We start from the raw sequence: 144179 nt of genomic DNA on the forward strand, positions 1-144179 counted from the left end.
TTTTTTTTTTTGAGTGTGTTTGAAATTCTCTGTTAGTATCCAACAGCTACTTTCTTGTTACGTTCATCTTTTTGATCCACACAGTATGAGCTTTTTCCATGCTCCCACCCTTGCCTTAGCTGTGATCCATAGTTTTTACATACATTTACAGTTCTGCACAATTTCTTCCTTGTTCCACAAGTCTCTTTGCTTTTGGCTCCTATTCACACTGGATTACTTGATAAGTTTGTTCTGGAACCAAGTATAGAAATTTAAATCTTAGATCTGGTTTGTTTCCTTTTATTTTTAACTGCACATTTCTTCACACAGGTTTTGGGAAGATTGTTACTGGTTAAATAAATTATGTTGGTTATGTCTATGTGGGCTTTTTATTTCAAAGAAGAATCTCACATCTGTCAAATTTTAATAATATTGTCAAACGTTACTGGGAAAAGGGGGACACATTAATCCATCACACATGATATTAAGGGAACAATGTACATCATTAAAATGAGTTTTCTGAATTACAATCTCAGGCTGAGCATGATGTTAGGCAAACAAAAATCTGAATATTAGAGAAAGAACATGACCGAGTGCTTCCCACAGCAAGTAGTTCTACAGAAGTTTTTGATTTATCCCTTTATCTTTGCCACCTGTCGTGGCAGCTTCCTCTAGCCCCCCCTTCTTCACCAGAACCAGCCATGCAAAACTATGACACCACCTTATCTGAAAAAACATTACAGAAATGTCTAAGGATAAATCATTCCTGAAGACAACTTCTAAGTCATTATTTCCTATACCAAAAATCAACACGTGCATCTAATTGCATCCAATTCTGTAAAAATAAGTTAATTCAACAATTCTGGATATTTTATGACAAAAATTCTATTGTCTCCATCCCATCAGTTGATGGTGATTACTGTGTATTATAGGAGTCTGAAGTCTGAATATTTTTATTGTGCTTGATCAAATAATTTCCATTGGCTTTGCTGCCCAACCGTTGTTCATTAATCTAAAATGTCCACAACAGTTTTTAATTGAGAATTTGGAAAACAAACAAACAACAAATATAAATTATTCTATTTTACTGTAACCCCCCACCCAAACATTCACATAGCACCAGAGGCAGGAAACATGGCAGTGGTAGATAGTTTTTTAAAATAAAAGGTGAAAATCAAACTGCCGTTGTTGACAATGGAGTTATTTCAAAATAACTGCTGTTGGTTTGAAAAATGTGCCTGAATCCAGGTCTTAGCTCAGCTGGTGGTATTTAGGATCCATGTCATATGTGGCAGTTATTCCATACATCAGTCTCACCAAATAAATAAGTTACTTAGACATTGCATTAACTCACTGAGCAGCTACCAGGTAATGCAAAATTAGTCCACATGACTAATAACGTTTTATTTACTTTGGCAAGTGCAACTGTAGAGTAACAATGGTGTGTAATTCTAATGACCTGGTTGCTTGTGAGCGAATTATACTGGGGTTTATGGAAGCTGCTGTTTCCTCACTGGAATGGGGTAGAAGAGCAGGGGACGGGGGGTTGCAGAACTCAAATGGGTCCGAACACCTTTTCCTCTTACTCAGCAAGTTGCTCAAGGAAACCGGTCCTATACAAGCAGTCCTCAGCTGTATGTTTCGTACTGCTGAGCAACACATCTGAGCTGGCTGAAGGGATGTGCATCATGTTTGCTTTCCCTGGGTATAGATGATGCAGAGTTAGTAATTACCATCCCTTCTGTTTGCAGCCTTTCTCCTCGGCTGCGACACGCACTCGCATTCCCACAGCACCCACGGCGCAGTCCTGTATTTGATAACATTGACAGATGTTGAAAACAAGCAGAGCTCATCTGAATTCTTTCCAGAGACCCTTTGCTGTGTGCTGGGAAGTGGCTTTGTGCCCCCAGAGCTGGCTGCAGACCTTGATCCAACTGCATGCTGCGTAGGTTTTCATTTTCCTTTCTTTTTTAAATAGGGGCATGTGTGAGGCGGGCATTGAGCTTTCACGGAGAGCATCCTGGAAGAGGCAGGGATGCTCTTCCAGCACCACAAGGAAAGAAGGAAAAGGGAGATAAGTGTTTTCAGTTCAGGTGTTACAATCACCCTAATAAAATAGCTTAACTTCTAGGTGATTTTGGTTTTAGTTTAGAATATGATTTTGATTTTAAAGGCGTTACAGCAGCTGTGAGAATATACAGCATGTTAAGGCAAGGTGGTGTGTGCCTTTATCACTATGGAAAATCTCTATGGACTGTGAATTAAAACAATGGGTACTGGTTATGGACCTTGAGTTAAAACAATAATTATATGAAAAAACTGTCTATGGTTACGTAACAGCAGCTGAAGACAAAGTGAGCCTGTGCAGGGATGGGGTTCACTCGTGGACACAGTGAGGAATACTGTCGAGGACCACCAGAGGACCCCTGCTGAACATAACTACACATGCGCGAGGACATTTACATACTCTGCCCTGGTCAGGCCCCAACTGGAGTATTGTGTCCAGTTCTGGGCTCCTTGGTATAAAAAGGGCAGGGATCTCCTGAAGAGAGTCCAAAGAAGGGCTACGAAGATGATTAAGGGCCTGGAGCATCTCCCCTATGAGGAGAGGCTGAATAAGCTGGGGCTATTCAGTCTTGAGAAGACTAAGGAGGGATCTAATTAATGTCTATAAGTATCTTAAGCATGGAATGCAGGGGGAAATGGCCAGCCCCTTTTCAGTGGTCTGTGGAGACAGGACAAGGGGCAATGGCTGCAAGTTGGAGCACGGGAAGTTCCGCACCAACATGCGGAAGAACTTTTTCACAGTGGGGGTGACAGAGCCCTGGGACAGGCTGCCCAGGGAGGTGGTTGAGTCTCCTTCTCTGGAGATACTCAAGACTCATCTGGATGCCAGTCTGTGCAATATGAGCTAGGGAGCTGCTTTGGCAGGGGGATTGGACCTGATGATCTCTTGAGGTCCCTTCCAACCCCTGTGATTCTGTGATATGATAATGATTTCCAGAAAGTAACATGAATATGCTAATCATTGCCCTCTCCTCTTTGTATTTAAAACAATCAGCATAGTTAACCAATGATTTTTATAGAATAAGAATATAGATAAAGTGAAGCAATCAAAAGCCAATGATTGTAAAGGCCAAGCTCAGAAGCGAGCATTTTTGTGCAATGATTTTTGCTGAAAATTGTGTAAATATGTTGTGCTTTGTACCTTTGGGCGAATGAATCTTTGGTGGAGCTATCCCCTGTGTTCCCCAGCGCTGGAATATCTGCCCTATGTAGAGAAGTTCTTTGTGACTGTGACCGGTAACACAGGCAGGAACCAGGAGGAAGAGTCACTCTGAGGAACCAACAGTAAACTGAGGAGGCTGTTTGGATGGGAGTTGCTGCAGCTTCACGTGTTTGGTTTGAGTTAGTAGCCATGGCACAGAAAGGGGAGGAAAATCATCCTGTATTCTACCCTGAAACAACAGCATACCATGGGTTTTATTCTGGTATTAGTGAGGTGTTGTAACACTAGTGAGTGAAGTCCGCCCCTCAACCCACACCGAGCTCAGGGGAAGTACAGATTCAGGCCTCCAATCAAAACTTTTAAGCGATTTTGGTCTGAAGAGACAGGAACATTCCTCTGAAAAGAATGGGCTGTTTACAGATTTATACATCTCAAAGCAGAGGGTTCAGGCTGAGCCTCCATCCTGACAGGGAAAGGGCCAGTGCACCTCCCAGCTGCCTCCCTCCTTAGCCCAGGAAGGTCTCCAGTCCCCACCACTTGCCTCTGCTGACTGTTCTGCTGGTATTTCCCTTCTTGTTAAATGGTAACTGCATAAAAGACTCCCCCACTTACCTATTTTCAGACTGTCTGGTTTCAGTTTTGAACCACTTTCAGTGTACCTCTCCACTCCAATACCCCCCTGCATTCAGTTACATCCCTCCTCCCCTCCCCATGAGGTAGTGCACATAAGTTGAGGTACTTTTGAGTTGTCTTTCTGAGAAAACACTTCTTTACCTCTGCTAATGCAAACTTACTTACTCTGGAGCAGTAACTTGATTCTATAATGTGTCCCAGGTTACAAGGTGGTAACCTGAACGATGAAGATGACCAGAGGGCTGGAGCACCTCTCCTATGAAGACAGGCTGGGACAGTTGGGCTTGTTTATCCTGGAGAAGAGAAGGCTCCAGGGAGATCTTGTTGCAGCTACCTGTTACATAAAGGGGCCTATACAAACACTGGAGAGGGACAAGAGGCAATGGACCTAAGATGAAGAAGGACAGATTTAGATTAGATATTAGGAAGAAATTCTTCCCTGTGAGGGAGGTGAGGCCCTGGCACAGGCTGCCCAGAGAAGCTGTGGCTTCCCCCTCCCCAGCAGCGTTCAAGGCCAGGCTGGATGGGGCTTTGGGCAATCTGGGCTAGTGGAGGGTGTCCCTGCCTATGGCAGAGGGTTGGAACTAGATGATCTTTGAGGTCCCTTCCACCACAAACCAGTCTGTGATTCTCTAATTCTAAATGCTGTATTTGCTCAGTATCCTTACCATACACCTAGGAAGATTAACTTTTTATTTCTGCTTATGGGGAAGGGGTTGTGGTCTAGCAACCAGCTGTAGATGGAGATGCTCCTCCATGATCTGGCAGGGTAATTAATATCTGACAGCTTTTCTCCTTTGTCTTCTCAACCAGAAGCTGCAAACTCCACTTCAGTGTGCCAGGGCAGCAGGTAGGGCTTTAAGTGGGTGATAGATCAGGGAACCGATCTGTGCGGAAGCATCTCAAATGCCATCTGAGGACAGCTAAAAGAAGAGGTCCTGGGCAGCATCTCTCCACCTCTCCTTCCCTCCCAGCCAGGCTTTCCATGACGTACTGCTGTCACAAAATCGGAGTGACTGGGAATTGCAAGCTGCCTTCTGCCTCCTACTCTGTTTGGTTTCCGTGACTCTCACATTAACAAGGTTAACTCTATCCTATCCTCCTGGGGTGTGTGCCGATGCTTGTGGCCAGCACAAAGCTCGCTGCCACGCAACTGAGTGAAGAAGGCGTACTATAGGGTTTTATTAGATGTGAATCATGAAGAGAGGTGCCAGGACCCTCTTCCTTCTCCATATGAATGGCTGAGTAACAGTAACTGCTGATTCTGTAAAGAACAATATGTTTCCTGTAGTTTTAAGCATGTCCACACTGGATGAATTATTGTATCTTATGTGTGAATAGGTAAGTTTTATGAAACTTACAACTTGGCTGAACTCCCAGAAACCTTTGAGGCAGCCATACAGAAATGTTACTGATTTTTGGATCTGAATCAGCAGCTTACAAATTTTAAGTGCGTGTCATAATTTTGGAAGCCAAATTAAGAGCAACACAAATTCAGAAACTCTCTATGTAACTTTTTCTTAGTCATTTTCCAAGAATTTCCAAATTTCAGCCTGGATATGTTAGAAAAGGTCCCAGAACAAACACATCTCACTCAGTTTCTGCCTTCTCTCCCCAGTTATGAAAGTGGCGTTCTGGAGAAGTCGTACTGGGAACAGGCTGCAAAAGCAAGTTTTGAATCAGAGAACACTGTTCCAAGGAAAAAAGTTATTAAAAAGACACCAAGAAACCAACTTTTGCTGGTTTTGCTTTTTGAGATTCCTTATTTTCCATTAATATACCGAATTATCATGATACAAATGGCAGATTGTCTAAATAAGGCCAAGTGCAAGGTCCTGCACCTGGGTCAGGGCAATCCTTGTCATCAATGCGGGCTGGGAGATGATGTGATAGAGAGCAGCCCTGCAGAGAAGGACTTGGGGGTGATGAGAAGCTTGACATGAGCTGACAATGTGTGCTCGCAGCCCAAAAGGCAAATTGTATCCTGGGCTGCATCAAAGGGAGTATGGCCAGCAGGTCAAGGAAGGTGATTCTGTCCCCCTGCTCCGCTCTTGTGAGCCTCCACCTGGCATACTATGTCCAGTTCTGGAGTCCCCAACATAAGGACAGGCAACTGTTGGAACTTGTCCAGAGGAGGCCACAAAGATGATTAAGAGGGCTGGAGCACCTCTCCTATGATGAGAGTTGAGGTTCAGCCTGGAGAAGAGAAGGCTCAGGGGAGATCTTATAGCAGCCTTCCAGTACCTGAAAGGGCCTACAGGAAAACTGGGCAGGGACTTTTTAGAAGGACATGTAGTGACAAGATGAGGGCGAATGGTTTAAATTGGAAGGGGGTAGATTTAGATTAGATAATGGGAAGAAATTCTTCACTGTGAGGTTGGTGAGGCCCAGGCACAGGCTGCCCAGAGAAGCTGTGGCTGCCCCCTCCCTGTCAGTGCTCAAAGCCAGGCTTGATGGGGCTTTGGGCAGCCTGGGCTAGTGGAGGGTGCCCCTGCCCATGGCAGGGGAGGTGGAACTAGATGGCCTTTAAGGTCCCTTCCAGCCCAAACCATTCTATGATTCTATGAAATCATCTCATCAATCTCAGTTTTAGACAAGGCAGAGATTCTGCTAGGTTAACTGTGACTTTGATCAATACCCAGATGACCCAACAATTAGTATTTAAGTACACTCCTTCAACACAAGATCCCATATATGTATATATATACATACATCTGCATTTTCAATAGGAGAATGAAGTGCATTAGGAGACTGAGGTGTCAGATATTAAAGCTGCAAACTACAAACTCTCATGTGAGGCTTTGGCAAGTCAAACCAGATCCTTGGCTCCTCCATAATTTTTCCAAGCAAGTTCTAGGCTAACATAACCTGGGAAAACCAAGGGGAGTGTGAATGTAAAGAGGCTCTTTCTGTGTGTTACTTGCTTCTCCTGAGTTACTTCCCTCCACTCCACACATTAACTCTCACCTCTGAAGTGCTCTGATTAAAATAAGCAAGTTAAAGTCACAGGCTGGTTAGTACACAGCTTGTACTGGGAACCCGTATTCCACACCTAAATACAAGATTTTAAGGCAAAACCTTTTAACATATTCCCCTCACCGTATCGGTTTGTCTAATCTGAAACACGTTGTCTCATTTCACCAACCATCTCAGAGTTAGTTTTTACCCATTTGATTAATTACTGCTACAGTATTACTTTAAAAAAACCCACCAAATAATAGGCTTTTATTATAATAACCATTATTTTGGTAACCTTGTAAATGTTTTTAGAGCCAGATAACGAGAAGAGAGAATCCCTTTTGTATGTGCTAGTAACCATATGCTGGGTTGGCCATTAAATAGGTATTTTGTACTTGCTGATACAGGTCTCAGCCAAAGACCAGCCATTACACAAACATTGTGGGAAAAGAGTCTGTAAGAAAATGGAAGACTAAATAAGGCCTTGAATAGCTTTATTGAAATCTGTATAAATAAACATGCGCATTTCAAATGTAAACCCAAGTGAACTCAAGTGCAGACAAAATTTTAACCTCTGTCATGCAGGAGGTTAGTTTACATTAAAAAAAAAAAAAACCAAAACCAAAACCTCAAAGCAGCTTTAAAATACCAGGATGAAACACCAGTTTTAATATCAAGGTATAAAGCAAAGCCATGTCCAACATACCTCATTTATATCCTGGTCAAATGCAATTTTTTAAACTTTTTAATGCTAACATAAATAAATAATTTACCAAAATGTGCACTCACAGAGTGAACTTTTATTTACAATACACAATTTATAACCTATTGTATTTGATTAGTTCAAGTGAAGAACATCATACTTTTTGCTTTTTTTCTTTTCTTTTTTTTTTTTTAACTTATTTGTTTAAACAGTGGGACACAAAGCAGTTCTCCAGGTAGTAGATATGTGAAGTGTGCCCCCGCACTTAAAGAGACCCTCTCAAAGGCAGTATTGTATACAAACCAACAATACATTCTTCCAACTAGATCAAAAGGGAAAGCAGCGAATTAAAATGAAAAAAAAAAAAAAAAGAGAGAAAAAAAAAGATAAAAGAAAAGTTTTCAATCTGTCACACTTATTTTGGCATCCTGGACCCCTGAACATCGTTAACTAAAACCCAACTCAAAGTTTGTATGCCTTATATACTGTACAGGTTCTGACTCGAACATGCAAAAGCCAATTCTCTTACAATGAGTTACCTTTCCAGATACGCTGTAAGGCTACGGTGGATTCCCTCAGGAACACACACAGAAGATTAACAGGCCCACCTTTAAAGCCATTGTGTTCATCAACAATTTAAAGGCAGGGTATATTGAAAAAACTCTCATCTAAGCCCAATACACAGTCATTACTATGGATACAGAATACTAATAACTCTGACCCTATTACAGAATAGTTTGCAAGCTGTCAAACTATGAAAACTGGGGAGAGAGAACTTACAGCACAATTTTAAATTTTGGACTGACACCAGATTAAAATTATGCATGTCTTATAAGCAAGATAACAGGAATTCTGTCTGCAGAGTAGATTCCAACAAGCAACAAAGGATACTTACATTTAATTGAAAAACTTTTTGTTAATGCAGCATGAAATCCAGAACCTGTTCCACAGCAGCGGTGAGATGAACATAATATTCTGGATGCTCAACTATTATCACAAAAGGTTAAAACACCTTTTTCAAGCTATTTCTTCTATTGTGACCGAATTAGAAAAAAATATACCGGTTTTTAGGGAGAAACAGAAGTTTGCTGTTTCAAGAAAACTACTGCTTATATATTTATGCCATTTTTTTACTTATAGCCCGTGTGACAGCCTAAGGAACATGTATATATTCATCCAGAAACTAGGCTTGGCAGTAGTATTCTTGCAATACTGAGAAAATAAATGTCAGAAGTCCACAGATTTAACATTTTAGTTATTAACTAACATCCAAAACAAAAGAAAACATAATCCATCAGAACAGCAGCAGAAAACTTAAAAGGGGTTTATTTGTGATTTCCTATATATAGCTTGTGAATACAAGACTGTAAATGCATTAGAGACAATTTCTGTTTAAGTTTTTATTGTTTCACTTCAAGTACTGCACATGTTAAAATGTAATAAAGATTTACATTCTGTTATCTGAAACTCCCCATCTCAGATTTTTAATTCTTAATTTGGTGGGCAATTTCACTCTTCCAACAGATCCCCAGTAAGAAAGTCTCTTTTATGGCTTCTAGTTTTCCCATTAGTTAGTGTGCATACAATTTTCATTTTCTATATCGTTATCGTTTTCATTGCTGTCCTCATCACTTTCTAGTGGGATGCCTGTGGCAGCTGAAGCACCTTGTTTAGATTCCCGGTCAAGAGGGAAAAAACCAGTTCCACTGATCGTGTCCTGCCTCTGGTAGAAGAGCACATATGCTGCTTTGGACTGTAAAAGAGAAAAGTTTAATATGCTTATGAAGCTCCAGACAAAACATTCCAAGTTATCTTTTTTTTTTTTTTTTTTTTTTTTTCCTTCCAAGACTATAAGGTAAAATGACAAAGAAACCAAATGTTTGTAGGTGGGAACAAACCATTTTTGGTCTGTGCTCTTCTTTGAAAAAACACAAAGTGTCACCTACAAATTTACTGCAAGGTTCATGATCTGTGCTTAATTTTCCTCGAGAAGAAAACATCATCAGCAGTCCCAAATTTAGAAACACGAAAGGTACTTGCCACTATTTGGTCCTCACATGCACTGGACACACTACTGTCATCAAAGTAGTACCATTTTCCATCATCCTTGTTTTTTGCAAAAGCAGTATCTAGGACGAAAAAGTACAACGTCTAAGAGCTTTGTATCTTCATAGATGTGACACAATCAGTTGCTAGAGTTCTGTTACCTTCAAACACAACTAACTAAAACCTATTATCATTATTAGATTCAAGCTTTCACACATTTTTCCCTTTTTTTGGCAGAGAAATTTTCTTTATTGTATAGGAATCTATATAATCTATATGAACTCTATATTTTCCTTCAAAAGAGAATGTATAGTGAGAAAGGATAGTCAAAAGTCCTCAATCCCTTTTTGTTTCTCTCTCTTCTTTCAAGGAGATGCACAAGGTACAAAAATGCAGACAAGGCAAAATCAGTTGTCAGAATACAGTAGCTGTTATGGAACTCTTTTCTCTTTTCACAATATGCAGAACTAGAAGTATAAAAGAACCTACAATTATCTGTGAAAGCTCATAGATTTTTGTGTCAGAATACATGTGAAAGCATTTTGAGGTAATGAAATAAATGATCCCTCTACCATTAAAAAAGGCCATTGACTGAAAGTGATCGATACTTAAATCAAAATAAACATAGAAAGAAAGCCTGAAGAATGATATTTGAAGTCAACTTACAATGCCCTCCTCCCATTCCTCCATAGTGGTTGGAGACGGCAATCAAGTTGTAGCGGCAAGGCCCTGCATTGGGATTAATAAGGAACTCTGACATGTCCAAGTCACTGTTTAACAAAAAACAAAACATACACACAAAAAGAAACAACCAAAAGAAGGTCACATTAATAATATTATTAACCATTTCACATTTCGGTGGTCTTTCAGCCCTTTGCTTTATATTCCCCACAAAAGACACATAACATCAGATGACACTGACAATGCCTCTCTCACTCTGTGAGGAGTGGAACAGGAACCAGTAACCTTAGCCAAAATTTCTTCCATGCTTATCTACTACTATTATTTTTTCAAATTCATACTTTTCACCTAGAAGCACTCTGTCATCGGTGTTTACTGAATCCACTGATGGAAGCTGAGAACAAAATCATTTTACATAACTGTTGGATTAAGCATGTGCCTTAGTCATGCTAACTTTACATTTCTAGCACCAAAATATTTAGGTTTCTTACTTTATTGGAAAGTGAACCAACGTATCCAACTTGTCCCTCATGTATCTGCTGTAGGAAAAGCGCTTTAGGTGAACTACCAGCACAGGGGGCAGTGACCACAAGTCTAACTTCTTGGTAGCTTGTTGATGTTCTTTACAGTTTGGACAATACCTGAAGGAAAATAAAATCATTTTTAAATAACTGCAGTCTATATGTATGTTAAAATACACTGACATAGAAAAGGACAGTAATATGAACGAGCAAAAGCTGAAACACACACTTGTTCCATCTTCTATTACTAATGCCCTTGGATATCCCTTCCAGTTTAAAACCCGAGGTGCTAGTGTGCAAGCACACTCATAGTGAAGCTTTGACAGCATTTTAAACACAAAAGTAGCACCCCTCCAATATAGGATTCTCATCTCATGTAGTAGTCCCTCTATCTTGAGTTAAAATGAATAATGCAAGGGAACAACTCTCTGTGAAATGGCCTACCCATATGATACATCTCACTATGTAACAAGTAAAGATCTAGGGGAAAAAAAAAAAGATAAGCCCTAATTAAAAAACTCTACACAAGTATTTTTACAGAGCAACTTCAGATAAAGACAAGAAATTACAAGAACGGTAAGGGCAGGCTCTAATTGAAGAACTGTTCCTAGCACTGGACATAGGATGATGAGCTTTTGTAGATTAGATCTGTGAAGGCCTGATGCATGAAGAAAGAATGTGATGAATGACCTCTGGGTGAGATGTATCTAGCAGCAACTGCTTGATTCCAGCAGTAGCTGTGTTTCATAGTTGAAATACTCTGCGTACAGTGTGCTGCAGAAATATAAGTGCTTCACCATACTCAAGTTATAGAGTATCTCAAACTGTCTACATATGTATAATGTAGCCAACCCAGGAAAAAAGGAGAATTTCTAAGTCAGCCCCCTCCCCTGCCCAAATAACGAAGGATCTGTGGTGACAAAATTTGGAAGTCTCCAAATCTTGTAAGTATCCACAAAAGTAGCAGACCCTCTCTTCAAACTTAACTCTGAGCTTCAAGTGTGGATGAAGGGTTCTTATCTGCTAGGAAATTCCTGGGGAAGGATCTTATAGCACCAACCTATAACTGTGAGTATTCAGGTACGAATCTAAATCACAATTTGAAAGAACCATGAATCAGAACAAACGTCTCTGCCAAAACCTTAATGGTTGGAACACACATCCTCCCATGCCACAAACTTGTTGTTTAAGCACACTCCTATTTCATATATCAGTGTAAGGCAAATTATGTATTAGCATTAAAAAGCTTCAGTACGCACCAACCTTTCTCATGTCATAAAGGAATATGATGTGTTTGAACATTGGATTTGGACAGTATTATTCATTCACTGTGGATCACAGTTCACAGACTAAACTATCTTGTGGATCTACCTTTCCTCCTAATTCTGAATGCATTAGTTGTCTTCCATACAGACATAACCTTCTGTGTACAGTAACAATTTTAGTTAAGCAATGTATCAAAATAGAAAATATTTTGAGAATTTTCAACCATGCTTGAAATGACAGGATTAAGATGCCATTAAGGAAACAATTAGGTAACTCTTGTTAATAGTCAAGCAGGGATTTGATTACATTTTGAGAAATACCCTGTGAAACATAACAATTTAAATTTTTTGTCCTTACCACGGGTCTTCAGCACCTAATTTTTCCTTTGTTGTGAACAGCTCAATGCAATCTTTTAACTTCACAAAAGGCTTTTTGGGAGGCTTATATTCCACACTTTCATGTTTTTCAAAATCCTAAAGAGAAGTATTTCTTGAGTTAAGAGAACAAATGAAACAAAACTCATTTTAGTGATGTCGTCTTACTATAAGCAGTAACTACAAAGCTCCTATATATGGAAAAACTGATCAGAAACCGTTCAAGCAAAAAGTTTTCACAGCTTCAGATTTACTTCCAAATTAGTAGGCCTCTGCTTTGCTAATTACTTAAACGCATTAATGAAGTTTATTTATGACATTACTACCAATAATGTGAAAAAAGATATACTAGCTGCTTCTTTTGAAGACTGGATCTCTTATGTCACGTGAATTAAGTCGTATTTTTCACTTTTAGGCTTCATTAGTGCTGGAAAGGGGAGCAATATAAACAGCTTACCTCTGCTGCACTATCATCAAAATATCTTTTCTTCAATTCAGGATCCCAATCCAAAGCAAGGAAAGATCTTTCTAAGATGAAAAACATGTTTTCTCTTAATATTATTTCTTGCTTTACATGAAATTGAATTAACTTTGGGCAAACACTCCTTAAAATTAATTAAACAATGCTAGCAGGAATTTAAGAGGAAAAATTGAAGCATGCAGCTTCTGCATTTCCAAGAGTAATTACATTAACTAATTAATATTTATACAGGTTTTACTATTGGGAAACAATACAAAATAGCACACAGAGAGAATGAAACACTATTCTATGTAAGTGGTGTCAGAAAAATGTATCAGTCACACATTGCCCAACCTGTTCCCCATGACTTACCATCAAGCCTAGGTTGCCTATCATCAAATCTAATATGCCTGGTATCATCTTTGATGTAGTTTATGTCAGTATTGCCTAAATTATTGAACTGGAATGTAAACAGTCGCTTTTTGTGTCCCGTGAGTGGTTGACCTTTGCAAGTATCCTCAGTACATAATCCATTTTCAGAGTCATTGTCACCTCCTACTGAGTCTTCTGACTGGCTGTTTTCATTCTCTGATGGAAGTTCCTGATCCTGGCTGGATTCATCATCTTGCTCATCTGTTTCCATCTCACCTGAAACAGTCCAAAGAATAAGGAGGAAGAAATGAGCTAGAATAATGATAACTGAACAACACTACAGAATTAACTTCTGTTTCAAATTGAACACAAAACACTGAACAAATTTATATATTCTACAGTCTTACTTGGAGACCCTTCTTCATGTATTCCATTTGGGCCATTACCATTGATACCATGGTCCTTACAGCAATGTAGGGTTCCTTCAGTGTCTTCACTTTCAGTACATGTTTTTACATATCGGCTAGATGCAACAAAAGAAAGCAACAGTTAGAATCAATATATTTTTAAATATTTACACTGTTCAAGCCAGATAATGAAATGATTACAGCAAATCCTTTCTAGTGTACTGTATTCCTGTGCTTCTTTCTGATTTATTCAGAATTAATAGTTTTATTTCCTAATGTCTACTCTTTCAGGCACATCTGCTCACCTATGATCTCACGCTTTTATCAGTTACTTGATTTTATACAACTTGATTCTTGGTATGAGTCTCTGTTTATCCAGAAATAGCTTCTTGAACTGTTCATTAACCATATTTTTTACAAAAATAAATACGTGGGTTTCATTACAGAGAAAATTACACAACAGAAAATGAAGGACAAATTTAAATTGGAGGTTATAGGATTTTAATTTCTTCCACATGACACTTATTCCGGTCTTGTTTCAGACAGTGTCTACCATGTAGTTTTACAACATAAATTAGTATATAAACTTGTATAGTAGACACAGGAGGTATAACCATAGCAGAATAATTGGTTGAACAGTTTCATTTTACCAAGCCCTAACAAACAGCTGCATATAGAGCAGAATTAATTCCCCTCAACTGACAATGCAGATTGAGTCTCTACTGTCTTCTCAAATAATTTTTGGGTGAGGTAACTCTAACAAAAAATCAAATTGAAATACACACCAGTTCACATCTCAAGTGGCTAAACATTCAGATTTAATATATTTAACAGAAGGCCCATAAAAGTACTCAAATCTAATCAGTTTGTTATGAATGCATGTAAGAATAAGTGCCTACTGATTCCAACTATTAGCAATACTCACAACAAATGCATTTTTCAGTAAACGTTAACCTTACCACATTCTTAGCAGCAGCAGGTTATACAGTTTATCTTCAGTATTGTTTCTAGGCACAGCTATGAGAAACGGTTGACCAAACAGTGAAGAACCACTATGGCTGTAGCTAGTGTGCCTGCACTTTTCCCTTAAACAAACAGGAATTATAACTTGTTCTGTATCTTCCGTTCTATTGATAGCAATTTCAAATCTAAAAGAAAAACAAACAGAAATACAAAGGACAACTGTCACTTAAAAGGCTACAAAGTGGAAAAATTAAAAAATTGTAAAATCCCCAACATTTGTCTTTCTCTTACAGCTAGTTTTTAATCCTTTGCAAATAACTAAAACTACAAAGATACATGAAGCATGGTATCTGTACTTACACATAAATGTCATCACGTTCCATAATACTACTTAGATTTTCATCCATGCCAAATATCCTGTGGAACCTGTGATTGTATATATCAGTAACAATCATCTAAAAAGAAAACAGAGGATAAGTATCATTAAATAAGGTTGATATGTGTTAAAACATTCGTTGTTCTGTTTCATGTAAGAAATCACTCTTACCTTATCTGCAGCAACACCAGACAAAAGTGATAGCGCTGTGCAAAGATCCAATATATTTCCAATTTTGGGAACGACTACTTTGTACTAAAACAAAGAAAATGTCACTGAAATTTCTTAAGAGGAAAAATACACATGAGAATAAAATCAAATAATTTATTACATGTTCAGCATACTTCTTTCAGATTCCTGAACTTAAGGTGTGAACTATGTAAATCAACTAACACAGATGCCAAAAGCTGCTGAAAATGTAGTAGTTACCTTCACAACTTTACTCATACAAACATGCCCACTTTGAGTACTCTATTTATTAGTTTATAAAATTACTATTTTTTATGTTGCTTTAATTTCTCCATAAGATGACTAATAGCATCAATTAATTAGATTTATATTTCATCAACACCTACTTATTATAAGCCATGGACCAGATTCTCAAATTTAGAATAGAACACAAATTCTTTATAAGGCATAACTGGGAAAAAAGTAATGGCAGGCAACAGATAAATTCTGAAATAAAATTTTAGAGAGAAATGCAGAGAGAACCTGATTAACAAAGAAAACCTCTCTATGTGGCTTCCCTTAGTGCAGTACACCTGCAGTTTGTAATGAAATTCCACATATGGCTTTTCCCTGTTATTTGCATAATAAATAAAGACAGGATTAATTAGAAATAAGTAGTAAAACTTCGTAATTCATTGCCAAGTACTACACGCATTCAGTACCTCCTTAAGTCTTACAGCTACTTAAGACTTACAAAAGCTCTCCTGAACTTGTACTCTTATCAAACTCTATTCATTCCTACATAACCATCTCACATGTCATACAGGGTCATCTTCAGCTACTGTGTGCCCCTTGTGCAATCCTGTTCTCACAAGGAATTCAATTTCTGGCAGGCTCACCTCCAGCTAGTGAATACAAGTTCCTTTATCTCTGACTTTCCTAACTCATGCTGCCTTTTCCCCCACTTTCCTTCTTACAATACTCTCATTTCAGACTTTTTGCAAGTCTGCCTATCTGCCCGTGTCTTATTTATTTCACTTAGCCTCACTTACCCTGTAAGGTACACCTAGAACCATTTTGTCATGATGTTGTTACTATAACCTATGAACACTGCCTCATGCCATTCTAAGGTGTATACTACCCTTCCTAAAAAAGGCAAAAGAGATACTCTTTAAAAAGAAATCTCAGCTGATTTTTTTTCTTGTGACTATTACTTGATAGCATAGAAGAATTCAGGACTACCCACAATATTTTATGTTGGGTTTTTCTGCACCATCTGTTACCACTACTATTTGCCTTTTGAGGCTAAGAAACTGAGGAATTAAGCCTGGATTAAGGGTATAAGTATGTTTTTAGAACCATACAAATTCAGCAACAGCCTCAGTAACAGAACCATAAGCCTTAGTAACTGAACTATAAAGAAATTATCAATATCTTATAAAATTAAAAAATGTAAAGGAACTCAGGTTCATTGTTAATGCCATATGAATCAGGAGTTTTGTACATAAACTAAAGAGGCTTACCTGCATAGGCTTTACAAGTGGATCCATTCTAACTAAATAAACTTCCAAAGTGCGTTCTTTTTTCATGGGTAATGGAAGTGTCAAGTAACAGAAGGGATCAAAGGTTACAGATATCTTAGCACATTCAGGACAAACTAGAGTGGATTTAAAAAGGCCATGAAATATATCTACAATGATGGAATCATTTCTTTTTAAATGGTTTTCCCAGGCTTCTTCAGCGACAACCTGTAATGAAAGCATGACCTGGGTTGTAACTAAGTAGGAGGAAATGAACAGTGAGAATTATTAGTAAGAGTACTTGTGAGTACATTCTCAGATACCACCTTAACACAGAAATCTCACTCCAAAGGACCCTGTAAGATGTGTTACTACTGTGAGGATCAAAGGTTAAGAGATGTATGCTTTTCCTAAGACAGAGATTCTGTCAGTGGTATTACATAGTCTGAGACAGACTTCAAGTGGCTTGGGACAAGACAAAAGCAAATAAAACTAAAACTTCTGTCTGAAGTGACTCATACTCCAAACAAAAGAAATTATCTGTATGCTTGTAGCCACTTCAGGGTTTCCCTAAAGTAAAAGTACTGGAGGCAGAGCGCTGCATACTGTAGATGAAAGACTAGAAGAGCAGCGCAACTGTAAGCAGTTTTTCCAATAGAACTCAGCACTGAATTGAAGAAAAAGGTCTTAACAAAGCCTTAACACTCTCCCACCCCCCAGTTACAGTCCAAATACACAGAAATTTACACAGGTACTTGAACAAGATCTCCATTTTAAGGTCTTGAGTTAAGGTCTTGACTTTGAAATATCTTCCAGAATGATCAATGCCCCAACCTTTCAGTGCACAATCACATAGCAGTATCTTGCAATGTATATATTTGACTAAAATGAAGAAGTTCAACACAAAAATACCCCATTACCTTGTCTGGTCTCCCATCTGCATCCTTTAACTGAATGTAAGGCTTTTTTCTAATTCGATTCAAATCCTCATGTAATCCATCCAAGAGAAAAGCCAGTAGCTCTTGACAATCTTGCTGCTGATAACCAGAAAACTGTGGTGCAAATCGTCCCACTTGTGTCTAATATAAAACCCAAAAAACCACCATAAATACTTCTGGTACCTTAATTGTCATAAAGCATATATACTTCTGAGACGCTAGAGCAGAAAGCTGAAAGGGTAAAACCTATAGAGTTAACAAACCCAAGCTTTTCAATAGAGACAGGAAGCCAAAACTAATTTCCAAAGACCAAAGCACAAGGACAGCTGACACCTAAATACACACCCAAACGTTTTAACAGTTAAATGAATGGAGTGTGAACTGTGATTATTCTTGCATATTTCCCTAAGCTTTGTAAAGCTGAATTACAAAACCAAAACTGACAACATACTTCCAGGTTCAATTCCCTACTTACCTTAAATGCTCTTGGGGTAACATAGTTGTATTTTCCTGACCACATTTGCTTGATAAGCTCTGCGTAAGATTTTGCTATTTCACCTCGCATTCCTAAAGGATTGTCAAAATTCAGCTCTTCTTGGTATTTATCATTGAGGAAGTACTCTGTAAGAGGAGGCGTGTTGCTCAGACACTGTAAATAGAAACACAGAGTTTTTAGAACAGCGATTTAAATTAGTTCTAAACAAAGAATGTTTGAACTTCGCTAATGTAGCCATCGATAATACTTGCAAAACATGCAAAGGGAGATGGGAGGAAAAGTCTTTTCCAGAAACAAGTAATGGTTTTAAACCCCGACTGGCTGCAGCTATCATTACAGATAATATTTCTCAAAAGCTTTACATCAGACTTCATCAGATATAATAGTCCAGCCAACCACAAAATTGTGACAATACAATTTGTACCAAGGTTCAAAACAAAGAAAGTGGCTGTTCATACATGAACTGCAGCTTTATGAAACTCCCTGCTGAAAGTTGCTACAGATGCACAAAGTTTACAGGGCCTCATAGAGAGACTGCATACGTGCTTCAAAGGTAGTGTCCATAGGCCTTATTAAATCAAATTACACCACAGTCAGAACATGTGAGCAGAAGGTAGTTGAAAATAGAGTTTATCTGGCAGGGGTGAGACGGAGGGGAAAGTGAGGATGCTCGCCCTCTTCCTTCCCTTCCTAGGCATCTGCTTATGGATGCTGCTGAAGACAGCAATCTAGGCTAGATGGACTAGACCTCGAATCAGAATTGCTACAGCCCTTCCTAGGTTCTTTTTAATTTTGTGAAGCTGTTTAGAGCTGAAATTAGTTCAAGGGAAACAAGGTCCTTGGTTTAGAGAGAGATAATGACTTATCCTCTGCACCAGTTTGCCTTCTCTGTCATTGTAATCACTGAAGCATGATTTACAATTTTAGGAAAGCACTTCCAATTTCTGTGTGCTACTCCTCACACTTCTGCAAACAAAACCTTTTCCATCACTTGGAAATGATCCCTGTGCCATGCATCAGAATACAGATTTAGCAAAGTTTCTTCATTAAATATTATCTGCATTTGTTCCTCTATTAAAGATTTCAAGAAAGGTCAAATATTTCATCAGTCTCATCTGCCTCTCTGTAAGCAAGGGGAAGAACAAAACTTTTACCTCCACATACATAAGATGCAACAATCGAGACTGGAAGAATTATAATTTATTGAGCAGGGCAAAAAAAAGTTATTCCTATTACTGTCTATCCTATGTAATATTACAAACCTTTCTTTCCTTCCCTCCTCACCTAAAGCTTTTGTGATCTGTCAACACAGAAAAAAACCCCTCTTGGCTTCACAGACTCTTTTGGACACTGAGGGTTGAAAAAAGCCCATTTTTCTCTTGCTATAAGGCAAAAGACCTTTTATTCCTAGCAGTGGTGATCCCAAGAGCCCCCCCACCCTGTCAGTTCAGACCTGCTCCATGCAGCTAGGAGCAGAAACACTTGGTGTCTCAAATCCATACAGAAATGCTCATTCAGACTTTTCTAGAGATTATTTTTAACATCAGTCTAAATGAATGAATGAACCACCAAGTTCTATCATGCTAAACTAACAATAGATAAAACTACACTTGAGATAATACTGCATGTTCAGTGCGAGCGATGTGACAAATCCTACTGCCGAAAGAAGCCCTGTCCCTTCTCTAATTGCATCTGATTGCACAACAAATATATTCATCTCACTACTGGTCAAAAAACCTATTTTTCCTCCTCACTTTCCTTCTGCATTATTTTTGGGCTGGTTTAGAATATCAAATTAGTTCAGCTGATGAGCTCAGTGCGAGGAATGTACAAAAAAGGAACTAAACCATGCAAAATTACTAAGTTTTTCTATGGGTTCTTAGTGAAGCACCACACAATGGGCAGAACAACAGTAAGTGTCGTTTCACCAAAACCCTAATCCATCTTTTTCTTGGTTTTACATGATAAATGAGTTTTGTCACTTTCTCAGCATATTAATTTATAGCTGTATGTGCAAGTCAGGAAGATTACTACAGATAATTTCTCTTTTTCCTTATAACGATTTTCACATTCCAACATAAGATGACACTGCTGATAGTACTGAAATGCCCATGCATCTATCTGAAAAGAACAATTTCTGAGATCTGGAGACAACATATTTTCTACAATATCAGATGTCACAAGTTTGAAAGGCGTAGCTGCTAAAGGAACTAATGCAGTTGGTCACATATCACTGATCTTTTCAACATAACTGATAAAGCTGAATAATTACAGACATGTTTCTTTCTTGAAAATTCTAACAATGGAGAACTATTTAAGATCATGATTAAAGCCAAAGAGAAAAAAGCATCCAGAAGCCAATCTGGAAGGAAGCCTACATGTCTTATTTTCTGATGATGCAGTATGTTGTAGGTTATCAACAAAGCCTTATGGAAAGCATCAATAAAAACCCAAAAAACAATAAAGTGTTAGAACCAAGACAATCTACTAGACAGCAGTTGTCAGATTTATGGGTCCTGTTCAACCTAGTGGTTTTCAGGGGTTTTTTTGTTTGCTTTAAAACACAGACATAGGCAAACTTCAATTATACTAGAAACCTCCCAACCCTTCCTTCTAACCCAAATTATCCTACAATCCTAAGGTAAGGAGGGAACATATATTCACATCCCATAAGGACTACTACATAGAAATACAAATAAAATTTCAAAGCAAAGCAAATATTATCTTTTATGCCAGTGAACCAGAGAAATAAGAACCAGATCATGAAACTGAGCTAAAAATTGAGTGTTCCTGCAAGTATCATGGTTCTTCAGCTGTCCTACTTTACAACAATTTTAGGCAAGTGATATTGAAATTTCCTATTTCGGCTTTCTAATAAAAAGACCAAGATCTGACTGACGGAAAAAAATGATCCAAGTAACAGGAAAAAAAGTGAATTACTTTACACCTGTCTATCCTACTTTTGTCTGTAGCACTTAGTGTCAGATGTGGTAAAAAGAAGCATGCAGCTAATACACCCCTTTAAACTCAAACTTTGTATGCCTATGGCTACTGAGACAGAACACAAAAAAAGTAATAATATTAGGTTTTGGTGAAAAGATGTTACATTTTGTCTGGATAAATTCAAAGCCATTACCGTGAAGGGAATGTTAATCAGCTTTCTGAAAAAAACCCCCAACCCAACAACCTGCTGAAATGCAAAGCTTTCAACAGCTGTTTTTCAGGTGTCCAGTTTATACATTCATATTGATGGGAGAAAAACCCACAACCCCCAAAAAAAGTGGGGAAAAAAGTGTTTTAATTAAAATGTTTACTCTCAGATTTTCATTGCAAAACGAGAACTAGTAATTCCCACAGACCTCTACTTGTATCCCACCAAAAGGGCAAAGCAATACTTAGGAAACATCCACAGGTGGCAGCACAGCAATGCTTCAGAATCATATTTTTCTAGTCTTTTTCAGCTTAGAACTATCATGTACATAAGGGTATATGAATAAAACATCTACTGGCCAAATGCTCTTTTTTATATGGGTTCAAGCGTTCATAGTAATATGTTTTTATAAAGTCCACAAGCTCCCTTTTGTCTTTCTTGTTTTATATAATGCTCAGATCTGCAAAAGCAGACATTTAGGCCTCAGTAAAAAAAATACTAATAATAATCATGCCTTTGGTGTTAGCACTGAAGTAAATTAAATCTAGATACATGGAATACCCCTTCAAAAGAATCTGAAAAATCTATGAAAAAGTTCCAAAACACAAAAAAAATAAGTAATTGAATTACTGCTTTTTAAAATAAGAAACAGTGATAAGACAACAGCATCTGGGAGAAATACAGTATCTTAACCTTCTTGGTCTTACTCCTATTCAGCCTGCAGCTGTTTGTGGTACCATAGAAGATCCTACCCATCTCTTCTCTATTTGTCTTGAGCTTTGTAACACTGAAAGCCCCTACTTGCAAAAGCAAAGGTCTCTGTACAATAACCACTTACAAGTATGAAAGGGCAACCTTAATCTTACCTACAGATGAACTTTTACCTATATTAATGAACTTGCAACAAAATTTAAGAAACTGCCAGGGCTATCATATTTCTACATAACACGCTTACAGGGTAAAACCCTTCAGACAAGTTAGACTCTGAAGAGCAAGATCTGCAAGGAACTGTCCCTCTTGTACACTGATACCAGTTCTGATGCAAACCATATCCACTGTACATGAGATGAGAGCAAAGAGAAGTTGTCTGAGAAAGTATGTGGTTTCTCAAGCAGAAATGGTTCTTATGCAAAGACTTAAGGGGCTTCAGTGCTGTCTGGGAAGGATGAATATCTGAGAAAAGAGGTAATCAGCAGCAGAGAGGATAAACTGCTTCTGTTGAAGGGAAGCTACACTGATTACACTCATCACTGACTGAATGGAAGGGAACAAAGCAGAGCTTTTGGAATAGAACATAAATGGCATACAAAAGTATTTCAGAGTCTAAAACTCTGAAGTATTTCATTTTTAAAAAAGGTATATCCTGACAAATCCTGTGTTGATATATTGTGAAGGAAAACATCTTAATGTAAATAAGATAGAGTAGGTGACCAAAGCAGATCACGGAATGACAGAATGGTTGAGGCTGGAAAGTGTCTCTGGAGATTGTCTGGTACCACACACCTGCTCAACAAGGGGTCAACCTAAGGCAGGTTGCTTGGGACTGTGTTCAGTCAGGTTTTGAGCATCTCCAAGGATGGAGGTTCCAAAGCTTCCCTGGACAATCTATTCCACTGTTTGATAACCCTCACCGTAAACGAGAATTTCTTACATTTAAATGGAAATTGTCTGTGCTTCAGTTTGTGCCCACAGCCTCCTGTCCCTTCTGTGGGCACCACTGTCCTGCTCCAGCTTCTCAGTATTTTCCATTTGAAATTTCTACACATTGATGACGCTGCCCTGGTGCCTTCCATTCTCCATGCTGAACAGTCCCAGATCGCTCAGCTTCTGCATGCAGGTCAGATGCTGCAAGCCCTTGATCACCCCTGTGGTCTCACTGATCTTGCTCCAGTCTGTCCCTGTCTCTCTGGTGCTGGGGAGCCCAGACGTGAAACCAGCACTCCAGGCGTGTCTCGCCAGTGCTGAGTGGAAGGGAGGGATCACCTCCTTTAACCTGCTGGGAACCCTCTTCCCAGTGCAGCCCACAAGATTGTTGGCACAAGGACACATTGCTGGCTCATATTCAGCTTTTTGTCCTGCAGGACCCCAGGTGCTTCTGTGCCAAGCTGCTTCCCATCTGGTCACCTGTCCTGCCACACCCCAGTGTGTCCTGGTGCCTGGGGTTATTCCTCCCCCGGTGCAGGCCTTTGCATTTCCCCAGCTTGAACTTCACCAGGTTCCTGTCTGCCCGTTTCTCCAGTCTGCTGAGGCCCCTCCGAATGGCAGTACATCCATCTACTATATCAATCCCTCTTCCAGATTTGTGCCATCTCTACTCTTGCTGAGGGTGCACTCTGCTCCATCGTTCAGGTCAAAGCCTAGGGCATCCAATTTCCTTAGTCTGCTATCATGTACTATCTGGCCCATCTCTTTGTTGATTCCAAGATTAGAAAAGACCAAATGTGTTCAGAGTGCTTTGGCCACAGGCAGGACACCTCTAGCCAGAATAATTCAGCGTTACTGTGGTAACAGTAGGAGGTGAAATTAATAGCAAATTAGTGCAGTGAAATGTACACTTTCAGTGTCATTAGAAAAATATAGCAAGAGGAAGGTGACAGTAGAACTTGCAGTCTATGAGACCTCAGGGTGTTAAAATCTTGTCATACTTTATCTAAGAAATCATGACAGTGTTTTTTAGTGAATCTTAAAACTCTGAAGAATACTCTCTTTGAGAAATACAGTAGGTAGAATTGAAAGATAGTTTATGCTTCCTTGCATCACACCATCAAGGACATACTAAAGGTACCATGCCAAACCAAAAGCTGCACTGCTCAATAAACACCTCATTTTCTTACCCAGAGTACTGTCTCATGAATCAGCAAAATTGTATTTATTAATTTACACTACAGTTTGTCAGAACTTATTTGAACACTTGATTCCCCAGATATAACTGAAAAGCAATGAAGTCAAAGCTGACATGATTTAGGATGCAGATCTCAGAATTAAATCCAGAAGATACCATGGGTTGCTGATATGAACAGTAATAAGATTAAGCTGTATAAGAAACCTAAAGACAATAACCCATGCTTACAATTCTCACCTAAGAGGTTACTTTTAAACCTACTTATGTGCAAATTCATGTATACCAGTTTAACACAGGTTTGAATAAGTAATTAAAATCATCCTGGTTTTAATCAGTCTGGCCTGATGAACAGTGTAGTATGATAAAACCTCCCTTTGTACTAAGAATATTTTTAAATTCAACTTTAAAGAAAATATGGTTCACAGAAATGTTTTTTTTCCTTACAACAGCATAGTGATGTAATTCAATAACCAAGAGAGGTTACATACAGAACTTTTAATGGGTGGTGCAAAATGTGTGTCCCTCCCCCTATCACTTCAGCCATCTTTTGTGCAGCATGCTAAAAAAAAAAAAAGGAATACTTCCTGCTCTGTTCATTTTTTCTTCAAGCATCCTCATGAACACATTTTTAGAAACAAGAATGAATGGCATTTTATGTATGCCTTATATAAGCAGGCTGGGGGCACTGACTGGTTTGAACAGCTTTGCATAATGTGACCCAGTGGTCCTTTCCTGGGGAAACCTGGAAGAGCCAGCAGCGCATCCCTGTGGGAAAGGTGGCCCATTACAAGCTGGCTGTGTTAGCAATAGTAGCCAGAGGCAAAGGGAAGCAAGCCTTCCTCTCTATTTGGCACTTCTGAGACTGCTGTTGGAGCACCATCCTGTTTAAGACTCTCCAGTAAAAGAAAGAATGGAGGGTGGGAGAAAAACCCACAAGGAAAGGCTGAGAGCTGTATGCATTTGTTCCACCTGAAGAAGACAAGACTAAGGGGAAAGCTCATGGCTGTCCACAGCTACTTAATAGAGGCTACAGAGAACTAGAGCCACTCTCTTCGGAAGTGCACAGTGACAGGACCAGTGTAATGGACACAAACAGGAGGTTTGCATGATCATTCTGGGGTCCCTTTGAACCCAAATTATTTTCTGATATACAAAAGAATAGAAAATCTGAAGAAACTATGAAACTCTGGACTATTTCTTCTTCTGAACAAATTTCAGCTTCATAAACTTAGCTTATCTTAAATGACTTTTTTTTTTTTCCTGAACAGGCTAAAGAAGGAATTAAACTTTTTTTCTTTTTTAATCACAAATGTAAGTCAGGAACCCTTGTGATGACAAAGAAGATTAACTCTGAAGTATGCTAGGCTAAGATGTAGCATCTTTATACTCAGAAGGAAAAAAACGTGGACAAAAACTTACATCTACATTACAGTTTTTTGACATAAGACTGTCTGATGACAAAACATAGAGTTCCAAGACTAAACCAACCCAAATTAAACTACCACTTCTTTCTGATCGTTAATTAATCTACTACTGCAGCTTCCACTTAAAAGGACTAAAGTTTTATGTAGGTTTAAGAGTAACACTACATATACTAGTATTTCTCTTGCAATCATAGCAAAGAAGCAGGCTATGACTTTCCTGCATAATATCTCATCCATGAAATAGTCATTCAAAGGGGAAAGGTCAATGGGAAACATATCCAAAGGTTCCCTGAGCGTTAACGTGCGTACTGGAAGTACACAGTAGCTAGTTAGAAATGAAGGCCCAGTAAGCCACCAGTCCCCAACTTTCTGACATTTCAGCACTACACTCTCTACTTAAGCCCATTTCAAAAGGAAAATGTATTTTTCTTGACAGGCATGCATGGCAATCATTACAAAGAGCAAAGAATCCCATTGAAGAGTTCACTCACGTAGAATGCTGGTCAAATCTCTTTCTGACATTGATGACCATGCAAAAACAAGGGAAATGATGAAAGCAGCCACGTACATCATCTTTACTAGTATAACAATACAGATGTATTACATCTTTACTTTTTTTCCTTCCTGCTACTTAATGGAGTCTCAATATTAGTTTCCAAACACACCAAAATATAACAAAATACGTTTCCAAATAATAAGACAAGCTCATTTCATTCCCAAGTACGTACCTGAATTGCCGAATTCATGAAACATGTATTCCCCAAGTTACTCAGGCCACACAGGCCTGGCTGCTCATTGTGTCTTCCTGGCTCTGAATAATCATAATTCTTATAAGAAGCATATGCTGGGAGACAATAGTTTGAATTTTTCACACTGTAAAAAAACAAAGCATCTTTCATAATGTAAACATGTACTCCGTAGTACTTTAATACATACCAGTAGTTTATAAACTTAAATGGTTAGAAGTATTTAAGTTTGGTAATAACAATAATTTCAATTTAAAAGTCACCTGTGAAAAAAACCAAAGATCTCAGGTACTGCAATAACTGTAATTATATCCCTACCCCTCTTTGACAGGAGCAGCTTCACAGCTTACTCTATTCTTCATTGCTCCATCAAATTTAATACACTCAGACTTTAAACACCACCAGCAGCAATCAATCATTTACGTCCCTTTTGCATCCTGCTACTGCAAGAGTGAGGTCGGTGGGAATGCGAATGCGGAGTTACAGGTGAAAGCTGAGATTTCCAAGGCCACTGTGGCATAGCTGCCTCACTGCATCAGAGAGTCTATTTATAGCTTCCCTGCTAGGACAGCACAATCCAGCATGCAAATGCAGGAAAGCCTTGAGAGGTAAAAGAATGCGCAAAATGCCCTGCACTAACTTTAATATAATGCTCTGCGATGCATCTGTTTGGAGAGACTGGAGAAGACCTAAATAGGTAAAATGGTAAGATTTAAAGCAATTTGTTTCCAGATGAAATCATACAGACACTAAATAGTTAACAAGCCTCAAAACAGTAAAGTAAGCATATTCAAGAACACTAGAAACGCAAAATAAGCTTGTAAGAGGATGCTCTGTAATATTAGGGATATTAGAAAAAAATAACCAACCAGGAAGGTTAAACTCCTAAACTATTTCAGGCACCGATCATAATGGAATCTGCATGACAGTAGCTTTGGCTGAAGTTCAAGAGTATTTCTGCAGTTACTAAGCATTATTCATGTTAGAAGCAACTTGAACAAAAATTTGAAAGTCAATTGCTACAAATGACAAGGAAAAACATGCAGTGCAAAGAATCAATCCAAATAAACAATTGAGATTTATAATGGTAAAAGTCCGAGGATTCAAGTGCCCAACGGTACTCTCCAGCCACTGCTCCTGAACAGTGTCACACTTTTTACATCCAGCTGAATTCCAACTGTCCTGTCAGTGTGCAATTACTCACTTCTCATGATTAACAATTGTTTTGTTTCAATAACAAGAATTACAAAAATTTCAAACAGAAAGGCAAGAAAATTTCTCCTTTTGATGACTTCAGGAATCCATGTAGTTCATAGCTCCCGTGTAATGCTGCTGTTCTCAAACTTTTACATCTGATGACTTCTTCCCAATAGTGGGCTTTCCTATCTTTCCTTCCCTTTTCCATACACATCCACATAAAGCTAGTTTAGCCTGTTCAGCTTAATCCTAACTTAAATGCTTCACTATAGTTTACACAACAACCCACATACCCTTCAAGCTTACTTCTGTGGTCAACCCTTCTCTATCATTATCCCCTGGCTCACCCACACATGAGAGATTCACACAGAAAATTACCTTCCATCTCCCTTTGCAGCTGCAGTCTGGATAATGAAATCAACCCCAAATCCCTTAAGGTGGGAAGACTTACTTCCCCCAGGAAAAAAAAAAAAGCACACGCTCACCACTGGTGCTAATGCAATGCCTACAACATAACCAACCCACCAGCCTAGCCCAACAGCAGCAGTACAAACACACACATACAGGATAAACAGTAAGTTTCTACTTTCAGCCCTGCTTACCTCCTACTGCTTTCCTCACCTGACTCAAAGATTACACTTTTCTCATGGTTAATAGCAATCTCTTTTGGCAATTTAGGAGACCTAGGGGTAATAAACAGACTGAACATACTTTTCCTGGGGATTTTCAATCCCCTTCTTTTCATTCTCTGCAGCTTTTCCCCCTTCACAAACTGCCACCTTAGGAGGGACATTAGAAACGCAATGGGTGTCTTTTGGCTATCGCACATTCACGTCAAAGATTTCCTCAGATTAGTGAAGTAACATCACTGTAATTTAATTCAAGATAATGATAATGCAGATAGATCTCTGGTATTTGTTTACTCTAAGGGACAAGCTGTCAGAATTTACTCTTAAAAGCAAAAGCCATTTCTGAGCTCTTTCATCTTCTGTACCAGCCCACAGAAATATATCTGAGGGGTTTAGAGAATATGTTTTTTTTTTTCATGGTCTTGAGACTGGACAAAAAATAAAGTATTAGTTACAGTCACTAGTAAATGGCTAATATTGGAAAGCAAGACAAGTCTACACAAACTTCATTCAAACAAAAATGTCCTAGAAAAAGTAACTTGAGATAGCATGCCCCAATCTCTGCTTTTCCTGCAAGCCTTCAGAAAGTTGGCTTTAATGAAGGAATAATACATGGAAAAGTAGAAGGGTAGTATTGGAATGGGGCAGTCAAGTAAGGGCAGTAACAGAAAGAAAAGACTGATGGCTCTTAGACAAAATCATTGCTCAAAAAGTCAGGCGAGACTTGAAAAAGTGAAACCACCTCTAGACCCTTGAACAACGAGAGTTCTTTAAGTAGGGAAAACAGCAAAGAGAGGTTTCCAAACGAGACTTTGAATCATCTGTGACTCTGTAGATTTTGAATTGCATGTGTCATATATGAAATGACTTGTATGTACTGTCTGTATCCTGCCTTTAAACCTCAAAGCAGCTTTTAGAAGAACCAAGAGCACGTGTAGCTGGAACTCTGGGAAACATGCTTTGGAAAAGCATCGCTAGCTTTAGAAAGGGCACAATCTGACCATGGAGTGCCACAGACCAACAACAGGTGCTGCAAAAGCAAGTTGAGATGCAAGAATAAACTCAGAATATCAGAAGTTTGGAACACTTACTGAGCCCCTTTAACACATTGCCAGTGTGTTTTTGTGACCTGCCACTTTAACAAAACCGAAATTAGGTTCCATCAATTTTCAGAGATGCCTGAAGCAGCAGGAGAAGCCAATGTCACTATACAAAGACTATTGTCCTTGTTAGTGTTCATGATCATCCTCTAGAGACTGAAAGATGGCATCCTGGCCTGTATTAAGAACAGTGTGGTGAACAGGACCAGGGAAGTAATTATCCCTCTGTACTCAGCACTGGCTAGGCCCCACCTTGAGTACTGCATTCAGTTTTGGGCCCCTCAGTACCAAAAAGATATTGAGGTGCTGGCGCGTGTCCAGAGAAGGGCTACAAGGCTGGTGAGGGGACTGGAGAACACATGCTATGAGGAGCAGATGAGGGAACTGGGATTGTTTAGTCTGGGGAAAAGGAGGTTGAGAGGAGACCTAATTGCTCTCTTCTACAACTACCTGAAAGGAGGTTGTGGAGAGGCAGGGGCTGACCATTTTTCCCTGGTGACAAGTGATAGGACAAGACGAAATGGCCTCAAGTTATGCCAGGGAGGTTTAGATTGGATATTAGGAAAAACCTCACAGGGAGGGTTGTTAAGACATTGTAACAAGCTGCCCAGGGAAGTGGTGGAGTCTCCATCCCTGGAGGTATTTAGAAGATGGTTAGATGTGGTGCTGAGGAAAATACTTCAGTAGTAGATGGCAGGCTAGGGTGATGGTTGGACTTGATGATCTAAAGGGCCCCTTCCAACCAAGACAATTCTATGATTCTGTATCTTTCCATTTACCTTTTGAAGCCCAAAAATTCTTACTGCAACTCTATGTACTTTGAAGTACACAGTATATTAATGGATACGTATTCTCGATCACTGAACTAGGATGCCTTGAACATACATACTGACAGAACTGCAGTATGCTGGGTTGACCCTGGATGGAGGCCAGATGCCCACCAAAGCTGCTCTATCTCTCCCTTCCTCAGGTGAACAGGGCAGAGAAGATATAATGAAGGACTCGTGGGTCAGGGAGAGATCACTCACCACTTATCATCATGGGCAAAACAAACTCAACGAGGAAAAAATATCAATCATCTAATTTACAGCCCAATCAAATGGGTAATGAGAAGTAAACCCAGATTTTAACATTACTTTCCCACACCCTTCCCTTCTACCTGGACTCAACTTTACTGCTGATTTATCTACCTCCTCCTGGCAGCAGCACAGGGTGACAGGAAACAGGGGTTGTGGTCAGTTCATCACATGCTGTCTCTACTGCTCCTTCCTCCTCAGGGTGTGGGGCTCCTCACACTCTTTCCCTGCTCCAGTGCGGGGTCCCTCCCACAGGAGACAGTCCTCCATGAACTTCTCCAAAGTGAGTCCTTCCTGCATGTTGCAGTTCTTCATGAACTGCTCCAGCGTGGGTTGCTTCCATGGGGTGCAGACCTTGCTCCAGTGCAGTTCCCTACAAGATCACAACTCTGGCAAACAAACCTGCTGCAGCATGGGCTTCCCACAGGGTCACAGCCTCCTTCAGGTATCTCCACCTGCTCTGGCATGGGGTCCTCCATGCACAGCAGGTGGAATCTCTACTCCACATCATCTTCCATGGGCTGCAGGGGGACAGCCTGCTTCACCATGGTCTTCTCCACAGGCAGTGGAGTAATCTCTGCTCTGCTATTTGGAGCACCTCTCTCCCTCCTTCATGATCGACCTTGGTGTCTGCAGAATTTCTCACATCTCACTCCTCTCTTTGGTAGTAAAAAGCTGTAGCTAGGCTTGTCATTCCTCTTTAAATATGTTATCCCTGAGACATTACCACTGTCACTGATGGCTCTGGCCTTGGCCAGTGGAGGCTTTGTTTTGGACCTGGCTGGCATTGGCTCTCTCTGACCTAGGGAAAGCTTCTATAGCAGCTTCTCACAGAAGACACCCCCCCTGCAGCCCCCCAGATACTCAAAACTTGCCACACAAACCCAAAACATGCCGCTAAAGATTATCCTGTATTATACACTGTAGTACATTATAAATCTGTGATTTTAAAATGTTTATTTTAATTCATCCAAATTGGATTACTGCGTTGTAAGGTAAATTGTATACTTCTGCAGGGAACATCTGCTTTACATAACATGCAGATCTAGAGAGTTTTGACTTAGAAGAGAAAAATGGCTGTTATTTCACAACACTACACGTACCCACTATCTGATTTACAAATGCTTATAAATTAAGGCAGTTCAATGTACCAATTCCATATCAAATCTGGATTCTGTATCACTTCCTTTTAAACAAAGGCTTCTGTTGAAAATACTCAAATTAAAAATAAAAAAAGAAGAAACAACCCCAGAATTTTACCTTGAGTTCTAAAAGCTCCCATTTTGGATTCAAAATAAACCAAGAAATAAAAATAAAATCAGCTAAAGCAAGCGAAGAAACTATCTTTAAAAGCCACAAGAGCTGGCAACAGGTTTCATAAGTGCTTCCTAAAAATAACTACAGCATCACTAGGGAGAAGCTAACATTAAGAACCAGAAAATAAAGAGGGGAAAAAAAAAGACAAAAAGACAGCCTTGTTGGCTTGATTTAAAATGATGGCTCCCTAGGAAAACGTAACCGTTAAGCTCTGGTTTTGGCATAACAACTACCTTTTACATAAGCAACTGGGAAAGGAGAGATTAGTTCTCAGCTGGAGGCTCAGTTCTGGTCAAGTAATTTTTCACACATCCATAGAGACAATATACTTTTTATTTACTACATATTCACCGAGTACAACAGACTGCAGTTAAATACATGAATTTCAACTGTTTAACAGTGAGAGCTGGGGACATTCACAACTGGAAGAAGTACAAATGAAACTTCACCCATTAGGAAAAATCACTTCTGATAAATGCAGTATTTAACTGAAAAATATTGTGTAAGGTATTTAATATTTATGTCACTTTTTTAATATTTAACATCTTCACGTTTCATCACAAAATGCTTGTTTGGAAAAGTATTTTAAATTTGAATGAATTTTAAGAATAAGTCTCTTAAATTTCCCCTAGTTTGCACAAAAGATGAGGGCTTTGGTTTCACACATTTGAAAGATGCTCCATTGTCTGCTAAAGTGAAGTAATTACATTTTTTTCTATACTCACCAACGTTTTTACAAAAAATAATTACAACACAAAGCTTGGCCACTGGAATACAAAAGATTTTCTTTAAGAGTTTTATCATAATCTTCATTAAGCTTCTGATTTGGCATATAATGAAGAAAACCCTAAAAAATGTGAAGCCATTTTTACTAAGCCTCTTCTAATTGCAATATTCAAGCACACAGAAGTTAAGTTGCTGATAATTAATCAATGGCTATAATCACTATGACAACCATTACAGCTAAAGCAATTAATCTGTAGTGGTCTCAAATAATGTGTGACATCACATACATTGCTGTAACACCTTATCATCAATAAGTAAGGGAAAACCTGACTACCATAAATGGCCAGTTTATACTTTCTTTGTTGTCCATCTAAATTCAGGCAGGGTAATAACATCTTTTCAGCATGATAAATTTTAAATAACATCTTCAGATATTTTCTTATGATTTTCAACCTTCTTTTTCATGTCTATGCTACAAAGGATCAAGAATTACCAAACATCCTTAACTTTGTTAATTTCCTGATACCATGCTTCACAACACCTACACTATGAAATAATGACCAGCAACAATTCACGATCCAAACACTGCAAAACCAATGAAAATCCTTAAGACAGGTGTTATAAGACATCAAAATTTATTCATGTCACACTGGGGCGATTAAATTAAATAATGTTTTAATGTATATTGCTTACTTTCTGTTGTTCATGTTGTTATAATTATTTGATAGAGATGGAGAGATCTTTGGTAAAGTTGAAAAATTGGATGCACCTGGGGACCTTTAAAGATATGAAAATGATAAATTAGATAAAAAATGCTGAGATATTAAAAACTATGAAAGAAAGGTAACAAATGAACAATGCATATAAACAAGCATGGAAAAGAAGTATTTTTTTAAAAGTGGGCAAAGCACTAAAGTACCCAGGACATATAGCCCTCAGAATTCATCTTGTAAAACTTCAATTGCTTCATGGTACTTTAAACTTTCATATCATATTGAAGAAATAAGTTATTAAAAAAAACCCCAAGGAACAAAAGAAAAACCACAGGCCTCTGTGCTAAGATTTGTTTTCAGTTTATAGCATGACTATATATATTGAGATGTTCTAAAACCTGGAATGTAAAGTTTTTAACATGTATTTTTTATAATTATTTCATTTAACTGTATATAGATGTTGAGACAAGATAAAAAATTATTAGGATACATACTAAAAATTTAGTGTAGTACCAGCATGAGACCATTTAATTAAAATTGTCTTGTTACTATTGTTAAAAATATTCCAGGATATTATGCACAATACTAAATAACCTTTAAAAACATTTGCTATGCCAGAAGTAATAGCATCGCTTATCCCCACAGTTTAACACTATTTTAAAATGTAAGAATCCTGATCATTTTCATCAGAAAGACCCTCTGTTATATACAATATACAGCTATCTGGCATTGTACTCTTCTTTTTTTCTGATTAAACCTTAGATAACCATGGAAAAGACTCTAAATATTGAAAGGATTTTAGGCACCTTCATGTTTTTGTGCGCCCTACGCAACTCCAACTGGTTTGTAAGAAGCTCCAGCTGTCACTGGAAAGCTTCAAAATAAATTTCATGGTATTAAGAAATTCTGCCTGTTCAGGATTTTTTAAGGACTTTTCAAGAACTAAATTCTGCAAGCAGATAAAGAGAGGGAATTTTCCTGAGTATATTTTTGTATTTATTTTCAGATTTTTATTAATAAACTTTTTCCAAAAGAAAAGAATACATCACTATGTGAAGAAAATGCTACTTAATTTTTAAAGTATTCAGACCAACAGTCATGAAACTTTCCTGTAGATTTCCTTTATCAATCTAAATCCTCTTCCTTGAACATTACCTTCAAGGAAGCAAAATACACAGACCGTGTCCACAACAAAGATATAAAATTAAGTAAATTAAACTCCACTTAAAGTCAAGACAAAGGTTATTATGCCCATTCATACATATAATTATTTCAGAAGCTACTTGAACTGAAATTGAACTTTTCAAAACAAATCTGAAGCTTTTATATCATATAAATCAAGTTATATATATCATATAAATCAATACAATACAGTTTTACATTTAAAAACTCAGTGTATAATTGTTGCCTAAAATTAAAAGAAACCAGAATAAAGTATATAAATGAATGTCTGGTTTCCACATTTGTTTCTTAGAGAAGCTGACCATCAGTAGCTTTACTCTTTGATAGCATTTGCTATCAAATACAAAGTGATAATAACAGGTAAAACACTAAGAGATTCCTACTACGCTGAGGTGAGTGGCCTTTCTGCTTGCTTACAGCTGCTTACATTGCTAAACCCTCCATACAGAGAGTAACCAAATTCATTCACAGCTCTTACAGCTTTTAATAAAATGCAAGTTTGGGAAAACTTTCTAATGACATCAGCAGAAATCCCTGCCCTGGTCATTTAAAACAAACAAACAAAAACCAAAACAAGGTTAATAAAAGACCCTGAAAAGACAATTAAGTGCTAGAGTTCTTATTACCACACTGCAGTTCTGCATTTAGAACTGTACAAAAAGAATGACCAAAAGTATCTACTCATAGAACAACTGCAATGACTTAGGAGTCTCTTAAAATAAAAGGAGCAATCAAACGTGCAAAAATCAGCTATGTTTTAAATGCAAGGCTCTAAGACAAAGAATACATCCTCTTATATACTGTGGTGTTAAAACACGACAGAGGGATGTCCAATAAACAATTACTTGCTTGGCCAAAATAATAAATTTTAAACTCTGGTTGTAAAGAAACCAATGATCATTAACTGGCCTTGTTTTGTCATGTGTAGAAGAAGAGTAAACCAAATTCTCAGCATAACCGGAAAAAAATAATCAGTAACTATGCAACAGATACATTTGAAAGGTAACTTTTTATGGTCTAACAAACAAATCCCACAAAATTACTTAGTATAGTTTAGCATTTTAACAGTCCAGCAAAAGAGAGGTCAAAACACAAACTTTATTGCAGTCCAATGCCAAAACAGACAGTAACACATTAAATACTGGCTTCCCTACACACTTCATCACCCCTATGGCAAAACTGCTCTATACTTAACTCCCATAGTGCTCCATGGTAGACACATAAATACGGACATCAGCAAATCCAGCTGCAATGAGAACAGTTCTTTTCTTTCAATAATCAGTCTGTGGGCATCTGCTGTAGATTGCCTGGATTCAGGATAAAAAAAATCCAGACAAAGCTTCTTCAGCTAGCTTGGAGAAGCCTAATATTCCCAGGCCCTCGTTCTTACAGGGGACTTCTAACCATTGCAATACCTGCTGGTGGGACAATACAGGTTCTGGAGTGCACTGATGACAACTTCCTAGCAACGATGACTGAGGACCCAAAGGGAGAGGTGACTGGCTGGATCCTGTTCTTAGCAACAAGGAGGGATTACTTGGTTATGTAAAGGTTGGTGCCATCGGATACAGTCCTGGAGAAAAGGGGGGCCCAAGAGAGCTGGTTGATATCCTGGGCACCATCTTCTCTAAGCTCAAGAATGGTACACCCCGACACGTAGAAAATCAAGCAAAGGTAGCAGGAAGCCTGCATGGATGAACACGGAGCTGACCCTACTCAGATATGAAGAGAAAGTGTTCGAGTGAAAGCAGGGGCAGATAACCTAGGAGAGACAGAGATACTGTGCAACAGCGTAGGGATAAGGTCAGGTACTCAATGCTGTCTTTGTTGTCTAGTCTTCACTGGGAAGACCGGTTTTCAGGAATACCATACCCCTGAAACCAAAATCTGGTGCAAGGCTGACTTCATTTTGGTGGAGGAGAATCTGTTTAGGGAGCATCTAAATGTACTGGAGATACCTAAGACTGTGGGGCCTGATGGGATGCACCAGCGCTTAGGGATCAGGTTGATGTTACTGTTGACAGCCCTCTTATTTGTTTTTGAAAGGTCCTGGCTATTGGGAGAGGTTCCTGGATACTGGGAGAGTCCAAATGGCACTTATGTATTACTGAGGGCAAGAGAGCAGATCTGGGGAACTAGAGGCTTGTCTGGCTCATCTCAATCCCAAAGAAGGTGATGGAGCAACTAATCCTGGAAACCACTTCCAGACAGATGAATGACAAGAAGGGAACAAGGACTAGTCAGAATGGATTTATGAAATGGAAATGTTGCTTAACCAGCCTGATAGCCTTCTTCAGTGAGATTATTATCCTGTCAGATGAGGGGGGAACCAACAGATGTTGATGAAGGATAGGTGACATAAACGTACACTGAAATGGATTGAAAACCAGCTAAATGGTTGGGCCCAGATGATTTTGACCAGTGGCACGATGTCCAGCTGCAGGCCAGTTACTAGTGGTATGCTCCAGGGAGCCAATACCAGGTTTCTGTACTCTCTAACACCTCTATTAATGATGAAATGACAGAGTGCACCCTCAGCAATATCAGAGATGACACAAAACTGGGACGAGAGGCTGATACACCAGATGGGTGTGATACATTCAGATGGACCTTCACAGGATGGAAAATACCCAGTGGGAGGAGATGAAGAAGATGGACCAAAATCCTTTGCAATGGTGCCCACTGAAAGGACAAAAGGGCAGGGGTAATAAACTGAAGGAAATAAAATTTCATCTGAACATAAGATGATGTTCACACAAAAGAAAAAAAGTGATAAAATGACACTTTTTTTTTACAGTAAGGGTAGTCAAAAACTGGAACAGGTTCAACAGATGGCCTATGCAGTCTCTATGCCTGGAAATATTCAAAATGTGGATGGACATGGTCCTGACAACCCCTGCTTTGAATAGGCCCTGCTTTTGAATCTGCCCCTGCTTTGAATAGGACGACTGGATGAGAACATCTTGAGAGGTCCTTCCATCTTCAAGGATGTGCTTATAATCAGGCTAACATACAATTTAGCAACTTAAAGTAGAATTTTTACCTTACTTCAGTTTACACTAATCTCTTCTTACACAGCCCTGTTAGTTCAGCTGACCATACCACTTGCAGTGTGTGTGTGCACAAAGGTTTGATATTTTAACCTTCAGCTATCAAAAAGAGAGTAATGTTCAGGGCATACATTTGTTAAGAATTTCTCAATCCTGCATTAACTGGTATTAATGAGCACGTTTGTCAAACTAACGTGAAAATGCCTGCTATACATTACCAATGTCTGATGTTTACCCACAGGGGCTCAGGCACACAGTTACCACAGTTTAACAAGTTATTATGCAGCAGCAAATGGCAATCCAGCTGATGGACTGCAGACAAGACATGGACTGGCAGACAAGCTCTGACAGCTCTTGATTTTACAATTTAAGACATCAGAGTAAGTCCCCAGCAAGCTTTATTCTCCACAGTAATCTTTCTTACAGCAGTTGGTATAAAGGCACATCTGTCTGTACATCAACTGCTTCAGGGAAAAAACCACAGATTTCCTCTTGGTTAAAGATGATACTTTTCATTTCAAGAAACAAACCCAGGTATTCTTTTGAAGACTCATGGACAATTTTTCCTAAAAAGCTTGGATAGACAAGCATTAAATTACTTTAAAAAGGATAGATAGGCATCTTTTATCCATTTATTCCCCTTCTAAAAACATTATGGAATCTAGCTCAGAAACTAAAAAGTGTTTTTCCAAGGCATACGAAACAAAAAACCCAAAAACATCCCCCCCAAAAACTTATCATATGAAAAATATTGCAAGAGAACATTCATTAATACAAGCAGAAAAAAACCCTACAAATGTGTACAATTTTTTTAATAGTAAAAAATATTCCCTTTTACATGCAAAAACTGTTGAAGTTAACAGCTGAGCATCTGTAAATTACACAGAGTAGACAGCTATTTTATTAGGATGATTTATCCCACCGTGAATCTAAAACAACCCTCCCAAAACCCAGATCAGAAATAAATTTCTTTATATACACAGATGTACATTTATTGTTGAACTAAAAAAAAAATTCCTTTTTTTTAACCATATCAGAATACTTTTTGAAGAACATGATGGATCAAAAAATTTAATGCTTCTTTATGAGGTTTTCTAAGAAAGCAGCAAACAATACTTTTGTAAAATTAGAGGAAATATGTTTCTAGTCAATAGCCTCTTTATTTGTTTCTTTGACTTGCTTCCATATTTGCACATAAACAGGTAAGAAATTCATAGAAAATTAACAGAAACCTTGCCCTTGCTATTCCTTTGGTAAACTTGTGAAACTTAAGATCTTTCCTTCCTCTCTGCCTCAACTTTTACAATCCCAGATGGGACAAAAGATTTCAATTGTACAGATTTTCCTGTACATAAGTAATTTGATTTTGTTGTACAGTTAAGTTACTTGAACTACAACATCAGATTTCTTTTTTAATAACTGAATTTAAAACATCCTCTTGATGATAATAAACCATTTAGATAGGGTTGGTGTTTTTCTGCCTATGGAATAATATCCTGCAGAAGGATACAGATATGAATAAAAAGAAGTCTGCACAGAGGTAAGTCTTCATTCAAAGACTCAGGTCAGCAGCAACTAAGCTACCAAAGCAACGGTGATCTCCATGTTTTGATGAGCTTGTCACATGCATGACAGCGATGTGACAGTTATTCAACAAAAGGTTGGTGTAACAGAATTTTCTGCTGACCTGCCCATTAATGCTGAGTAATATCTATTTTGGGATCAGATCACAGTAAAGATATTCCAGAAGTCACTATGAGCTCCCTAGAAAAAGTTTCACAGAAGCCACACTTGCTGAGCTACAAACATCCCAGTAGCTGATAGGAACAGCTGATATAAACAGAACCTCTCAGAGAGCCAAAGATCCAAATATTCCTAAGCCTGACTGACCCCATGCACATTTTAAGAATGTACAACACATTTAAATGCCCTCAAACTCTCAAAACAAAAAACCCAAGACACCTGCACCAAAGAAGGACAAGCATTTTAAACAGCACTAAAGTATGAGGCCACAGCAGAAATCATTCAACTTCAGTGGAGATTTTACAGCAGATGCTGCAATTACTTTCCAAACTAAGTAAATTCAGAAGTTAGAAGAACAGTACACATAAAAGAAATCCAAACACTGACAAGCTCGGACATAGAGTAGAAATTCCAAGTTGCACAGCAGGGTCTCTGCTCCTCTATAAAAGGATCTCAAATTTGAAATATTTTCTTAGTTTCTTCAGAAGAGATAATTATGAAAATCAATCTTTACACTTGTACCAATTCATTATACTTTCAAGAGAAACAGGATTATCATGTTCAAAAGTGTTCCTTCCTGTACAGAGCTGAGGTCCCAATGTGGCCACTTTCAAAGTAAGTATGTTCTTTTCTCGTAGTAGAAAAGGATGCTTACAGCTTAACATGTTTCTCAAAAAAACCCACCAACATCCGTTACCTGCAGCAGGAATAAAGAATTGCCAAAACACACAACCAGTGCAAAGACTGCCGTTGTGCTTCCGCTAACAGGAAAGAGGCAGGGAGAATGTGCAGAACATCTAACTACTGTTCTCAACTGTGTTGTGGTTTCATGTGGCAAGGTTCTGGTGGAGGAGTGGTGGCTGTAGGGGTGGCTTCTGCAAGAAGCAGCTAGAAGCTTTCCCTAGGCCCAACAGGATAAATACCAGCTGGGCTCAAGGCTGGACATGCTGCTGACCAAGGCCAAGCCCATCAGCAATGGTCACGATGCCAGTGTGTTAACATATTTAAGGGGGAAAAAAACCTACAAGTGGCTGCTTCTTGTTGCCAAAGAAGGGAATGAGAAAAGGTAAGAAACTGTGCAGACACCAAGCTCATTGAGGAAGTGGGTGGAGGAGGCACTCCATATGTCAGAAAGATTCCCCTGCAGCCCATGGATAATGACAGGGAGCAGAGATCCCATCTACAGCCCACGGAGGACCCCATGATGGAGCAGGTGGAGACACATGAAAGATGCTGTGACCGCATGGGAAGCCCACATTGGAGCAATATCCTGGCAGGACCTACAGCCTGTGAAGAGACTGATCCATGCTGGAGCAGTTTTGCTGAGGGGTGGGGTGGAGGGGAGGGGGGGGGGCGGGGCTTGTGGCTCTGTGGGGAACCCGGCTGGAGCAGTATGGGCCTGAGAAACTTTCTATGATTTTATGACTGCACCCCAGAGAAGTGACCCACTCTGGGGCAGATGGTGAGGACCTGAAGCTGCATGGGAAAGGACTTAAAATGGTAGAAGTTCATGAATGATTGTCTCCTGTGGGTGGGACCCCACGCTGGAGCAGGGGAAGGGTGTGAGGAATGCCCCCCCAGCTAAGAAGGAAAACAATTTGTGATGAACTGACCAAAATCCCCATTACCTTCCTGCCACTTCCTCCAGCCCACTTGTGGCACCTCGGGCAGAAGAAAGGAGAGAAATCATGAATAAAGTCTATGAAGAAGGGAGGGGTGGGGCAAATGTTTGAAGATCTGGTTGTAATTCTCATTATCCAACTCTGGTTTCTGTGTGTGTGTGTGTGTGTAGTGTAACAAATTAGTTTTGTATTCTGTGTTGGGTCTGTTTTGCCCATGATGCTCACTGCGGAATGATCTCTCCCTGTCCTTATCTCGACTCTTAAGCTTCTCAGTATATATTTTCTCCCCTGTCCAGCTGAAAAGGGGAGTGATGGAGCCACTTTGGTGGGCGTTTGGCCTCCAGCCAGGGTCAAACCAACAAAACTGTTACAACATACGTTGTACTGCCATTCAGAGGGGCCTCAGCAGACTGGAGAAACGGGCAGACAGGAACCTGGTGAAGTTCAAGCTGAGGAAATTCAAAGGCCTGCACCGGGGGAGGAATAACCCCAGGCACCAGGACACACTGGGGTGTGGCAGGACAGGTGACCAGATGGGAAGCAGCTTGGCACAGAAGCACCTGGGGTCCCGCAGGACAAAAAGCTGAACATGAGCCAGCAATGTGTCCTTGTGCCAACAATCTTGTGGGCTGCACTGGGAAGAGCGTTCCCAGCAGGTTAAAGGAGGTGATCCCTTCCTTCCACTCAGCACCTGGGCAACGTCATCAATGTGTAGAAATTTCAAATGAAGAAGCTGGAGCAGAACAGTGGTGCCCACTGAAGGGACAGAATGCTGTGGGCACAAACTGAAGCACAGACAATTCCATTTCATAGCATCACAGAATGTGCTGGATTGGAAGGGACCTTTAAAGGTCATTTAGTCCAACCTCCCTGCAGTAAGCAGGGACACCTTTAAATCAGGTTGCTCACCGCTTCATCATGTCTGCTGTTGAATGCTTCCAGGAATGGGGCCTTCACCACCTCTTTGGGCAACCTGTTCCAGTGTCTCACCACCCTCACAGTGGAAAAACTTCTGATGTCTTCTTATCTAAACCTATCCTGCTCTAGTTTAAAACCATTGTCCCTTGTCCTGTTGCTATACCCCCTTACAAACAGTCCTTCCCCAGCTTTCCTGTAGGTCCCTTCAGGTACTGGAAGGCCACTACAAGGTCTCTCCTGAGCCTTCTTTTTGCTATGCTGAACAAGTCCAACTGTCTCAGCCTGTCTTCATAGAAGAGATGCTCTAGCCCTCTGATCTTTGTGGCCCTCTTCTGGACTCACTCCAACAGGTGCATGTCCGTCTTGTGCTGATGGTTCCAGACCTGGACAAAGTGTTCCAAGTGAGATCTCACAAGAGCAGAGTAGAGGGGCAGAATCACCTCTTTCACTCTGCTGGTCACACTTCTTTTGATGAAAGAATGCAACTGGCCTTCTGGACTGCAAATGCACATTGTTGGTTCATAATCAGGTTTTTGTCCATCAATACTCTCAAGTCGTTTTCTGCACAGGCCTGCTCTCTTACCACTTCATCCCCCAGCCAGTATTGATAACGAGGATTGTCCTGACACAGGTGCAGGACCTTGCATTTGTCCTTACTGAACACCACTTGTCACCCTGTTCCATCTGGACATCAAGCTGACCATTACCCTCTGCATGTGACCATCCAGCCAATTTCTTATCCACTGGACAGCCCACTCATCAAATCCAAATTTCTTCAATTTGGAGAGAAGGATGTTGTGGGGGACTGTGTCAAAGCCCTTGCAGAAACCCAGACAGATGACATCCATTGCCCTTCCCTTGTCCACTAATGTCACTCCATTATAGAAAGCCACTAGGTTGGTCAGGCAGGACTTGTCCTTGTTGAAGCCGTGCTGGTTATATCTTGAATCACCTCCCTGTCCTCCATGTGCCTCAGCATAGTTTCAAGAAGGATCTGTTCCACGATCTATCCAAGGCATAGAGGTGAGGCTGAGGGGTCAGTAGTTCCCAAGGTCCTCCTTTCTAACTTTTAAAAAAAGTGTGTATAATTTTTCCCTTCTTCCAGCACCAGGAACTCCACCTGACTGCAATGACTTTTCAGCTATCATGGAGAATGGCTTGGCAACTACATCAGCCAATTCCCTCAGGACTCTGGGATGCATCTCATCAGGTCCCATAGATTTGCGGATATTCAGGTTCCTCAGTTATTCACGAACCTTGTGTTCACTTACAGGGGGAGGGACTTTGTCCCCCAGGTCCTCTTTATCAAGTCCTTCATCTCAGGAGATGTGAGGGTCAGGTTGCCAGTGAATCACAGAATCACAAGGTTGGAAAAGACCTTTAAGATCATGAAGTCCAACCATTCTCATCCTAAGCTAAACCATATTCTTAAGGACCTGATCTTTTTTTAAACACATCCAGGGATGGCGACTCAACCCCCTCCCTGGGCTGCCTGTTCCAGGCCCTGACAACTCTTTCAGTAAAATATTTTTTTCCCAATATCTCATCTAAAGACAGAGGCAAAAACGTTGTTGAGAACCTAAACATTCTTGTCTGTTGTTACCAGCCTGCCAGCCTTGGTCATCAGGGCAGTAGTGCTTTCTTTAACCTTCCTTTTCTGGTTGACACACCCGTAGAAGCCATTCTTGTTATTTTTGGGATCCCTTGCCAAGTTCAGCTCCAGACATGCCTTGGCCTTCCTGACCTCATCCCTACATAACCAGGTAACGCCCTTATAGCTTTCCCAGGATACCTCATCTATTGCTTGAACTGCCTGTGCAGTTGCTTCTTCCTTTGCGTTTAACCAGCAGGTCCCAACTCAGCCATGCTAGCCTATTCCTTTCTTTGCCTGATTTCTTACACCTGGGGATCGAGAGCTCTCTTGTGCTCTATGGAAAGCATCCTTAAAGATCTAACAGCCCTGCTCTGCTCCCTTGTGCCTAAGGGCAGTTTACCAGGGCATCCTATTGATCAACTCCTTGAAGAAATGGAAGTTTGCTTTCCTAAAATTCATGTAGACCATCCCATTGTGAAAGAAACCAAAATTTTAGCACTGACACCAACCATGAAGCCACATATTAGTAGACTGGATGCGCCTGTTCCATCCAATGTCACTGCCTGCAACTGGAAGAAGAGAGGTAAAAAAACCCTGTGCTCCAGATTCCCCCATGAACTGCCCTAAGGCCCCAAAGGCCCTTTTAATTGTTCTCAGGCTACAAATCACATCTTCCTCTCCAGCTACATGGAAGATCAATAATGTGTAATAGACAGAGGACCTTACCAAGCTAGGAAGTTTTCTGGTGATGTCCTTAACCTGGGTATGAGGAAGACAGCTGACTTCCCTATGCCCAACATAACATACTGCACCTTCTGTTCCCCTTAGGAGGGAGTTACCAACAACTATGACCTTTCTTGTTTTCCTTGTGGGTGTGGTCCTGATGAAAGCAGACTCTTTTTCTGACCTTGAAGACACCTCTGGTGTAGATCATCCATCATCCACATCCTCATTTGACTGGCCTTCCTCAACTAGAACCTCGTACCTATTGCTCAGAGGTACTAGGAGAGGCGAGGTAGGCTAGGAGGCGGTTCAACCATGAACTTGCCTTCATTCACGCTTACGTTTAGGATCCTGCCCTCTGCCTGACTGGGGCAGGAAAAAGGGGCCCCTTGATCTTGGTTGCTTTTTGACAGGTGCTGCAGTTTCTGTTTCAAAGAAAGCAGAGCTTGGCTCTACCAGCCTATTTCTTGTCCAACCTCCCTGATGCTCCTTGACCTTTCAACTTCTGCTCATACCTCTACCACCACGCTGAGCAGATGGTCCACCACATCACAATGAACACTGTAGGCCTCATGGTTGCCAATGAAAAGCTAGGGCACTCCTTGCAGCCTGTGACTTGACAGCTGCATGCTTCTGTAGGAGCTTGTTCTGGGTTCCCACATCCATTCTGGGTAAGGTTGAGAGGATGACCTTTTATTGGGTGAAGACCATAGCTAAGCTCCACGAGGGTGATGATCACCAACAGCACTCATCTGTGGAGCTAGAGAGCTTCAGTTCCTTCCTGTGTGCCCTTCCTCAAGTGCTACTGCAACCTGCGCTGTTTGACTTGTCATGCTGTTAGCCTGCCCTGTGCCTAGTGTACTGCAACCAGTGTTCCCTGAGGCTTTTTAAAAGGGCAGGGATGTGATCACCAATTACCCTGGCAATGCCCACACCTTGTCAATGACTCCCACCAGCTGTCGGCTGTGGATGGGTCTCTCTGCTTCCCTAGTGTCTCCCTTCCTCAGGAAAACCTTGGGAATCCCCGCCCCACACACAAAGATCTGCTGCACCTGTTCTGGCCACACAGAGTCTGAAGCAGCTCCTCTCAGCAACACACAAGAAATACATGTAAATGTAAGAAATTCTGGTTTACAGTGAGGGTTCTCAAACAACGGAACAAGTTTTCCAGGGAAGCTGTGGAACCTCCATCCTTGGAGATGCTCAAAACTTGACTGGACACAGTCCCAAGCAACCTCTCTAGGTGACCCTTCTTTGAGCAGGTGGGTGAGACCAGACAATCTCAGAAAGGCTTTCCAACCTCACCCATTCTGTCATTCTGTGAAAAACTTAGCTCATGTTCTGAAATGATCCTGTTCTTCTCAAGCACTATAAACCTTCCACACTAACATCCTTACCTTTCTAAATAGGCTCTTTTATTCCCTGGCCTCAGCATTCACATTTACAATTTGTACTTTTCTATAACAAACAGTACAAAGAAGTAGTGTGCAACCAGTGACAAGACTGTAGGAAGCTATCTGGAATGTACACAATTTGGATGACAAACTAATACTCCTAATGCATCTCACATAGAAGACTCCAAAGCAAGCGTTTAATATTTCTACCTTTTTAAACATTCATTAGATTTTTCATAAAGTTTTAAACACATGTAAAATCTTGGCCCTATTACTATTTGATAGCTCCCATTTGAATGCACTGAATTTTGCAAAGCTTCCACTATTACAATGCATTTGAATACCAAATTTCAATCAATCTTTCTGATAGCTGCCAAACTTCAAAAACATACACCAGCTTCACAGTAAAAGAATTCAACCTCATTTGTTGGTTTACTTATAACCTCCTCTGACACCAGTATTCTCAATTATCATTTTACTTGTCCCCAGATCAAACATTTTCCAGAAGATATTCTTTAATTTATATACTGCTCCTCAATGCCTTCCATAAAGTAGAATGGAAACTTGGCACAATAAAACCAGGTATACCATCACCAAGAACATCTTCCTACCAAAACTTCCTAAAGAATCTGTGATGTTGCATTATCTAAATTCTTTTGACCTTCAAAATCTACATTTAAAATTTTACTCATAATTTAATTTTTTTAACATGCTTTTTGAGGTCAGGGAATAAACTTCAAGTTTTTTGCATCCCATTCTTTCTGCTGTTCTAGAGTCTCAATTCTTTGCGTCATTAACATCTTACTAAGCAAGACTGTACTGTTCCTACAAAGCTTAAATTGAACTCTGGATTTCCTTAGGCAACTTAATAGAAGCTAGTGCTTCTAATAAAAGGGCTTAGATAAAACACTGAAGATAAAGAATCCACGTTCTTCAAATGTTTTGAAAATGGTTTGAAATACTGAACCTCAATTACATGAATGCAGAATGTCAAAAGGAATAAAAGAAACTTAAAAGAACTTATTCTGAAATATGCTCAAGAATCAGACAACAAACGGAAAAAACAACTGTGTGTAAGGCTGAGATCACATTAGTTTACTAGTAACTAGTTCCAACTCTTCTTTGAAACCAACAAAGCATGATTTAGAGTCTGGAAACAATATTAAAAAAAAAAAGTTTATCCATCTAAATGAGAAAAAAACCCACACTGAAGTCTTTCTACTCAGTTGCCATTATCTAAGTGCTATTGGTAATGGCAGCAGGAAGAACAGAAAAGAAAGAGAACATCATATTCTCTGTTAATTGATGACAGCCCAGAGAACAACATCAATATGCTGGTAATGCAGACTGCAGTTATGTGTAAATTTTATGCTCTGGAGAGAAAAGAACAACCTATCCATGAAAACATTCACATATAATAAAAATATTGATAAATACACGTATTTATGTTCACCTAACAAATATGCTGTGCTTTGAAACAGACATCTAAATAAAATAAGCTAAGTTTTAGGGTTTTCCACTATGGACTTTCTTTCTTTTTTTTGAAGTCAGATAACAAATATCACCAGCTGAAATCAACAGAATTAAACAATGTTTATGCAGGAATTCACCATCACCATGTCATGTTCTACAAATGTGCAGCACTTGTAACAAATACACTATTTGGTATATTTTCAACTAAAACACCTGGAGGCCAATGTTTAAGATAACATGCCACTTTTAAAAGCAGTGGCTTTTTTAAAGAAAAATAACATGAGAAAATAATTATGCTATAGTGAATAAAACGACTTATATTCACAACTTACTTAGGAGTTGAAGGACCTCTTGGCCATGTTCCATCCTCATTCTTCTGTTCTATCACCAGTACCTATCATAAAAAAGGTAATAAGAAAACTGAAATAAAAGTATCAGCAGACTGCTTCCAGTTCCAGTGTTAATGCGTTTGCTGACATGGGAGTGAAATGGAAAAACTAATGTTTAAGTTACTATTCCCCAAGGTTCAAAAATATTCTATTCAATTGTACTGTACCCTCCTCTTGCTTTACTCACTTTATTCTCCCCACATCTTAATCCTACACCTTTGGGCAAGCCACTTAATATTTTTAAGCCTCAACAATCCACGGATACACTGGCAAGATCTTATCTCTCAGGGAGGTCAGAAAATGACCCACAATGTCTAAAAAGCATGCATGAATCTATACAAATGACGTGTCTTTACAACAGCTCTGTTAAGAAAGGGAAACTCCTGAAGTAATTTTGTCACACACACAACACAAATCAGTAGAAAAAAACCCACATCAAATCCAACTATCTTCTGCTTTGACAGCCTTAGAATCATACCTGTCTGGTTCCTCCTATATTTTTTGCAAAAGCATCCATCAAATCCTAATTTTCCAATGGGAAAGTTGGTTAATGAAATGAATTTTATTCAAGTTGTTATTGGTACAAAGGAGTACAGAACACTCGGTTCTAAACACAGGCATCAAGTGCTATTTGAAACGCCTCTGAGTATCTGAGCTATCTGCCCTATGCTGGCAGATATGACACAGGACCTACAAAAAGCTCATGCCTTTCTGGATTGACAGCTGGGATAGTCATATCATTTGAAATGGCAATTAGACTCCAATATTTAATCTGACTCTAACTCTCAATTTCCAATGCAACTAATACTGCATAACTGCCCGCTGATGTTTCACGATGCTAATTAACTGTCACGCAATGCCTGGGTGTCCACACAATGACATACATTCACGTATGTATTTATGCGCAAAACCTCCTATGTCATTCATGCTGCTTGGAGATGTCATCACATTTTCAGTTTGAATACACTAAGACATGACATTGAAAACTAGCTTTCCATTATGACTAGCTTTCCATTTGGGCAAGACTAGCCTGCTATGTTTGGTCACGAATGCTGCAAGACAGATTCTGCCATGTTTCCTTCCACTAGCTCTTAAGAGGCGACACCAAATAAAAGGAAGAGAAGGCTTCAGCGGAGCCTCTAACGGCTCACTTTAAAAATCTCATAAATTCAAGCATTCATTTACTCAAACACATACATAGTTTAGAATTACACAGTAAAAAATAACTATTAGGTTAGATAGTCTGTAATAGTCAGAATAACTATTATTAGATTAGGAGGCTCAGCAAGAAAAATAACAACATTATGAGTCAGCAAGTGCAACTGACCAAACACACATGCTTTACCATGACAGCATTTTCAGAAACCATGGTTAAACTCAGTTTTGAACAATATTTGTTTTGCTGAAAGTACAGATGTCACCTAGACATCTTTCTATGGCTCTATCAGACCATGCTTACTTCATAGTTAATGTTTCACTGCAACAGAGGCGATTTGCAAGTTACACCTTGGATGCTAATCTCTTATGGGAGACGTGGGCTCCTCCAGAAGAACCTCTGCACTGTTAAAATTACCTGTGTGAGAGTTTAAGTGCATGCAGCATAAAGCTAAAGGGCACAATAGTTCAAGTTGTTATTTTGGTACACTGATTACTTACCTTCCATGCCATAAAAGAAAACTGAAGCATAAATACTGCTGGCAAGTAGGTTACAGGCAAATATCTCAAGGCAAAAGGAAATCCTTAAATATAATCTCGCCTACAATTACTGCCATCAAATCTCATCCTTTCATATTTTTAGCACAATAGCATGAACTATAGCTGTTGAAAAAACATCCAACTATTTGAAGACTGAAGAATCATGTCATAATCTGAAAAGCTGTTCTAAAAATGAAATTGTGCAAACAGTTCATATATGTATAGCTTTAACATCCAATATTTGTTCTTTATACTAGTCTGGGAGGAAAAAAAATCTTGTAAGAAATCCTCCCATAAAGGGATTTTAAAAGGATGATATAGTCTCAAGCTAAAGCAGGTTTTGTCTCTGTAGCTTTTATCTGAAAACTTTGCCTTTTTTTCTTAACTTGTTTCTGAAATCCAGACAGTGGAATTTGAATAAAGACATTATTCTTATTGAGTACCTAAAAAGTTCTTAACATTTTGGGTTTCTTTATAGAAACATACCCCGGATACTAGGAATTTATTTGAAGTTTTACCAAATTCAAACCAGCAATGTTACATTTATTTAATTCACCAGGAGAGTGAAATTAATCTTTAATCCTGAAAATACACTCAAAGACTAGTTTTATTGTGATGAATTTGTTTATAAAATCCTCTATACCTAACACTATCTATTAGGAGGCAATTTTCATTTAAAAAGAAAAATTTGTTGGTTACAGCTACACTTACATGACAAAAAAAAAATATTTTTTAAAAAAAGAAATTATAGTACACGTTACCTGTCCCTGGTATAAACCAGCATCCTGTATGGTACTGTCTGGTTTATTCAAAGGTTCAAAAGTATTACTCATGTATTTGTTCCACAGTCTAGTCTCTTTTTCACCTGGAATATTGAAGATCTTTCTTATCTCTTTTTCAATAGTATCTGTGTTGAAAGGGAGAGAACACAAGTTTAGCATTTCACCACAAACAGTATAAGGACAAATCAGAATCAGCTACTGTTTTCTTATATTCAAGATGTGAAGGAAACTGTAGAAATAGCTGTGCAACTACATCATGTTGCAGGACCAGCAGCAAGTTGGTAGTCTGCTTGCCTTTAAAACAGAAACAGTCAGAGGACCGTTTTATTCCCTCCTGCATCTCTTGGCAAGCAGACCAAATAAAGACAAGTCGATAAATAAGAGATGACAGGAGGTACCTTGGTACTCATCTAGTAATTTCTCAGTGTTGTAATACAGGATTATGGGTGGGTAGGGAATTAGTAGAAATGAGACTGGCATCAAAACCAGGTACAGGGAGTGCAAGTCGTTCTGTTCCTCTCCCTAAATCAACTGCTTTTTGGGTTTCACTCTTCTACTACCTATATCCCAGTGCAATTAATACTGCCACACAATATAAACATAAAGATTAATTTACACAGGCCAGAAATTAAAGACTACCCTCTAAAACTGAAGCACATAAATTTAAAAGGGTGATGAAAGATTTTCCATCCTTGAAAGACTTAACATAAAAAGGTCTACCAGCTCCTATTGTACCTGACAGAAATAAGTGGTAGAGAATTTTAAGGTAGTATAACTATTGTCTACAGCTGAAATTTAAGTAGTTCACCATTAGTTCCATTCTACTTATGTAAAAGTAGAGTTGATTGACGAGTTCTTTAATTTGAACCATTATGTATAGTGCTATACCATAGCAACCTCCCGAGGGATTTTATTTAGGTGGAACACTCAAAGTCCCACGGCATCCAAGTCTCATAACTGGAGTCAAGAAATGTAACATTTATTCCAGATGATCAATGAAAACACAATTATAAAAATGTGTCTCTTTCAAGAGACATTCATTGACATCACAGGATAAAACACCAGTGTTTCAGCTCCTTTAGCATTCCCCTTGCTCTCCTTTTACTTACTGTTTTCTCTTCCACTATGTTAGATATGAAAAGTCAAAATGAGACTGAAAGCGGCCAATATAGTATTTGTAAATGTTACAGGCAAGTGAATACAATTACCCTCTATGCTAGTTAACACACATTTAAGTATGAAACCAAGTGTTAGACTGGATCATCTGTTCCTATAATAGATATGATATGTAGGCAAGGTAGGTGCTATAAACAAGGCAGCAGGCTGTTACTTTATTTGTTGATTATTTTTAAATCATGTACTATCTGAATCAATCTTCAACCAACGGTCTCAAATAACTGTATCTGAATGTAAGAATGAACCTAGTCAGCAAAAAAAATAATCGAGATTTATCAGTGGCTTTCACTAAAAGATGGATTTACAAAAGACAATTTCTCATTATCTTATTAATACCATGGCAATTAACTATGAGCGCGGCAGCTCAGATTTTTCGCAAGTACAACATTAACATTATGTTAACTTTTAGCACAGTCCACCTTCACTAACAGAACTGTTATGAGGCAGGAAGCATCAATCCTATCAGATTATACACATTACGTCCAAGCCTCTGGGAGAAGTATGTTCCACTTGAATGTTATGCCAATTTTGATACTGTGAAACAATGGTTCTTCTACATATTCCATGAACTTAACACACATTTTGTAATTCTTCTCTCTACCCCCAGCAAGTATCACTGAAGTGCTGGCTTATGATCTAAAATAAGTGTCTGTTCAAGTATAAATGAAAGAATTACATTAGAATAGGTGTGGTCTAAGACATAGACCTCCAGTAGTGTTATACACATCCCATGCATGAGTTGATTAGTACTAGGATAATGCCTACAAGAGACAGGAAGAATTGCCCTTTAGAGAACTCCATCAGCTATATAGCTGCAATTTGAGATAGTTCAATTTGAGAGGTTTGGATCCCATACAGGATATATACTATATGATAGTCAGATAGCTCCTTCAAAACAAACCCAGCTAGATGATTTAAGTACTGTTTTGCAAGACATGGAAAAACCTTCAGGAGAAGTTCAGTGTACCCTAGTACAAGTACACCCTGGCTTACAAAGGCTTGTGCTATCACAATTAATGGCTAAAGGAATTTGTAGTAAGATGTTACTCTGCACTATGAAACAAGAAACCCAGCTTCCTAATGAAGGGAAAGATACCAGAATACATTGTCCTCAAGGCTGGCAAGTTTTACATTCTTATACTCTGCAACAAATTAAAGGGAAAGATGACTCTAAGCCATTTGCAATGATAATTTACTAGCAAAAGTCAAAATAACCCCATTCTATTCAGAGCCACTGCTGTAATCTTCTACAAAGTTTATCACCTCACTTTTGGGCTTGTTTTATGGCACTGCAGACACAACCTGCCTCTTTTTCATCCATAACATCACCTCCAAACAGTCCATGATTTGTAAATCTCTTAAATAAAGGCCTACAAATTAGGCGATGACTTAGATTTATCATACTTTCATATGATTAAGATTCCTGAATGGGTCATTAACTCATTTTTACTACGAAGCCCTAAGGATCTCTAGGATCAGCAACAGTAACTAGACTGAAATGCTGCCTTAATGGCATCTGTTGTCCAGCTCCTTTTCTTTTTAGTATTAACCTGCTCCCTCATCCCCCAAGAGTTAGTCATCAGTCTCAAAGTTAATATGCATTGCCTCCAAGGGGAGAATCCTCAATTGTAGGAGATTCCCAAGAAGATCTAAAGACCACAATAGCTATGTTCAGTATCAACCCAAGAAAATGCTCAGGCAGTTCCTGAGCTGTACCCCTCCCACAAACTCTCCCCATTATATACAGAACATGATGTTATATAGTATGGAATATCCCTTTGGCCAGTTTGGGTCAGCTATCCTGGCTATGCCCCCTCCAAGCTTCTGGAGGTGTCAGGGTAGTAGAAGCTGAAAAGTCCCTGACTGCTTGGCAACAACTAAAAGCATCAGCATGTTACTAACATTATTCTCATCCTAAATCTAAAACACAGCACTATACCAGCTGGTATAAAGAATATTAACTCTATGCTTGCCAAAACCAGGATAGGAGGATAATGTTAATCTGTTTTATTGGGGTTTGCTTAGAGAATAATACTATACATCTTTCCAAATTAAACCAGACCTCAAAAAGGCCAATTAAGATCTGAAACCTTGTGTCATAGACAAGTTTCTTAATTTTCAAGTTTTTATTCTAATTCAAGCAAATGATTGTTTAACTTAAGGAGTAGAATTTAGAGAAATAAAATTATTCTTTTCTTAAAGCAGCAAATCTGCAAAGAATTAAAGGGTAGCAAGTATTAGTCACTACCCTTAACGTAAAAAGAAAGAAAACCTGAAAAAACTAAACTGTTGTCAAAGCATGTATACAAGGAGTAATGGCTGGGCAAAAAACATCAATGGTATCAAGTACAAGTCTAACTGCACAAATACAGTTTATGGAAAACATCTGATCTCAGATACACAGGCACAACTGCACCAAAAATGGAGTTTAAAAGATCAACAATATTTTTTCTATGTTCTGATTGTTATTTTCAGAGCCAATATATTATTGAAATATAAACAAAGATGCGATGTTCAAAGAGCAGGCAAAATATAAATAAAGATAGTTATAGGTTTACTACAGGACTTGGTAACTGTAACAGATTGTGCAGCGCCTGCCACTTCACAACCTAAAGAATATTTACTGCCTTTGGGGCTCACCTTTAGCCATTAATTTATAAATTCAATTAAGTCCTGTGTTTTCTAATATACCCTTCTCTTTATATATATAAAGAAGTAACGTTGGCCAATCAAAAACATCCATAAAAACCCATGAAAAAATACATTTCTTACACACCAAAAGCCAAAAAAAATTACTATGGAATCCAACAAAGATAATGAAAAACATCACAGTCTTCAATTCCTGAAAAGAGCAAACCTCTAGAGTTAACACAGATGAATACATAATAAAATGCATATTGAAAAAAACCCAAAACCTAAATATTCCAACTTGCTTAACTTTTAATTTTGACCCAAATAAGACTAGTACCATCCTTTTTAATGGTTACAATACATACTCATCTATCATTTCACCCAGAAATTTATTTATTCAGAACTTACCAGGTACTATTTAAATGAGTAACAATCATACTTTTAAAAGACAGTTTTGCATACCTATTGTATCAGCTTTACTAAATCTTCGTGTGACAACATTGTTCATATTTCCATTTTCACAAAGCTTTAGTTCTGTTAGATACACTTCTACTTTGCAGTGCTTAACAAACATACCCTGTTCAACGACCTGAAAAACAGATTGGGATCAAGTGTCAGTCCAAGTATGTTTTCATATACACACTTCAAAACACTTCTGAGAAGTCTTCAAGAAACTAAAGTTCAGGGAATGTATGACACTTAATAAATGCCAAAAATTAGAACTGTAATTCTCCTGTAACTTTTTAGAAATACAGTAAACTAAAAAGCAATTTTTTCCCACGATGATGATGATTTCTTACCTTTGTATAACGACACCATGACTTTAAAAGTGTTATGTGCAGTGGAAATCACAAATATGCATACTTAAATAAAAGATACTTGATCAAAAGACAAAACCCACCAAAAGTTATTTTTATTTTAACATACATTAGCTGTATGCAACTTCTTCAAAATATGAACTAGTTTTCACAGTTATAGAATACTTATCAAAAGCAACATATATACTAATAAAATCCAGGTAACACATTTTAAACAAAATCTACCAATAGTCCAATTATATTCCAATTATGAATATATTCATTTGAAATTTCACCTACTCATGGCAGTAGTTTCTTACATGTTCATTTTCGTAATACCTATTACAAATTAGTTAAGCATACAGGATTTTTTTTTTTTTAAATAAAAGTAAAACGTAGAATAAAATATTCAGGGTCACCTCTTAAATGTTTTTCCCTTTGATCTTCCAAAGTGTAACTGCAGCACTTAGTCATGTAGACTGTTCCAAAAATAACCATTGGCCTGATATGTGATACATCTGACAAATACGGTAAAAAAAAGCACCCCTAGCTAATTGCTAGGAGAGGTCTGCTATCTGCTGTACAAATATAACTTGTATGCATGTGCTACAGAAAAAAATTAATTAGTGAATGATTTCACTGCTCTTCACTAGTTTGCCTTAGCTTTAATGTCTGCCAACCATGACATTTAAATAAAAATGCATCTTAATTTCAGCAGCTTAGTAGGGTTTTCAGCTACTAGTGTAACAACAGAAGAGTTGCAGTAAACAAAACTGTGTATTATGGCTAAGACATTTTTGAGGAATAAATTGATGCTGTAGTGGTAGTATTACCACATCCTACTGCATAAAGTCATACTGTTATTTCACATATATTTAAAATTTATTTCGCATATATTTAAAATGTGGATCAACATTTCAAAAAAAAAAAATGATCTAACACAGGGGATGAAAGCTAACTATTAACCTGCCTCTCTGAAGAGACATGAAGGCAGACAGGGGAAAGTCATGAACAAATGACAAAAGCATCAGAAAGAATAATTCTGAACTGGAATGTGCACCTCAGGGGATAACTACTGCTCATACTGGCAGAACACAATGAAGCTATGCCAGTTTACCTGGCCACTCATTACACTCCATGTATTTTTCCAGTTAGTTCCTTCCAAGTAGAAGGCAAGTTACTCCAATTTCACTTCTCGCTCCTTCCATTCTCCCCCCAAAAGTGAAAAATTACAGAACTTTTACTTTACCATGATGATGGAAGAGCATTCAGTTTGCTGAAATCCACCTTCAGGAAAAACAGTAACAAGTTGATAACAGATATCTTTAAAGAAGAAGAGCCATTTTAACGGATTTCAGCTCTTACATAACTAGAGAAAAAGAAAGAGACATTCCAGGGATGTCTCTTAAAAAAATGATTTCTCTTATGGTATTAAAGAGACTGAAAAAAATTCCCAACAAGCTATTTCTGTTGCTAACCAAATGAATCTTGAAGACATAAAATTTTGTCTATAGCTAAATCTGACATTTGTCTGAATAGAATGCACTCTGAGTAAGGGACCAGCATGCAAGTAGTTAGACCTTATTCACATCAGACGAGGGAAAAAAAAAGTTTTATTACATCAGCAGTTTTTTATGAAATAACAAAAAGATCCTTGTAACTGAAAGAATATGCCATAAAAGTCAAGTTAGAATTGGCACACATACCGAAATGTATTTTAAAACTTTAGTAATTCAGTCCAGTGAGGATGTAATTGTAACCACTAACCTGAAAATCTTAAGAAATAATACAAACAAAAAAAAAGGCTGTATGATCAATAAGCTGGTAAAATGCCCTATCACTTTACTAATAAGGATGGTATATGCTGGAGCAAACAAAAATTAACACCAAAGATGTTAATTTTTAAGTATCTTACACTATAGAGGGCCACAGTAGTGTACTATTTGGGTTGAAGTAAGCTTTTTGCCTAATGAAGCCGCTGAACGCTGAAGACCATGCTTATCAGAAAAGGAACTACCGGTCACTCTGCCAGTGTTAACACTATTAGAGCTAGGTTTTTCATTAATATAGTCAATACAGTTTTAGGGTTTTATACTTAATTACAAAATCATTTGCAATAATAGACTTAAAAGCTTCTAAAGCAAGTTCTTACTGAAATATCAGAAGGCTTACTTAAAAGAATAAAGTATTACATTCATTGTATCCTTGTTTCTCAATATTAAAAACTTAAACCTCTCGAATCTGAGTAAAAATTAAGTTACCTATAAGCAACTAAAGCAGGAGTTGTCTATATGATTATCCTAGGCCATAACTTACAATCTTCTAATAAATTCCTATACAACTCCTGCATATTTGCAGGACTATATCTGAATCACATTCATCCCAGGAGGTAATTTAAGAGTACCTTGCGTGCTATTGGCTCTTGACCTTCCATCAGTGTGTACCAGCTAACTAGCCTATTCCAGCCTTCAGTCGGCAAAAGGATGTAGTCCAGCTCATCAATGAGATGCTCCTTGAGAGACTGAGAATCACCATCTATGAAGAGAAAGATATTTCAACTTGAATGCTGTGATTCTGTTACTTGAGTTTTTAACGCAAATTTTCCAGAAAATATTTTACATATTAGTTATATAAGTCACAGTTATGTTATCAGTATTATACTGTTCAAAACAAAACTTTCTAAAACTATTTAGGCAAGTCACGCAGCTCATGAATACCACATCTATCACAGGTGCTATTCCTACACTCAGGAACCCAAGTGACAATGCTATATCCTCATCCAATCATATGTTGTGATAGGCAAACGTAACTTGTTCTCACACATCACCATATCAAATCCATTTCCCCAACCACTTTGCAAGTATTTCCGTATCACCATGGATACTTCCATCTCATGCTACAGTTGCATCCTTCACTAAAAATGCAGAAATAGCTAGTTGCAGTAGATCAAAGACAACGTCCGAAGTCATTCATTCCATGTGAGATGAGATAAATAACATGGCACAACCCTCTTACCTAAATGATCCTACCTACTCTGCAAATACAGTCTCTATGAAATTCTTCAAAGGGACAGTGAGATGCAGCACTTGAAAGAAGTACAACTTGGCCACCCTTTTACATAAGTAGCATGCATGTAGCCTTGGTTCACACCTTATTACAGAAGTAAGATGGCAGCTATCCTGTATGTGTAAGAGGTGATCCCCGATCTGAGCTACCATGAAGCTTCAGACAATTGGGGCAGTTGTCTTTCCATTTGGAAGCACTCAACTGCAGACCAGCAAACATCCCTTTGTACAGAGGGAGATCAAACAGGGAAACCCAAACATTTAGCTCCAAAGAATGAATCAGGATGACAAACTTTATGAAATATGAAAACAAATAGACTATATATGAAGAATAAATAGGCTGCAATAAATATACAGTCTATTTTCATTATCCTATCTGAATCAACTGCAGAATTACACACCGCTCAATTAACACAGAGTGCAAAAGTAACCTTAAATAATCTCAAATTGCCTCAGATATTGGCCTTTTTTTAAAAAAGTAACACTTTTAAGCACAAGGAATACAGTTTTTCTTCAAGGACAAAAATAAGTGCGTGCTATGTGCACATGAAACACACTAAGGTCCTTTCATTTGATTGTATTTCTCTACTTCTCTTGTTTCTCCCAGGTACAGATTTAGCAAACACAGCACAATGTGACTTCAATTAAAAAAAAAAAATTATCCTGAGCATTAAAACAGGCACACTTGAAAATTCAAGTTCTTGTAATAACTTTTCAATTTTCTTTTTTTCTAAATAATTTAACAAAATATGTTTCAACATTCCCTTCCCTTGTAGGAGAGCAACACTGTTGAGGATATTTAAGAGACGTTTACAAGATGTGTTCGCTTCCTGGTCGGAAGAGTAAACAAGATTCAACTTACCAAGACTACAAGTCTCCCTACTTCACCCACAGTGCTTCAGTTGGTTTAATGGTTTTTAATAGAAAATACAGGGAAAAGAAGCAATGCTTTTTGGTTTGATCACCCAAACAGTAAAAATACAGGCAGAGGATATACAGCTTACTTCTGCTCCTATTACCACAGGTGCTGACTCTCTTTCTTGAGCCAAGTACTCTGACATGTGAGCAAAACATTGGAAATGCATATTGCTCTTAGTTCATGTATTTTAAGTTAATTTGTTACTGTCGCTGGCTGCTTGGAGTTGGCCTAAAGATAGTGTTTCCACAATATGTAATCTCTGCATAGAGATGACTTCATACAGTCAAGAAGGAATGATACAGTTGCATATATTATCTCTGATAAAATTGTAAATCTCAAAGAGCTAAAAAAAAAAAAATAATCCTGCCAACAACAAAACCCCTGAGATACAGCCAGATAACTATCAGAATTATGAAGTTATATTTTGAAAAAGGGGATAATCAAGGGGTTAATTACCTGAGGTATTTGTTGCAATTTTAGCAAGAAAAAACACAAGGGCAACATAGAAGACCTCAAAGGAAAATGGAAGAAAACATCAGACTCTGGGAGCCACAGTACATAGGTTTCTCAAGCAAAATGGAATTTCACAGTGAACATACAGGTAAATAAAAAATCAGTTCTTCATGGAAATAAATGCAATTAATGTGACCTAATAAAAGAGACTTCAATCAATTGGGGGGGTCTAAAACCCCCAATAATAATTCTAGCATAATTTTTCAGAACCTTATTCCATCAAAGAAGTCCCCGAACTCTGATGACTCGAACTCTAATATGAAACACCGTTTTCTACATTACACAATTGGCTATTCTAAACAACTTCTTCCTTGTGCTTACTTTGCTAACCTAAAGCTGACCATATATCCCTTGTTCTGAAGACAATATATGTGCATTCCACTGCAAAATACAAAAATTTTGCATATGTTGAGATTAACCAAAATCTCTGTTAATTTTCACTGCTCTCACTTCATTCAAATATTCTGAAAAAAGGGACCAATATTTCAGTTACAGAAGTACAATATACAGCTTCAGTTTTCCAGGGTCAGTCTTTCTGGAATTTAATAATAGTTTTCCTTAGCAGTGCATTGCATAGCAAATAACTGAAAAAGCATGCCCACTTTAGATTATTTTATATTTTTAATATCAGGTGTAAATTTTCAGACTTAATGTTTAAGAGCAGCAGTATGGAGCAACTCCAGCATACTACATGCCAAAGACAGGACTAAAATCCAACATTTTCAAGTTCAACTTATGCTATATAGGAAACCTTGAATAGAGGATTGCTGCTTTGCAGCAGCTGAAGACAACTACTATTTGCTGAGCACTAATGCTGGTAATTTTAAAACTGCCTTCAGAGAGGAAGAATAGATCTCAGACAGTAACTGGATGCACGGTATCACTGCTAACGCAGAGCCATAGTAATAGGACCATGAATGAGGAAAAAGTGAAGTTTATAAACCCTGATGTTGTGTTTATTTTGAAAGGGAATGGAAAGTGTCAAAGTGGTAGCAAGAATACATGTTTTCAGGAGCTTTTAGCAAAATGGCTAACATGACTTTAGATTTGAACAGCTAACCTTAATACAGCTTCATAACCACAGTATCTTTAAACGTGCCTCAATACACGTGCAGATTAAGTTATAAATAATACAGACCAGTTAACACAGTGCTCTGCACATCTAGAAACCAACTTTTTTTTAAGTGAGTAGACACAGAAGAGAGAATAAGCTGATGCTGCCTGCGGATAAAAAGATCTTGCTACAACTGATTTCAACTGAAAAGTATCACCTGAACATGCCTGCCTCAGTGCAAGATTTACTACAGGAGTGTACAAAATACCTAGGTCCTCACACTTCAGAAAACAAAATGCATTGCTCACCTGAAGCAAAAAGACTTTTAAGTTTATGGATGGAGGAGAATATATGGATACATATAATGATACAGCACCTTCTTCAAAGGTACTGATATTAGTCATTACCAGACATTCACGCTCACTCACACTGACAACTAGTACAACATCTAGTAGGTATGACTAGTCCTATGAAGACACAATCTTCTTTAAAATTTAACTTGTGAAATGAGATATTAATTACAGTTGAGAAGTTTTGAATTAAGAAAGTCAGAACTCATCATACACCCCATGAAGCTGTAAAAATCTGTATTACTATGTGCAAAAAAATCATGCAGTATTGTTACATTACCTGTAACTGCAAAGGAGGCGGCCAACTATGTACTAGATTTTGTACCCACTAGATTTTACAGATTAAATAGTAATGGCTCTAATAGTATTTCAACACTGGATATAGAAGATAGATTTTGACCTACAGACTGAAATTTCTGAGACCTGTGTCCACAAATCTGACTACAGTTCAGCTACAGTCAGTCAGACCTGAGTAATTTTAACAGTGACAGAGTTTAACCACACTTAGTAAAGCACGTAAAATTGAGAAATTATCCTCTATTATTTCACACCATTTTATATTATCACTGAACTGCATAATATCTCTTCTTCAACTGTTCCAGCACCAAAGTGCGTGCTTGGGGCTCATTTCCAAAAAAGATATTTTAGAGTTCAATTTAAAAATGTTATTGTAAATCAAACTATTTAGTTAAGCTAAAAAAGAAAACAATCTTAGTGACCCTAGGCTTACCATTTGTCAACTTGACTAAATTTCAATTCCCAAGGTATCGCAAAACAGCATTATAAATCAGTGATTTTTATTAAATATTCTGTTACCATTGCAAAGAAGTTCCAGAAATGTTATTTATAAAAACTGCAGTTTGTTAGGGGAATCTATTCCAGTTCCTTTGCCACAGTTTGAAAACAAACAAAAAGTTTCACCTTCATATATGCTGAGATTCATTTACACTATTAACTACAAAACACGAACAATCTGTGACAAAGGTGCACTAAATGTTGGTATTGGCTTATTACACAAACAGAAGCAGTTACCTTTTAGAAGTCCAGAGTTATCAATAGGACCAGGGTACACATTCTGATCTCCCATCTGGTATTTGTCCCAGCTGTCAAAGCCAACATATTTTTTCCACTGTTTGAACCAGCGACTATCCACTAGATACCTTAAATGGAAGAAGACATACAAGTTAATTAATGGCATGCTACTACTTCCTGCACTACCAATTAATTCATGTTAGCACACTTGTATCATCAGCCTTGCAAAATGGAGGATGTTTTTCTGTCTGGTCTCCTAACCATTATCAGCATCTCCTACCACCAAAGATTTTATTGTGGGCAATCAAAGATCCCACTAATCACAGTGGGAAAGTACAGTTTTGCAAGACTGCCAATACAGCACATCATGAGTTAAAAATAATAAAAATCCATCTTTAGCATGAAATACCATCAACTTCAATTCTTGTTCTCCATTTGTGAATTGAGGAGTTTCAAGTTAAATATAATTAGACAGCCCTTTAAAAAAACAGATATCACTTATATTAAAGTATTTTTCCTGGTGTTTTATTTATAACATTCATATGCAAGTTGAAAAACTGTGCAACTCTCATGTCCTGTCAAGAACTAGAGTGGGTTTTTTTCTTTGAGTCAGCATCAACACATACAGTAAATGTTCTGCTTTTGAGGCAGTACTAGATGTTCCTCCTACATATAATTATCAACTTCACACTTCCATATAAAAGGATATCTCAAAACTCAGCTCCACAGTATACTTACCCAGATTAAACTATTGCCAGTATGATTTTTATGAAATCTAGTCATACCTACATTTTATATCTTACTGTCCAGAATTTTTTTAATATTAAGTTACCAAATTTGTTTGGTGATCCTCAGGTTTGTGGTTTGTTTTTTATTTTGTTTTTAAATACAAACTTCATTATATTTCTTTCCTGAAAGTATCCATTTCCTTCTGTCTGATCTATGCTAATATCACTATCAGGATGAAACACTAGGTCAAACTAAAGATCATCGATAATCCCAATTCTTTTCTCTAGTATTAGACCACTGAACATACACAAATACTGTGCTATTGAACCTTTATGAGAGCTCAAAACTTCCTGGTGATTTAAACATTAGCCTATCAAAACACTGATTGCATTATCAGGCAATCATTCTGCAGAAATTACTCATGAATACCATGGAAAAAGCACAGAACAAAAGCATTAACATCCACAACTCTGGTAATCAAAGTCGTACAAAAACATTGCTTGAGTATATTTTACACAACGGGTTTAAAAAAAATGAATAATCATTACCAGAGCCTTAAATTGTGCTTCTAAATGTTGTTACCACAGTAAGAATTAAAAAACCTAACAAGATATGTAAGCTTTTCTCTCTTACACATAAAGATCAAGCTTGGAGTCAGCCTCCAGATGTACTGCTAGCAAACCTCTGGTAAAGAATTACTGTGTCCCACTCAGTAAGTGGGATCCTTAGAAGGAAACCTATCAGATTCTTTTCCCAACAGGCTCCATTTTTTCTGTTTCTACAGAAGGTACTCCTAAGTGTGTGAATCTATAGTGAAAAGTCCTTTGGAAAGTAAGAGGAAGTAGGCATTAAAAAGCTCTACATAAGGTCACAACAGGATTTTGCATGCTTACTTTCCCTATGTTCCTTCAAAAGCATCAAAGACTAAGGTCTCAAAAGCAACTTTACAACACCTATGACCACAGCATCCTAATTCACATGGTAAACAGTCTTGATGCAAAATTTGATTACATTTAGAGTAACAATGAGTTATTCCTAGCCTTCACTTGTAACTACCCTAAGCAAACAAACACCAAAGGCAGAGCTGTGTCTCAAATGCTATAAACACAGTTGTGCCAGTGCAAGAACTTTGGTTTAGGACCAGATCTCCCCCTTACTGCACCAGAGTTGACTGGCTGTACTCCAGGATGTACCTTGACCACCTCACAGTAAAATACTTGGTCTGCTATCTATTCTACTGCAGTAAATTATTACTATTGCTCAACAGTCATCAACTACAACGAGCTGCTATCTCATCTGAAAGAGTTCTGTACACAACTTTGTCCTTGAACTTGCAACACAGTTTATTTCTGAAATTTTAAACAACAAGCAGTCAGAAAACAGCCTCAAAGTGTTTTCTGAACCAAAATTTTTCATTAAAATTAATTGCTATAAAGGAAATATAGATGGAAATTATTTTGCTGCAGCAATGTCATTACCCACTCTTACCAAACTCAGACAGTGACTTAAGAGAGTGATTTGAGTACAAGGCATCCCACCAAATTGGTAATGAAAAATGCTGGGCCATGCTACTTTAGCATGATCCAATAATGTTAAAGTTCTGTGGTAGAATTCCCTTGGCATGTTTTGTTTAGAGCATGTTTAAAATGCAAAAGAAAACAAGATTGGACAAGGCTGATCTGCATAAAAGAGTGAAATTTGGCATAAAAAGATAAAAATACAGACTATCAAAAACATAAGCAGATTTGAACTTTATTTGTGCTGAAAATAAGGTAAAACTTAACTAGTTCAAATTAGGAAGTTCATCCTACGCACATTTCACACTTCATAAATCAAAGTCGCTCAGCTAGAATACACCAATTTCTTGACCACTTTACATCATCTACACTGCTCAGTGAAGTTATAAGAACTACCTAACAAAGCAACGAGCCTCTCAAACTATTCAGATCTCTGTGTACAGAAAACGTCATTTTGCAACACATGTAAATATACAAGTAAAGCCTTGGTTTTTATATAAAAGGCTCTTCTGAACTTAACTTTTCAGGTTCTCCTAGCACAGCAGCAGATTCAGTCATCACTGCACCAAAACCTAGGAATCCACAAGTCCGAAACTGTTGTGAAATTAAATAAGAAACAACTTCAACTATCAAAAATGGGAGGGGGCAAGAGAACACAGCAGGCAGAAGCCTGCAATAGGCAATTCAGCCTTTATAAGTATCTTGTGGGTAAAAATTGAAGAATCCAGCAAACACCATAAAGACAGTCTGCTTGAAAATTAAGAAAGAAAAATGAAATCTCTACAAATAGATTTTCACGAAACAATAACTAACTGCTGCAATTAATGAGTGTTATTTTCTATTTCCTGGAAGAGAAAAACAGACACTAGACTCTACCACAGAAGTCTGAATTGGTACGACCATGTTAAATGGAGTGAGTTTATTCTACACAGTGTGTATATATATATATATTTGCATATAGAGTTTGATATTAAAGCTAATTTTTCCTTTTCCCCAAGTCCGCCACAACAAGCTTGATGTTTCTATAACTGAATCACTGGTATTTCTGTCTTCTTCCTTTTAAAGTACAAGTAGCAGCAGTTCTACCCATGTCTCTTTACAATTACTCCTAACTGAAAAGTTGTAACAATTCTGTTTGCTAACACAAAGTGAAAAAAATTACACCACTTAACTTACAAATTTGTACTTGCATGCTCCTGTAAGACAGTAGTATTTCTAGCATTAAAGAGTTGAAAGGCCACCTATGAAACATTTAAGCACACAAATGTGGTAAGAACTAAATGACAGTCATGTGCCTTCTCTAGAAAGAAAATACTGAAGGACAACCAAATATTAAAAAAAAAAAAAAAAAAAAAATCACATGAAGTTTGAGACTGTCCAAGCAAAGTCTATCCACTGGTACAACAGAGAAAAGCAGAACGAAGAATGCACCAATAACAAAATTTTAAAGCTTATTGAAAATTACTTTGTCTTTCTATCTTCTCCTTTCCCATTTTCTTACTGGAATTCACCAAGTGCCACGTTGTTAGGCTGGTGTATTTTAGACATACAGACACAGCTGCAAAGGAAGTTAATAAAAGAAGCTACATAGGTAAGAGAGCTGGGTCTGTTTATCCGGGAGAAGAGAAGGCTGAGAGGGTATCTCATCACTTCTAAATATCTAAAGGGTGGATGTTAAGAGGATGAGGCCAGACTTCCCAGTGATGGCCAGTGACAGGGCAAGGGGCAACAGCCAACAGCTGAAACACAGGAAGTTCCATCTCAACATGAGGAGATGGAACCCTCTTCTTCACTCTGAGGGTGACAGAGCACAGGGACAGGCTGCTCAGAGAGCTTGTGGAGTCTGCTTTTCTGGAGATACTCAAATCCCACCTGGACACAGTCCTGCCGTAGGTGACGCTGCTTTAGCAGGGGGCTGGATTTGATCTCCAGAGGTCCCTTCAAACCCTTACCAGTCTGTGATACTGCAAACTAATAGTTCTCTTATAGGATGAAGTCTGCAACTGTAAAAGAGTAAGTTAATATCTGTAAAGCATTATTTAAAAATACTTTCAGACAAACAAGATCCTACATACATTTTTTTGCAAGATGCATTCTACTGAAAGTTAATGAAGAGACTGAAAAGGGAAGATCATGAAATCTCTGTGTACTCAAGGGCAAAGCTTAATACTTTGGTTAACACCGCTTGTAATATGAAGCAGTATGTATCCATCTCTGTGAACTCATTTTTAAAGAGTGAACCAGGAAGATTTTTTTTTTTTTTTTTTGTAAGGAGCAAGTGGGTCACTGCCAGTTCACAGGATTTCTTACAGACCACATCACATTCTAAGAATCAAACCTGAAATAAAAATATTCTAGATTTCATACATCTTAACAGAGTCTAGCAAACTACCACAGATTATAGCTTCGAAAGTACTGCCTTACTATCCCAATACTTAGGTCTTAATATCCTTTATAAACAAAAGCAGGCAGGACACCTATGTAAGTCCAGTAAATGAATTTATTTTCTCTTTAGAGATAGCTGCTTTTCATTGACTCAGGATCTACCAACATTGTCTGGATGTCTTAAAGAAGTATGGATTCTCAGACAGATATTCTTGGAGCAAACTCAGTAGAGCAGTTTACCACAACACTGAGATAACATGCATTGTATCGAAAAGGAAGATTTACTGAATTTATATAGCCAAGAGAAAAAAAGCTTACAGGGTAAATTTTGAAAGCGGTTGTGAATTCTTACAGTGAATTACTGGTTATGTATAAGTATGTGCTTATATATGCACACACATATATACACTTTAAACATATCAGGCATTTTCATGAGTATTCTGCTATTTTTACTTCAACTGAAGTCTGATACAGGTGAGAGAAGGTATTTTGAGTCCCTGTGGAATACAATCACGGCAGCTGTAATCTTACCCATTTATAAGAACTTGTACTTATTCAATAGATGAAATATTACTTTTCCAGTAAGGCAAGGGGAAATGGAAATGTGTGTTCAAATGCCATACACTTCACTCATCTTTATGCAAGAAGGATATACCATGTTAAAGATTATGCTGAAAAAAAAATGCAATTACACCATGCTCAGCTTAGGGGATCAATCTCCTAAAGGACCTGAAGTACACAGCTAAAATCCAAAGTTCTTAGCATTAAAGGAAAAAGTAAAAAATTAGAAATTTATGGACTCCAGCTTTTGATTTTACAAAAGCATTCAATATAGCATTGTCACCAAGATCACCAAGACTATTCATCTACATAAAACAGAAGGCAAACTGTAAGAAGGCAACTTAATTTATCTTTTCATCAATGTTGCAATATTTGTGATACACTTCATCAGAAAATTAAGTATTACCTGTGAGGGACATTCAGTAATTTAAGAGGAAAATGCATACCTCGAGTAAACAAAACCACATCTGCTAAAATCTCATCTCTTAAATAAGATTCGATCACTTTTTAGATCACGTTTTAGAGGGAAATTACTAAAAACTTAGAGCATGCACTTGAGACCAGATATGCTTCACTGATTATGTGCTGTCCCAGATATGAAAACAGCATACCATGCATTAGTGAAACAGAGACATAAATGTCTGTACGTTAAACTAAATGTTCTGCTTTCATTTCTGTTACAATCACCTAATATAGTAAAGACTTCCAAACCACCCCAATATTGGAATAATTTTTTGAGCTGTGGACCTGACTGAGAAAGTTACCCCAGGACACCTTTGCAAAGTTTAAACCCATGGCCTGTCCAGTTTTTAAAACTGTGGCATGTTTATTACTTAGCTCTGACGGAATCAAGGTTTCACTCAAGCAGAAAACCCAAATTTTGCTCTCTTGGATGTCATTAGTCAAGTTAGTGAGCAGGATAACCAACCTATCTTCATGGGTAAAACACACCTGGAGGATTTGTAGTAGAGACTGAAGACTCAAATTTCTAGATATACCATTTTGAGGGGCAAACCTTAGAAACTAGAACTTCACAACAAGGTGAACAGGTAACCTCCGAATCAGCAAAGGCTTGATATTTATAGACATTTCAAATAAATCAGTCACCTCAAATTGCTTGATGATAAGAGTAAAATCAAGTTTGATTATACTGAAGTCACTTAAGCGTCAACAAGTTGATAACAGATATACAAATATTGGAATAGTCCCAAACCTTTACGTAAAAGTAAGCAAAAATATACAAGTATGATTTGCTGAAAATTATACTCATATTAAATTGTAGGTATTAATAACATTGGAAATATTTGTACATTTTTATTAGGTGTTTTCTCTTAGTTACATTAGATATATACATTATGTAAAGATATCTACATTTTCTTTGAGCAAGTAGAATCAAAAAACCTATAGAACATCTGTTCCAGTTCAAGTCTGGCCTACTTCAGTATTCAGTGTTTGCTTCTGAGTAGAGCTTCAGATCACTTCCTAAGATGTATCTGCTCTCATCTGTAAAATATTTCTTGCCTGTCTGATGCAGATTACAACATACAAGGGATAATTTATACTCTCAAGTTCCCTCAAATGTCAGATATGGAATAAAACATGAGGAAAGGTTCTTCTCTGGAAGTGTTGTGGGTCACTGGAACAGGCTCCCCAGGGAAGTGGTCAGGGCACCAAACCTGTCAGAGTTCAAGGAGCATCTCAACAGTGCTCTAATACATATAGCTTAGCTTTAGGTAGTTCTGCACAAGGATCCTAGAGGATCCTTATGGGTCCCTTCCAACTTGAGATATTCTGTGATTCCAGGAAAACTTCATAACCTTCCAGAGCACCAGAGGAGCTTAAGTAACCAAGGTCTATGCTACCTCTGCAGATGTGCAACTTACCAACATCTGCAAAGTATCTTTACAATCTTCAACAAGGGTGGAATTTGTTCTGGTAAGAAGAGACATGGAAAACCTGCACAATGACAAGGGGAGCATGTAACGTTTTGCCAAAGTGTACATTACCCTTTTGATACACAACAGGTTGTGGTATCATATGGATTCAGTGTTATTACTGCAGAGGATAAAATAAAAGATGAAATTCTGAACCTTGCAAATATGAACTCTAAAAACAGCAGCTGATGAGAAAAAGCCTTATTTGAGGTCTGAGGGGCCTCAAATTGCATTTGCTTATCTTCCAATCTTAATTTATGCTAGTCTGAGTCTACTGATCATGCAAAGGGGTTGAAAAATAGAATAATAATGTTCCTTGATATCTTCTGATATTACATGTCACTTCATTTCCTCAAAAAGCAATAACTGTTGGTCATAGCTAGCTCATTCCATCCAGAACCTATTGCCAATACTGTGCTCCCGTTCAGGCGTAACTTTTCTTTAAATCATTCTTTCATTTGAACAATTTCTTGGCAAAGAAAATTACAAAGCACAAGGCTCAAAACATTTCAACCTACTTTTCTCTTCTGTTTTTTCCTATGGTCAGGTTGCTTTCTAAGCAGGGACTACTTTTGACCTTAAACTATTTTTAATTAATATTATAGCTATATGAAAACATGTGATCTTTTACTTCATTCTCATGGTTATAAGCTAACAAGCTTTGTTTAGAAATGTTGTAAACCACATTAAAAAGTTAAACTCACAGCTATTTTAAACTTGTTTAGCTGAAGACACTACACAGACTAAATCTATCTTTAGGATGAGTTTAGATCACTTATTCCAACCTCATAGAGCCTCTACAGACAACACACTGAGAAAACAGTTCACTGCAGGTGTTATTCTTTGGGCCCCACTGAAGTGGGATGAAATGGTGATTATTTCTGGAATTTACAAAGGACTGCTCATCTCTGTGATTAAGGGCCATTTGTGAAGTTCCTGTTGGAATTCCTGTCAATTACTGGACTTAGTTTCTCCAATATAATCCACAAATCACAGACAACTTATTTTATTAACTTTCCCAACATAGGCATACCAGCAATGAATATTTTGGTTCTTTTACCCCTACAGAAAATATTCAACTGCTAAAACACAATTATCAGTTGATGGCCATACTTATATCCAAATATATGCTTATATTGAGTCAATTAAAATTACCAACAAAAGACTGTATCCTTAGGAAAGATCAAACAGAGACTTAGGGCAGCCCAAAATGGGATTACTTTGCCTACTGCCTATTAGCTTACAACAACAAAAGAATGAAGCTATTACAACGCTTGTAAATCCACCCTCATTAAAAAAAATCAATTAATCATTAAAAACAGTAACAAATTTATACAAATTTTAAAATTTTGCAGCTGCATGACTACGGACACTGTTCAGTCAGTGGAAGAAAGTAACAGTACTGGCAGAAAAGCTGCTAACAGATTTCTAAGATTCCTCCATGGTTTGTAACCTTTTCAGGTAATTTAACTTCACCTGTGGTTTACTGGACATTTTGATTTAACAACCCTTATTAACACAGTATCAACATCACAGACGTATAACAGCATTCATCCTTTACCCTAACACCCAGGTTGATAGAAAAATATCTGAAAAGTATGACGATGATATTGGTATTTCCCATTGCTGTCAAGAGTCCTCAGTTATACACAGAGAGAATTAAAGAATGTATAACCTGTATTTATTTGTATTGACTGATAGGTCAGTCCTTGAACTTCAAAATCAAACCAGTTAACTTTAATACGTAATAAAGGCACTTCACAGAGACACTCATTCCATCACAGTGTACTGCTGGGACACAGTATTTTCCAAACACAAGTTATTTCACTTCTAACAGCAAAACTGTGCAAATTGTCCAGAGAGACAGGTGAGGATTTTTTTTTTACTCGCCTCCCTGTGCATGAGTAGATTAAGTAATACTGAGGACAAAGTGGAACAACAGTGTTGCTGAAAGCAAATTAGGACTCCTGTTTAAAGGCACAGCATCCGATTTTTGTTCTTGCACAACTGCAACTGTAATAATATGAAAGGAAGAATGTGTTCGCACCTGTATTTCTACTCTGATTAGGATAGCAAAACCTGCTTTAATTAATTAATACTTCAAAATTAAACTTCTTTTCAGAATTAAAAAATTCTGAAAGTTCAGTATGATATACAAACCACACCATCATTTTATCGAAAATGTAGATGAATCCACAAGAAAAAGATCCAGGTGAAAAAATCTATTGCTCAGCTCCAATTTTTAAGAAATGTTAGTCCAAATATTTCCCATCCCTCTTCAGAAATAATAAAAGCTTTGTTCAACTAAATGCACCAAGATAACTGCAAAACAACTAATCAGTCAAATTCTCCCTACAACCTCCCATACTCAGTTCCCACAATGGGCTGCACGAGGCTGAGAAGCACTTCATACATACCACCAAGAGGCTGAATAAAAGGTCTGATTCAGCCAAAATTAATGGAATACAATTTATATGAAAATTTCAGTGAATATTATGTTAAGAACCATGTAAGTATTTTGGATACACTTACAAATTTCCCTTTTGTAAAATAATTTTTAATGAAAAGTCTTAACTCCTAAAACAAAGTTTGATTTCCCATTTTTAGGCAAAAGGCTGTCACAAACATGATTTTGAGTTCAACATGAACAGTCTAATCAATTAGAAGAAAGAATTGCACCTATACATACCCCTTGCAAGTATTGTTTCAGAAGAATTTAGAATGTCTTTTATACCTTCATAAGCTGTTACTGAAATGCTCTACCATTCCACATTAAAGCTGGAGACAGACTGTTTATAGTCTGGCATGTAACGACAGAAAAAGGGGTAATGAAGCTGAAGAACAGTAGGTTTAGGTTAGATACAAGGAAACAATTCTTTACTGTGAGCATGGTGAGGCACCGTAGCAGGTTTCTCAGAGAAGCTGTGAATGCCCCATCCCTGAAAGCGCTGAAGGCTGAGTTGGTTGGGGCTTTGGCCAACCTGGTCTGGTGGAGGGTGGCCCAGCCCATGTCAGGGAGGTTGGAACAAGATGACCTTTAAGGTCCCTCTCAATCCAAATCAGTCTGTGATTCCACGCAGTGAGACAAATCTAACATAAAACAACTTCAAACACAAGTAAAAAGTAGCAATGTAAAACCTCACTTGAAACAAAACCCAGCCAATTCTCAGTTCTATCCTTGAACTACTGACTTAGTGTTCCTTGATTCTCCTTATATGCAGCCATAACAGTTTAGACTATTCCAAATGTCACAGAGGTGCAGGTCGTAACATCTCATCATGCTCTCAGTGAAATCAAGTAAAATCTTCCATTAATGTTCAGTCTAGATTCTGTTCATGTACAGTACAATGATGGATGTGGGAAACACTGAAAAGCCCATGGTGTGAAATACTATTAAAGCTAAACACTTCAGCATCAAGGTTATCATCACTGACGGGCACTGCAGCGTTTTCAAGTAGGACTATATATGCCTGTTCATCAAGATTCATGAGTTCTCATTGTAGCCAGAATTAAAATGCTTCTACATTTCTGGTGGGGAAATTCTTTAAATACACTCATGAAAGGGAAATCCTTTAAGCTTGACCTTTTCATATCTACTGATCGTTCACTGGAAATAATTTTTACCCCACTTAATTTTTCCTTAATCTCTGTAGTGACCGAGTTTTACAATTAAACAAGCAATAAAATTCTCACAGTGCAAAAAAATATTTTATTCACCTTCCAAGAAATGTACTCAATGGGTAACACCAGTATTCCCTCTGGACCCACCAGAATTTCAGAAGTGGTATGTATCAGAGACACATCTGAAAGAACTCAAAAGACACTAGTGCTGTAGTTTTCATAATTTGCAAGTCATAAAAATCAAGAACATACTAAGAATCTCTCTCTGAAAAGTGATGAATGGCACCACAAAGCATTGGCTAGCAAGGCTGAAAATCAGCATCTTCCTTCTCATCTACTCCCTGACTAGCTTCAGTTAGATTTCTGACACTTCAGATAGTGTCTTGTATCTTTATCTGGTTGTCTAAAAATCCTTATCCTAGAAGACATTTTCTTCTTATGTAAGTACTTCAGCACAGGACTCAACATTCTATCAAAACAGACGAAGGCTCTTAAAGCTCTTCTCTGAAAGGCAAGGCTTCCGACCTTCTCTGTAACATTTTGAGATTTCTGAACTCATTCCAAATTAACACCTCCTGTGACATGTGGACACCAGAACTGAACAGTATGAGTGGTTTTGCTAACACATTACTGTATACAGTACATTTTTGTACTGCTACTTAGTATTCCCATGTCAAACATCTAAAGATCGCATTTGCTCCCTTAGCCACCAAATAAACTTCTTGTGATTGTTACTTGCCCACTGTAACAGCACAATCTTTTCCAAGTCACTCCTTTTCAAAATACAAGTAACATCTATATTCTCGTCTGCTCAGAAATTGCTATAGCAAGTGATAGATGAAAGAAGCACAGTGGGGAAGTTCTGGAAGAGAGGAAAATTAGTGAAACTGACTGGTAAGGAGGTGCAGTTAGCTATTATTAGTCACTATTACCCACAATAAGTGACCCATTTATAGGCAGGTGATATTTAAATGTGAGAAACATGGTCTCACATTCTAGACCACAGAGGGCCAATGCGTGTAAGAGGTAACAAAGTAAAGAATATGAAAGCATTTCTAATGCCATGCTGAAGTAACTGAGACAACATCTCTAAGAGAGCCACAGAAGAACAGGAACTACAGGGAAAGCAGGGCTGAAGTGGTCTTAAGGGTAAAGATAAATTATACCTCACTATCAGGAGGAAATTACAGAGATACTCAGATAAGAAGTAGTGACACGCACGAATGCGCAGAGTCTTCATCACTTCCTTAAGAAAAGTGTTCCTGAACCTCAGTGATGCTGTAAAAACAGGAAAACTTGGCAGGGTCCTCAAAAATACCACTGCAGCTACAAAGGCATTAAATAACATCATCAAGACCAGTTGGTCATGCAAATTACACAGTGGCTAAAAAAACGGACGAATATCAACAGCTCTTCAATTTCTGAGCACAGATACAGGAAGACACTGATTGAGTTGAAATTCATCTGCAGCTGTAAAAACCAGTATTTTTTGTCTTTCTAAATGAAAGGTTAAGATCTCCACAAACAATAAAAATTCTCCTCACTTGCCAAGCATTGGTATATTTTTCTATTTATATTTATTCTGTGAAGTAATCATAACAGATCCTGAATCTGAGATATACAAAGAAATACATTTCTCATCTTTCAAAAGAGAGTTCTAGGTCTTTCAACCATAGAACCTGAAGGTCCTTTGGATAATACTGCAAGAAGACAGACATATATAATTCAGGTACCATGGAATGACAGTGTGTTTTTTATACTGTATGCCCTAATAAAAGTAGTCAGCATTATTTAAAATAAATTATAAACAAAGCAGATTCTTCTTGGAAAAGCTTGAATTTGATACTGATTTAAATTAAGTTTAGAAAAATAAGATAAATTAAGAGATGGAAGAATCCTCAATCTCTCCTGGTTTAGTAATTTATTAACCGCACATAAAAGAATGCAAAAAAGCCCAAAATCTTGTCCCTGAATATTCAACAGTCAAATGACTGTTCACTGTATGTCCACTGAAGCAATATATTTTGACCTACACTACCCAAAGGCAGTCTTAAAATTAAACAAATTTTATAGTTTACTAAACTGTCCCTTCACATTTCCAGTTTCTATCAGGTCTTTCCCAGTCCGTAACTCTACAAACATTGCATTTCAAGTCAGTTTCATTTCTTTCTCTCTGCAGTGCACATGAACTAATAAGGAAATCCAAAGCTGTCTTCATACATACAAGACTTGCCTCCCTTTGCCCATTCTTTAGTTCCTTTTTTCTTAGAGGAAACCCCCAAAGCTTCATACTTGCCTTGTACAGCTTACTGTTCTCTACACTCTAAATTCTGAAGACCATGGACAAGACTTTCAGTATAAGCCAGTAATTTTAAAAGGACTGTATTTTTAGTTCTTTAAAGCTCAAACAGAACAAGCTGATGTGGCATTGCTCACATCTTTTCAGCTTTGTTTACTACTGAATGAATGAAAATTGCAATTCTGAATCATGACTTAGAGCGCTTAACTGTTCTGTTTCCTTACTGATGACCCAAAAAGATCAAAAAGCTGTTGTCAAAATACCTTTGGAAAAAGGCATCTGGACTAAACATACCCCTTGATTTGTGAAGTTAAATATATAGATCTAAGTATTAATCCTATGAACACACTTGTATACATGTTTATGTAGCTAGATTTAATAGTTCATGAGTCAAAGTTAATAGGACTTTGCCATAGCTTACTCAGACTTATGCCACTTGATTAATACCAGTGTCACAATCACAGCTAGACATATTTATTTTCAGAGAATGTTGAGAAGCTTCTTCCACTTAACTGATTTTTTTCATGCTAAAATAATTAATGCACTAAAAAAAAAATTACAGCAAATTTAGTGTTTGAATCATCAAACAAACTTGTCATAAAGTTACTTTCATTTTGAATAATAGTAACTGTTTGAGACTTTTTATTTTAGTACTCGGAAAGTACCCAACTGAACCATTAAAAAAAAAAAAGGCTCTTAGAAGATTACAAACCTGAGCACCCTTTTACTACTACCGGTCATTTTCAACACTACCAGGTGAATTGATTTCCTTTTTCTAGCTGCTTGTATTTTTTCCGTTTAAGAGCATCCTGTTCATATGCCAAAACCGAACATATACTCAGCAGTATTTGAATAATGCATCAGAATATATGCTTCTGACACATGCTGCAGTATCAACACTGTTAAATATAGTCTTTTATAGAACTGGAACAGTGAGTGATGACAGCTGAAATGAGGTGGGCAAAGCTCTACTTTTGTGTATTCATACTTAAATTTTCACTAAGTTAATGCTTTTGCCTTTGTCTTTGGATGACAGTTTCACACAGGAAGCGATGAAGAGGTTGCATGGTGGAAAAAGCGTCAGCTTGGGGTTTTTATTTTCCCCCTTCAAAAAAGCAGTCCCATTCCCTAGCCTCAAAGAACTACAACTACAGAAGCTCAATTAACAAACACATGCCAGAAAGAGGTGTTTATTTAACCTAATTTCTTCCAACCGTGAATTATTCTCCTGACAATCTGACCTGGTTCCTTATCAGGAAAACATATTTTGTTAACATATACTCTAGAACTGGTATCATAAGGGCCCGTTTGCATCCTCGGGGGCTGTTTCTTAGGCACTTAACGTGTTCAGAGACAAAACAATTTAAACTTAAGGCTTAATCACAGCCGCGGACGGGCTTCAGGGCACCCCACCCAGGGTACAGATATAATTTCTGACAACTTGAAGGCGACGTCGGGGCCGTTTCCTCCTTTCAGCCTGGATAATGGAAGAAACGCCTGGGAGCGGTGCTCCGCTCCTCCGCCTCAGCCCCTGCTTTAGTGCTTCTCCCCGAAATGCCAAACAAGCCCTCCGCGGCCTCCGGGCCCCTCGTTGTCCGGAGCCGCCATCGGGGGCCGCCATCCGGCTCCGCGCCCCGCCAGTCACGACGTTCCCTCCCCTCCCCCCGCGCCGCTCGCCGCCCGGCAGGGAGCTGACCTCGGTGCCTGCCCCCGCCGGGCGCCTCAGCGGCGCGGCGCGGCCCTGCCAAACAGCCCAGGCCAAGCCGGGCGCCCGCCGCACCACGGCGACGGGCTGGCTCCTGACAGGAGCTGAGGGACCCGGACGGCGGGAATAGGGGTTAACGGTGCTTCCCCCCTCCCCTGTCACCCGCCTTCTCCCCCGCGGCAGCCCCAGGCGAATGCACGGAGCCGAGCGGCCCCTGGGAGCGGGGGAGCTGAGGGAAAGGAGGTCGGTCCCTCCGCAAGCAAACGGCACCGGGGGCGGAGGGAGCCGCCCGCGCCCATCAGCCCGAGTCCGTGTTCCTCTTCCCCCCCCGCCCCTCCCTCACCAGGTGTCGCCCTTTCGGAGGGCGGTTTTGAGCAGCGCCGCGACGTCCGTGCGCTGGGTCTCCAGATCCGCCGCACCTCCCTCCGCCATCTTCTCCCCCCGGCAGCAGCAGCGGCGGTGGCGGCAACGGCAGCAGGGGCAGGAACGGGCCGCGCTGCATGCTGGGAGTGACGCCGACCGGGAGACGCCCTCATCCCCCTCCCTTCCCAGAATCCGCAGGGCGGGGACCGAGCGGGACATAGAAAGCGGTTACGGCGCGGCGCCTCCTCGCGGCCAGGAGGTCTTCGCTTCGCTGCCCGGAGCGTGCGCGCATGCGCGCGGCTCCGGCCGGGGGTGGTGGTGCAGGGGGGAGGGGGCTGCCCCTCCCGCCCGCCGGGGGCGGCTGCGTTCCGCGAGTGAGGCCCGCGGGGGTGTGGGGTGCTGTTCTGGCCCGGATCGTCGGGCAGGGTGGCTCTTACACCCGGCGGCAGTGGGGGGGAGTTCCGGGTACCGCTACCGGCCGCGCCGGTGGGGCGGCGGCCTCCGTGCCCCGGTGGGCGCTGCGGGGTTACTTCGGGTGGCTCGGCCGGCCCGTCCTGAGCCCTCCGCTGCGGTGCCGGCCTCGCCTCTCCGGCCGTGTGTGGTGTGCCGGCCTCACGCCCGCTTGGGCCGGCCTCCCGAGGGCGGCGGGGTGGTGCGTCTCTGCGGCCTGGCGGCTGCCTGCCTCGGCCGGCTGCCCGCGGCATCCCCGGCCTCCCTTTCCCCCCCGACCTGGGCCACGTCCTACGAGGCCGTGGTTGGAAGTGTGTCAGGAAAAGGCGGTTGTGTTTATGGAATAAGGAACCGTCTCCTTTGCGGCTCTCCCTTCGGTGTTTTAATTCGAGCGTGTGCTTAATTAGATGCTGTATGCCTGGCTAGCAATGAGTGGTTTGGGTTCCCTTAACCCACGTAATGATACAGTCTGTGTTACTGTGCAGATGCTGTTGGGACTTCAAGGAGGCTGTGTGCCTCGCGTTAACTGCCCCAGACCTCTGCAGAAACCGATAGATAATTTGTTGTGTTTGTTTTAATCACTCTTATCTGAGCCTTGTAAAAACAGTGCAACCTGTCATTTGACATTTCACAAAAAAACCCCCAGAGGAATCCACGTCTCCATTAGCAGCTCGTTAACATTGTCTCCACATTTGTATATACATACCATAAAATCAAAACTATGTAGTAATTTGGGTCTGAAGGGTGGGAAATGCGGTTTACAAATATATGAAAACAAAGTCTGTTCTTGTAGATATGGCTGGTGCATGTATAATGTATGTGATTGTATATCTAGCCCCCCTTTCCTCCATTATAGTATGCTGAGTTGTATGACTAAGGCTAGAAATGTATCATAGGCTGCTAGTCATGTATCATAATCTATTAGGCATTATTAGCCTATGCAAGTAGCATGTAGCCCTTACAAATCACACTAAAGATTGCAGTTTAGGTATACACATAGCAAAAGAAAGAATGAAAGTAAGACTTTTGTGCAGCCATGGTAGTCCAAAGCCAAGTAAATATTTTCCAGGATTATCAGTAGGTAAAGATGATGATGTTGAAATAATAGAAAAGTCAGGATTTTTGGCTGGAAAGGAAGTGTGGAAGTTGTGCTGAATGTGTAAGTAAGAATCTGAAGAGCTGAGAGGGACTGATGGTGGCATTCATGGCTTCTCTAAGAGCTAGAATATGAAATTCCAGGAAGAAAGGCAAGCAAGTTAAAGATACTTGTTATATGGAAAGTTATATTGAGAACTATGGGTCTAATGTCTACGTTCAATGAGAGGAGAGAAAACTGAAGGGGGCAGGCAGAAGAAAATTTCCTGCTCTTTGAAGAATAAATTTCTGGATTAGAATCTCAAGAGTCTGGAAAGAGCTGTGACACCTTCCCACATCCCACACACCAGGTCTTGATAAGTAAGGACAGTGTTTTCAACCATGAAAGTTATACTTGTGCCAAACTGAAGTTGTTACAAAAATATTTTCATGGAAACTTTGGGGAAAATATTTCTTAGTCCACTGTGCTGGCAAACTGCTTCAGTGTTTGGCAGACCATCAAGGGTTTACTTTGCCAAGAGGTTCACCTGGAGCCAGCCCTGCCAAGACTTTCTGGGTTGCGTAACTGCAGTTACTAGGTGAAAGATCTCCTCTTCCTGAATACAGTATATTCATGATACAGAAAGGGAAACCTGACGGTTATTAGGTGCCACAGATTCTAGACAGAAAAACATATAATGTGCCATCTTACACGCAGCTTTGTTTAAGAATTGCAAAGGAGTGAGAAAAGTAACAAGTTTCTGGGACTGGCACTGCTTCACAAGAAGCCATTGGTCCTTTTGTAACAGAGTAGTATCCTAAGCTTGAGAAAAACCTTTCTGCTACACAACGTTCTTGGAAAATGCCAGTTAGTGTTAAATCTGTATTTCTAAAAAAAGCTTCATGAGCAAGCAAGGAATTGTTTCCAAGTGCTTCTATCCTGAAGGGCAATACCTGAGGATCTTCAGGTTTTGAAAGATCTGCTAAACAGAAAGTGTGCTGGAGGTACTACTGATGAATGACTTACCCTCTCTGATGAAAACCAAGCATTTGTAACATTTGTATCTTACTGCTTTTGATGGAACTGAATGCAGGGTATTGAAAAGCCAGCTGAAGGAGCAGGCTTTCCAGTAATCATTGGGCCTCCACCATTACCTTTCTTTATTGCCATCGGATGAGTTTTTATAAACATGTTTTTTTTGTGGTTCTAAACATTGATCTTAAAAAAGGATGCGATTAATACAGTGTGCAGCAGCTCAGACATTCAGCAAATGGGCTGCAGATAACAAACTGTGTACACTGATGATTCCATTGATTCCCAATACAACATAAAGTTTAAACTCTCACTTCTTGTTTTCAAGTCAATTAGTGGACTTGGCTAAAGAAACTTATCATAGAACTTGATTTTCAGGAATATGAGAAGCTCTGCATCTCGGTGGAAACTGGTGTACACAGTAAATGCTGTATCAATGACAGCTGTAAGTATAGAGAGATTCACTACATTTGTAAATTTATAGAGGGGAAAAATAGCACTTCTCCATTCCCTTCCTCAGTGGTCTGGCAGGCACTGGTTTGTATGTTGGCTTTTAAAGCTGCAGGTTGTTGTGGCTGTGTGAATTTTCCTTTTTAGTTTGGAGCTGTGTCAGACACAGAGTCTGACATATCAGAATGGTTGTGTATTTTATGTGTAGTGTTTGCCCATACAGTTAGGAAAACAGGTACTTTTACTTTTGCTTGAGAAATCTTCTGGAAACTTTTTTTTAGAGCTAATTTCACTAGCCTAGTATGTTTCTACAAACTTAAAGTGGAGCAAAAGGTCAATTACTAGTGTGCCACTGCTGATTTTGCTTCATATTCTACTTTTTTTTTTGATGTTTGGGAGTTGGTTGTTTTAAAATAATGGTGGAATTGTAAGCCTCTTTGTATATCTCTTTCAAAAATGTGTTTCCTTCAGGAATTTTAAATACAGAAACTAATTTATATGGTATGGTGGCAACACGTTTTAGCCACGGTTGGCAGATATGTCAAAACTGTTATCAATTTCTGTCTTTGATTTGCACATTAGAATGAATCCAGATTTTCTCCTCTATGGTTGCTAAATGAACTGTTTGGTTTCGAGAGGGAGAGGTAAAATTAAATACATTAGCTATGCACAAAACATGTCAGCTAATGTAATTCAAGAGACATGAGTCTTAAAAGGGTGATTCATAATGTAGGATTTAAGCACTAGCTGCTGGAGATGTATGAAATATAAACACAATGTAAAAGTTGGGCTTTGTAAGGGTTGCACTTTGTGTGCTAAAAACAGGTTGCTGTTCAATAGGAATAGTTCTTGTTTAAGTGGAAGGAGATAATAGTGAGATTTATAGGAGGACCTAATCCAGACAGCAGACAAGGTGCAGAAATCAATTTTGTTGGCATAAGTACTCTGGTTTCAGCATATTCTTACCATGTGGCTCACTGAAGTATGAATAAATTGGCATTCATTTCATTAACTGTCACTGAAATCCAACAGCACGTTCTGCTGGATGGAAGTTAGCCAGTGTGACGCCCATCCACAGGAAGGGCTGGAAGGAGGACCTGGGGAACTACAGGCCTGTCAGTCTGACCTCGATGCCGAGGAAGATTATGGAGCAGATCATCCTGAGGGCCGTCACCCAGCAGGTACAGGACAACCAAGGGAGCAGACCCTGTCGGCATGGGTTTATGGAAAGCAGGTCCTGCTTGGCTTCTCTCTCAGCTGGATGAGGGAAGGCCTGTGAATGTTGGCTAGCAGGACTTTAGCAAAGCCTTAGGCAGCATTTCCCACAGCATTCACCTGGAGAAACCTCTGAGGGCACGGATGTGTGTACGCTTCAGTGGGTAGAAATCTGGCTGGAGGGCTGGGCCCGAAGAGTTGTGTTGAATGGAGTTACATCCAGTTAGTGGCTGGTCACATCCCCGGGGCTGAGCTCTGGGGACAGCTCTCTTTAATGTCTATATCAGTGATCTGGATGAGGGGATCGAGTGCACCCTCAGTCAATTTGCAGACAACAAACACCAAGGTGTGTGGGAGTGTTTATCTGCTCAAGGGCAGGGCAGGGGGTGGTTCTACAGAGGGATGTGGGCAGGCTGGATCCATAGGCTGAGGTCAGCTGTATGAGCTTCAACAAGGCTCAGGGCCAGGACCTGCACTTGGGTCACAACAGCCCCACGCAGCGCTGCATGCTCAGGGCAGAGTGGCTGGAAAGCTACCCCTTGAAAAGTACCTGGAAGTGTTGCTCAACAGTCGGCTGAATATGAGCCAGCACTGTGCCCAGGTGACCAAGGCAAACAGCATGCTGGCTTGTATCACAAACACTGTGGCCAGCAGGGCCAGAGATGTGATAATACCCTTGTACTCAGCTGTCCTGGTTTTGGTCAGGATGGAGTTAACTTCATTTGTAGCAGCGGATGGGATGCTGTGTTTGGGAGTTAAAATGAAAGCAGTGCTGATAACACCCTGATGGTTTTAGTTGCTGTCAGACAGTCAAGGACTCTCTCAGCTCTTCATATTTCTCTATTAATGAGAAAGGAGGGGCGAAGCCGGGACAGGTGACCCGAATGGGCCAAAGAGAGTATTCCACACCAATTACGTCCTGCCCAGGATATCGGGGGGCTGATGGGAGGAAGAACAGGGGCAGATCCGGGACGCGCGGTTTTTGGGGATGGTCGGGTTCCGGGACGGCTCTGGGTGGCACAGCCTGAGTTGTGTGGTTTGGTGAGAAACTGGATTGTGTATCAACAGCTTCATAGATTTTTGCTCTAAAGTCCTGTTAGCATTGTTATATTGTATCTTTCTGTTATCTTAGTAAACTATCCTTATCCCAACCCACGGGCCTCTTAGTTTCTTGGTTTTGGGGTTATTTGCCCCTTCCTTTTCCCTTCCCTTACCTCTCACTCCCCCCCAACCCCCCCCCCCCCCCCCCCCCCTACTTCCCTCTTCCCCTGCCCTTTTCCTTTAAGGAGCAGGCAGCTGCGTGGATCTCAGCTCTCAGCCGGGGTAAAACCACGACATCAGCACTGTTGAGGCTGCACCTCGAGTACTATCTTCAGTTCTGGGCCTCTCTACAGGAAGGTTATTGAGGTTCTGGAGCAGGTCCAGGAAAGGGCAACAAAGCTGGTAAAGGGTTTGGAACACAAGTCTGAGGAAGAGCTGCCGAAGGAACCGGGGTTGTTTAGTCTGGAGGAGACAGTTGAAGGGAGACCTTATCACTCTACAGCTACCTGAAGAGAGGTTCTAGCCAGGTGGACGTTGGTCTTCTCCCAAGTAATAAGCTGGTCTTTTCTCCCACGGACAGGAGGAAATGGCCTCAAGTTGCACCAGGGGAGGTTTAGATTGGATATTGGGAAAGGTGGCTTCACCAAAAGGGTTGTCAAGCACCAGAACAGGCTGCCTAGGGAAGTGGTTAAAAGATGGTTAGATGTGGTGCTTAGGGACATGGTTTAGTGGTGGACTTGGCAGTGCTTGCTTAATGGTTGGACTTGATGACCTTAAAGGTTTTTTTTCAACCTAAACGATTCTGTGGTCTGTGCAGCACTATACCAACATGGGATGAATTAGAACTCAGATTTCACATGCACAAACATGTACACATATGGATGACAACCATTAAGGAAATATTTAATGTGTATTTTGTATACATGGGATGTGAAATTACTTAAAGGCATTTTAAATATACATTTTAGATGTGTGGTTTCTGCTTCCCTTTTCTAAACCTCTGTTAGAATACAACATTACCGTTACTATGGAATCTGATAAAGCTTAGTCTAACCTGAATAATATATGAACACAATCTTGATCAAGCCAAAAACCTTCAAAGCAGAGTGTCTCTGGATCTGCAAAAGGAAAAATAAAATATTTTGACTGGAAAATAAATATTTTGACTGAAATATTTCAGACATAGAAAAGTTTCATAAATTGGACAATTATTGAATTCCTGCTTTGGCATTCCAGAAAAAAAATGGAGGAGGTTTTGGTGATTAGAGATTTTTTTAGCAGAATAAGTAAAGAAGTAAACTCATTTAAAAATATGTCAGTGTTTTCCCTTGCTTGACGCATACAGCAATTAGTGAGAAGAAGCAATTCATGTTAAGTTGTGGAACACAAGATCCAACCATCCTGGAACCTGTTGCACAAGAAGTCTCTTTTACCTTCCTCAGTGGCATCAGGCTGCCACCCTTGTACCAGGGAAAATGATTTCTGCTTCCAGCCCGTTGTGAAGTAGAACAGTCAGTGACAGTGGTGAGCAAGGTTTGATTGGCTGATGTGCAGATTGGAATCTGGCCTCACCAGTGCTTCAGGAAAATGCTAAACTGCTTCAAAACCATCTCCTCCCTGGGAGAGCAAGGCACCTTTTTACAAATCCGTTCTACCCTAAAGCAATAGGGTTACTTTGTTTAGTATCAATAATTCAACATTTTAAAAGAATTTCCCTTAAAAATTATACTATCTTGCCTTCATGGGAGTATATTATATATACTTAAACATGATTTTAAAGTATGAAAAATTGTAACTATAGAAAAATTTAAGCCTCAATAAATATCTTGCTCCATTTTTAATAGAATTAAGTAACAGGCAATATGTTAAAAAGTAGGAAAATGAGGAATAAATAAAGCCTTTGCTCAATTACTTGTGTGATGTCTATGTCTAGACCCAGGTGTAAACCTCCTTCTAGCAGCCCTGGTGGGTTTGTGTCCTCAGCTGAGGGTCTTTCTCTGCAAGAGGAAGAAGAATCGTCCTACACAGTGAAGAAAGAAAGGATGTTTTTGTCATCTTATCTGGAGAAGAGTGGGTGAACTACCAGAATAATTTTCAGTGGGTGATACAAGTAACACCTAAGGGAACATATTTGTATGCGGATCAGGTCTCATTTTTCATGTCTCTGGGAACAAGCACAGCATCTTCTTAGTATTTGAGTTGAGGCAAAAAGCTCAATGAAAATATTTAGCACTAGCCATTCTAGAAAATGGCTAATGACTTCTAAAACTGGGTTGTCAATTCCTTTTTAAGTCCTTTCTTGAACAGCATGTATGCTTTAATTAAATGTTTTACTCTGCAAATAAAAAAGGAGCTTGGATGGATAAAAGAATTTGGATTACACTTAAAAAAATTGTCTCTGATACTGCCAAAGCTATGTTGTGCTAAGGAAGTAAGTACCAGGCTGACACAAGAAGGATGGAAACTGTTGCAAGCAGTGGGGGTTTTAACATTTCCTTGCATTCTTTAGTGTAAATTGCTAGCAATTGCCAAGTTGTATTGGGTTTGCATGGCAAGATTTGGTGGGGTGTGTGTGGGGGCTACAGGGGTGGCTTCTGTGAGTATCTGCTTGAAGCTTCCCTCATGTCTGATACAGCTAATGCCAGCTGGCTCTGAGGTGGACCTGCCACTGGCCAAGGCTGAGCCCATCAGTGATGGTGGTAGTGCCTCAGGTATTACTGCAGACACCAAGGTCAGTGAAGAAAGAGAGGGAGGAGGTGCTCCAGGTGTCAGAGCAGAGACTCCACGTGCAGCCCATGGAGGACCTCACACCAGAGCAGGTAGAGGCATCTGAAGGGGGCTATGACCCTGTGAGAAGACCATGCTGAACTTGGTTTGCTGGCAGGTTTTGTGACCCTGTGGGGGGATCCACACTGGAGCAGTCTGTTCCTCAAGTTTTTCACGTTGTGGAAGGGACTCACTCTTGGGTGGTTCAAGAAGAACTGCAGCCTGTGGGAAAGACTCATGTTGAAGAAGTACATGGAGGACTGTCTCCTGTGGGAGGGACCCCATGCTGGAGCAGGGGAAGAGTGTGAGGAGGCCTCCCCATGAGGAGGAAGGAGGGGCAGGCACAACATATGATGAACTAACCCCAGCCCCTCTTCACTGTGCCACTGTTGGGGAGGAGGAAGAGAAACCGAAGTGAACTTGAGCCCAGGAAGGAGGGAAGGATTGGGGAAAGGTAATGTTAAGATTTGCTTTTATTTCTCATTACTTAACTCTGATTTGATTGGTAATAAATTAAACTCATTTCCCCAGACTAGTTTTCATGTGATGATAATTAGTGAGTGATCTCTCCCTGTCCTTATCTTGACTCACGAGCCTTTTGTTGTATTTTCTCTCCCCTGTCCAGCTGAGGAGGGGAGTGACAGAGTGGCTTTGGTGAGCACCTGGGCTCCAGCCAAGGTCAACCCAGCACAAAAGTTTATGCCTATTTAAATGTGTCTATCTTAGAGGTTTGATCTGGCATATTTTTGGAACCTATCTATGATGGTAATTCATCTATGACTTAAGCACTCCTGGAGCATTCATTGAGCATTAATTTAAATTATCATGCTGATACTGCATGATCTCAGACAAGCCTTGATAACTTCTCTGATGATCAGTTCAGTTCTTGGCAGGGACTCTGTGAAACTTAACTACACAATAACACGTGTAGGTACATATAGAGGTAGATATAGGAATGTAGCTGTTTGAATTTCTTGTATGTAGAGTCTTATTTACTTCAAACAGTTGTAAAACACCTTTGTGACTGGTGGTTGAACTATGGTCAGATTTGATGATCAGATTAACAAAGGATTGAGAAAGAAGGTAGGAGGTTGGCTTCTGTTCTTAGCTGGAACACTGATCTGTTCTATGGCTTTCTTGCTAACCCCACTCCCCCCACACACACACCTGTCAGTTGGGACTTTACCCAGCTACTGGGGACAAGGGCTCTCTGTGTTGGTGAATAGTCTTGACCAGAGCTGGATGTTAATCTCATGTTTAATTTACATAAACAATAATAGAGATGTTTGAATTTTGGATTGTTTTTCACATTGTGAATAAAGGTTTCTTATGGTATGTGTTGGTCTTAAATTATTTGATTGGTGACTAATGTGTTTTCTTATATATTGGTCTATATGTTGTTGTTCTGGTACACATGCAGATTATGTTTTCAGACAACTGACCTTATACATGACCCCATCTCTAGTGAATGCAATAGATTGGTTCCACAGAACCTACATAGAATGTAAGGATGGTATTCTGTGAAAAACTGCAGCCCATGTTACAATTAGGCTGATGGGTTTAAGGGTAAAAATATGGTTGTAGCACAGCTAGCTAAAAACTTATTTTGTGTTCACAGAATAGAAATTTGTTAAACTAGAGAATGAGTTGTAAGGCTGTGAATGCTTGGTGAGGTGAATCCTGCTTCTTCAAATGCCTTCTGAATTTTGAGATCTAAGTTTGAGACTGAAAAGTAGCTGGTACTGTCAAAACTCTAGGTGATCCTGCTCTGGCAGGGGAGTTGGACTTAGATGATCTTTCAAGTCCATTCCAACCCCTACCAGTCTGTGATTCTGTGTGTGAAACTAATTAAAAAGTTACCAAGTAGTGATAGCTCTGTAATGGTATTCTGGCTTGTATTCTTTCTCACATGAAGTCATTGTTTATTTTAAAAAGCAAGATCAATGTATTACTTTCCTATTAATCATTAAGCATCCTCTCAGAAGACTGAAACATCTCTCTTCTATTTTTGAACAGTTAAGTACCCTGGCTGAAATGGTGTCTCCTGGGGAAAACCCTGTGGCCACAGCCTGAAGTAGTGGTTTCATTTTATTATTTTTTATTTTATTTATTAAAACTGGCTTATGTGCTTGCATTTTGCACCAAGATTATTCATGGAGTGCAGTGGTTTTGATTTTATAAGGGGTGAAAGCTATATTAGCATCCAGTTGTAATCAACTTTGGAGAAATTAGAGACTGATCATCATTTATATCAGCTTGGAAGTTGTTTCTGGGTGAAGGTGATTTTAATTTGCAAATAGGTTCTTCCTGAAGGGTTAAGGGAACAGTGACATTGAGCAGCTGCCTGATAAATTCAGGTCAAAACTCCTAACTAAAAAAACATTAGGCATCTTTTTGGCTAGACATAAAAATTATAGAGAAGGACTGTCAAAGCTACGTCACATAAAGATTTGGAAAAACTGAAAAGGTAAGCTTAGGTTTGGGTGTAACCTGTGCAGTCTGGAAAGCAAAAGAATTTACACACTTTCATAGTTTAGTTGCTTTTAGTAGCTACCAGCTGAACTTCCAATATGATACAGGCAACTTTTGTTTTTATAGTTATCCATTGGGAAAGAGAATTATTAGCTAATAACATTCATAATAACATTTTTTAACCTCTGTTTTCTCTCATGTAGTATTTTGAAGCCTCAAAATTATGAAAAGCACTGGACAGAGGTCGCATGAACATATCTAGTAGCAATTCAAAGACAGAGCTGCAGCAGGGAGGGTGTCACCTTTTCTGCAGCACCATCTGTGTCTGGAAAAGGACACGAATCTACTGCCCATGCAAAGAAAACCCCAGTTACATGGTGAATCAATCAAAAATTTTGAAAAGTAATTCTACCCCATTCCCAAGTATTTTTTCCACTGTTATAACTTGACAACTATGTAAAATGCTAATTGTTTTAACTGATAAATTGAAATAATTCCAGGTGGCATTTAATTTGCTAGGCCTTGTTCATAAAATGCAGTTACACATATGCAGTTACTGAAAGATTTAGAATGTAAGATATTGAAGATTAGATTTTAGGGAAGTATTGGAGTCCCAGTTGCATGGTCAGTCGAGGTTAGGTCTTGGGCTTCTTAAAAATATCTGTGGAGAACTGGCACCCAAGTAAAGGGGCCTCAGTAGCTGGGAATTAAATATGAAAAATTATCTAAATGGAAATGAAATGTGGGAAGTATGAGATGCTTTGACACACAACCATTTCAGATTTCCTTTCTTGAGAATCCTGAGCATGGACATTCTCCTGGAGTAACGTGTCTAAACCAGATCATCATCTTAGATATTTTTTTTTTTTAGAAAGCACCAAAATCCCAATACCCACCCCTCCAAACCACACCCCCCCCCAAAAAAAACCAACCAAAACCCAAAACCAGTGTTAGTTCTGCCTAAATGATTAATTAATAGAGGAAATGCAACTGAAAATAAGAATGAGCACCGTAGTCCTCATGTACTACAGGTGTGCCTATGCTGAGGAGCAGACCTACATGTACCATCAAAGCTCTGACTTATTTCTTGTTGTGCTCTAACAGGGACTTGGGCTCAAGTCGCCACACTGTGCTTAGGAAGAACTCTTGGGTATTTCCTACAATGCATGTGACTGATCCCTACTGAAAACAGGCCCTAAGGCACAAGACTGGGGATGTAGGCAGGGGAAGAATAGGTGGAAATGGGAAAGACTAGCTTTGGGAATGTGCTTACTTGGTATACATCAACAGATAGATACCTCATCAATTTGTGTTCTTCAACCTCAGATCTGTATCTTAACCTAGTGTTTGAGACAGTGTATTCTAGTGCTGCTCTCTGCTTCTGGCTGCAAAAGTTTGTGTTGCAGTTGTCTGGTTTGTGGGTTTTTTTTTTTGTCCTAACTGACACTCAAGTAAGTATAAATCATTTTAAAATGCAACACATTAGCAATGGAAATGCAGATATGCTGTTCTTTACCTGGACAAGCTGGAGAAGTGGGCCAATGTGAAACTCATGAGGTTCAACGAGGACAAGTACAAGGTCCTGCACCTGGATCGGGGCAATCCTCATTATCAATACAGGCTGGGAGATGATGTGATAGAGAGCAGCCCTGCAGAGGAGGACTTGGGGTGGTGGTGGATAAGAAGCTTGACATGAGCCAACAATGTGTGCTTGCAGCCCAGAAGGCAAACTGTGTCCTGGACTGCATCAAAAGGACCGTGGCCAGCAGGCCGAGGGAGGTGATTCTGCCCCTCTATTCTGCTTTTGTGAGACCCCACTTGGAGTACTGTGTCTAGTTCTGGAGTCCCCACCATAAGAAGGACAGGCAATTGTTGGAACAGGTCCAGAGGAGGCCACGAAGATTATTGGAGGGCTGAAGCACCTCTCCTATGAAGACAGGCTGAGAGTTGGGGTTGTTCAGCCTGGAGGAGGCTCCAGGGAGATATCACAGCGGCCCTCCAGTACCTGAAGGGGCCTACAGGAAAGCTGGGGAGGATCTTTTTAGAAGGGCATGTAGTGATAGGACAAGGGGAAATGGTTTTAAATTGGAAAGGGGTAGATTTAGATTGGATATTAGGAAGAATTTCTTCACTATGAAGGTGGTGAGGCACTGGCATAGGTTGTACAGGGAGGCAGTAGCTGCCCCCTCCCTGGAAGTGTTCAAGGTGAGGTTGGATAGAGCCTTGAGCAGCCTGGTCTAGTGAGAGGTGTCCCTGCCCATGGCAGGGGGTTGGAACTTGATGACCCTTAAAGTCCCTTCCAAACATAACCATTCTAGAATTCTATTCTGTGATTTATTTGGGAGTTGAATGTAAATGCTGTAGATTGTTTAATACTTCCCTTGTCAGAAACAGCGTGAAGTACTTCAAGAGATGGTCAGTCAGCATAGGTCAGGTTCATATGCCTTGTTTAAATACCGACAAAGTCATTTTACTGTTGACATTTGGAAAAACCTTCAACCTATAATGTAATAAACTGGATGATTTACTGACAGCCAACCCTGTAAAATTATTTTTTTTTCCCTTTGAATTTACAAGGACCTTCAAAGAAATACACAAATCATCTCCTCATCTGTGGTTTTTTTAGGTGGTAGTGATACAGAAGAGGCAGTCTGAAAGAGCTCTGGGTCAGGGCCGGCTGAGAGCTGCTGTCCCCTGCCATGCCATGAGATGCTCAAGGAGCACAGTTTCAATGGGCACCCACCGGATCCCTGCGCTGCTCCCATCTGCCTGCTTGCCCCATCCCATCCCATCCCATCCCATCCCATCCCATCCCATCCCATCCCATCCCATCCCATCCCATCCCATCCCCGCGTCTCAATAAACTCTGGAGGGGGCTGAGTACTGGGGCTCTGAAAGTGCCTGAAACCCCAAGGCTCAACACTGACTGTTACTGGCCCAAGGCTTTTGTGCTCAGCCTTTTTTATAAAAATTATTATTTTAGAGGTACTATTTAGATACAAAGGGACACATTTTCTCATGTGTTAGAAAATTGCTCTTGGTTGTATCACCCTGAAGGAGAAACTGCTTTGGCTGAAGGAGTGCCTGTGTGCGCTCCATACAAGGGAGGGTGGGCCTTTCTTGCAGAGTGCAGGGCCCATGAGTGTGGCATGAGAAAAAGGTTAGCAGGATGAAGTTACACTGGATATTTTTTTTTACCTCTTGAGATAAACATTTTCAGTGTATTAAGTTTGCAGATCTCAGAGAAGGTGTGTCCCCCTCCCCTTCTATTTAGCATGATCTGTATGAATATATAGGAGAATTTACAGGGTGACTGGGTGCTTGAAGCTGGAAGCAACTAAACTGAGGATGAGGCAGTGGTTTATTTCAATTAAATGCCATAGAATCACAGAATGGTTTGTGTTGGAAGGGACCTCAAAGGCCATCAAGTTCCAACCCCCCTGCCATGGGCAGGGACACCCTCCACTAGATCAGATTGCCCAAAGCCCTCTAAATCTACCTTCTTTTAGTTTGAAGCCATTGCCCCTTGTCCTATCACTACACTCCCTGATAGAGAGTCCCTCTCCAAATTTCTTCTAGGCCCCTTCAAGTACTGGAAGGCTGCTATAAGGTCTTGTCCTGGTTTTGAGAGTTAAAATGAAAGCAGTGCTGATCACACCCTGATGTTTTTAGTTGCTGTCAGACGTTCAAGGACTTTCTCAGCTCTTCATGAGAAAGGAGGGGTGAAGCCAGGACAGGTGACCTAAACTGGCCAAAGAGAGTATTCCACGCCAATTACGTTCTGCCCAGGATATCGGGGGCTGACGGGAGGAAGACCGGGGGCGGCTCCGGGACGCGCGGTTCTTGGGGGACGGTCGGGTTCTGGGACGGCTCTGGGTGGCACGGCCTGAGTTGTGTGGTTTGGTGAGAAACTGCATTGTGTATCAAGTTTCATATATTTTTGCTTTGAAGTCCTGTTAGCATTGTTATATTGTATCTTTCTGGTTTCTTAGTAAACTATCCTTATCCCAACCCACGGGCCTGTTAGTTTCTTGGTTTTGGGGTTATTTGCCCCTTCCTTTTCCCTTCCCTTACCTCTCACTCCCCCCCCCATCCCTCTTCCCCTGCTCTTTTCCTTTAAGGATCAGGCAGCTGTGTGGATCTCGGCTCTCAGCCGGGGTAAAACCACGACAGGTCTCCCTGGAGCCTTTTCTTCTCCAGGCTGAAGAACCTCAATTCTCTCAGCCTGTCTTCATAGGAGAGGTGCTTCAGCCCTCTGATCATCTTCATGGGCCTCATCTGGATTCACTCCAGCAAGTCCATGTGAATTCAACCTTTTGTCATCCAGACTTCTTCAGCCCGTCCCTTTTCATAGAAACCTGTGTGGCATTCCATTTTCTGAGAAAATGGTGAATTTCCATCTGTAGTACCTGCACTTTTTATTGCCTGATACAGGAGTATTGTGATATGATCCACTATGGCCTGCCTGCGACAAACACACAGGCTTCAATTAGACTTAGTAGGATCCAGCAGCCTACTGAATTACAGTCATTTACTTGGTGTTATTCTGTGTTCAAGAAATCATCTTAAGGTCTGGGTTTGCATACATTAGAAAACCATTATACTTGTGTGCTTTCCATCAGTTTGCACTGAATGAGATAATGAATGAGATAATGAACCTTATTATGTTCACAGGAGCAAAACCATTTTGCTGGACTGTTTATTCATCCCTCCCAGCCTGTGATAGCCCAAGAGTCTTTAGTTTCAATTTGGGTTAGAAATCCTGTTTCCACCATTTCTTGTCCACTTGGTTGTCTTTCTGAGGGGTGATAACAGCAAGTGGGGAAACTGCTTTTAATCTTTGGAGACAAGTAAAATGAGCAGATTTGGCTTTCTGTTAGAATAAGAGGATGTGTATTTGGAGGCTGCAGTGAGTGCTTTAAGTATATTGTCTCATGTTAAACTATAACTGTAAAATTTCATATATTCTGTCAGTGCTTATGATTGAGTTCAGATATCCCCATTTATAAGTGGATCCAATGACCTAAAAAATGTGTACCATGTCACAAGAGTATTTGTTACCCTCCAGAAAAGGCAGATATTACTGGACACTGGAATGAAAGCTGTCCCTGCCCCACAGTTACTTGCAGTATTGACAATACAGAAGAGTAGTAAAAATGATGAACAAGCTTACCATGACAGAGACTCTGACAGAGATGTCAGACTGGAGGTGAGCTGAGTAAGCATGTGCTGTGCCACTAAGGAGAGGGTGAAGGGGAGGCTTGGGTTGAATTGTATTGTATTGATATTAAATTATCTAAAAAGACCTAAACCAAACCAACACCAACACAGCCAAATCTAACTCCAGGAAATTAGTACGGTGTATGGACTTTGTTTTTGAAGAAGTGTCATCACCATTTCTCAAGCTTGTTTACATAAGCAGTAAATTGGATTAAGCTGATCCATCTGTGCAATTTCCAGGTATATCAATAAGAAGTTTTGCTGGTTATGACTCCCACAACTGATTTACTAATCATATATTTGTTTTACCAGACACTGAAATGGCTCTGAATCTACCTGCTGAGGATGGTGCTTTAAACATGAAGCTGCTAAAGTTCGTTTAACATGTCAGTCATGTCAAAGTCTGTTTAGATACATTCCAAGTTTTCATAGAATTGATGAGTTTCTCTAAAAATAGCTCAAAAGGGATCATTATTATAGATTAATATAGATAAGTCCACATGGCTATCATTCATGCTTCATAAAAATTCCATTTCATTTTTAAAATCTGTTGCTAAATTTTTATGTTGCAATATAATCTTGGGTCATGAGGGATAAGAAACCATTGTAATGCAACACAACCAGCTTCACAATACAAAGGGATTAATTTAAGGGTGATCATTTAAATAATAGCTAATAAAATCAAACTCGTTTTATGTACCTTTTAAGAGCTAGACTAATCAAAGCTTAAAATGTGATAGGATAATAAAGCAAAGCTCATTAATTTGGCATAGTAAAAATATACACAGTCAAAAAAAAGCTGGAATAAGCACAAGCTTACAATAAGAGAAAAGTGCTGAGCATTTAATCGTATTCTTGTTGAAATTACTGTAGAAATTCAGACTAAGTTCAGCTGGAGTCACAGCACACTGGTAGAAGCATGCTGCTCTTTCACTGTTACTAGTGCTTGCATGTTTGGCTGTGCTGGAGGGAAACTTGATGTAAAGGGTGGCATGTCATGCCATCATCTACCCTTTGTTTTGAAAAGAAGGGAGAAAAAAGGGGGGAGAGAGAACCTGCTAGCATGCCACCATAGGAACTAGGGTTCATTGATAAAGACTGATGGTCAATCGGGCACGTTTCTGCGTACTCCATAAATCCATAACCTGGTAAAAAAATAAGGAATCATCAGAATATTTAATGGAACATTTAAATTGCCTGTGCAAGTTCAGGTGTTTAAGCAATTCTGGCAGAGTTATACAATAAAATAAATGGCCTCATTAAGCTGAGTCTGTAATAGATTAAGCTGTCCTTGCATTTTCTTTTGCTAGGCTTCCTACAGAAGAAAGCCTTGTGCATTTTGGAGCCCCGTCCGATTTCAACAAAATTTGAGATGTGGGGAGTCATCTTAAAGGTATTCAATTATAGTTAAGAAAAGATACCTGGGGAGAAGAGAGAAAAGCCACAAGTGCATTTCTCTGAAGAGCTGTCCGTTGGGATTACACAGAAAAGAGAAAATTTTGAAGTTGCCTAGAGTAGGAAAAGCTTCAATCAACCATGAGGTAAAATCCATAGGAAAGGAGACTTCATTAGTGCCAGAGCTCACTGAACTTCTGATTCATCTTGTTTAGCAACTTCAAATTTTAGACAACGCTTTTTCTTTTATACAGCACCTGAAGCTGAGCTGGGTATTAGATCTCCTGCTTTTTATCTGTGTAAGGTTACAATGAAACCAACAACAAAATAACCCCTAACCCAACCCAGTGTTCCCTAGGTGATTTTCTTTTTGTTTGTGTGCATATATGTGACAGAGAGGACGAGGGGAAATGGAAAGGGAAGAATAACGGAACAGAAACATCTTTTTTTCAGGATTTGGTAAAGCAGCGTATTATCTGCGGTCTGCCTTCTGACATCTGGTGGCAAAATCTCTCCATTACAGTGCTTGCTCTGAATTCCTCAGAAATCCCCCTCACCCAACTCTACGGGTTTCTCTGACATTTGTGGGTGCTTAATGCCAGTGAAAACAGGGACATTTGTGGATAAGGAGGTAAATCTGGTGTGGGGCAGGGAGTGGCGAATATGCTGTGAAGCTTAAAGTGGGAGGGAAACAAAGAAGATTTCTGCAGCAGGTTTATCACTCTAGCAGCAGCATCACCATCTCAGCAGCATCTCTCTACATCCCAGGCTATGCCTCCTGTGAGGAGCCAAGACATCTGGGATACCTCTGAACTGCTCAGAAAAGGAAATGTTTCCACGCCAAACTCTGAGCACCCTGTCTGCTTCCAGTTGCCAACTCCCGGTGCACCTGCCCGATGCTGCATCTGCTATGGATGTGTGCCCCTGACCACAAGTAAAAATGTGTTTTGCTCATTGAATACTGAGTTTTGGGGCTACCAGTGCATACAGAAATGATCAGTCCTAAAATCTATGTTTAGAAGAAAACTGTAAGTGATTAAGCATTGGTCAGAACGAAAGAGTCAAAATGATTCTCATGACCATTCAAGATACATCTCCAAGGACCTAGGGCTCCCTCAGTTGTTGTTTACTGTCCTTCCATAATATTTGGGCTGTGTTTTAGAAATTGTTACCTGCATCTGAGATCAAACCAAGAAATTTAGTCTTATGTTTACCATGCCCCATGGGTAAGAAATAAATTTGACATTTGAACTGACCTACTGTTACGTGAAGCCATCCTGTGGGTGGTGAAACTCTTCAGGTTGGCCAGAATTGATGCAGTCAATGTCAGGGCAAACATTTTGGCAGGATGAGGGATGCCAGATGGGGCCACGTGGGGTGCAGGGAGTCAGGTGGTGACATTTCTGTCCATCCACCTGTGACTGTTTAGCATTGGTAACCAGACACTAATTTCACCTCAGTCAGGTGAGGGTGGCCTTAGTTATAACACTGGAGAGAGGCGCACATGAACTCTTCTGAGTGGGATCAGGGTATCCCAGCACTCTTCCGTCATGTAGTCCAAGCTCTGAATAAGACAAGGTTAATCTAAAGGACTGCTGACTACAAATTTACTCCCTTCAAAGGAATCAGAAGATGATGGCCACAAAAGCAGAAAAACTCAAAGGCATCTTTTAGCATTTCATACTATGTATTTGACGAAGGAGGAAAGGTTTGAGAAGGAAGGCAGAGTTCACTCGGTCTGACTTCCTAGCCCTGCAGATCCTGAGATCTAAGTAGCAGCAATCCTCTCCAGGACCTACAGTTTTCTTTCATATTTATACAAAGAGAAATTACTTTTATTTAGACCATTAACTATGTCATTCATTGGCTCCACACTTGTAACCTCATTGAAAGGTATAGTCTGAATAGAAAAGGTAACTTTTTACATAAATGGAGTGGATTTTCTTGATTCTGCATTAATGAGAGGCATTTTGTCTTGCTGAATTAATAGCTGCTTGTGTTCAGCCAAGCCAAAATGCTCCTTGGTTCTTTTATGTAAAGTGTTTTCTTTCGGTCTTGTTTTTGAAAACATCCTGGAATCTGCAATTCAGAACATTTAAACATTCTCATGATCTATTCTTGTTTTGGTCTCCCTTCTCCTTCCTCCAATTCCAGGCTGTTTTGGAATAAATATTGTAGATAATATTCTAAATAATACTACTGCTTTTGCCTGTGTTCAATATGCAGAAAGTTGGTATCAAAATACATCTTGTTGCCTCACTATTAAAACACCATAAAGTGCAAAGTCTGCAACAACCTTTAAGTCATATTTTAATGTTTTAATGCACATACACAAGTTAAGTATATTCTTGAGTACAATCCTTTTATTTTTCCTTCCCTTGTTAAAACATAGGTAGTTAACATTTCTTCAGAGGAAGAAAGACTTAAAATCTGAAAGAAATACTGAGAGACAGAAAAGCTTGTTCCTACTTAATACACAGGATCCTTCACTGAACTTAGTATTATTTGAAAGATTGTGCCGTAACTATAAAAGAGCCACTGTATTATTTCTTTAGCAAAAATAACCCAGGTAAGTACAGCAAAAAACCCATCTGACAACCCCCTAATTTATCTCCCACCATGAGGGAACGGAGCTACTGGGCTAATAAGCTTTGACATTTTTTTTTTTTTAACCAGAAACTGTGATACCTGTTTTAAAAATGACACTACACAGATTAGAAAATGCTATATCATGAGATAATGAATGGCAGCATGAATGTCTACAGTGAAGTCTAATCCTCCTTGTAGATGAGTTCTTGAGTCTGCCAACACGTTGCCCTCGGTAAAGGGGTTTCAGAAAACAGTAAGTATGATTTGTTTTGTGAAATCATCTTGATCCTTACTTACCTTTACTACATTTGCTCTGCCCAATCCCCTGTTTTCACAAGGTCTCATTTTCTTCAATATAATTTCATTATATAAACATAATTAATTCATGAAAACAATTAATGGAATAATTTTGGAAATAATTATATTTATTTTAAAATTAAAATCTCATTAGGTAAGTGGGTCTGCTTTTTTTTCCCATTTTGTCTGTAATGCAACCTCTAATGTAAGATTGAAACAAAATTAACAGACCTTTAACCAAGGATAGATCATTTATTTATTTTTAGGTTCTTGGTAGCATGACTGCAAGAGCTGATGCTGCTTGATACAGCGGAAAATAAGAGCTCCTGTAGGGTACCAGCTTAAGACAAACACATGCAGGTGTGAGTTCTATAATATACTAAACCAAATTTTGGCCAGATGTGTGTGAAAAATTTTTCCCCTGATTTTTTTTTCTTCTGATTTCTTTCTCTGGATGCCTGACTTAGTGATCGTTTCTGTTTCCTGCTCTGAGGCCTGCAGGTGTGGGTGGAAGAATAACAATTTTTGTTTTTTTAAGGAAATGACTAATATTTTTTCCCGGATATAGTTTGGGGCTTTTCCCAACCTCATGAATAATGCTTACTATACCTCCAATAAGAAACCAGCACTACAATTAACAGTCTTGTTATATAAACATTTGTTGTGTGATAGAACCCTGTAGTGACCCCACAATGTTTGGCCCATGGACTCTGCCTTTTGGTCTAATAAAGCACAGACCTGTTGCTTATTACATATATACCATAACCAAGCAGATTATTTGCTAAAAAGGAAATGTAAGACTATTTCCAAAAGGTGGTGAGACCAAGTATTTTTCTGCTTTTGATCTGAAATCTTCTGGTGGGGGGTGTTTTTTTCCTACCTTTCACATGGATTACAGCCTACATTCAAAAAGAAATTTAGGAGCCACAGCACAAAATATTGCAACACCTAATTATTTTGGTATGTGCTTCACCCAGACCAAGACTCAGAATTTATGCCTGGCAGTGCAGGATCTCTAATGCATGGAGATGCCTTATGATGATATATAAAAGATCTAAAAAGCTCAGCAGTGACTTGTCAAGAGGTAGCAAATGAGAAAGGAGGAGTGCAGGCTTTAAGATCTTTCCCCTTTAGGGAGCTTAGGTGCTTTACGAAGTATTAGACAGAAGCATCTTTATATTTCAGAATAGCTACAGTTCTCCAGCCTGGAGGGATTTTGCTCTTTTTGACGAAATTGCATAAGAAGAAAGATCCATTTGTATGACATTCTATGGGGTAGGTCAGACAAACATAATTTATCACAGGATTTCTTCATCTTTGTTTAACTCTGCTTTGTGTATGAGTTTGGGGGAGTAAAGGCCTTTGATATGGGAAGATCAGTAGGGATCTCTTAAGCATACTGTAGCCCTTGGAACCAGGTTCACTTTGCATCCAAGGGACCTAAGGGAGTGGGATGATGTCACTGTGAGACCGCTCTCTACCATCTGCAGGTGTTCATAGTGACAGGCAAAGGTCTTAAATAATTGGAAAATTATAAATATTTATAAATAATATAAAAAATGCGAAGCAGGCAAGGAGTATTTGGGGAACTACAGATCAGTCCCCAGGAAGACTATAGAGAAAATTATCCTGGAAGACATTTCCATGCACATGAAGGACAATCAGGTGATCTGGAAGAGTCAGTATGGATTTACTAAAGGTAAACTCTGCCTGACCAACCTGTTTGCCTTCTACAATGAAGTGACTGGCTGTGTGGGGAAAGGAAGACCAGTGGGTGTTCTTTGTCCCAATTCTAGGTAGACTTTTGACGTTGTCCACCAAAACATTCTTGTAGCCAAACTGGGCAGATATGGGCTGGACTGGTAGTTTATAAAATGTGTGCAAATTGGTTGAACTCAAAGCGTAAAGAGCAGTGGCTGGTCATTAGTGGCATTCCCCAGTCTTCAGTACTGGACCCCATACTGCTTACAGTCTTCACCAACAATCTGGATGACAAACAGTCCTGGCAGGTGACCCCAAAATGCAGGGAGCAGTCAATACACTGGAGGGCAGGGCTGCCACTCAGAAGGCTCGAAACAGGCTGGAGAAGTGAGCTCACAGAAATTTCATGAAGTTCAAGAAAGACAAATGCAGGTCCAGCACCTGGGATGGAATAACCCCATGCAACAGTACAAACTTGGCACTGGTGGTATGGAAAATGTCTTTGCAGACAAATGCCTCTAGCTGCTGATGGACAAGTTGACCATGAGTCAGCAGGGTACCCTGGCAGTGATGAAGGTCTGGGGCCTGCAACACAAGAAAGATGTAGAACTGTTGGAGAGGGTTCAGAGGAGCCACAAAGATGATTAGAGGGCTGGAGCACCTCCCCTACGAAGAGAGGCTGAGGGAGCTGGGTTTGTTCAGCCTGGAGAAGAGAAGGCTGTGGGGGGACCTCATTGCAGCCTTCCAGTACCTGAAGGGAGCATACAAACAGGAGGGGAATCAACTTTTTAAAAGGGTAGACAATGGTAGGACAAGGGGGAATGGATTAAAGCTAAATGAAGGAAGGTTTAGATTAGATATTAGGGGGAAGTGTTTTACAGAGAGAGTGGTGAGGTGCTGGAACAGGCTGCCCAGAGAGGCAGTGGATGCCCCGTCCCTGGAGGTGTTGAAGGCCAGGTTGGATGGGGCCCTGGACAACCTTGTGTAGATCCAGGCCTGGAGGTTGGTGGCCCTGCCTGTGGCAGGGGTTTGGAGCTCTATGATCCTTGGGGTCCCTTCCAACCCATGTCATTCTATGATTCTATGATTCTATAAAGGCATGACATGTGAGAAACTTGGAAGCTACGTTCTGCCCCTTTAAAGAAGGGAAGGGGGAGATCTAATTGCTGCATTCAACATCTCATGTGTGGCTACAGGGAAAATGAAGCCAGAGGCTTCTTGGAGGTGCACAGCAAAGGGATGAGAGGCAATGGGCACAAGAGGCAGAAAGAGAATCTTTCACAATGAGGGTGGTCAAATGCTGGAAAAGGGCAAGAAAGGCTGGTAGGTACAAAATTTCTCCTTGGAACTATGTGAAACCACAAGGGACAGCCCTGAGCAACCTGATCTGATTTTGAAGTCAGCCCACCAATGACTGGGGTTTGGATCCTCAGCCCAAACAGATGTACAGAGATCTTTTTCAACCCATTTTTTTCCTCTGATTACCATCTTTCTTTGCTCTTAAATGAAAACAATGAAGTTTTCTCCCCAAAATGGCATTGAATATGTACATGTACCTGTTGTGGGTTTTTTTTCATCCCAGAAGATGTCATTACTCTCAGAGCAGCATTTTATTGGCATGCATAAGCAATCCATGTCATTTCATATCTTAGGAGAATGGTTTTAAATGATAAAAAAATCATCATAGTGTTTATCTGTATCACTTATGTGTTGTGGAAAAGAAAGAATAGTTACTTCTGTTTCGGGTTTTTTTTTTTTTTGCAGTCAGTTTTTCCATTTTATGTGAAAGCTTTGAAAAATCAGTGACAATTCCAATATGCTAGTTAAAAAACCCCATTTCCTTCAAAATCCAATAACCAGCATGATTTTAATAAATGCCTGTGGGAGACTTATTAAAGAACCCCAGAATAACTTTGCTCCATTGCCTTTTCATTTTCCATCAGCTTCTCTGGAGTCAATTCCCTTTATTTTTGTATGTGAGTATTTGGAATGTACCAGAGCTTTTGAAGAACTTTAAATCTGGTGGACCAGATTCTCACCTGTGATAAAAACATGCATTATCTGCGTACACCTTGTAAAGGGGTCTTTTAGGCATTGTTGGAATGTCCCAGCTTACAGAGCATCAGGATGATAACTGCAAATAATTTACAGCAGCTGATTTTTGGAATCTGTGCTTCCTTTGCCCCCAGCTGATGGGGATAGAGGGATGTTGCAGGATGCTGCAGCACATCAGGCTCTAAGACACTACAGGTCTCTATATGCTGAGGTATTCCTGATGAGAGCTGTGGTCTATGCCCCTGATTATTTTAGTACCTGAAGTTCAATATTGAGAGGGATGGAAGACCCAAGTAAGAGCCTAATCTTTATAAACAAAATAAGAAACCAAGAACCTGACTGCTAAACCTGCACTTTTAGGTAATTTAGGTTAGTAACATGGTGGGTGATGGGAAGGGTCTCTTTGAAAAGATAAAGGAGCAAAACTGCTGGCAGACATTAGTGGTCATCAGTTCTCAGAGTCAAAATCTAAATGTGGCTACCGAAATATAAAATTTCCTTTTATCTATTTAGCAGCTCAGAGCATGCATGCCTCTGAGTAAAATCAGTGTTTAAGAAGGATCCACATATATGCAACTATTCAGAAACCAGTTTTTATCTTCCTGAATTTTATGCTGTGCTCCTCACATAGAAATGGAAATGCTGAAGCTGTTCCAAACACTAAACCTATTGCTACTGCCAATGCCCATTTTCATGTTACGCTTTTCTTTTAGAGTGTGGAAGAGCCCAACAAATTGATGAAAAGTAGGAAATAGTGACACTAACTCAAAAATGAAACAAGCTGAAAGAAGAAAGAGAGAACATTCATATAATAATTGTGTTTTGTAACTGTATTGTGTTCTAAGGCCACAGTATTCAGCTGGGGATTTTCCAGTCAGAAAGACATAAATACAGGCTGTGTAGGACAAAGACTGCCAATCTGGTATTTCCAGAAAACGGTGAATTTATCATCCTGTGCATGTGCAGCATGTACAAACGCACCTTTGGAGATGAGTCAGGCTTACTAAGTAAGCATCTGTAAAACCAGCTGCACTGTTATAGGTGCAACGGATCATTTCAGTTCTTCCCGGGAGCGTTGGCTGTGCTGTGAAAGCACGTACAGAAGCCACCTGAAAAGCACCTCTTTCTGCATGGTGTCCCACAGCCTGTGTGTGAGTACTGGAGATTTGCTCAGATTTTCAGATGATGTGCAAAGTGGTCTGGAACAACTGCTCTGGTGCAGCATCACACTGTAAATAATGTTTACGTTTTCCCAGATTTGCAGAGACAAAATTCAGAGGTTTCAAAAAGAGGTCATCTTGCCTATTGCTTTGCCTATTGCTTTTTCTTCTGTCCTTTGCATGTGACTTGTTTGTATTGTTTCAACTGGGTGATAATAGTTCTGTGTCTTCAGATGTGTTTGCCTGATTTCCGTAACAGCAGGACACCAATACCAACCTACCGAGTACCCTCTGGTCTCACAATGCACAGCCAACTCTAGTGTAATGATACATGCAGCTAATGTAGGTATATATGTGCTCATAATTACAAGGTGCAACAGCTGCTGTCGTTGCATTTTAGCTGCTGGGGTTGCTTTTTCGATGTGCTGTGAATGCTTTTAATCCAGTAACAATACCTGTGGTCTTACACTGACCCATGCAACAGGAAAGGTTACCCATTCTGGTATGTATTCAGGGTCCCCAGTCATTTTGCATTGGTGGTGCAGGAGCATCACAGAATCACAGATTTACAAGGTTGGAAAGGACATTTAAGATCATTGAGTCCAACTGTTCCTGTTTTATGCTAAACCATATCCATAAGTACCTCATCTACCCTTTTTTAAACACATCCAGGGATGTGGATCCAACCCCTGTAGATCCACCTAGTTTGGGTCTACCTTAATGCACTAAATGATGATACTGATACCAGAGTCTTAGTTGTTTCAGTTCCCTCTGCATGGTTTTCAGCTGCCTGCAAACGTAGAAACAGAGTTACTGACTAGAGAAATGGTGATGTTATTGTATCAGCCTCCAATGAATGAAATAAAACCTCATTTGTCTTTACAACCAGCAGCCTTTTAATTTGGCTGCAGTCCGTATCCAGGCACGTGTGTGTACTGCAGTTTGCTGCAACAGCTGTATGTGATGACCACATACCAGGCTACTTTTAACTTGTTCCTTCCATACCGGTCTCTTTGTATTTCATCCTACTACTGCATCACTCTGTGTGGGGTAGTCAGCCTTTGTTTTGCCTTTTCTTTTTGGAGTGTATGAACTTTAGGTCTCTATTAGCTTGGAAAAAAATAATTCAAACATTCTCTGGATCCATACTTCTATGGAAAAACTCCAGGAGGAACAGAAACAACTGGGGGAAGGGTTTCATTTCCCTTTTCTGTTTCAGAGCTGACCATCAGCATCAAGATGTGATGACAGTTAAGAACTCAACTAAAGCTTATTTTCAAAAAACTTGCCATTATACTAGCTGGTGCAAATTAAAAATAGACAACAGATGATTAAGTATGTCAAAAGTTGGAGAAGGACTGTTTACAAGGGTGTGTAATGATAGGACAAGGGGTAATGGCCTTAATCTAAAAGAGGGGAGATTTAGATTAGAAAAAGGAAGAGATTCTTCCCTCTGAGGGTGGTGAGGCCCTGGCACAGGCTGCCTAGAGAGGCAAAGGAGGCTGCCCTCCTTTGCATCGTTCAAGGACAGGTTGGATGGGGCTTTGGGTAACCTGGTCTGGTGGATGGTGTCCCTGCCCATGTCAGTGGGTTGGGACTCGACGATCTAGTTAAAGGTCTCCTCTGATCTAGTTGAAAGTGTCCCTGCTTACTGCAGGGACGTTGGAATAGATGACCTTTAAAGGTTCCTTCCAACTTAACGTGTTCTGTGACTCAATGGTCTTTGAGGTCCCTTCCAACCCAAATCAGTACTTAATGCTGCAGGCATTCATCCCCATTTAACCCAGGAATATGCAAGAATTCTAGGAGAAAACTGAGAATTTTGCTCTGTTTGATGTAACTGTAATGAATGAGGGCCCTTTCTCACCTTCTTTTTTGCGTCCCTCCCTCCCATTTCTCTGTATCTCCCTTAAGCAGCACAAACCACGCTGAAATTAATGAGCAAGCTGCGTTTTTATTTAACCTCACCCACCACTGTTTCCCTCTATTAATCCACAACCGTGGCAGACGAACGCGACCCGCCATCCGCCTTTAAGCAGAGAGAGAGAGGAGACCGCCAGGACCTGACCCCCTTACACGTTCCCCTGCCGCCTCCCAAGCGCGGGTGGCACGGACCAAGCTCGGGAGCTCCGGACACCGCCGGGAAAGGAGAGGGGCTCGGCGGGGCCGCGGCTTTTCTCACCGCCGGAGCTGCCGTGCGTGACTCCCTTCTCCCTCTGGAGGGAGACACAGTCCAGCTTTTGGCTGCCGGCGCAGCCGCGTCCCCCTCCCCTCTGCCCCCGCTCCAGCCGCCGCGGGCCCGACCCCGCTGCCCCGGGGGAGCTGCCCAGCCCTGTCCGGCCCGGTGGCTCCCTCCCCGCCCGGCGCCCATCCTCCTGCCGGAGGGCAAGGGGGGTCCCGGGGGATCGGCGGTGGTGACACCCGCCTCGGGCGGGGCCGCTGGGGATCTGGGAGAGGGAGGGGGGATCTCCTCCTCTTCCCGGCCACGTGTGCCTGTGCGGAAACTTCGCACCCCCCGCCCCGCCGCTCGGGAGGGGTGAGGAGAGGAGGGGGGAGCAGCGCCGTGCCGTGCCGTGCCGCGGGGGCGGGCGGGCAGGCAGGAGACGGCCCAGCCCCGGTGTGCGCGGGCCGCGGTGGAAGGCGGCGGGCGCTGCTGGCGGAGCCCCTTTCCTCGGTCAAACAGAGCGGCGGTCGCGGGGACCCGCTGCCTGTGCAGGGGCTGGGGAGCAGAGCAGCGAGGAACTGAATAAACACCGGGGAGGAGAAGAGCCTCCCCTCCGCACCCCGGCAGGGCGCGCTTGGAGCTGCCTCTGCTTGTCCGGCCGCCTGGGGCGGCCCCGCGCCCCTCCGCGGTACGGTGCGGTGGGGTGCGGTGCGGTGCGCGCAGGTTGGGCGCGGGGCGGTTGCTGCTGCCGCTGCTGAAGGTGAAGCTCTCGCTCTCCAATTACTTTTCCCAAGAGGGAGAAGGAGGCAGCAGGAGGGGGAAGTCGTGCTGTGTGTGAAAGGCAAACCAATCAGAGATGCTCTAACGGAGGGATTGCTGCAGGACGCGCCGGCTTTTCCTCCCTTCCTCTGCCGGCGGAGCTGAATCGGGACCGCACGAAGCTGGCGGAGGGGACAGAGCCGCACCGGGCTGCAGGACTTCCTCGCCGTCCGCTTTTCTGATAGCTAATCCATACTTCGCCCTCTTTTAATTTTATTTCTTTTTTTTTTTTTTTTTTAATACTCTGAAACCGTGCACGAGAAACACTTCAAGTCTTCTCTCCCTCCCCACTTACTTCGCCCTTCCTCTAGCATCTCTTAGCCGGATTCCTGGTGTATTCCCAGAGAGGCGGGGGGAGATCCGGACCCCGGCGGACGGCTGCGTGCCCCAGCCCAGCCGAGCCGAGCCAAACGCGGCGCCGCTCCATGCCCCCGGGCACTGGCGGGGCGCGGGGCGTGTGCCGGCGATGCCCGGGCGGTAAGGCTGGAGCTCCCCCCCGACGGGAGGCGGCCGATCGCTAGGTGTTTCCAGCAGGAAGCGGGGCTGCAGGTAGGTGAGCGGAGCGCTCCAGGGGCGTGTGTCTGTGTGTCTGTCTGGGCGCCGGTGGGGGGGTGGGCGGGGGATGCCCTCCGCGGCTGGCGGAGACTCCGCGGAGCGGCGGGAGAAAAGCGGCGGGATCAGGGACAGGGTGTGCTGGGCGGCTGCCTCGGGCTGCCGCCCTCCCGCTGCCCAAAAGTTGCAGAAAGCCGGGTACGAGGGGGAGCTCCTTGGCCGCCCTTCCGCGGCTCCTGGGCCAGCCTGCTCCAGCCCGGCGCCGGGGGACCCGCAGGGCTGGTTGGTTGGTTTGTTTGGTTGTTTGTTTTTCCTGTTAATTTTATTTGCTTTTATTGAAACGAGCACTTCAGCGTTTCAGCGGAGCCGTGGGGGACCAGGGGAACCCACCCCCCCATTTTTCAGCCCAACTAGTTGTACAGTAAGGGTGGCCGCTGGCACCTCTGGGCGCTTGGGGCTTTGCTCCGTGCCGGAGCCCGGACGCTTAATTGTTGCCTTCAAAGAGCGGCTGAAAGAACGAGGAGTCGCTTTATGAATCCTCGGGGGGCGAAAAAGACAAGGAAAAAAAAAAAGAAAAAAGAGCTGTAAAGAGATTCTTCATGGCTTCATTTCTTTTTATGCGTGACGCTCCCCAAGTTGAGGTGCATCTAGTATGGAACATCTTGTCCGTCCACGCTGCTTTCTGTGCATTTCAGTGAACTCATTTACCTGCTGAACATGTTGCGGGTTCCGTATGCCAGGGCGAGAGCGCTTTTCCCTGCTTCTTGTCCTATTTATAGCTTTGCAAGAGAAAGTTTTAAAATAACCTGCTTTGTTCCTGTGGGGCTGGCTGTAGGATCGGACACCAGGTTATCTATGCAAAGAATAAAGAGCAGTAGCTGGTGCTGCCGTGTCAGGAGTTGCCATGCGTGGCTCTTCTGTGTGTTTCGTTCTTACTGGGAGTTAAAATCATCGATTAAAGCATTTTAAATTATATGTGTAGTTACAGTTGTGTCTTTACAGCTTTTGCTTGGACATTACCAGTATTTTATTTTTTTTTTTTTCATTTTAAGAGCACCAAGAACCTCACTTCTACCACCCACCCACCAGTAGACACGGCTGTGTTTAAAGAACCGAGCTTTGACTCCTGCAGAACTGTCAATATAAATAATAAACATACTCAACCCCTATCACTGAAAGCCCCGTAAAGCACTGAGGGTCTTAGGGTCTTCGCACAGCAGTGGATACATTTAAATTACTATTGACTAAATGATAATTGTTATCTGGTTTCTCTGTCTTCCCAAGTAGTTTCAGCATTAGCATTCAGCCTGCTGTAGGTTTAACACTTTAAAGCTGCTTTATGGGCTGATCTAAGAGAAGTCAAATTGATAAATTAAGATTCTTTTCTGTAGTGTGGAGTAAACGCTAGAAAAATAGTAGCTCAATGGTAGTGGGAATATAGTTTAGCTGAAGTTGGGAGAGAACATACTAAAGCATTATTATCAGGGGTGGCAAAGGTTACATCTCTCATTATACTTTTTCACAGTAATTGTGCAGTCATTTCATACTGATGCCTAAATTGATTTGTGAATTTATAATTAACAGTAGTAAAGTAATTCATATGAATTTCATTATTAACATCTTATTTCAGAAAGCTGATAATGCTCAGGCGATACTGAAAGATATGTGTTTTTTGGTTTCATAAAGTCTCAATTTCCCAAACTACAGTACTGTTATTCTTCTGAATGCAAACTACCTAAGTGCCATAATTGCAGTGGAAAGCTTTGCTCAGCTAGTTGCTAGCAAATCGGGATTACTATTCACTGGTTCCACATGTTGTTTGAACATAAGGGGGCTTTCAAAAATGTGGCATTAATTTTAGATATGCTGCTGGTAGTGGGTGACTTTGAGATAAAAATCTTGATTTCTGTCATGCTGAATGAATCAGAGGATCATGACTAATCTGGCAGTATCTTTTATCATACTGGACATACCGGGTAACCTTTTAACCTGTCTCATTTTATGATCTGAAGGATCTTGGCTTTACATGTAGATGCTTGTAACGCACTTGGTAGTTCTGCTGGGGAATACATAAAAAAACCTTGTTCTGAATGGAAGTAAATAGATGTGTGTACAGACGGATATTGGAGATTGCTTTACTGGCAGGTTGCAAAGTGATGATTCATTGAACCCTATCTAGATTTGCATAAAGCAAATAATGCTTCACACTGAATTGTGGTGGCAGAGAAACATGTAGCAGCCAAGAAGTTTCATAATTTCATCACAGGTGATGACAGACTTGATAAAGCACATCTTTACAAATGCAAGCTGTGTGGTTTTGGCGAGCAAAAAATACAATGGAATTTTTCATATCTGAGCATCTTCACACTTAAATTTATTGCTGGCTCTATTGTAACTTGCCAACTTGTGTAAAGCCTAAGTAGTGCATTAGAAATGTGTTGCTATACTTATGTTGCATATCTTACTTTAAATAAGTAGTAGAACGCTGCTAACTAGTTACTACACTAAAGGAAATCACCGACTTTGGAAGACAGGAAATTGCATTACCTAATACTCATCTACACAAAAATGTGATCACCATCTTGAAAAATTGTTCTGAATGATACAACTATGAGTGAGCAAACAGTTCTATGCCCCTGTTTTAACTTCTGCAGGATTCTATTAGAAATGCTTCATTAAGTCACATTATTCTGCAGCTGTTTGTTCACTGAAAATTAAAATAAAAATCAGGAAGTTTATCCAGCAAAGCAATATTATTTCCTTTGTTAAGTACTGAAAGTTCAAACAAAAAAAAATCCTTTGCCATCAGTGTGCCAGAAACACTGAGTACATCCTATTTTTGTGATGTATGGATGGCATTTACTGATGCAATTCATCAATGTATTTATTAGTCAAACGTGATCAAAGACAAGAAATGAAAGTAAACAAAGACGGCATGATCATACAGAGGCTAAAGCAAGGAAAGACCCTACAAATCTAATTAATTAGTGTTCAGTCTCATATTTACAGTCTATTTTTAAACATCTCATTTAAATGTCTTTCTCTCATCGATTTTCTACTAGAGCTCCAGATAATTCATGTAGCAGTAGCTTTTCATTTTCCATTTACCTTTGGAAACGCTGAATTTTAAATGCTGAATTTTAAAAGTTGTGTATGGATGAATAGAAAAGAAGGGTCCTGTGCTTACAGAGCTGTATACAGACCTGCCCCCATTCACGACCATTTTTATGTGTTCAGAGGGGCATCCCCAACCGATGCTCCATTGGAGTAGTTGAAGCTCTGACATTTTAAACCAGCTGGAGATTTGCTCCATTATCCTTAGATCACTGAATTTAAGTGTGCACTTTAAAAGGGTTTTGCTTGCTTTTCTTCTAGGTTGAGAAAACATTTACATAGCATACTGAGCTTCACAAAATCCATTGTAAGCACACACCTTCACATTTGAGATACTTTTTAAAAACCAGAGGCCCACTCTTGGAGCTATTTCAACAGGAAACAGTGATTTGGTTTTGTAAGCTGTTCATATATACTTCAAAACTCTCCTTATAAAACTCATCAGACATAGGGATGAATGTGGAAACATCAACAGTAATGCCCTTCATTTTTCCTGGTGACAGCTACAGAGCTATCTCCGTTTGCTCCTGGTAGAACTTGGGAAGATAGTGATTTTTGTGCTTCGATTCTTTTATACACCCTTGCCAGCCACTCTTGCTTACCACGTGTAGTCAGTTATTTATCAAAAGCAAAGACAAAATAATAATGGCCACCTAATGTACTTTTTCACAGTGCTCGTGCAAAACAGTCGCGTTTTAAGATAAACAATTCAAGGCATTTTTATAGAGCTTCTTTCAAGCAGGGTGTTTTGAAAAACGCTTTGGAGATACAAGAGAGGAATGAAGACATCGTGCTTTACAGTACTAGTTATGGCAGGACACTACATACTTATAAAATGGGACAAAGTCACTGAAAAAAGCTTTCTTAGCTTTTTCTTCTGTTCAGATATGTCAGGATGCTGATTTGTAGAATGCATTGTAGCTGTAGCTATTTCTTGAAGTAGCACCAGAAAATGCTTTGTTTGGATTTGATGCTTAGTCCTTGCGTGAGTAAGCACATCCAGGAGCTGCTCCTCTCTTTTGCGGTGTGGCAGAATCACTTGAAAAACTGCATGTGTAAAAAGTGGATTTCCCCCCCCCCACCTCTTGTTTAAAGCTCATCAAACCTCATAATCCGTACTGTGTTAATTGCTTACACTTTCCAGCAGCCTCACTTCGCCTCTTGCTGATCGTGTAATACGAAACTTGAACACGGGTCTCTGGGCACCAGGACAGCATTGCATACAGCTGCCTCTACTGTGAGCAGCCCTTTAACAACGCCGAGGGGAGAGCCGCACTACAGGGTAGCAGACAGGTGAAAGCACACAGAGCTTTGTTTTTGAGCTCATGTCTCTCTCTCCTATGCTTAAATTGCAAATTGGAGCTAAGGCCTCAAAAGGTGCTTTAGGTTGACAAACTTCACAAGTAAATAAATGCACAAGCACAGTTTAACGAGCCTATTTGGTTGTATAAATAGCAAAATATTAAGATATGGGTTGGTAAGTGAAATGTTTTTGAAATAGCTAACGAAGTTTATAGTTTGGGTTGGGTGCCAGCCTCTGTCTGTGTGGGAGATTTCCTGCCTCTGTGGTGATATTAAGATCCGGTATTTGAAGATGAGGTACTGGACTAGGCGGGCAACTGGCTTGATCCGTTAAAGCAACTTCCTTCTTGAAATGCAAGGAGGCGGTATTGCAGTACCATGTATTTTAACTGACTTAACTAGAAGCAAACTGCAGCTGCTTAGGGTGCTGGTTTTACTTTATTTTTCCCTCTCAAAAGGAGGATATAATACATTTGTAAAATACATCCCTCAGTAACATACAGTCTCACACCAACTCTCTCAGAGACAGGAGCACAGACCTGACAAGTCTCTCACATTTGCAGTGATGCTCTCGTATTGGATTTCTTCTGCTCCCCCACTGCAGTTTCTGCACCACATATTGATAAGGCAGGGCTGTGACCTCCGGTCCATCTTGCCACAAACCAGTTAGCTGTGTGGTGTGTGGCCCTCTGACATGTCGTGTCATGGAAGAGGGTATGGTGCAGCCCTTGGGATCACCAAATGGCTTTTCATGCTCATCTGAGAATCTTTGTGCAGGACGCTCTTCTTGGTTACAGGCTCTCCCAGTGGTTTCTCCCTCACCATGTGAAATCACATGTATGAGAGAACCTGTCCCAAAGCCTCTGATGTGCAGTCTTAGGCATCTCTCCTTGTAACTGTGCGAATGTGACATTTATGAGCACTGCATAAAGCTGTGCGCTCTAGATCCCCTTTCAGTTGAGACTTTTTCAGTGTTTGTTCCCATCTAAGATATCTGTTTGGCCTTTTGAGTTCTGGGCTCAACCATAATTCATTGTTGGCTGTTGTGTCATTGCACTTAATGGCACTGCAGAGTAGCGCAGAGTGGTTCCCTGGCTCTGAGGAAAGGTAATGGCTTTCTGTGCCATTTGTATGTAGGAAACAGTTTGAAATTTGGATCTTTTCCAGTAAAGGTTGAAAGTCGGTACCATCTGAAGCTTGTCTCATGATTTATCTAAAATGAATTAGTGGTCTGAGTTTGGCTCTTACTGTAGAGGTGTCCAAGGTGTCACAAAAGTCACCACTAGCAAAAATTAGGATCCTGTGCCTGCTGTGTGCACAGAGAGGAGAAACCTGTGGTCCAGTCACGCAAATCGGACAGAAAGCTGTGCCTTCAGTGGGACTAGTCAAATTAATTATGTGCTTGAAGACTTCTGAAGCAAGCCTGAATAAATGTTGCTAACTGCTTGGAGTGATCCATGTTGAAGGTGTGTAGGTGAGGTGCTGTCTAGATGACTCTCTCTGTGTCTGGATTCTGGGTATAAATTCAAGACTTGAACTTTGCTTCGATGGCTTGTCGATCCTACTCCCTTTTGCAAACATTCAGTTGAATTCAGAATAGAGACTGTATAGTAGCAGGCAGTTTTCAGAAGGATGCTACAAGTAGCTACTCTGTATTATTAGTATTAGAAGCTACAATTATTATTGTGTAAATTTTCAAATGTGATGTTTCTGGTGTGGCACTCAAGTACAATGCCACTTTCTGACAATCTAGCAGACTATGGTAGGCCTGCAAGAAATGAGGTCATGTTTGAAGCTTAATTGCAGAAAAAAAGATCTGTTCCAGTCCTATCACAGGAGAAGAATACTCTCCATGGACTGTGTTACCTATGTTTGTTTAGCTTCTAAATTTTTTTATCTATGTATTATAGCAAATAAGCTATCCTTAAATAAGATGGGAAGGTTATCTTGAGGTCTGCTAACAGCAGCAAATAAAGTGAGATAAGTTCTGGTTTATAAGCTTACTGGAAACAAGACAGAAGAAATATTGTATTTGTATGCTGACATAACATGCTATAGATTCAGATATGATATTATCAGCCAATACGCTTAATGTTGCCTGACACTTCTCATTATATGATCCTGCTTTTTTCTGTTCAATTTGGAATCATGAGGGATATCCCTTGCATTGGAATTAATGTAATACTTAAAAAAAAAAAATCACTGCCAAAGTGTCCAAACCTTTATAATCAAGGCATTACTTTGGTATTTGTACAATGGGTGTTCTAAGAAAGAAGTGGCCGTAAATCCAGGGGCTGGTTTGAGTTTCTGATTTAGGAAATGTTTTGGTTTTTCCTCTGTGCAGATTCCTTTTCCTTTATGACAGTGAGATTTTTTAAATTTTTTTGTTTATAAACATTGTAATGTGATTGTTCTGGTTTAACCCTGGTCGGCGGCTCAGCCCTCCTAGCTGCCCGATCACTCCTCTGCAGTGGGATGGGGAAAAGAATTAGAAGGGCAAAAATGCAAAAACTCCTGATTTGAGATAAAGACAGTTCAATAGGTAAAGCAAAAGCTGCACACACAAGCAAAGCAAGGCAAGGAATATATTCACTACTTCCCATGGTCAGGCAGGTGTTCAGCCATGTCCAAGGGAGCAGGGCTCCATCATACAAAACAGATACTTGTGAAGGCAAAGGCCATCACTTCAACCTTCCCCCCTTCCTCCTTCTTCCCTTCAGCTTATCTTGCATGATGTCATATTCCATATGGTATGGAATATCCCTTTGGTCAGCTGGTGTCAGCTGTCCCACACCTCCAATCTTCTCACTGGTGGGGAAATGTGTGAAACAGCAAAAAAGGCCTTGGCACTGTGTAAGCAGGGTTCAGCAGTAACTAGAACAGTAAGTCAATAGTTTTTTGTCAACGCTGTTTTGGTCTCAAATCCAAACTAGAACAAATTACAAGCTGCTATGAAGAAAATTAACTGTATCCCAGCCAAACCCACTACAATCTCCACCCCTTGTTCTTTACCATTTCTGTCATGCTCACATCCTGTGCTATCCAATAGAGATCCTCATTAACCACCCTTCTCCTTTAGCCACCCTGTGATATATACACAGATGTCTTTCCTTTACTCTATGGATAATACCTGTATAAACTCCATAAAATGTCCATAGATTTCATGTACCCATGACTGTGGGGTCCCTCTATTATGGTGGTCACTCAGGGCAGGATGTGATGTGTGGAGTTACTGGGCACCAAAGCCAGCTCAGTTTGGGTCACTGCTGCACTTGCACTGCTTCTTGTAAGACTTGTCCTCTGTTGGTTCAGGTGGTTCCTGCTACAGTAATTCCTGTAAAATGCAACTCAAATCCTGGCTTGCAACAATTTAAAGGTGTGTTCATTACAGTCTCCAACCCTGGTGGCTTCGGACCTGACCATTGGGTTCAGCATTGTGATGAACTCCTCCCCTTGCCCATGCTCTGGCTTAAACTTCTCCACAGACAGCAGTCTTTTCAGGGGTGTACCTGCTGTGGTTGAACTTAGCCACAGCCATGGCCACTTTGAGGTGTACCTGTTTCAGTGTGGCCTTATCCATGGCCCGCAGTCCCTTCAGGGATGTACCTTATCCACAGCCACAGCCACATCAAGGTCACCAACCCAAAATACAGCACCTTATGAGCTAGTATTAAGAAAATTAACTCTATCTCAGCTAAACCCAGTATATCAATAGAAGTATTTTTGGTGATTGTATCCCAGATTTTGTTTTATCACGTAGATCAGTTCGTGGTCAAAACCTAACAAAATAAAAGGATGTAACTCTGAATAACTCTCTTCCCCTTTTAAGCTGCTTGTGCTTCACCTGGGAATCTGAGCCCATGTGCTGCAGTACTCTGCACGTCTCTGTGCTTTTAGATGACTGTATGGGGTTTTAAGGGACTTTAGCCCTCCCGTTTGTGCAGGCTGGTACGGCACACATTGAGTTGTGACCCTGCAAATGCACAGCTGCCTTCTCCCATTCTGTCCATATTTGTGTCCTCTCCTGCAACTGTTGGGATCACTGCCTGTGTGAAAATGTTTAATCTCAGCTCAGCTGATCTGAGCTTCTTTTTCTTTGAAGCTGTGGTGTAATGTTTTTTTCTTTTCTTTTTTAACAGCATAATTATTCTTAAATGTTTCAGGATTTCTTTGGAGTTGCTTTGATTTGCTACATTATTATAAATGAGTATTTGACATCTGGTAAATACACACTTCATGCTTTTAAAAAATGAAGTGTGCTTTTAAAATCGTACTCAGAGCAATGAGTAAATAACAGTTACTGTGTTTTCTTACCCAAAGAGAAATTACAAAATTGCTAATTATTCACCTGTACGATTTCCACAAGAAAAATCCCTCTGTGAGAAAAGTGCTGACACAGCTGTCACGATAGCTGCATGAGTACTCCCAGTCTCTTCACTGTAACACCTTCTTCCCATTCCCACTTTAAAAATTGAACTCCTAATAATGATACTCACATTCTCCTCCACCTCATCATCCTCTCAGCCACTCATAACCCAACTTTTTCTCCTCTAGCTCTCCTTGCCCTTCCTTTTCTCTTCACTGTTCACTTCATCTGCATTGGTGTCATATGATCTTTCCGAATGTCAAGTAAATGCAGACTGCAGTCAGCATTACCAAATTGCTTTCCTGCCAAAAAAGTCTCTTTTCATATGCCATGACCCATCATCTCACAGTTAGCTGCAAGTCATTCTGATTCCCAAATTTACAATATATTTTCTATTTAATGAGCTATTAAACATTATGCACTTTTTAACTTCATCTTTTCTGACTAACTGCATTCCTCCTCATAATTATAGCTTTAGAAAGAAACAATTAATTTGGAACCAATTCTGCAACAGAAGTGACATTATTTAGATAGCATTCCTCCATATCCATGCTCTAGGGATTATCTCATTAGAATATATTTATATTTGGAAGCTTCTCAAGACCATTATATCAGTCCAATACCTGCCATGTTTTCATCAATAATATAGACAAGAATACTGCACATGCTATTTTAATAAAACACAACATGAAAATACATACATGGATGGATGAAGAGTTAATTTTCCCTTTGACAAAGTAAATAAATAAATAAATCTTTCTTCACCCCTGGAGAATGTTTTGAGTAAACTTAAGATAGGCACAAACAATATTCCATATGCATTGCACAGATGTGCATTTTGGATTTGGTAGGTTATTCTCATGTATTCTTTTGGCAATGGTAATATTCAATTTGTTAGAATAATTCTTCAAACTGAGTGGTTATCTAATAAAGAGTTTGCAAAACCTGCAGATGAGCCAGTAATGATGAGTGAGTTCAATCTTTGTTGCTCACAGGTCCCATTACCTCTGTGTATTTATTAAATCCAATAATATCTACTAGTTCAGGCTCTATAATCCTGCTTCTGCCACTGTGGTTAATTATATCTAGTTAATGGATACAAACTAAATGCCATAAACGTGCACACATTCTGTGAATAGCTTAGCTTAGCTGGTGGTAAATCCCAATAACCTTTCTAAGAATTCTAATTTTGTTTTTTCACTCTGCTACTTGGAGTTCCACTTTAGCAGTATATGGAAATGATTGACAGAAGGAAACTTTGTCCATGACCCTGCCATGGTAGAAGGCAGAAATGTACATTTTAAAAAGTACATCATCTTTCAGGTTTGAACCTTACATTCAAACTGTAGTAAAAATAAGTCTCTAATAGACTTCCTTCATATATTGTGTTTCAGGGCTGCTGCCAGTTCTCACAGTTAACTTTGTGGGAACAATACTGAAAAGGCTCTGGGGGAAAATTCCTTTCTCTGAATCAGTAGATGTTAAATGCTGATTTAAATGAGTAAGATATACATATGGTTGAAAAATGTGCTGAGAAATTTTCGAGCTACCTAAAGTACTCATCACCTTCATAGCTGAGGGGTGTGATGTGCATCCTCTGCTCTGTTGGGTGCTCTCAGTTCACAACTTCCTTGTGCCTCACATGCCTTTGCACCTCTTTTTTTGAGTAAATGGCTAAGTATGCAGATGAGTAAGTATTTAAGCTGATAGTTTCACTTCTCCCCTCATTTCTCTTGAAGCTGGAACTTTTTGGTTCAGCAGTGCTTTGGTTCAGTTGCAGTCTTTTCTGGTTTCTTGGTGTAGTAACATGACAGACCTAATTCTGTCAGCTGAAATAAAATATTTCTTTCTAGTGAATGATTAAGGTGATTCGAAGCCAGGTTTTTAAAGCAAAATATATTTTATTCTCCCAAACTTCCTATGCATTAAACAAGGAGATAAAAGTCTATCTATGCCCTGTCCTACCTAAACATTACTATTTTGTTGGAAAAAATAAGAAGCTATGATTTAATGCTTATGTCCACAGATGTTCTGAGTTGCATATTTCAATCTCTCCATGTCTTTCTTTCAGTATCTTAAATCAAGCACTTGTTGATAATTCATGGTCTCCTTCCTGGAGAGAGTTTATAGCTGTCTGGTTCTTTTAATTTCTGCATGCATTCTGGTCTTGACCAGAAGATTGGTGTAACTTTTATCTGCCACTTGAAAGGAGCATCTTCCCAATTACTGGCCAAGCTATCACAACTTTACAGTTATTGTCTCTTCACAGAGATATTTTTCATTTTATTTACAGTTGGTATATATTACACTTGCATATAAACTATATTTACATGCCAATAGGCGTATCCATCCAAAAATGTTATGAATTGATTATATATGAATAGCTATGTGACAGTAATAAAATTAGTATACATCAGTCTACATTATCAACATAATCCATGAGATAAGCATGGATAATTTTGCAGTATCCTGGTTCAGCAGCAGGCTATGGAGTTCAGATCATAGTAATGACAGATTGTAAAGGTTTAAAGGTACATCTTTCTCTGTCTTACTACTTGTGGTGGTGTTTTTTGGCTAATTATCATTTTCACAGTTTGTCTTTGCCAAAGGATGATTCAGGCATACCATAATGGTTTCAAGTATTAGAAGTCAGGTAGATTTAGAGTTAGAGGGGATGTTGGAGCTCTAAACATAATGCTATGTTGGCTCTCACAATGGGATTGTTTCTAGTAGCAATTATTATTTGAAAATCCTTGTTCTCTTTAGTCACTCCTTTTCCCTTGTGTCAGGAGAATTTTTGAGTTTGTCATTGCCCATGAAATAAGAAGTCTGGAAAAGGAAATAGCATAATGGACAAACAATTTCTCTGTTTTATTTTTATTAGTTGTTGCTGAGGTTCTCCAATGGCTATGATAAAGCCATTCATTTTTTACCCAGCAGTTCTCTTCTTTGAAGAAGAACTGAAGTTGCTCTGTTAAAGAACTTCAGCAATGGCTGAAGCCAGACAACAATGGGACCAGACTCCAACAGAAAAAGGAAACGAGAGGAAAATATGGCTTTGTGCTGTGACGTGTGCTTTGTCATGCTCTTCTTGCTCTTTAGCTGTAGCCAACATTTCATATAACACGAGGAGCTGTTACGTAACACTCATTTTTGCAGGTATTGAACAGTCGTTCCTGTTTCAGAGGAAAGGAGACGTACCCGGCTTCTACTTTTTGTTCTGTCTTTCTTTTGTGCTCTTTTCACATTTCTGGAAGAATTTTCATTAGTGTTTCCTCAAAATGTCTAACCATACATTGGAGGAAGACATGTCTGCCTACAATTTATATGGAGCCCTGTTTTTAAGACTTTTTTATTCTTAACAATTGCAAATGCTTTATAGCATTGAAGAAGAAAACACCATAATTGGTGAAGAGGAAAATGATGAGATATTGTACATCTTTCCTTTTTTAAACTTAAAAACCCCTTTAAATCAGGCTTCCAACAAAGAAATGCTTTCTTTGAAAAATGAAACCAAATCTATTGTTCCATTTTCTTTTTTTTTTAAATTGTGACTGACTGAATTAAGGCTTTTGATTAGCAAATACATGATAACAATGAACAACTTCTATATATGTATAAATACATTCTTTTACAAAAAATGGATTTCTAATGTGCCTCACACCAGTGAAGAGTAATGCCAATTACATTAGTATTTGTGTAATAAGAGAGCACAACTCCTTGCTTTTTTTTTTGTTAGCATAATAATTTATAATAGTAATTTTAATTTCCCAGTTAAATTTCCAATCAGTTGGTCAGGTTCCTTGAGCTAGATGCAGTTTCCCTTTTTTGCAGTTTCCTCCTACCTCTGAATGCTTTCAAGCCCCTGTCCCGTTATGTCTCTTTCAGCATAGCCATTGTTTTGCCATCCCACAATACACACTGACATTCAGCACAAGGCTTTCTTAGCAGGTCGAAGTGATTTGTGTCCAAGGTTGAATAAAACAGCCAGAAAAAATTTAAATCCAGTTATTTTTGAAACTAAGAATCAAATATAGCAAAATATAAAATGTTATTTTAAAACAAGGGCTGTCCTTTCTATCTTAGTTTTCAGTTTATCTCTTCCAGTTTGTAGCCCAGGTTGGTCTGGCTTTCGTAGCTGCTAAAAGATCCGTGTAACACAGTAGATTTTTTGAGAAGTTAAAGAACTTGAGCAGCAGACACCACAAAGAGGACAGTTATGCAGCTAATTATGCAGCTGCTAGCAGTCTTGTTATTAATGTTGGTTATTAAAATAGCATCATATCCCTTCATGGTTAACTCCATGTGTTAAGTTTCTCTGCTAGCCTTCAACACTGTAGAGGTTTCGGGCTGAGTACCACATACCTCCTGTTTAATTCCAGTCTCAAAGGTGAGGAAGGAAGTTTAAAACCTGCTCAAATGGCCTAGATCTGTCAGAGAAAAGATTCTCGAGCCCTTCACATAACCATTGCAGTTACTCTGAAATTCACTCTATGAATCTCATGTAATAAAAGCTGTTTGGGTGGCTGATTTTGATTGAAAAGGTGAAGGTGGAACCACCTTTCAGCATTTTCAACACTAATAAAACTTTTAGTTGGAATTTACGTTTTTACTGACATTAGCAAGTCTGGAAGCTGAAGAGCAGTTACAATTGTGTTTTATCATCATCTTGTGTTACTTGATTGGCCTGAATATCTTTTTCCCAGTGATTAAAATTTATGATTTGGAATGATACAGCTAGGTGTAGCAGCAGTCTCATAGGTCTCATAGTATTAACGTTTCTTTGCCTGTTCAAAAGTATGGTAGTAATTTTATTTTTTTAAGTTATTCTTTTTAATCTTGAGGCCTCTGCTCAAAAATGTATTGAGTTCCCTGGTATTTGGAGAAGAGTAATAATGGTGCATCATCAAATAAAATCCCTGAGCCAGCATAAAGAATCTGAGAACACCTTTTAAGACATCTCCCTCTTTCTTCAAAAAAATAATCCTAACAAACCCACCACAAATCACAAACTACACAAGATCACAAGTAAATACACCTTTAGCTGTAATTCATTCTGTTATTACAAAATGAGTCTTTTTAAAGCTGCATTCAAAGTTACAGTGTCCTGTTTTAATGATGGAGTTTCTACCCTTCACCAGAGGTTTAAGTGATGTGCAAGGAGTAAAACACTGTGTGTCACCTTGTTGCTGCTTTGTGAATTAAAGAAGTCCATTGCTGCTTGTTTTTTGGTGTTGAGAATTCAGCCATAGCCTACCAAAAAGGACAGTAGAGGCAGGATTCAGCTTGAGATTGACACCTGAAATAGGGGTCCAGTTGTAAGTATCTACATGTGAGGTAGTTGCTTTTGTTTCATTGTCACGGGGGATCAAGAGTAGGATTCAGGTGTGTAACATAATTTAGAACACTGGAATATTTTGTCTGGCCTCCAAGTGCTACTTCAGATGAGTGCAGAATCCAGTCTGAATCACATGCAAGATGCCTTAAGGGCATCATACCTGCAAAACCCTTCCCTTGACCATCAAAGGTAGTTCTAGATGGTTATGTTCAGGCACCTGAATCCTGTTCCTTATCAATAGACCTGTAGAGTGATGCTGCTTGCCCTGAAGCAGATACTTACCTTGGATCAGATGAACTTCAGGTCATGGTAAGTCACGATGATTTGGATAAGGGAGTTGAATGCACCCTCAGTAACTTTGCAGATGACACCAAGTTGGGGGGAAGTGTGGATCTGCCAGAGGGTGGGAAGGCCCTCCAGAGAGACCTGAACAGGTTGAATCAGTGGGCAGAGGCCAGTGGGATGAAGTTCAACATGGCAAAGTCCTGGGTCCTGCACTTTGATCATAACAACCTCAGGCAATGCTACAGGTTTGGGGCAGGCTGGCTGGAAAGCTGTAGAGAGAAAAAGGATCTGAGGGTGTTGGTTGACATTCACCTGAACATGAACCAACAGTGTGCCCAGGTGGCCAAAAAGGCCAACAGCATCCTGGCATGTATCAGGAATAGTGTGGGCATCAGGACCAGGGAGGTGTACTTCAAGTACAGTGTTCAGTTTTGGGCTCCTCACTACAAGAAAGACATTGAGGCCCTGGAGCACGTCCAGAGAAGGGCAATGAAGCTGCTGAAGGGTCTGGAACACAAGTCTTATGAGGGAATGGGAACTGGAACTGTTTAGTCTGGAGAAGAGGAGGCTCAGGGGAGACTTTATTGCTCTCTACAGCTACCTGAAGGAGGTTGGGGTGAGCTGAAGTCAGCTTCTTCTCGCAGATAACTAGTGATAGGACAAGAGGGAATGGCTGCAAGTTGTGCCAGGGGAGGTTCAGGTTAGAAATTAGAATTTTTTTCTCAGAAAGAGTAGTCAAGCATTGGAATGCGTTGCCCAGGAAGATGATGGAGTCACCATCCCTTGGGGTGTTTAAGGAAAGGTTGGTAATTAGGGACATGGTTTGGTAAGTAAAATATGCGTTGAGGGGGTCGGTTTGGCTAGATGATTTTGGAGGTCTTTTCCAACCTTAATGATTCTATGATTCTAAGTTGAATAAATTGCCTTAAATATATATTTAAACTATCTGTTGTAAGCAATTTAAACGTGTCAAAAGTATGTAAGATATTTGAATGGGATTTATAGCACTGCATCAGATCTATGACATGGGCATGTCAAATACCATGCTTAGTCAACTGAACTGAGTACTTACATTTTGTTGTCTATATTTAGGTGTCTTAATCTGGAACATGTCGGTACCTATGTTACTGCTAGATAACAGGGAGAATGATAGTGTCATGCAAAGCAACTATGAAATTAATTGACCTCAGAGGCAATTCCTGTTAAAACTTTATTTTCGTCTCTTTGTCTGTCATTTAGTTACGTAGTCTAATGCAAAACCCTAACTTCTGAAAAAATATCTCTGGTCTCAGTTCGAAGGCTGGATATTCAGCTGAGGATGGAAAAATCTCACAAGTTACAAGCCTCTTTTAGCCAAACTGTGTAAGCTAGATTTAATGTTTGCAACAATTCTAAGAGAAATAAATAATCAGAGAACAGCTTTTTAGAAGTAGGTCTGGAAAGGGTGATTTCAGCTTTCCTTCTAAATCATAAAGATCAAGACATTAATTAAATTTTATGTCTCAGGTCAACCTTTGTTGCTGAGAGTATCATCTAGAAGGATAGTTAACTATGGCATTTATTGGACTATGGTGTAATAGGGGGAAATGAAAAGAAGAGTTTCTGCATGAATGAATAAGCATATACTGAATGCACGTAAAAGTCTTAGAGAGTTTCAGAGCAATAAGTCAAATGTGCAGTCCTGAAAGAGGCACATTCTGTATTAATTATTTTCATGACACTGGCACTTAGCATAACCAGTCAGGAGTGAGGTGCTGAACGAAGATAAAGCAAAAGATTTTTCTGCCCTTAGTTTTGGTTCAGTTGCAAGACTGACTCATGCAAAAGAATCTTTCGGTCCGTCGTCCTTACTGCAGCTGCCTGCCATTAGGTCTACAAATGTAAGTCAGAATGCTGTCCTAGCTGTGGCAGTGGTCCATCCATGTGCCTCAACCTATGAGAAGTGGGAATTATATAATTTCTAATGTTTGCTACTCTTTTATCAAGACAAACAACGAGAACATTGTAGAGATTTCCTTTCTGGTTTTGGTTTTCCCATGAGTGACTTGACTGTGATTCATTGAAGTTCTTGTTTCATCTCTTTGTAGAGTATAGGTCTACTGGCATCAGTCCTCAAACTCCAGTTGTGCTTACTGAACTGGATAGAATCAAATCTATGGAAAAAAACACTAAAAGAAAACAAAGAAGCTCTACTTTGTCTAACGGGAATAAGTCATATAGGTAGTATATCTTCTCTACAACTTCTTAGATAATTAAACTCTACCCCAGAATTACATAGAATCTTAAACACAAGAAGTAGTTTGGTCTATCATTTGTGTTCTGCAGTGACTTTGTGTAGGCAGCAACAGTTGGAGTCTTGGCCCCAACCCTGACATTATTAGGCAAGTGCCTTCTTTACCCATATCCCCCTCTTTTTTTCTTCCCCATAATTCTTCAGTCCTCAGTATGAGAAAAATATTTTTGACTGTATTTTAATTTGCTGAGGGTCATCAAGGCTTCTTACTATTTCTAGACCATGAAAAACCTGTCTTGATTCCCCCAACACTTGTATTTGAGAAGCTTTTGTTGCAGGACACTTGTATTAGCAGAACATCAATATCTGACTAATAAGAGATGAAATGCCAAGTAAGTATTGAGTAATGCAGTTTTCTAACTTTCTAATTAATTGCAAAACATGTAAATGTTAATTATTGCTGGAAAGATCCTAAGTACCATTTTGTGAAGTGTTCTTACAATTTTAATTGAAGAAATGTTGCAAATAACCAAAGATACAATATTTGGGGGAAAAAAAAAAAAGGTTTCTCATGCCACTTACTAAGCAGACATAAAATATCTTCTGGCAGGTAAAATTGTAAGCTCCTACAGAAATATGAGGATTATACTTCTTTCGGTGAATAAACATTATCCTTCTTATGTACTTAGCCGCCTCCTTTTATAACAAAAAAAAAGAAAAAAGAAAGGAAAAAAAGTTTTAAAATATGCTTTTAAAATGCTCATACAATAAAAAAAAAATTAAAATTCTTAGTACCTTATTTGTGATAACTTGTGGTAACTGTTATTGCAGGCTTCATAACTAATGACCTAATCTGTCTTTAAACGTTAGAGTGGTTTTGATTTTCCCATGAGTGACTTAGATTGATAGATACAGTTTAAAACCCTAGGGCCTGTCTATAATAGAAAGAATTAGCATCAGCAGTTTGTACAGTTAAACTGATGGTGAATGCTTTTTCAATAAAAATGAATGAAGGCTGAACTTTGTTCAGCCCTGGTTCAAAGTAGCCATTACATATTGGACCAGGTTTTGACCAAGCCATGTGCCTGCATATGGCTGGATTGCCCGTGAGCAGTGAGATAGTCTGGAAAGCAAGACAGCTAATTGTTAGTAACAAGGCAGTGCTACATCTGCTTTTGGCCTTTTTTTTTTTTGGCTGAGTTCATACAAATACATTTCACAAAAATAAGTACCAACAGCTGCCCAGCAGTACTTGTGCAAAGTGGAACATTTCTGCTGAACTCATTTAATGCCACTCTCTAAATCCCTTAGATGGGAGAAAAGTATTTGAAGGTGGTAACGGTGCATGGTCTTCAGGAAGCAGCTCAGATGTTGCACACATGCTTATATTAGTAAAAAATTCTTCACTGAAAGCATTGTCAATCCCTGAAACAGGTTGACCGGGCAAATGGTTGGGTCACCATTGCTGGAGGCAGTTAAAAGACCTGTAGATATGGTGCTTAGGGAAATGGGTTAGGGGTGGACTTGCCAGTGGTGGCTTAACAGTTGAACTTGATGATCTTATCTGTTTTTTCCAACCAAAACAATCCTATGATGCTATGATTCCACGTGCACCTGCTGTGAACAAAGGCAGACTTTGAAAAACAACAGAAAATAAAATTGATTTTATCTACTTTTTGATTACTTACATGGTGGCTTTTGCAGGATCTGTAATAATCAGGATACACATATATATGGTGTTTGTCGTGAATTATCTGTCAAGAGTCATCAAGTTCTTTCTCCATATTAAGCAGATTGCATTATTAACTTGGGTATATTACTTGGATTACATTTGAAGCATTACTGCAAAACCTTTTGGCAGGTTTTGTTTCGATTGTTATATACATATATTTATATTCAGCCCCCATTTTTTGCAATAAAACAGGAGGGAGATAACAGAACTTGGGAAGCCCTTCTGAATTGTTTCGCCTTTCATTTCCTCACAGGCTTTCCCAGATGAGTATATTAGCATAATTTCCTAGAAGAAGTTTTTCTACTCTTACTCAGTTCTTCATACAGTTTCTTTTCCAGAGTGGTGTAGAAGGGAGCATCAGAAAAACTCTCACCTCAATCTTGACTTTCATCCACTTTAAATGTAGACCAGAAGTCTTCTTTCTGGGGAGCTCACCTATCCTGTAGTGTCCTGCAGACCTGCTGGGGTACATCAGCAGTGCTGCTTCGTGCTAGTAGGAATAAAACTTCAAGAGGAGACAGCAGATTTTACCATGGGTGATGCAGATGCCTTTCTCAGAGACAATAAAACCAATCTTCCCATGCTCTCCAGTCAAAGCATCTTTTGGGTATGAGGTCTGCATTTTCAGCTGATGCATGCCCGTGGTAATTTATGTGAGGGATATCAAGTCCTTATAAGTTCAATTGACCTCAGTTCTGATTTCCAGTTCTTCAGCTCTGAGAGGAAACTTTATCTAAGCAGAAATTAAGATCGCGTGTGTAAATTGTGACAGCCTGCATAACTTACTGTCATTTGTGCATGTAAAAAGATTATGTGCACACAGTTCAGCCCATATGCCCAAAAAAACAACACTGTGTTTTAATCAAATTCCCTGATTAATTCAAATTTAAACTACATGTTACTCTATCTGCCTTGAGGAGTCCTGACTTAGATCTGCATGAAAACCTTCCCTACAACTACAGAGGAAGCCATGGCTGGGTCATAATTTTGAAAAATTACTGGACACAGAACTTACTCCAAAGGCAGTCAGGAGGTCCTGGAGAAAGGAGAGGAACCTTAATAAGGTTTGTATTCAAGTAGTCTACTCAAAGAAACTAATCCCAATCTCCAAACAATCTTCACCGAAATAATGTTTTTGCAAACCATTCTATAACGATATCTGCAGTGGGTATTATTTCGAACGACTTCTGCAAAACGTTCCCAGGAGAAAGTAGTTTGGTGGCAGCACAGTGTGTCATGTGTTGAATTTCTTTTTTTTCCTCTCACTTTCTCTAAAATTTGATTGAAATTTTTGACTTCGAACCAAATGTGATTTAGAACATTCTTAGGTCTTGATCACTGAACAAGCTCCTGTAAGAACTGCAGCCTCATTGCACAGAGGATGAGTTGGCATTTCTGGTTCAGATTTAGTTCAGTGGTTGTAGCTATTATGTGGTACAGGTGACAAGTGTCACCCCTTCTCCTGAGGGGCCCAGAACTGGACACAGTATTTCAGATGCAGTCTCACCAGGGCAGAGTAGAGGGGGAGAAGAACCTCTCTTGACCAACTAACTAACCATACCCCTTCTAATACACCCCAGGATGCCATTGCCCTTTTTGAAGACTGGAGTAACATTTGCTTTCCTCCAATCCTCAGGCACCTCTCCCATTTCCCAGGATTTAGCAAAGATGATGCATAGTGGCCTAGCAATGACTTCTGCCAACTCCCTCAGCACCCTTGTGCGCATCCCATCAGGACCCATGGATTTTCAGCTGGCTTAATTGATCCCTGACCCAGTCCTCATCAACCGAGTCAGACTCATTGTTTATCCTGACTTCCTCTGGGGCTTGAGCCGTCTGAGGCTCCTGCAAACAGTCTCCAGTGGTATAGACAGAGACAAAGAAGGCATTCAGTAACTCTGCCTTCTTTGTATCCTCAGTCATCAGGGCACCCACCTCATTCAGCAGAGGGCCTACATTGCCTCTGGCATTAGTTTTTGTCCGCATTGTATTTGAAGAAGCCCTTTCTGTTGTACTTGGCCTGCCCTGCGAGGTTTAGTTCCAAAGAGGCCTTAGATTTCCTAGTTTCCACCCTACATGCTCGACAACAATCTTATATTCCTCCCAAGTAGCCATCCCCTCCTTCCATGACTTTTCTTCCACTTGAGTTTGCCCAGAAGTCCCCTGTTTATCCATGCAGGTCTTCTGTCTCCCTGTCTTGATTTCTTTTCCATTGGGATGCTCTCATCTTGAGCTTGGAAGAAGTGGTCCTTGAATATGGACCAACTGTTGTGGTCCCCTTTTCCTTTCAGTACCCTGTCCCATAGGATTTCCCCTAGTAATTGCTTGAAGAGGCCAGAGTTGGCCCTGCTGAAATCCAGGGTTGCGGTCCAACTTGGTATTCTCTTCCTACCGTATAAGATCCTGAACTCCACCATCTCATGGTCGCTGCAGCCAAGTCTACCCTCAACCTTTATCACTTCAACCAGAGTCTCCTTGTTAGTGAGTACAAGATCGAGCAGCGCTCCTCTCCTAGTAGGCTTGTCCATCATTTGCATTAGGAAGTTATCATCGATGCACTGGAGGAGCCTCCTGGACTGTGACCAGGTGGCGGTGCCAGCCTTCCAGCAAATATCTGGGTACTTAAAATCCCCCATAAGAACCATGTTTTGATTTTAAAGAAAAAGTAACTAATTTTACAAATCTTACTTCACTTACATGTTGTGTGATTTCATATCACTGTACTGTTAATGCTTCTGTGTATAGGAAATTTAACATCTTCTATACTGTGCATCTCATACTGGGTGCAGTAGAAATTAGTGAGACCAAGTGATTACTTAGTCAAGTTGCAGCACCTCATCTTTTAGGAAGATTGGCAAATCAGGCTTCCTTTTATTTAGGGCTGGGCTGAGGTACCAGTTTTAAACCTGAGACTGAGATTTCTCCAGAAACAGCACAAGTTCTCATGAACAGTTCTCCAACTGAGAAGTTGGGTATGAAACTTGTCCTTTGACATGGGACTAGTCAAGGTCAAAGCAAAACATAGTCCATGGGAGACAACGTCCTTCATTTGGTGCTGCTTGGGGGTAGCAGACTCTTGGAGAAAAGGACTTGACACTCTGAATAAACACGTAACACCAATGAGTACTCCAGTGCAGTATGCAACTTGTGATCTCTCTGAAGCCGACTGAGTGCTTTCAGAATCTTTATGTAGTCAATCAAAATTACCCACTTCAGTTATGATGTGTCCTTCAAAGGGCTTACAAAAAGACAATGCTTATGAGATGGGAGTTCTGTGGAGAAAGGTCATCAGAAAGTGTTTTATAGTAAACATAGGGGCTAAGCAATTGAGCGTGCACATCTTGAAGGGAGTACTAGGTAAAAAATAAACAAAACCCACATAATTTTTCAGTTCAGAGCTCAAGACCTGTTTTTAGAATAAAATATGTCCTCGATAGTTAACTAGAAATAGAAAATAAAGTGTTAAGGATGCCTTCTGTTTGTGACCTTTCCAACTTAATGCGTCTCAGCTTAATGCTGTTTACAATGTAAATATGTTTAGGTATTTTAGGAATGAGAAGCAAGATCTCAAGTTCTGGAAGGAGCTGAAAAATGAAGTGAAACTTTTGGCTGCCCTTCAAAAACTTCAAATCTGCAAAATCTTAGATCAATGAGCTCAGCTTTTCTAGACACTTCTTAAAGAAAGTGTTGTATATACAGATCTGTGGCCTAAACATAGATGTTTTCTGAACTGTGCCTGTGAAAAATGCATCAAATACTAGAATTCATGATCTGCTTTCTTTGATTTCTTGGAATAGAAGACTGTTAATACAAAAAAATTAAAAATTTGTTTTCAAAATAAATTGACTGTGATTCTAGGGAGATTATTTAAATTGAGATTTTTTTTTTTGTAATGTCCTTGAAGAAGGAGTAATATATAGCTTTTTTTCTTTGCTTGGGTATTTTGAGGACTTTTAGATATAGCTGTCAAAAGAAAAGTAACATTCTAATATGAATGAGCTATAAAAAGCTAATGCTGATCAGAAATTTTTCTTGCCTGTTGAAATGCTGTGGTTCACCTGGTCTGATTGTTAGAGAAGGAAAGACACAGATTATGTTTTGAGTTCTTTTTTGGGATATTTACCTACAATTCAGCATCTTGAATTAAAAATTGTAATTTGGGTCATTAGAGAAGTGATTTCTGAATGGATGACATTTATGTCTGAAGCCAAACAGATGACAGAGCCCTTTCCATTGTCACAATGAGAACTCAGTGAGAGCTGTTGCAGAGGCAGTATGACAGAAGCAAGTCCAGTGCTGTAAGTGCTGGTGGTTGTGTCCAAATTCAGCTAGCTGCTACCTGGGATGTTGGATGCCCAGAACCAGGGTAATGACTGGATAGCAGCTGAAAGGAACACAGACAGTTTAAAAAAGACTTGTGAGGGAATGGAAGGAGAAAGAACACTACAGGGTCCAGCACATAAGTGTTTTTTGCTTGGAAGTGTGTTTCAAAGTCAATTAAATTTATTAGTAAATAAGCTGGAAAAGGGTTGCAGGTGACCCAGTTTCTGTTTGCAGTGCTTTTACTCACGAACATATAAATATGTTAGACTTGTGTTTGACATTTAAAAGAAAATAAGTCTAAAGTCATAGCTGGCTAAAGAATTTGCTGGGTATTGGACGTGTGGAAGCAGAGGTGTATGTGTGGCTGTTCTCCCTCCCATAGACCACTCACATCAGTGTTTAGCTGCTTTTCTAGTTCCCCACACAGAGCTGACCTTGTTCTGGCTGGCCTTGTACTTTCTCATTTCTTTGTCTGTGTTAAAGCCAGCTGGTTCTCTCTATGGAAATTCACAGCTAGGACCCTTTCAGCAGATGTCTACATGGCTTTAGCAGCTCTTTTCCTATGCCCTTCTGTGGCATCATTAGACTTTTACCCTCACATTACAAAGTGAAAGCTGAGTTACTCAACTTTCTGGAAATGTGTGGCAATTTGAAGGCTATTTATAGTTGGACTTCAGAGCATATGGAGTGAGCATAGCCAGAATATTTATGACCTCCAGATCACTGCCCTTTCTTGACTCAACCCCCAGACTTATGTAAGACATTGTAAACTTTTATTTTTGAACTAGGATCTGTCCTGGTGCATATTGTGATTATACAAGAAGGTTTTCTTCTGGAAACTCTGCAGATAAGTTAGGCTGCTTTCTGTCAGTATAACTTCACAGAGTTTCACACAGTTTATAAGCAAGATTATAACTGTGAGAAGGACACTGTTTGTGCAATGCATAAGGGAAACTGAAGCTGGGCTTGGGAGATGGTGTCACCTGCCAGACATACCAAGAAGTCAACTAATGGCATTGTCAAAGGGGTGCAGCAAGGGATGCCTCTATCTCTGCCAGATTTGGTAAAAACACTTGTCAGTATGTACTTGCTACACTTACTTATTGCAAGAGAATGCTTGTTGTTTTAGCAAAAGCCAGGCTCAATTTGCACCAAATGAGGTGCCGAGACCTCTTTTAGAACTTCGCCTATGCAAGGGAATGAGCAGAATTTTTCATGGCTGTTCAGCCTCTGAGAAAGGGTGGGAAACTTACCCTGTAATGTCATGGGGAAAACTGGGTTTGGTACTTTTCAAATAGAAAAAGAAAATGGGTGAAAATTGCCCATCCTAGGTGGGAGTCAGATTCCTTTTATGCTACAAATTGACTGAGATTCATGATGAAAGTTAAAAGTGAAAAAAAATTTAACTACTAATGGAGAGTATCAACTCTACTTCATTTTCATGTTTTTGGAATTTGTCTTTATTCTGTTAGGGAAGTGAATAAAAAATATTTTCCTTTAAGTTTTCCTCCAAAATCAGAAATGTATTTTGGACTTCAGCATGAGGTTTCTGAGAGAACAGATGTGTTCCTTTGGTTGTAGAAGGTACTTAGGTTCAGGTTCACTTTATGTGATTGTTCTGGAAAGGATGACATTTTGCATAAAATTGTCAAAAAGGCATTGTGGAGGGACTTCTTCATTCTGTGGTTAGTTCTTTGCCATCTGTTTGCAGTGTTGTGACCATCACTAGTTAATTATTCCTTCAGGCTCACAACAGATCCTGTATCTTCCAAGGTGATGCCCTGTGGAGGTTATGGTTTTCTTCAGGCACTCAGCAGAGCATGATCTCTTAGCTGGGGATCTCAGTGAAACTCCAGTAATTGAAAGTTGTATCATGACTCTTTGGTATTTGTATCATATGCTTAGCAATGTGGGTTGTAGGAAATATATTACATCATGCTTCCAAGACTGATTAGGCTTTTCTTGGATGTCTTTTTGATAACAGCTTTGGTGTTATCTTTCAAGGTGGTACTATTGATCTCAGTTTATCTTAATTTGCCTCTTAACTGCCTGAGAAACCAGTAAGACAACAGGTGCAACAGATTACAAACATTTAACCCAGATAAGGTGATACTCTGACCGACTGTTTCTTCACGTAACGAAGCTAGAGAACGAGAATATTAATTACAGAGATTCAAGTCTTAGTGTTCCTTTGGGAAGAGCCCTGAAATCTTCTTGATCTCAAGGTGAATATGACAGGCAAGTGGAATATATAGTTCGGACTATTTGGAGGAATCAGCCTTTGTAGTAGATCATCTGTTTTCAACACCTAATTGATCAGCTAGGTATTGAAGTGCCCAAGGTTGGACAGAGTGCTGAAAGAGAATGAAGGCAACCCTAGAGTCCATGTATGGAGGAGGAGAAGTAGGAGAATCGGGCTGCATCTTGCAGGAAGGTGGAGGGCATTCTTTGCATGATTTGTGGTTGAGTTGTGGAACTCCTCACTGCAGGATGTTGTGAACTCTGAAAGTTTACCTAGCTTCAAACCCAGGCGCTTTTATGAAGAAAACACCACCAAGTACTTACTAAAAAAAATGTCTTCTCTGCCTGAGGAATTATCCAAGATACAAACTGCTGTTCCGGGGAAATGATCACTCCATGGTTACCCTGTTAAAAGCTTTGCGTAAACTTACTACAAGGCTTCTGCTGTTGATGTCTGTTAGAAACTCTACTGTATGAAATGTGCTCTCAGTCTGATCCTATACAGTTGTTCTCATGAGCAGGCAGACTGGGTTTCAAGAGCGAGAAGCCTGTGAAGAGCAGATTGCCCTCTGGTAAGGGGAAGGATGAGCTCCTATCAGCTTTCTGTGAATTATGAAGCAAAGTAAAAGTCATCAGAAAAGATGTCAATTGTGAATGATATGTTTTCTTGACAAGAGAGGGTGAAAAAAACACTGTTACCTTTTTACCTGGTAAGGATGACACCTGGTATAATTAAAGATTACTTGGACCAAATTAACTTCCAGTAGCATCTCAGTTCAAGATCTGACTCTGTAGGAACTTTCTCACTGGGGAACCTGTGAGCTTGGGAGAACTATTTGGGAGAATTAAAAAAAAAAAATAAATTTGTTTCTCTGGTTAAGTGTGAATATGAGGAATGACATAGAGGCCACATGTGACTAATCAGTTGGCCACACACCAACTAGGTTAAAAAGTGTTATATGTGTTTATTGATGTTTCAGTTATTGATTTTCTCTGGTAATAGAGCTAATTTTGAATCATTTTAAAAGAATCATGCCAGGGACTTCTATTTAAAGATGGATTTTAAACATAATTCAAGATGCCTGTTTAAACTGACAAACCCTTGCTGCGTCTTCACTGTAAATGTGATTCACATTATTTACAATTTCTTCAAGACTTTGCGTTGATCTATTTTTCAAGGTTCAATAACTGAGATCAAAACAAACTAAAATCAGAAACTAATCAGTGACAATGGTGGATAAATCCTCCCACTCTAGACAGAGGTCCCACTTGAGAAATACAAGGCAGAAACTGATTTTTAACAGAATGTTTAGGTTAATAAAAGGTTATCAGTCTCGGAGAAGAGAGTTTCTGTTGTGCTCAATCAAAAGTGGGTGGCACAAACTTTTCAAAATATTTGCTCTTGCTCAATGGGGTTTAAAGTTTTGGATTAAATTTTACATTTTTTTTTTTTTTGAGAAGCTCTTACTTTTTTATGCACTGTATATAATTCCTCTAAATACAGATCTAAGATTTCATTATGTCTAATGAGACTCTAAAGTAAGCAGCTTTTAAATACTTTAAATATAGGTTTGAGATTTTTATTGCTGTCTCTGGATTTGTCTGTGCAGCTCTTATGGAAATCTTCCAAGGTACTTTGGAAATCCATACCAGAAGAGTGACTAGAGCATGTAGGTGTACCTGTGTGCATTTCTTATTTATGCATACCATGGCAGTATTATTAGAGTGGAAAGACTTTTTCCCATCTCAACCTACTGACTGGGAGCTCCATTCAGAGCTACATTGGGCTTAAGTTTTTCTTGTCTTTTGCTGTTTTCCGTCATGGTTTTGGTTTGTCAAACATAAGATTACCAGTGAGGTTCCTCTGTAGATGTCATCACAAGAGTGCTACTTATATGTGACATTTTGCTAATCTTTTATGAGTCATTACACTTGTTTTGACTTTCCCTCTGTATAATCACTGCAGAAAAGAAAAATACTGTTGAGTGTGTTTGCCTCACCTCTTCTACAGCCTTTACACGCAGTCCTTCAAAAAGGGAATGATAGAAAGGATCAGTGAACAACAGTATGAAATAATGTAGCACTGACATTTGGAGATTGTAATTTAAACAGTCTAACCTTTTATTTTACATATTCTGAAATATGGTTTCACCTGATTTACAGGTTCAGTGATGTTGTAAGGACAGGCTGAAATGTGAAATGAGATGCCATCTGAGAAATAAGATTTTGTTTGGGATAAAAAGGGATTTTTGAAAATGAGCATAAACATGTTCCTAGTTTTTAAGGCAAACTTCCGTGTATTTATTCTCAGGAATACACAGAATGTTCTAATGTTATGGAAATGAAATTACTTTGATTTTTACTTTGAAATTACATTTTCCTTTTGAAGTGACCTGAATTTGGAAGTGATTGAATAATGTGACACCAAAACTATAAAAAAATGCTCTTTTGAGTCAGATGAAGCTTAGAAGTGTAAACAGAATTTCTGTAGTTCGTTTTTGTTTGCTGAACGGAAACCATTTTTGGTTTATTTGGCCTCTATTTTATAACCTCAGCTGCAAACTCCAATGCTTGTAGAAATCTGCTTGCTATTTGATACATTATGTGGGGCCTGACCAAATATGCAAATACAATGGGATTCTTTTCCCATATATGTGAAAATCACATGTCATTCTTTTTTTGTACTTGTAGGTAGTGATGCAGTTGCTTGGGAACTAGCTTATATACCCCGGTGTTACTTTCTAAATGAGTTCTCTAGTTCTGATTACCACCAATCTCTCCTGACATCTGCTACTTTATTTCTGAAGGAGGAAGGGTCAGAACTGTCTCTTCCTTCCCAAAGAACTGTGCTGGAGGGTGAAAAAGAGAGATTTGGGGGAACTTCTCTCCTTGTTCATCTTCATGCACTTTGCAAGTGGGCTTGTATTATAATACCTTGCAGTGCACAGCACAGCATTTCCATCAATGTCCCATTCAAGTTATTAAAAATAAATATATAAGTCATAGCACTGTACTATGTTGCACACTATGATTAGTTAGTTAATCATCTTACCTCTGAAATCCTTCAAAGTAAAGTTTCTCATACCATAAATGTGATGGTAGTAATTCAACCCTGCTACACAGTTTTCTGTTAAAGGTACCAGCAATTTGAAGAAGCCCAAGTTACCAAACCATCAGGTCACTTTGTGTAATCCAGATTTTTCTTAACATTTTTTTGGATCAGGATGAGTTCCGCAGATCTTCTGAACAATAATTTTACATACTAATATTTTTATCTGTGATCAAGAGTAGATCCTATGGGATTCTGCTAGAAACAGCACCACTGCAGAAAAGCTGTATTTTGAGAACTCTCATTTAATCAGTTTTTAATTCATTTAAGATATGCTAAATTGATTTCATGTAATACATTTTCATCAGTATGTTAGACAATGCTGAGTCAAAGGCTGCATAGATGTCTAACTATGCTATATCAACTGAATTTGAAAATATCGAGCTTCTGAGGATATATTTTTAATCTCTAAGAAATTTCATTTGGAGTTAGCGTGACTGAATCTAATAAAATCTACTTTCTGATTGAGAACTTGAGCAAATATCTTTAAGTCACTTCCAAGCAGACACATCTCACCATGGCAGCTTATGAGCCCTGTAGATATATTTTATATAGAATTAGTAGAGAGACTATGGACCTTTTATTTTTCTACATGCATTACTTAAGCCTAACTCACTCCACCTTAATATGAAAAAGCGTCACGTACCGAAAAACTGTTATTATTTTTGGTGAGTGGCACGCTAATTTTAAACGTGGTTGTGGGCGGGAGTATTTCACATGGTGTGCATTGGCTAACCTGTATTGCATGCTCCTGTCATCTCATCTGCCTGTTTTAGCAAGTGTCTCACCTAAGATTGCTTTGAGCCTGGAAGATTTTATGGCAGACTCCTAAATTTCCTAGTATATTTTGACATGCCCTGGCTTTAAGCTGAGCTACCACTAATTATGGATTGCTCTTCTTGTATTCTATTTACAGAGAAAATGATCTGGGAACATTTATAAATTACACTTATTTTACAAGCATACAAGTCACCTACATGCTTAGAGCTTCCTGTACAATTATTTTCAAACGTGTGCATTAATGTGTTTGTGAGCAGATTTAGAAAAGGCTTCTGCTCGGATGCTTGTATTTACTGAATGACAGAATGAGATGCCTCAGCAGAGGGGGAAAAAAACAGATATATTCCTCTGCAAATTATTCGAGCTGACAGAAGAATCACTGAAGAGACAAAACCTGTCATATCTTATATGAATTTAGACTGATATCTATTTGACCCATCTGCACCCATTATACTAAATGATTCATAATACTTATAGACATTCTGGTTTTAACTAATCTGTCTTCAAAGCTTTCTGGTTCCTTGTTCTCTAAACTTGAGAATTTCTCTGAATTTTCCTGACATAATCCTAAACATGTTGAAGTGCATGAAACTGTTGATTACAGAGGCTTTATGGAGCTGCTCCTTTTGTCTACCTTTGTACTGAGGCATTGCCACCAAAACCTTAGGAAATATGTTTGTAGTTCAGTACAATAGATGAAAACTGTCTGCAGACTAATGTTTTTCAATGATGGCTTCGATATTGTTGTGTCAGCATTGCTATTCTAGCATGAAAGATAATCTCATCCTTCCTGAAACTTCCGACGTTAATAAAAGCAAACCAAGAGGAAGGAAAAATTATTTACTCGTCAGTGACGTCTCTCTATATCTTATAAGTTCTGTTTAATTTATGGGACAATTTACAAATAAAGATAATAAGCATCTGTACAGGCCAGTCAAATAGTTTTCAAACAGTGGCCTGAAAAATTTGTTTGACTAGAGCTGCATAGCGTATGTTCTGTTGCTAATGTAACCTGATTATAGTTTTCCACAGGGGACACGATGATTGTTAAAAACTCATAACATCTGAAGTTGCATTCTGTTATTTAAGGTATTTGGTTAAGATTATTATTTTTATCTGTCAGATTGTTTTTTCACTTTTCTCTCTGCTTAGTTTTTCTGTTTTAGACAGTGGATTTGCTGCATAATCTCCTGTTTCACAAGAGTGTGGAAAGCAATTAAGAATACTTTTGGAATGGTTTGGCTCACAAAAGCCTTCCCCTGAGATAATTTCAATGCATTGAAGGCAAACTCTGATTCTTGGCAGCAGAAAGAATTGAACCTTTTAAAAAGCAGCCTCCCAGTAAGCACAATTAAGTTATTCGACCAAGCGAAGGTTGAATTTAGCCTCTCAAATAAACAACTCTGCCAGCTGCATCAGTATTGCACTGGTCCCAAGTTCCCACTTCTTTGATCTGGCATGGCAAATTCATGAAGAGGAAAAGGACAGATTCTGCGTTTATTTTACAGCCTGTCAGATAGAGTATAGACTGAGGACAACCTCCACAGTTCCCTGTAACGTCAGGAGGACTCATGCAGGGATCCTGGGGAGAATAAAGCATTTGTCTCTGAATTTAGTTGTATGTATTGTCACTTGGACTCTCTGCTTCTTACCAGGCCCATCTTCTTCCTGCCTTTTGCTTTCTTTTCTCCAACTTTCTCTCCTTTCTTCTCTGCTGAGACTCCCACTTCACATACCTCAGGGTGATGTTGCCGCACCCTTCTGTGGAATTCACTTGTGTGGAAGTATTACAGGCTGCATCTGTGTGATGCTTTGGAGGGAGCAGTAAGCCAGGTGGTAGTCCCTGTCACTGAGTCGTGGTTTCAGGCTGTGTACAGACTCAGGAAGCTTGAGCTGACCTGATGTATGTGGTTCTGCTGGCGTTTGGCCATTACACAGTCAGAAGAATAGGAAACTGGGGGATGATGTCCCTCAACATACCCTGCAGCACTGAAAGCAGGCAGAGGATGCGCTGCGGTGTTGAGCCATCCTATTCCAGATTTTATGGCTTCTAATAATGCTGTGATTAGTCTTTATATGATATTCACAGAAAAAGAATAGCTATGAATAAAGTAAGCAGTTTGTCCATTTAGTATTTCTCCTAATACTACATTCTCAATAAATAATTCTCCCTGTATTAACAATGTTAAATCCTCACACATAGTGTTATATCCAAATATTCAAAAGAATTAAGCATCACTGAGACCTGCAGGGCTGCAAAGGTGCAGGAGAGGATCTTGGTTCCTTTCCTCCTCCATGAGCAACACTCATCTTGGACAAAGAAACTCCATTTTAAGTTAGAGAAACTATTTGAGAAGATAAAGAAGTCAAATCTTAAATATAACATTAATAACATGTAGTTATTTTTCTTACTTTGCAGTTAAGTTCCATGCCTGTTTTCCAGTAAACATGCTCATTTCTCTTAGATGCTACTTAATGGTAAAGCTTGGTCTAAGCGAACTGTCATACAACAAAGCTTTCTACCAAGGAGGACAGGGCAGTCCTAAGCTCCAGCATATTGGGAGACCTTTATACACACCCTGTTCCTAAAATGCTGCTTGAGAGGAACAAAAATTCAGGCGAGTACACCTCTATGAAAGTGTCACAGAACCACTGTGAGATGGTAGGTCATCGCAGCAGAGGACGGATTGTCACTGAGTACTTCAGAAATCCAAAAATCATTACTATATTTTAAAAATTTATTACTATTCCTTTGCTCCAGACAGCTATCTTAGTCCTCCCACGGCTTTTCCTACAGTCAATAAAGATCGTAGGGCACATCCAGAGGGCAGTTCAGAGCATCCACATTAGGTGCTTTGAGCCATCCTGCAAATGATCTGTACTTCATCCTCATCAGTCGTCAGAAATAAATCTTTTTGTTAAAGGGGGCTGCCGAGAATGCCTCAAGTTTTGAAGAGGATTTTCTGTGTCAGCTTTGTGCCACTCTAAAATATTGATCACATCCCTCTCTATAAGGGAATGACCCTCATATCATTTGTCTTTTGCGTGTGTAAGAGGAAACCTGAACCAAGCAGTTGAACTTCTGTAGAACGACATTAAACAATATAACTCTGGATTGATTCTTTTTTCTGTAATTCTGTGTAAGAATCAGCCTAAATAAGTCTTTTCTTTTTTTGAGCTCTGTGGTTAAGGTTTTTAAAAATACATCCAATTAAAACTTCTCCCTGTGTATCATTGTAAGGTGCACCAAGTTGCACACAGAAAATAGAAGTTACAGCTGCAGCTTCGTACTCTTGTTAGAACTTGTTTTTACACCAGACCTTCACTTTTTTTTTTTTTTTTTTTTTTTTGGCTCTTTCTACCTAGATAAGGATACAAGGATAAAAATCCTGGATTATTTAAAAAGCAGATGTTTGCCACATATGGGCATCTGTAAGTTTTATTTAAAGTATTCAGTAAATGTTTTGTGCAGGGTGGAAGAGAGTAGCTAGCCATCTTCTTCTGATGGGACATGGAAATTCATATTTAGTGGCCTTAACAGAGCCACTCATATTTCCATTTGATTTCTGCAGCCCATAAAAAGATGCTGACCTCATCCCCTGTTCATCTTCACGGCAGTGTGTTTCTTGCGCTCTAAATTGCTGAAATGACCGTTACAGGGATGCTTCAAGGGCACATGGTAGAACTGTGAGAGAAAGCGGTTTCTCTTCCACTAAGGACAAGGATTAAGTGAGAGTTTCAGAGAAGAGAAATCTCAGGTAGAAGACCCCTCAGATCCTATGATGAGGTTAATGGACCTCACCAGCAAATTAAGATGGACGTAGTGAAATATTATTAATAATTACTCGGTCACAGAGGACCTCTCAATGAGGGCATCAGAGCAGTCCTGTGTACTTGATCTCAAGCATCAACAGCTCATATCCACATATCACCTGTCCAGGAACATGAGAGGAGCTCACATTTAAACGGTGTACAGCCATGAGAGAAATGCAAAAAGATGAGTTTTGAACTGTATTTCCAGAATACATATAGTCCACATAAAAGTACTGCAAATTGGATTATGTTTGTACTTAAATATTTTGTGTCAAAACAGCATTTTATTTCCTGTATTTGTCATGGGGATAAATAGTACACAGAGAAAAACATCTGAGGCTTATTGACTTACACACAAGGATGCAAAGGTAACAGAGCATATTCTGTAATGTTCAGTTGAATGTTACGATTGTTACCTGGCTGACTTTATTTCTAGGTTGGGATTATGATAGTGATTCTGACCTAATATCCATTAAAAAGTCAGAGTGTTCCAGCTAGTGGGAAGAAGATTTGTGGTTTCCAGAAAATTTGTGGTTTGCCATAAAGCTTACTGTAGTTTATGTAGAAGTAGCTTCTTAATTGCTCATATATAAGATGTGTAGTGGGGCATATAATTCTAACACGTGTTCCAAGAATTCTTGAAAATTTTTGGTTGCTAATAAATGTCAAAATAAGGAAAAAAACTCAAGATGATTAATAAAGTAAAATCTGTAGTGACTAATATTTATGAACACAACAAAAAAATCAGAGTAGCTTTGGTCTAATCTTGGAACAGAACAAATGTGCACCTTGGTAGAGCAAATGTCCATGTGTGTTATTCCTCTTCTTTTAGCTGAGGGAATAGTTAAAGAGTCGGTTGAAAAGGGCATTTGTTTCTTTGTGGTCAGTGAATCCTCAGACTGTGGAATATCCAGATATTCTTCAGGGTTATCTTTACAGTGCAGCTGAAAGGGGAGCAACCCACTGACTGTTTTCAAAATAGCAACACAACTTCATTAAGAATATCTGACAATGCAGAAAATGCCAAAATGGAAGTATTTGAACATTGACAGTCAATCCTTATTTTTATTTATTAATGCTAATTTTAGCATGGATAGCCATCACTCTGCTTTCAAAATAATAGTATCTGCTCCTAGATCTTTAACTGGCATATATTCTGCATTCTATAGGAAGATATGTGAGAGGCAGGTTGTCATTTAGGTCTTAGGACCATAGGATCACAGGGTAATTTGGGGAAGGGGCCTCAGAAATCCACTCCTGCTGGAAGTCAAGTCTGAAGTGAGACTGAGTTGTGCAGAGCTTTAACTAGTCTTGTCTCAAAAACATCCAAGAGGGGAGACTGCACAACCTGATCCACTGCCTGACTGCCCTCAGGAGGAATTTTTCCCCCTAAATCCATTCTGAACCTCTCGTTTCAGGTTGTGGCAGTTGTCTCTTGCCATGAAAATCTTAGCTCCATCTTCCTGTTAATCTCTCTGTAGGCACTGACTGGCTGCTGTAGGTAACCCCCATGATTTTCTAGGCTAAGCAAGTCCTGGTCTCTCAGCGTGTCAAATGCTCCAGCCTTAACCATCATGTAGACCCCCATGTTGCTCCATTTTTTCTGGCCAGCATCTTGGACCCCATTGATACATGGTTACTACAGCCATGGCAGCCACTGGGTATCATGTGCCAAGCCAGTTCTCCCTTGTGAGTGAATAGCAGATGCTGGAAAGCATTGACCAGCTCCACTCACCCAGTACCTGTATCAAGAAGTCCTCCCTGGCACCTTCAGAAACTTGGCTGCTTGTGTCCTGCCATCATGCCATTTCAGCAGCTGCCAAGGGAATCCTGAAAGCTGTATAATGAAAAATTTCAACCACTTCTCTTAGTCTTCTAAAATGGTTCCAGAATTTCTCAGTTTTTAAGACAGGAAAATAGTGAGGCATGGCCTTTCAAGGAAATAATCTCTATAATTCTGTAATAAATCTCTGCAGATATGGAGATATGATTGCTTTTGTTTGCTAGGCAGCGATTGGCCCCTTGCAATTTTTGTCCTAAAAATTATGAAGGTGGGAGTGATGGGAAGCTACTTTCCATGACTGAATGCTACTTCTAGTGCCTCTATGATATGCAAGAAGCTTTTTAAGGTATGATTATAACAATTATGACAGTCTGATGTTGTGTGCACTGAAGTTTATGTCATAAGGTATTCATTTAAGTGCAAGTAACAGCAAAGAATCAATGGCAGATCATTTCTCTGTAAATGTAACTTTTCTCTGAAAATGAAGAATGAAAGGGAATTTCATTCAGTGGTATAGATTCGCTCAGAAGCCTGGCCTCAGATTCTGATTCCACCGAATGAAATTATGTTAGCCAATAATCACTACTGACAGGCTGAAACTTTGTAGAGAGCTGGCTGGGTACGGATTGCTGGTGTGAGGAGCAGAGTGCAGGTGGGCTCAGCAGATCAGGCATCCTGCTTCAGGAATCTCTGCCAGCAATGATTCTGTCTTCAGATCCTAAATTCTCTCAAACTTTGATAGCTTGGGGAATAGAATGCGTTAATTCCTGCCTCAAATTCAGCAGTGAAACTAATGTTTTCCCTATGTAAACAGAGAGATTCCAACCAAATATTGATTCTGTTAAGGCCGAGTTTCAAATTAATTTTAGTTGTCCATGTAAGAGTTTTGTGAATACATTTTAAAAAGAAAATGTATTAGAGCTGATAACTAACATCTAAATAAATTGAAACTCATGATAATATAATTGTGCATTTGAGGGTGGCAGAAATGTACATTGGAGAGAAACAGCATGATGCCAGTGGCATTTCTACTCAGAATCTCTTAAAACATAATATTATCCATCATTTTTTATTCATAAGAGTTTGTCACCATATTCCCTTGTTAACATCTTGCCTCTTAATAGCATTCTAAATAATTGTTGGATTCATTGCTGTTGCTAATTTGCCACTTTTTAATAAGTTGTTATTGGTGGCTAATAAATGTTTCATGTTTGGAAATTTGCTTCTTTTGCTGATGTTTTCATTAAGTGAAGTGGCTGCTTCAAGGAAGATCTTAAGAACATCAGTTTTTTACAGGGTGATAGTTACATTATTAATCTTGCTGAGTTAGATAATTAAGGGGTTTTGAGTGTGAGACAGGCAAGTATTTAAATAATTTTCAGGAATCTTGGATGAATTGCAGAAAAGCAAGAGCTCCAGTGAAAGCTTGAAGGCCATCAGGTTTTGTGAAAGCAATTTACTTCGTTTTATGGGGACATATTTCAAACAATAGAGATTTTGTAGAATCTCCTGTTTCACTGTAAGCAGAACTTGGTAGCTTGCCATGAATGGATCTCGATGTAAGTTGGTAGGATGCATGTTAAATGTTTTCTTTTTTCCTGAGCTGTTGGAGCTTTTGGGAAAAACTAGTTCTTTTTGAGAGAGAAAAATTCAAGAGGCTAAGCTGATGACAAGCTAGACTTGTACATGGCATGGCTTTATGTGCTAAATTGTTCCTGCAGCTTGAGTATTAACTTAATTTGCCCTTCACAAATATGCACTCTCCGTTAATATGTTGTTTACAATGTACTGATGTTCCCACAAAGCCCACTGAAGTAGAGCAAATCATCCTATTTCATTAGTACAGGATTCTAACTTTGAATAATTTTATTTCATGTCAAATAGCTCTTTAGCTCTGCATCACCAATGCAACCAGTATTTATTGTTTTGTAGAACAAGTTGTTGCTGTTTCCCATTTGTCATCTTTCTGCCTTGCTGAGTCACTCTAGCCTTTATTCCGTGATCTAAAACCATTCACACTCTCCTAAAGGGATTACAGCTAAGTGTAACAATTAGCCTTCATGTTCAGTTTTTACTCTTTTTAGATATCATGGATAAGTAGAGTCATGCAAAGGAGGTTGGCTGAGGGTACCACCTGAAGACAACTTCTGTCTTTACGTAGAGAAGAGTAAAGCACTTTTTTCCTATTTACTCTGTTCAGGGCAGGAAAAAAAATGTGTTTCTTGTATTATTACATTGCACAGCAGAGCTGTGGGCACACTGTTGTTCCAGACGTGCAGGCACACTCATAGCAGGTAGTGCTGCGCTTTGCAATGGCTTCCAGTCTGGTTCTGTGTCTTTGCTCTTCTCTTGGATGACAATTTATGGCATCAATGTATTAATAACCTTTGGAGGGGTACAAGCTCATCTGATCTATGTGGAGAGATATGCTTAAAGCTAAGACTGTGTTTAGGTGCAATAAAGAACTATGAATTTCTTGAGGTGCTGGGCTGAGATGTGTGTGTTCAGGCAGCTTGAGGAGATGTTTTCTGGCAGCCCTGCTCCCGTTGTGTGTCCTGTAAGAAAATACATGACGGAGATTCTAAGTGTAATGAATATATTTTACCACTAGATGGTATTGTTATATGAGATTAAGTATTTACTTTGTGCGAGGGGGTGCTGAAGGGAAGAAGACCTTTAATGGCTGGTAGGCCTGTGAAGGTGCCAGTGGCTACTTCTGAGCAAAGTGCAGGTGGCCCCAGAAATATGGCTTAGCAGTTAATTAAACCAGAATTTACTATTTTTTTCCCTGTAACTTGATGTTAAGCTCATTTAAATAATGCAAGTCCTTGCAAGTGAGTTACCTCAGGGTATATGTTGACAAAACACTGGAAAATGCGGAATGTCTTCAGTTGCTATCATTGTTTTCCATGATATTTTGCCTATTGTTATCCACTAAGGATTTGATGTTCATTATTCACAGAATACTTTTTCAGGAAAAGTGTGAGAAGGGAAGATACCTGTGTGAGCAGGAGCATGAGAAGATACTTATTCATGTGCTACTCATCTGCCTGTGAATTGTAGTTTCTTAAAAATCCAGGGAGGGAGGAATGTGTGACCTATTCCATAATTTGGTGTCCTGGTTCTGGCCAGGCCAGAGTTAACCTCCCCAAGCAGCCATCCCAGGTGAGCTGAGGTAGCCCCGGCTGTTTTCCACACTACCTGACATCACTCCCCCATAAAAGGGCCTTTTTGGGAGGGGTGCTTCTGTGTGCCTCCAGGGCAGTTCAAGTGTAGCTGGGGTGTCAGGTTGGTCCTTGCATCATGTAGCACTCTCTGTTGTCAATGGGTGTAAGTGAAATTTGCTTTGGGCTGTTATTGTTCCCCTTTCACGTTGCTTTTGTTAGTAAACTGTCCTTAACCCAACTCAGGGAGGCTCTGTTTGCTTCTCCTCCAGAAGTGAGTGAGTGGCATGTGGTGCTCAGCCACTGCTGGGGGTTGAACCATCACATTTGGCCAAGTTTTTCTGCATCCCATTTTTTAAAGAAAAAGGTAAGAAGAATTAGCACCTGCTAGTTGTTTGAGCTCTCAGGCTGCTGTCTTCTGTGAAGTAGCAGGATAGTCTGCATGAACTGTTTTATCTTGCTGCTGTTTGAAAGGCATTAGTCATTTTGCTCAGGATAGGGAAGCAGTTCTGTACACAGCAAAACAGTCTGCTCCCTTCCTTTGAAAAACTCCGCATAAGAAAATGGGGAAACATTTTGTATTTTTTTTTATGATGACTTTGACACTGCCTTACAGATTTGTTTTCTTAAAAATATTGAGAGAAAGCATTTTATACTTCATCCGATTTGGAGTTTAAATTGCGTTTTCATGCCAGGCTTTGTTTGAAAATCTGCTGACTTCCTGCTTGAGTCACAGGCAGATGTATTGTGGGATCTCAGTGCTGCGACTGACGTCTGTGTTGTTCTCATGTTGTGGCTGTGGCAGTGCTACGCAGCTGCAGTCACAGACCAACCCCTATCTTCCTGAGAACTGCATGAATCCATAACAAAATATCTGTCCCAGACTTTGTATTTCTTTGTGTATTTGGAAATAACTTTCAGTACAGCAAAGTGGCAGTCAACTGAATATTTTTCAGTCATGCTGAACACTCCCAGGGTCCTCCCCAGCCGTCACCAGTGTCTTAGGGAGACACATGCACAGAAGTCAGACTGCTGTAAGGAGAAGATGGAGCTCTTAATGCTTATTTCTCAGCGACATTCTTTGTTCTAATTAGATCTGAAGGTGTAGCATGTTTATGGTCTAAGCAAAACGAAAGCCTGGTTTTTCAGAGTGGCTCCCTGGGTGGATGAAGCCAGCCTGCAAGCAGCCAGTAGCATTATACGGCTGGTCTTCCCCTTCTGGTGTATGATGCTGCCTTGAGGAAGTCCTCTTGTCTGCAGTGAGCATCTGATGGCAGGGGAGCCCCCAGCAATGGTCCATGTCATGCCAGCTATGGTGATGTGACACTGCACTGCAGCCAGGCCTGATCTGGAGAAGGGTCTCCAGGATGCTCTAAGAGACATTATCATCTCAAGTGTTACATTTGAGGTAACGTGAATTAAAGGACTATATTCCCAGCAGGTATATACTGATCTTGTTCTTATCCTAGTGGAAGACCTGGCAGAGGAAATTTGGTGTCAGACTAGGCTAAGGTGACCTACAGATTGCAAAGTCCAAAACAGAAATGCTGTGTCATGCAATGTCACCAACCAAACTGTAAGAGAGAAGTGTACTTCACACACAAAGTCATCAAGAATGCTTTAAAAAAATGTGAAGGCTACTGGAATTGTAAAATGTCATTGTACTAATTTCCTAAATCTTCTTGTATTTTCCTCCTTGTATAGTTTTACGTTTACTGGTCAGTGCTGCTGCTTTCTCCCTGGATTTAATTTTGGCTCTGGTTTCAGTTAACTTCATGATGCTGTTTATAAACACTTGAGAGCAAAATGAAATCTACCTTTTTTTTTCTTCTATGTTTTACAGACTTCTGAGATTAGCTGCTGTGTTTAGTAGTTTTCTGGTGTGAACCTTTGGAAACTGGTGAAGCAGTTTTGTT

General features: G+C 39.8%; 1 protein-coding gene across 3 annotated transcripts; it reads right to left on the reverse strand.

The window, feature by feature from the left end:
• Positions 1-7282: 7282 nt before the first annotated feature.
• USP15 (ubiquitin specific peptidase 15) lies at positions 7283-76311 on the reverse strand (the record flags this gene model as incomplete). 3 transcript variants are annotated; one of them, XM_084266011.1, is made up of 22 exons in its annotated part: positions 7283-9255; positions 9543-9631; positions 10215-10318; positions 10721-10870; positions 12374-12489; positions 12848-12918; positions 13223-13498; positions 13630-13745; positions 14589-14777; positions 14953-15047; positions 15140-15223; positions 16660-16884; positions 17577-17735; positions 18070-18243; positions 26236-26380; positions 32992-33075; positions 47043-47104; positions 49556-49701; positions 53846-53972; positions 56585-56715; positions 61114-61241; positions 76208-76311. In XM_084266011.1, the coding sequence occupies 22 exons, from the start codon at positions 76294-76296 to the stop codon at positions 9070-9072; spliced, it is 2946 nt and encodes a 981-aa protein (XP_084122137.1). In that variant the 3' UTR covers positions 7283-9069. The 3 variants fall into 3 exon arrangements, with proteins under 3 accessions (XP_084122137.1, XP_084122138.1, XP_084122139.1); XM_084266012.1 differs by lacking the exons at positions 7283-9255; positions 9543-9631; positions 10215-10318; positions 10721-10870 and having other exon boundaries at positions 12451-12505; positions 76208-76296; XM_084266013.1 differs by lacking the exons at positions 7283-9255; positions 9543-9631; positions 10215-10318; ... (10 more) ...; positions 18070-18243; positions 26236-26380 and adding an exon at positions 31907-32419 and having other exon boundaries at positions 76208-76296.
• Between the last annotated feature and the right edge of the window lie 67868 nt (positions 76312-144179).

The sequence above is a fragment of the Gallinula chloropus genome, assembly GCF_964237585.1.
Source record: "Gallinula chloropus genome assembly, chromosome: 1".
NCBI lineage: Eukaryota > Metazoa > Chordata > Aves > Gruiformes > Rallidae > Gallinula > Gallinula chloropus.